Source organism: Acipenser ruthenus, chromosome 17 (assembly GCF_902713425.1).
Source record: "Acipenser ruthenus chromosome 17, fAciRut3.2 maternal haplotype, whole genome shotgun sequence".
In the NCBI taxonomy this organism is placed as follows: domain Eukaryota; kingdom Metazoa; phylum Chordata; class Actinopteri; order Acipenseriformes; family Acipenseridae; genus Acipenser; species Acipenser ruthenus.
Genome location: NC_081205.1, coordinates 7,064,395 through 7,199,734, shown reverse-complemented (window position 1 = coordinate 7,199,734; position 135,340 = coordinate 7,064,395). Strand labels below are relative to the sequence as shown.

Here is a 135,340-nt window from a genome sequence, read left to right as displayed (position 1 = left end):
CCTGTAGTAATTCTCTGGACCTAACCAATAGCCTTTCACTGACATATAAAAACGTGCATGTGAAGAGATACCAGTCGGAATCACCACCTGTGTTAACACATATCACAAGACCATCTTGGATTCAAGTGCCTCTACTTTTGAATCAAGTTTAGGATTATTGTTTGGGAAAGAATTGCATAGCACTCTGGAACACTCCAGATAAGCATTTGGAGAGTCGGGGGTTGGGGTTGGTGTCCTTTCTAATCTCCCTCTGTATTACGGTTTTGATGCATGATAGCAATTTTAATGTTATTCTCTGTTATGGTTATTGTATAGATAAGGTTACACCGTCACATAAAGGCCAGTAAAAGCTGAGGTGATGCTTGTTTATCAGCTTGCTCTTGCAGAAAATGTTTTTGAAGATAAAGATACCAGCTCATAAATATGTTTCTTAATACTCACAAGAGGTGGCCTGAAATACATGATTGTGTTTACTTCGTTTTAAAGATATTTCGTTTTTATTATTAAAGTACTACATATTTCCAATGCAGTAACACAACTCCATCAAAATGTGCTTAATGAGTGCTAATGTATTTTTACTTCCTGGTACTCGGCACCCATTGATAAGCACAACCAGCCCCTTTGTATAGACTACTTGGGCTATCTGACAAAAAATACTTTTGTAAATTCAATGGCAAACTTTTAACTATAAATCTTTCTCAGTGTCTTCAATCTGAAAGGTGTTTGTCATGGAATTTACAAAAGGTTTCTTTTAGTATTTCTGAATGTACCACTATTAAGTGTTTTGTAGTTATGAATCGGGTGAAAGTAGAATATAAAAAAAATGTGAACAAAATATGCATACCATGCTCAGTGACTATAATCCTCTGAGCATTGTATGTGACAGAATCATTTACCTGTCGTTTGTTGGTTCTCTTTCTCACTCATCAGAAATACAGTACCATAAAAGACAGGGTCAGCTGTGCATATTAACTTATAAAACATACTCACAAGTTTAAATCAAACTTTAACCGAGAGCATTCCTTTTTGATTCCATTGTAGAACTTTTCATACTTGGTAATCGATATATGGGTCTTTCCCTCTCTTTGAAGTGGGGATCATAGTGTAGATGACAGGCACGTCAAAAGGATTTGTTGAGCTGTCTTTTCATCCATACAATTATGTATTGTTACTTTATTGGTTTATATTAAAGGCCATCGTAGTTTATTCTCAGACCCCTTGGAGTCAGTCATGAACTATGTTCTGCAATATTGCTTCCCTTCAGCTTGACCGCATAAATTCACGGTGAACCCGTTTCAGCAATGTGAAGCTGGTGCCAGAAAGGGGATTTTGTTAAAATAAGCCACTTAAAGGCCATTTAGCACACTGATTTGGTTTTGTTAAACACAACCAACCCCTCTACATTAAAGCAATCTCTCTACGAAGCACCCACACAAACACAACATTTAGCACCACATTATTATATAATATTAATATTTGTAGTTATGAAAATATTTTAGCCTTTGTATACTTGTGGTTATGAAGGAGATTTATTCAATTTGTAACCTTACAGAACTTTTGTTGTATTGCTAAAATGATATACCGTTATTTGCATCTTCGAAAATGTTTGCAAAACCATCTAAATTGCAGGCGGCTGTTTAAAACGCCAATTAAATGTCACATCAAATGTAAAACACCTAGGCACTTAACTTTTTACTGTGTGTATGACTTTTTACTGTATGTATGACTTGAGAGCCCTTGTCATTTGTCAGGTTGTGTTTAATCAAAAAAGAATGGATATCGGCAAACCTACCAGTCACATGAGCTCCCTTAATTGACCTGGTATGGGTCTGTGAATTGCTGGATGTGCTCCCCTTGTATTGCACAACTGTAACTGTAAACTGGGTTAACATGTAGCTGCATAAGGTGTACACTACAGTAACCCCAGATCATGATTTTCAGATGACAGTAAATATAACCTGTATAAACATCTGTTATAAGTGGTTATATACTTGTAGAAATATATATTGTGCAACATTTTCTTGTAAAAGTATATGGCAATAGTGTATCACATCATTTGTAACTGTAATGACTCGATTAATAACATGTTTATAGATTGTAATCACTTCTAATTTAACATGATTTGACCGTTCTGTTTCTAAAACTAGACACAAAGTTTTGTACAAATAAAGTCTTATAACTAAGCAAGCAGAAACAAACCGCGAAATCGTAAAAGCCTGGTACAATTAGAACTGGAGACCTGGAGAACATTAAATCTAATACCATGATGGTGGCTGTGGTAGGTCATAATTTTATTTTCTGTGGCTTTACATATTATTATTCTGCTTTGCACAGTGTTTGAACATCATGTGGCATTCCTTTAACCAAATTACAAACCAATTTAATTATAGAAGGGGTTTGATTTTCTAAAAACAGCTCCTTATTCTAATCTAAATGCAGATAAGCTGAGGTTTGTGTACATGGAAGGAATTATTTGAAGTACAGTTTGATGGTGGAATGACATTTTAAAACGTTATTTTCCATGTAGGCAGTAATGCATTTTCATCCTGGCTTTTCAATGAATTTTAAGTAGTTTTGAATTAGTAGTGGGGAGTTTTACAATGAAGTAATGGATGTGCATAAAAATCAGGTGTTTTGTAAGCCCTAGGCTGAATTTCACCCGCCATAACACTGTCAGTGAGTGTCAGGCATCAAACTACCATGGACTGCATGGATGGGGTTGCTTTTCTTTCAAGACAGCAAGGTTGTTTGGGACCTTCTCCAATGCCTTTTAAAAAGAAAAGCATGTTATATCTAACATTCATTTTCATTTAAAGATTATATCTGGTACAAAAAAGTTCAATTTGCATGCCTTCTTAAACAACAAGTTGCATCCCCAACTGACTGACCTGCTTTTAAGTCAATGACCCACCTAAACCCCAAAGTCAGCACTGAGGTGAAATGCCCCAACAGTAGCAGACTGGGCGCTTTATTTAACCTCGTACGGTGCCAGATATAATTTCTGTAAAACTAAAATGTATGTCATTTATTATATGTGTCGTTCTATGCAAAGTGAAATAGTAGCGCACTTGAATATGCTGAAAGTGTGTGATTACAGTACTGTTGTCGTGGAAACCATTCACAAAACCATTCTGTAGCAGTCAGTTTAGTCTCTGTACATAAAAAAGGGGGATATTCCCGTGACCGTAGATGACAGCCAGTTATTAAAATAAGGAAATGTCAGTTTACAGATTCACATTATGACGCACATTAAGATGTGCTGTTAATCTTTCAATAATGTTCATGTTATTCATGCAATTATATCACTGTGAGAATGACCACAAGATAGCTGACCCTGTGTCCAAGTGAAGGTGAGGGTGCTTAACAACACAGTCAATTTTCTTGTCAGTGGTGTCAGAGGGTATATTTACTGTTATGAATTAAAAACATATAGAAACACATTCTTAGTTCCTCAGTGGGGAGACATCTTTATTTTATATTCAGTTTAACATTGCATTGGCCTACAATAATTTATGTGGGGAGATATGGTGCTATGGCAGGTCAGCACAGGCATATTACACAGAAGCACAGTAAGTGCTGGTCATTTATATATACCCAAGCTTAATTTGTATCTGTAAAGCTGAGGGAACACAAAGCCACTTTTCTTTCAGAAACAGTGGCTTGAAACCTGGTTCCAGGAGACATAGTTTGAGGCAAGTTTGCTGTATCAAACCCAAAGTCTCCCCTGGTGTGCAATGTAGTGGCCTGAAACCAAGTCTCCTGAAATCAAGTTCCAAGCCGCAATGTGGCTTTGTGTTCCCTAAGCTTTAGATTTATACCGTAGAAAAGTGTATGAATATGGATTGTAAAGTAGTTCTTCTAGCCACTGTATTTACATGTATCATCCGTAAAGCACAAACCTTTCCATTGAAAGTTGCTCAATATGTTGTACAGGCAAATGTTATTTTTTTCTTCTACATGCTAAGTTTTCTATATTTAGTTTTCTTATTGTATATTGAAAACAACAACAGGTTAAGCTAAAGGATGTCTGTACAGTACTGGGATGTGGTGTCGGAGGGCAATAGTTTTTGCCATTGACTGCTTTCCAGGTCAGCAGTTTAATCTATAATTGGTCCTAAAATGGTGTTTAGGCCATTTCAGTACATAGCTTTTATTAAGGGTTTAATAATGGCAGTCGGCCTGTGTTTTCTTCTACTAGTTTAAGTACCTGAATCATTTCACATATTATGCATGTGTAGTGTAACAGCACTTGAACTAGGTGATGCATATATGGGATATTATCATGGATCATCAAAGGTTTCCATATAGTATAAGGAGATAAGAGAGGCTAGCTTGATTCAAAAGGCTGGTGGCTTTGAATTGAGTGAAATGAAGTTTGTGGTTCATTTGTATCCAAATGGCATACCAGTATTGCTTGATCCCAACAAAACCGAGCTTACGTCCTTTGAAACAGATGAAAGTAAAAAGGCCATTTTCACAGGCACGTATAAATGTCACCATCAATGTGTACAAAAGGATTTTCAGAAGTTGCAATCCATTTAAAAAGAGGCTGTGTAACGAAAGAAGTTGACTGAAGAAGATTGAGTAATCTGTTAAAAGAACCCCTAAGTCACACACATTTTATACAGCACCTTCATGAGAAAACATGCCAAAGGGCTTTTCAGTTTGCAAGTTTAAAAGAAATTTAAAAGATTTGTTTAACCCTTAGATTGAAATGCACAACCCTATTGGCTAATGTAGTGTCACATGACCAACAACAGTCTGTGTTATTAGCCACAAACTGGCCAGTAGTCATTAGAAGCAATGCATAGTCAAAGAACCATTGCCCTTTGATGTTACTTTGCATTCCATAGTCAAAACACTATTGGCCCCTGACATCACAGGATTACTTTCTCACACCTTGGACCCCAATATCATAGTTACAGTAGCTCTGTCTGCTCTGTGCATTTGTGCATATCTGTGGGTATTGAACAGGAAATGAATAGCTGAAGAGCTAAATCAATATGGTGATGGCTGATGCCAAGTTTAAGATTACTGATTTACCGATATCTTGATTTAATGTTTTCTGAGTTTGCTTTTTTTCTTGTTTTATTAATCCCTAAGCAGATTTCATTGTCACAATAGACAGCAGTGTCCATATCTATTAAATCTTGTTTAGCTCACCTCTGTACCCATCTTTGGGTAATCTTGTTTTTTACAACCATTTGCCTATATTTGAAGAGGGGACACTTATCTATTCAGGAATACCAGGATATTTAATAAGCAAGACATCTGGTTTGCCTATGTCCCAGCCTCAGCTGTTCTGCTGCATGGAGGGTGAGGTCATTTCTGTACAATTTAACTAAGCAAAACTCATACATTGTTGTAAGTCTTAAGGGGTGAATATAGTTACAGATGCATTTCTGTTAAACTGACAGGGAAATGACGCTGGGGTGCTGTTTACAACACATTACATTACCTGTGGGATAGCAGTGACTGAGGGCCTACAGAATTTTTCAGGCAGCAAGCAGGATGAAAGAGAGGCCCTGTTATACTGTTAGAAAGAGGATGAAACACTTGTGAGAGAGAATGTTGGTGAGCAAATGTAATGATCTGTTTTCAAAAGCCAGATCTGTACGCTGTTTTTTTTGTTACTGAACTTAAATACTAAGGCAGTATTCATTAAACATTGGAACCCCAATAAATGTGTGACACTGCACAGGACAGAATTTATGTTAATGGCTGGAAATAGTTCTGCCACATCACATAAAAGGAGAGCTCAGGGCTCCATTTGGAGAGAGGAGTTTGATGAGTGAACACTGTTTTTGTTACTGTGTTTGTGCACATTTTGTTTTGGTAATGTAGTGAAGGGGAATGCCCAGCCTACATTTTATGTTTTGTTTAAACCTTTATTTTTGCCCTTGTGCCTTTTTGTTTGTACTTTTGTGTTATTTTTGTTTATTAAAGTGAGCTTTAGCCCTTGTACTGCAGTTTCCTGTATAGGCGGGCACTATACAGTGTGCTGCCCTCTCTACGTTGAGAAGGAGGAGTCGCCACCTGCCCAGAAGAGCAAGAAGGGATGGAGCGGCCGCTCCCAGAGGCAAGCCAGAAGGACAGTGCTAGAGAGGGAGCCACCATCTCAAGAGCCCAAGAAGGAGGCACTGCCGTCCCCAGCGCCTGAGAGGGAGGAGCTGCTTTTCCCAGCGCCTAGAAAGGGGGAACCCGAGCGTCCAGCACCCAGAAAGGGGGAGCCTGAGCGTCCAGCACCCAGAAAGGGGGAGCCTGAGCGTCCAGCGCCCAGAAAGGGGGAGCCTGAGTGTCCAGCGCCCAGAAGGGGGGAGCCCAAGCATCCAGACCCTAAGAGGGGTGATGCCAAGTGTCCAGAGCCCAAAAAAGAGTTGCACCAGTCTCCAGTGACCGAGGGAGAGCCGCACCAGTTTCCAGAGGTAAAGGGAGACTATCTGCCACTCCTTCCTCCACCGCTAGAGGGAGACTACCTGCCGCTCCTGCCTCCACCGCTAGAGGGAGACTACCTGCTGCTCCCACCTCCACCACTAGAGGGAGACTACATGCCGCTCCCGCCTCCAGCGCGGGAGGGAGAAGCCCCGCTGTCTCCAGCGCAGGAGGGAGAAGCCCCGCTGTCTCCAGCGCGGGAGGGAGAAGCCCCGCTGTCTCCAGCGCGGGTGGGAGAAGCCCCCGCTGTCTCCAGCGTGGGTGGGAGAAGCCCCCGCTGTCTCCAGCGTAAGAGGGAGAAGCCCCGGGAGCGGTGGAGTCTATTGGACAACAGCCGGGCCAACCTCAGCAGGCACTGCATTTGCTGCTGAGGGGAGCCCGCGAAAGCCAGTTGCATGTCCACATCCGATCTCTCTCTGGTAAGATTTTGATGATTAAAATTAAGCACTGCAATATGGTCCAGTCTGGCCTGTCCCATCGATGACTGAAGATAGTTCTTAAGTCTTCTGAGGCTGGAGAATGAGTGTTCCACAACGTAGGATGACACGGGCACTCTGTTAGCACATTCTGCAAATGTTCATTCCCTTCAGTTTTTAGAAATGTGATTACATCAGGAACACTGGAGACTGTGATACTTTTCTGCCGAGTTATATCCAAAAACATGCTTCGGTAAAGTTTTAATTTCTGCACATCTAAGTCATTTGCATAAAAGTCTGTTACTTGCTCGATTTAACCATCTCATTGTCAGTTGCAAATTGTTACATTTATCCTGAACAACAGACTCGAATCTTAAATCAAGACTAATTGTATAATTTTCGATGCACATCCTCTGGGGTTGCAAAAACATGGGGACTGCTTTTTTCATCAGTCCTCCTAGGTGATTTTCTTTTTGCACGATGCAAGCAGGGCTCATTAACTTTTTTGCCGTGGTACAAGTTTTTTTCCCCAGATCCTCAAAACCATTTTCTCTTAACATCTGCATTGTCTCATTTTAAAGAAAAAATAATTATCTGCGCTTCTTGCAGACTTGCACATTCACAGCTCTTGGTTCTTCAAGCTTGCACTCCAGATAGTACGCCACTGACATTTACGGCCCCATCGTGACACTGACATTTTTTTTATGTCAAAATTGAACCGTAACAGTGCATCCTTTACAATTGTAAATAATGTATTAGCATCGGTCAGAGGTGTCCCAAAATCAACAGAAAAAAAATCTTTAAAAATCCTGAAGCAGGTGAATACTTGCTCTTTTACAGAACTGTCTGTTGTTTCGTCAGTTACAGTAAAGTGCATAGTAAACACTGTCCTGCACAAAACTGCACAGCTTTCTCAGCACCTCGTTTGACATCAGTATTTCGTTGATAATTTCATGAGACATCCATTTGTAAGATGTTCGCTGCAGCCATTTTTTAAGTTCAGGTACATCTTCAGCACGCATACGTAGCGCCTGAACGCAATTCAAATTTTCATCTGTGTGTCCGCAAAAGGGCATTCCCTGTGCAGCTAAAAACTGCAATGAAGTTATCATCTTTGGCAATGAAATCCTTGCATGTTGCATATCACTTTCCTTGCTTGCTGACAGAAGACATGTTCTCCCTTTTCAGTTGCAAATACACTCTTACCAGCAGCACGGTGTACAGATGACATTTTGTGGGATGAAAATCTTTCTAAAGCTTTGAAAAAGGCTATTCACAAAAGCCACTAACGATTTTTTGTCTTTATTTGTAGATGTCCAGCAGCAGCAGCTTGGCAGCACACAGAGCAAAATACACGATCCTTCACAATATCATATTCAATTAATTTATAGAGTCCTCCAGCTTTCTTGAAATGATCTCCCTTTCCCTCATTTTTCTTTTATGTTTTTCTGCTCTTGGTAGTATCCAACCTAGTAGATTCAGCAGCCGGCTTGTCACTTCTGGCTGCAGATTCTACTGTACTTGCTGAAGCGCTTTTGGCTTCTGCAGTTCTCCCACTGTTGATTTTTATATTTATCTATCTTGTTTCATAGATTACTGTACATTGCCTCACCATGAATCATGGTGTAATGGTCTAATTCCATCGGTTTGACACTGTGCAGTCACGTAAACGTACTACTGCCAACTAACAGTACCATTTTAAAAGCTTGATTTCAGGGCAATGTTTTTAATGATTCTAATTTAATTAAATTACCCAATTGAAAGTGAAAAAAAGTCTGTAAAAATGAACTGTTATATTAATGAGAGTTAAGAAAATATTTTTGAAGCCTTGGTTATTAACAATTTGAAATGGGTTAGCTACAAGAAAGCTGAATGAGGGGACTAATGGAAGTCATGTCAATTTGATCACACTGTAGATCATAGTAAAATAAAAGCTACGATCAAGGACCAAAGCACTACAGAACGAGTCTGTAATTTGATTTTCAACTTGTTTGTCTTCTACCTTACAGCGTCCTGCTTACTAATGAAGTAAAGCAGCATGTTTTGCCTTGCTACACGAGAGACCTGATTTCCTAATATAACCAGACCCCTGCACCATTTTTTACTCTTTCAGCCTCAAGTAACTTCACTTTTTATCATTTTCTGTTTCGGTCATCATATCCAGATTACTTTTTAAAACTTAAAGAAGTTAAATGCACCCTTGTGGCCTCAAAAGGGCCCTCACACATGTCTCTAAGTAAAGCTGGTACACCAGTGTAACCCATGAGCGCCCACGAGCCATGTGATAAATGTGATCAACCCAGTAGATTCACAGTAGATTCACCAGTAGGCTTGTCACATCAAAGCTGTGATTTTTGTATTACTGATTTTTGCTGTTTCAGTCAAGGGAACAACAAAATGCAATTGGTATACTTTTGTTTGTACGTAACAAGACATCCTTTGTAATGGGCATATCAAATAAGAAATCAGACGATTTTTTTCTTAGAGCCCACAAAAATGGAAATTGCCAATTGTATTTCTTGGTGCTGTTCCTTTATAGGGCAGGGAAAGAATCCCGAACAAAGTACATATTGTGATGTCTGTGAACTACCAGCACTGTCGTTTTGTTTTCTACTTTCTCCCTCGCTGTAATTGCTGGTTTGCCTGTGTGCTTGTGTAAATATTCCAGTAAACCAGTAACAACCTGCTATTAAATCAAATTGACCCGTTAGGGATGAGCCACCCTGTAGTTATGGTCACAAAACAGACTGCTCCTGTGCTTCTAAATAATTACAACCCATTCACCATTGCAAACTGATGTGAAGATGTGTGCTGCATAAAAAATTCAATTTTGTAAGAAGAAGATGATGATTACAATATATTAACTCCTGATCTATGTTAACTATATTAAATGATTTCTTTATACTGGTTTTAATTCAAGATAATAACCACTGTCGCCCAATATAGGACATTTGTAATGGGAGATAGATGGGCAACCTTTTGGATTTGAATGTTGGTGAACCCAACCAGTTAGTTATTTTTCTGACCAATCCCAGTTATTTGATACTTTTGCAGTAGATCAGTGATATGTAGAAAAAAAATGCTGGTTAATGAATCGATCATTTGAAAACGGACACTCATAGGTGATTGTCTGTATGTTTAGGACATGATTCCACAGCCAGGACCTCCATCTTGAATAAAGCAGCCAAGCTAATTATCCTCAATTAAAGACGATCACTACCTTTGTTGCTGTGTATTGTTTTGAGGATGACCACATCAACAACAATAAATAATCTAAATGTGATGGCAGATTGTTGGAAAGGGCTATTTGCAATAGCTTCTGTAAACATGGAAAGCAGGCAGAGCATGATGCTGAAAATGCATTAACAAAAAACATGCAGTTCAGCCCATAGTGTCAATCTTGTTGACACTGAACCTAGAAGGCCATTCCTTTCTTCAGAACATTTCAATAAGGCATTGCCATTGTCCTTGAATTAAATGCATTTAGGTGCCATTCTCTGACATTTTGTTATCCTTAATGGCACAGGACAATAATGCTTGCAAAAAAACAGAGGAATATCACAATGAGTCTCCTGGCCCAGCTGCAATATGCTTCTGAATGAATTTGTGTTTTAATCCTCTTCCTGGGGACCGTTTGATTTAGATTAATATCCAAGAAGTTTGCAAGACGCAGATTTGGCTGCCTTCCACCAGGTCTCAAGATGGAAAAGCTTAGGAAATAAAATGTTCTGGAGGGACATTTTTAGTTAACCTGTATTAGCTTGTTTCTGGTGCTACTGTATTTCTTTTAAGATAAAGAAAGTATCATTATCGACTATACATGCCAGTAAACCCAGAATAAACATTAATGCTCAACACCTGCTACCAGTTACATTTACCAATAACCCAAAAGGCTCAATTTCATCAACCTATACCCTGACGGGTTATTCCACTTATGAATTTTTTTTTTTTTGACTTAAGCATATTTTGACTGCATCAAACACTTATTTTTTAGTCTTGGGATAACCACAAATACAGTAGGTTGTTGATGCAATCGAGGGTGACGCCCCATTGCTGTAACATTCTCTAAAACAATCCAGCTGTGACTGTAGCTGGTGGGGTATACAGTAGGTTGATCAAATCAACCACTTAGGGAAACATCTTGTATCACTGATGATGGGACTAGTCAAAACATTTGTCAACGTCATTTAGTTTCTACTTGCTACAGCAAAAATATCTAATAAAATCAGGCAGAGATCTCAGACCACAGTGAAGATGAAGGATTCCACCCATCAAGTGGTGTTTTATGTCCCTGTGGAAAGTCTGTGGTCTGCTGTGTCGTGTTAATGGAACTTTTCCTTGGGGCAAGTGATGTCCATTTTAAGCAGCTGATGCAAACTTCAGGTTGTCAGCTATAAGGCCCATGACATCCTAGTATCCTATCCTAGTATCTTGTTTCTCATCATTTGGTGCCATCACATTTAGTGCTGTAAATGTATTTTTTCCCCAATATCATTAAGTGAGTATTATAAATCCCATATGACAAACCAACCATTGTACATCTTATTTTGTGTACAGATGTCATCCTATGCATATAACATACAGCACAATTGTATTGATAGTAGTACAATTGTACATGTTTGTGATTCTTAATAAGTTAATATGTTGTGTGTATGGATGTCTCCTATCCTGAGATACTTGCCAGGACTGCACATTTATTGGTTTGAGTTTAAATTGATTGTCTTCTACAAGGAATATTCTCTCTTTCTGTGGAATAATTACAAGGTGATATGATTTGCAGGGCTTATTTTTCATGAACATTTAGGAAACATTCTGCCCTTTAGCAGCAATTAATAAGCAATCACTTTTTTAATGAGTATGCAAACTTTGCACAGATAATTGGCCGTGAGATCCAGTAAAACTGTAGTAATGGGCTCCCGAGTGGCGCATCCAGTAAAAGCACTCACTAGAGTGCAGGATTCGCTCTATAGCCTAGACGTCGCCGGTTCGAGTCCAGGCTATTCCACAGCCGACCGTGGACGGGAGATCGGAGGGGGCGGTGCTCAATTGGCCGAGCGTCGTCCGGGGGGAGGGAGGGTTAGGTCGGCCAGGGTGTTCTCGGCTCACCGCGTACCAGCGACCCCTGTAGTCTGGCCGGGCGCCTGTGGGCTTGCCTGTAAGCTGCCCAGAGCTGCGTTGTCCTCCGACGCTGTAGCTCTGAGGCGGCTGCACGGTGAGTTCGCAGTGTGTAAAGAAGTGGGCGGCTGATGGCACACGCTTTGGAGGACAGCGTGTGTTCGTCTTCGCCCCTCCCGAGTCAGTGCAGGGGTTGTAGCGGTGAGCTGAGCCTAAAAATAATTGGGCATTTCAAATTGGGGAGAAAATAATAAAAACTGATTGGCAACGACTAAATTTATTTAAAAAAAAAAACTGTAGTAATTAGGGGAGTGATTTGGAAACAATGGTATTATATGTATTTTTTAAATAATTAAACAAAAAAAAAGGTTAACAGGGTCAGAATTTGTGTTTACTTCATAGTTAGGTTTTTAATAAAAAAGAGCAGTTTCTTCCAATAAAGCACACTCAAGTGACTTCAAATGTTAATTGGTTTGCGCCTCATTTAATGATGATATTAACTCAACCAAGCTTCAAATGTGGTACTATGATTCTGAACTCTGTTGTTTATCAGCTACAACAGTCACCATATCAACCACCATCATACCAGGATAGCCATGTCCCAGCAATCATTATATATATATATATATATATATATATATATATATATATATATATATATATATATATATATAATTTTTTTTCTTCTTTTTAATGACAAAGGATTCAGTGGTGTGATGGTGGCTGCCATATCCACTTAAACTGGCAGCAATGTATTTCTGTAGAATAATTTGTGTTTGGTGCTCACGCTTAGCTCCGGCTGCAGTCCATGTGAGAGGGTACGGTTATGAATGTGCCGAGGTACAGTACTGGGCTTTCCATCATTGGACCTGCGTCTGTACACATCTGTTCAGATAACTTTCTGGATTATGTTTATTTCTCGATTGGTAATATTTCTATATATTGTTCATAGCCTGTGTTGGAATGTGTACCTGTTTTAAATACAACTGGTTGATTAAATAACCCCAAAACTGGAACCTTACACATTATTTAGCATTTTATGGCTCCACAGTTGCATAATATATTAGTACAACTGGGTGATGGGTATCCACCTTGTGATTTGCTTGTATATACTAAGTGGTCTAGCTTGTCTGGAGTTTCTAAAGTGCCAGGACTGAACAGCCTTCCTCATTCCATTGAAGTCATGGGACTTTCCAACTCTGCTTGGCCTAGGTGGGGCTTACCGAGTTAAAAGGTTGAATTCTCACATTTTTTTATTTGAATGGAATGAGGATTGCTTTAGTCTCAGCAAATATGATTCTCCTCAAGGCCAGCTAAAGTCAGATTTAGACAAAATGGTAATACCTCAACACATTTGAAGCTACAGTACATACTCTTTAAATAATAATAAAAAACACCCATGGGACTTTGGCTGCTACAGTAATATTTACATGTGGAGATTAGTGTTCTACAGCTGCTATTGGCAGTTTCATTATGATAGTGTCTACTATTCGTATTACCAGGGTCTGTATTAGTGGAAGTTGTCTTTCATCTACATATAGGGATCTTCCACGCATATTCAAACATTGATGCTCATGTAAATTCAGTTGCTCTGTGCATCTTTCTTAAGTATAGCAGAACCTCATTAATGATTGTCATGGCTTCTTTGTTTTGTATATGCATGTTGAACTATGATACATTTAGGGAGTGAGAATGCGTGTTCTGCAAATACAATAAGGTCTAATTATGTTCTGCTCAGAACAGTGTGTCCCAGCAGTCAGCAATTTACGTTTATCTAGTACTGTGTGCAATAGTTTTGGGGGTTTAAATTGTATTTGCACTTAAGAAAATGTTTGATGCTTTGATCATGACAACATTTGAGAGGTGAGATTCTGGCTCCAGTTTAGTGTTAAGCTATGACTGTATTTTAACACTTTAGGTGTTGACAGTTCATTTTCATAGCTAAAAAAGTATAAAATAATGAGCATGACCACAATAGCAGTCTTTGATTGAATGCCAATATACAGGAGTTTACATATTAAAAAGTCAAATTAATTCAAATAAAATATGGTTTGCCACAGCTTAAACAATGGTGGATCTCTGATCATGGCAGAAAGACACAAACTGTCAACCGTTAGAAAAAACTGAGGATAATTAGGGGTGAGTTTTTGTATTTGAAATGAAATCATTATTTCAGTACCTTGATAAATTCTTTACTGGAATTGTGCTGGCTACAAACACTTAAGGGATGGGTGTTTCTTTTCGGGTTCTGCACACATCATGAATTCCTGAAACAATTAATTATGCTGCTGACAATTCTGTAAAACCCTAGAGATTCTTGCCCAATACGCACTATTTAGAGATGAAATCTAGATAGATAACCTATAGCAGTGCTTTCACTCTCAAGTAGCCAATAAGCCTAGATCTGCCAATGACACATTAACATGACTTTCTGGCATTTGTTTTATGCAGAGGCACTTTGATGCCTGGATGTTTGATTGAATAGTGCTGTAAAAAATGGGAAATAATGCATAGCTGTGCTGTATTATTTGATTGAATCCATGTGAAGTGGCTCCTGTCTTTTGGAAATGTGTGCAGACTTGGCATTCCCATTCCAGGCATTGCTCACACTTATTTTCATGGGAGGACTAAATACCCCTATCCATTGCATGACTGCTGAATTGACTGCTGAATTTCGGAATGTTTAATGTTATGAATGAGATAACAACATTCAAGCCTGACGAGAGTGGATGATGTAACAAATAACAAGAGGATCTCTTCTCTTTCTTCTTACAAAAACGCTCTAGTAATACTCACATTTCCTCTTACCAATCTGTTGATGTTTTTTTTCAAGTACTAGGGATGGTTGTTTGTATGTTAAATGTTCCTAAGTAAGGTTAAATTCTTGTGATGAGTAGGCCCTTCATCATTGTTTTTGTTCAAATTAATGACGCATTTCTTTACATTCTCCTAGTAAAAAAAGAAACATTGAAAATTCCCAGGTAAGTTATGAAAGCATAATAATAATTGTCTAGTGTTAAATAACTTTTTTTTTCGTATTCAATACTGCAGTGTCAATATGTATTTATTACTAGATCCCATTTTGGAATCATTCTTGCATTCAAATCCAATGTCAGAATGACTGGCTGAATCACACCATTATAAATTCCTCTGCGTTGGTAAGCAGATGCAGAGCTTTATCTAAGGAAAGCAATTTTTCAAATTCAGCTGTTAAATTAAGGTTTAAACATCTCTTTTCCATACATTATACTTGTTATATAAACAAAATACAGAGTGATGTGTATATTTCACTCATCAGGATGGCCGTAGACGACCCACTTGCCTCCTTCAGGGTCTCATCTGTTATTCAGCTACCTACATTGGAGGAATAACTACAGCATTCCATTAAAATGCGTGATGTACCATATATTATTCCTCGAGTGTTCTATATACAAAATAGACATCAGTAGGGATATTAGCATGTAGGAAAACCAGTGCCTTATGTCTATGTCAACAAGGTGAGCAACTGGTTTCTTTAGATGATATAAGAACTCCATGGTACAGCTTAGAGAGAGCACATGTGTACAGTTGCAGTGAGGAAGCAGACAAGTGGAAGCAATCTTGGTGTCTACTCCTTTTATAACAATGTACTGAACATAAAAACGTCTAATGGAAGGGAAAATTCAAATAGCAATTTAAGAGCATCTGTATTGTTTTATCTGTATTGTTTGAAATCTCTTTATTTATTTTTTAATCCATGAATAATTATAACTGAAAAGTGGAAAAAAAATGTTCTTCAGACTCTAAGTTTACTAAACTGATTAGCTTTTTTTTTATATATATATACAGTACATACAGAATGTGCTTTATAGGTAAATTAGAACAACACGAAAAATACAGAAAACAGTCAAATACTGCTTGTTTTGAAGCTTATTCAATGAGTAAACAATAGTTTGTGCAAAGTTACAGATACAAAGGTACTTTGTCATCAATACTATCATAAACATTGAACCCAGAAATGGACCTAAACACAAAATTACCACCTTACCCATTTAAGGAATTATTGTCCCCCCAAATAAAATGTTACAGTAACATTTGTCTCTTTTTTTAGCCAGTGAGTACTTACTACAAAATGTCTAATTATGTAATAATTCAAGGTAGTTAGCTATTACAAAGCCACTTAGTTCAAAACATTATGGATATCAGAGATTACCCAAGTTGGGCACAAAGCATGGTTATAAGAGAAGACATATGATCCTACAAATAGAAGACACAAATATGTAGTTTTTTTTTTTTTTTCCTAGTAAAGATAGCCGATAGTTTTATTCAGATATATACTGGTAGTAAATTAACAAACAAAAATAACTGCAATGTCCTTGTTAACACAACTGCAAATCTGAATGTTTTGTTCATGGATGATAACAGTGCTTTGCAGTGCACCTCCCATGTATTACACTACGTTACTAGAGTACTGCTATAATCAGCTCTGCATTACAGTTTATATGATGCTATGTGAAAGCACCTAATCAACACAGAAACTATCAAACTGTTTTACATGTCTCAGCACAGCACTCTTTTGCACTTGATTGTAATACTCGTATATAGAACAGTCCTTCAGTGTAGGCACCTGTAAAGACACATCTCAATCAGCCAGCTTTTGATGTGCTCAGGCATTAAAGTCTTTGCCCCTGCCTCTCATTTAGAACAGTTTCCATCAAAAAAAGCCACTCATACTTGGTATTTTTTTAATGCCATGCAGGATCCATATCCGAAAAGGCTCTGAATTTGTGCAAGTCGTATCAAATTAGAATTATCATTGGGGCACGTACTTGGCACTTCATTCTGCACGCCTTCTCTTCGGTAAAATTAGTGTAGATAAACATTCTGACATACTGTCATCTTGTTATATTGGGTATAAGTGTGTTCAGTCTAATAAAAATAAAAGGAGATTATTAGCTGACTTCAAGGCGAACACGGTTCATATCCTCCTCCTTTTTTAAAATTAATTAATTATAAACATACCAATTAAAAAAAAAAAAATACTGTAATTTCTCTCAGTGTTTCACCAGCCTCTTTTAAGAAAACTTTGTAGCTATATAAGAAACTCTTTCAAGTTTGAGGTATATTCTACCTGTCCATATTAAATTGCTGGAAGTACAAAAAAAAGCCAATTTCCATTTAAATGGAGACGGTAATGAAACCTATTTAAAGAATGCAAATTAATGCTGTTAATTGTTTGGATACTGCATAAGGCATTTTTTAACAAAACCTACCAGGGCATACAGTTCACAGTTTAAATCCTTTCCTATCAAGTTTTAGAACAATAATTTCTTTGTCGCCTATTTTTAGCTACATCTTGACAGCTGTAACATTTAAACAATTAAAAGACAACAATAATTATTCCACGTTGACATATTCAATTATTATTTACAACAACACACAATTATTGATATTTAAATGAAAGCATCTTTTTCAGGCCTAGCACAATTAAGACTTTGAAAATATGGGACAACAGAGAAAAAAAGGATAATTGTAGAAGAATTGTATCTATCATATGGTGTACTGCGGCACACCTGCCAGTCTGACTTGCACTACCAACCAATCGTTTGTATCCTAAATCCTACTCAAAAACGTACAGCCTATCCATTCAGTTAATTTTCATTTCAGTTATGTTGTAAAGTCCTCCATTTGTCTTCTCTCTTTTCTTTCATCCTTCTTGTGCTACTGCAATTGCAATCTCATATTGCAAATGATAGCGTATAACCCACAGTTTAGCAGAAGCTGCAACAGCCTATTTACAATAAAACTGATTTATTTATTTTTTTAAAATAGGCTAGCCATTAAACAAAAAAAGGAATATAGCTTTTGGATTTCTTGTGCTTATTAACCACAAAGCCACTTCATAATTGAAATGCGGCATTTCTGAGAGGCACTGACAAAAGTGCTTACACTAGTTTGGTATAAGAGGTAACTCTAAAGCTAGTACTGGGACTGAAATCACAAATATTTAATGTAATATGACAGTTCCCTTAGCAGTACATCCCTCAAGGCTTACAATGTACTCAATGGGATGTCTTGGATGATTACCCCCGGAGCTATTAAGCTTACTGCGCCAATGTGCAAAGCCCTTATTTGTTGCCCTAAGAATGTATGCCTTTCTTTGATAGAAACTGTTGAATGCACACAGAGAAGAGGTCTCTATTATTCCTTTGCACCATTTATTCACCATCATGTCTGAACAAATTGAATGACTGGGAAAAGCTGGTGCTGAAAGCTAACACATTTGTTAAAACATCTCATCAAAAATGGATCTCCGAGAGATTACCTTGGAACCACTAGGTCACTGTATTTTGTTTTGCTGGGATCTTTTTTTGTTGTTTTCATGCACTCTCGTTAAACAGTTACTTCAGTTTTGCTCGCTGTGCGGTAGTGGTGGTGGTGTCCTGGGATATAGTGGAGCTGCTCCACTGTGTGGGTCCGTCGCGAAGCAAAAGCCTGCCGCTTGTTGGAAGTCTGGCTCGTGGTCAAAGTGTTATACGCATTGTTTGAGGCACTAGGATGAGAGTGCATTTTTGTCATCTTGTATCGGTCCATGACCGGTGTTGACACAAATACATCCGTGTGAGACAAGGCTCGAGACATGGCCTTTTCACGAAAGCCAGAGCGTTTGAGGGACATCACCTTATCAGGGGAAAGGAGGGGGTCCTGGGAATGAAGCCGCTCAGCAGACAGGAGTTGCTCGTCAGAAAGGATGCGGCCTCCGTATTCTTGTGGAGGAGGAACCCTCTCCGGTGATAGAACTCTGTCCTGTGACATAGCCCTCTGAACCCTTCTCGGCCTTTCTCTGTAATTGCCTTGTTGTTCTTGATTCATTTTTATGACGTGCAGTGGGAGAGTTCCTCTGGCAGCTAAATCAGGAAGGTGTCGTCGTCTTGTATAGTATTCGTCGGCTTCCTTGTCAGCTGTAGGGTACAAAGTGCACAGATTTGTTTTCAAAATGTTGTCATTCATTTTTGACTAATTTGCAGACCCCTCAAAACTTCTTGAATCATTTATTTATTTATTTTTTACTTCTCTGGATCTAAATTATACTCGTCATGTCTATTCAAAACCACCAGACATGTCTTCAAACTGCATCTATAAAGACTAATTCTGTTGCAGTTGTATCTTATACAGGTAAGATGTGCTTTATTTCAAATATTGTACTATAAATTAAAAGTGCAACTGCAATAGTAATATGAGCTTAAAGGGCAACTTGGTATGGCTATGAAATATTGGCATTCTCTTATATATTCTTCTTTGCTTTAAACGTGGACATGATTTGAAGGCTGAAACAAAAAATGATATACAAAGTACACACATTAGTTAAGATAAGTGTGCTATACCTATGCCAAGTTGCTATTTAATTTTGAAACTGATGTAAATTGACACAAAAGTACATCAAATCTGCTCAAATGAAACATACAGTTTGTCTCATGTTAAAGCTTTGTTATTGGTGTTTTACAGAAAAGTCAACCAATTACAATAGCCAGACAAACTATACAATATACATAGACAACTTCCAACATGCACAATGTAGTGCTTTTATTACAGTCACATGCAGCTGGTTGCATGCGGTTAGTGTTTTAAGTATATATTGGCTAGACATTCAACAAGCAGACTTTGTTAAACAGGATTCAGCACTTGTGAAACAAAAGGACTTCAAACCAATCAACAAAGATAAGATTGCTTCCTGTAAAGTTTCATTTCAGGGAAAGCCATTGCATTAATGACACACTGATAATATATTATACATGAAGTAGTGTTAATTGTAATGGAAACCCGACTAAACCTCTTAATTGCTTCAGCATGAAGTGTTGTACTCTTATACAACGTCAAATGCGTCAAATACGCTTGTGACTGCTGAAGTCAAGTGACGCTTCTTGGTTTAAAATAAAAAATAAGTAATTATTGTTTTGCCACGTGTAATCAAAAACAACCTTTAATAATAATAATAATAATAATAATAATAATAATAATAATAATAATAATAATACTGGTGGTTTTTTTTTGGTTTGTTTTGTTTTTAATTTAGTGATTGCCATTTTTTTGTTTTTTGTTTTCTCCCCAATTTAGTAATGTCCAATTATTTTTAGGCTCAGCCCACTGCTACCACCACTGCACTGACTCAGGAGGGGCGAAGACGAACACACGCTGTCCTCCTAAGTGTGTGCTGTCAGCCACCCGCTTCTTTACACACTGCAGGCTCACCATGCAGCCACCCAGAGCTACAGCATTGGAAGACAATACTGTTCTTGAATAGTTTAATTAAATAAAAAAGCTAGACTGACAGGGGTGGATTTAATTAAACAATACAGCACAGCTTTATGGCTTTCATTATTCCCTTTTTCTATGGCAACATTTGACGTCAGTGGGCTATTGTATTGTATAAAAATGTGCTATTCAATACAGTAAAGAACAAATAGCTAAAGAACAAATTGCTTACATCCCCCTTACAATGATGTTTGTAATCTTTCTAAGTGGTTTCCCAATACTGAGTTATCCTTTTTTTTTTTTATCTAAGTCTTCCTTTTCTTTGCTTTGGGCTTCATTTGAGCTTGTCTACTACTGAGCTTGTACACTACATATTTACTTAACATGGCCAATATATACTCCAATAGATTTCAGAGGTCCTTCCTTACTTTATCTAGCAATCACCCTCAATTCTAAATTGCAATTGGTCATCACTTTAGAACCTTACAAGTGCTTTGAACAAGTTCACATCGATGGTACTGCAACAGAGACAGTGATTGCCATTGACTCAACCTGTATGCTTGCTTCTTAGAAATTCTGCTTCTGTGTTTTATTTTGCTTTCAGTAAAGGAAAGATCTGAAGATATAGTAATGTGTTTCCTAGAACAATATAATTACAGTGCTTGAGTTTGTGACAGAGGCGGTGTTATTACTGACAAGTAGGAATGCAGATGGCAGGGACTCAATTTTACTTTAGTTTCTGCTTTTTATGATTCATAATGTTGACCTTTTAAAGGCAAGACCTTCAACTAATGGCGACGTGAGATAAATATTTTTTTTCCATTAATGCTTTCTTTTTTGTGACTGTGAGATATAAAACTATATATATATATATATATATATATATATATATATATATATATATATATATATATATTTGATGTCACATTGCTGACTTGATAGGTATTACAGATGCGGTAGGCTGCTTAATAGTTCTGCATCTTCTGGTGAACTGCATAATGTAACTTGCATTGTTCTTTAGTAGTTTTGTCCCAACTCACTCATGATAAAATGATACACGATTATGTTTTAATATTTTTTTCAGTTATCCATTGTCTGCTTTTCAAATCTTTAAGGTGATGTTAGTGCTTGTGGATTTGGGATTTGGTCCAGCTAGTCAAGAGGAGAAGGAAGCCATCGCCCTCTGAAAGAGGAACTAATCTGACAAGTCAGGGCAGCCAGGTGGACCATGACAAAGTGACACACTTCTCTCCCATCAAGGGAACTGCCTGCAAATGAAGTTGAGGTTGGAGAGGTGGAGGGTGAAGCTGTAACTGGGATTGCAACAACAACAGCCAGGTGAGTTTCCTTGAGGTTTAAATAAGTTAGGGAGGAGGGATCGATAGGAGGAGAAAGCTCTGAATCTCAGCCTAGGCTTATAAATGTTACTCTTCTGAAAGTTTCACATGTTGCAGAATCCTGACAGCTCCTAAATCCAATAACAGCACAGATGTACCTGTACTATTGTAATAAAACACAGTAAACTGCACCATTAAAAGGAGCAAGTGAACACAAAATACAGTAGTAGTCTGTTCTTTCAAGGTTTATAAGATGAACAGTGGTTTAATTTTTGTGTCTGTGTTAACAGTTAAAACCTAAAACAATATGTCAATTTTTAACAGGTTTGCAGTTCCGTGGTGTTTGAACCTCTTTAGTGCAGCATCCGCTATACTCCCTTTGATGAAGATATTCATAGCATTTACAGAAAACAGAACACACAACGTGAGATTACTTAGTGTTCTCATTCCAGGAGACACTGATGGAACATCTGAATATTATACAAATTGCCAGTGGAAGGAAACCACTCATTATCTATGTCAGTCAGTCATCCCAAAACTAGTAAGGGGTGTAATCACACAGAAGCAGACTTCCCACCATATCTGTTGTTGGGAGATACTTGAAAGGGGTTTAGACAAGGTGTATAACATGATGGAGTATAAGCATTACATTATCTCACCCTCCTGAAACCCAAGCTTTCACTTGCATGTTGTTGTTGAAAAGATTTCTAATTGCTGTGCTCTTTTTCTGTCTATTTCTTAAAGGTTGCTGGGGTGTTCAAAAACAAAACTCAGAATCATTCTGGCAGTTATGAAAATCACATTTAACATATATTGACTTTGCTTTAAAGGTGCTACTATTTATGTAAATAATATGACTACTGAGTAATCATTCCTGAGGTTACTAGGTGATGCTGTTTTTGAATTTATGCAATGCTTTTGATATTGAAGTTAATGGTTACTTCTATGTTGGGGGTGGGGGGGGGGGGGGGTTAGTAACAAAACCAAAATGTACTCTGTTTGAACTGAACTATGACACACACACACACTGTGTAAAATAAAATTGTGATGCAAGTTTCATCTGGGGCTGTACTATAACTGTATGGCTATAACTACAATATTAAGTAGCATAACATTATGGTTGAGGGTATATTTACATGGTTTGGGACTGATTTGCGCTGTTGCTGTGTAATAAATTAATGCCTTTCAGTTATTTCAGTTGGGTGGTAGTTGTATAAAATGTAGATGTTGTATACAATTAGATAGATAAACTTGTCTCTTACATGCTCGGAAGATGTCAATAACTGCTGGGATTAACTGAATTTGAAGTAATTTTTTGAGACTAAATTATCTAGAACTATACAAGAACAATAATAAGGCATGAATCTGCAATCTTTTTTGTTGAAAAATTCCAAACATGTTCCCTATCCATATTGCAACCTGGGAAGACAGCTTGTGTTCTGGTTATTAACAGAAATAATGGACCTTAGGTCTTTTCTCAGTAGGTAATGCCTTTCCTGTCACAGTGTATGGCCCTGGACTTCATTTCACACCATGCACTGACAAAGCCTACTGGGACTGCTTTGTCAAAGAGTGTTGCTTCATTGTAATGTGATTTGTACTTTGCAGCAGGCACCACCTGGTAGTCTGTTTTCATTTTGACATTTTTAATAAAAATATACTGTATTTTTTTTTAATCCAAGTCACTCTTTTTTGACTGAAATAAAAGTTCAGATTTGGGGGGAGCAACTTGGATTCAAGGTAGACTTGGATTAATGTTTTTTCAATTAAGGGACCAATTTCCATTTGTCAACTATTGTGGTGCCCTTGAACATAATGCCCACTACAGCAATTATTCTTGATACTGCCGTTCAATACTGCCAGTACTGTGCTGTACATATATTATTTCCCCATTTGTAATATAGTTGGTGACTTGCTCTAATGCTTTAATGTACAGTAATACGGTGTTTCATGCTGGCACCTAGAAATTAAAAGGTAATTTTAACCGTTAACCATTGTGTTTTGTTCATTTAAGAGTTTAATGCGGCTTGTATTCAGGGTCTTTTTTTATGGGGGGGGGGGGGGGGGTGTGACTTGAATTCGGGGGTAACATCAATTGGAATAATGGTACATTTCTCTTAACAGGGAAGTCAAATCAAGTGTTCTACACTTTCCAACTCAATTCAAACCATTCAGACAGTCCGCTCAGAGAAAATGAATAGCTCTGCCTTATTTGTTGTAGTTTCAGAGCTACTCGTTTGGCTCTTTCCACTTGTTCACAAGACTGTGATGTCAGCAGAAAACCACAGAGAGCTCCAAGCTTGTCCAATGTTTCCTCAAGTTTCGCTGTTCGATTTTCCACATCCGGGAGGCTCAAGCATGTACTTGAGAAAGCAATTGGAGATACAAGCATTTCTAATTTTAGACTACCAATCTGGTCCTAAAGACATTTCTCAATGAATAATACAAGTCGCATGGATGCCTTCGACCTTTTATAAAGGTTCTCATTTCCTTGCTTTTTTGTTGAAGGTAATGTGATATTCCAGGCTTGTGCTCACAAATAAAAAATTTAAAAGGAAGATGGAAATGCATCTTGATTTCCGAAGTCTACACAGGACCGTTATGCAGTCCACTGCAAACATTAAAGCAACAGGTAATAGGGAGAAAATTACTTTACATCTGTCATGGCTGTCTTTCACTGGTCGCAGTGCATGACAGGTATGACACTATAAAGGCTAGATTTTTCCATATCTTTGGAAGCAAATGCATGTGGGTAACTGCCAGGCAGTCTATACATCAATGACAGGAGGTCGGCACAGATAGTGAGAGAATAAAATGATTAAACACAACCAGCTATCATACCTGTACAGTATTTCATGAAGCACTGAATGCACAGAGCTTACCCGTCCAATTTACATTTAATTATGATGATATGCATTTATTTTTTTTGTCTTGATGCTTTCCCACCCTGTCTATCAATTCAGAACCTTGAAATTAAATCATCTAAAACTAGAGCAAGTTAATCCCCCAGTGGCTGAAATATTATCTGTGTAAACATATTGCATTTAAACTAAACTAATAGTCTAATTATTTTAGAACATTTAAGGATGAAGGCTTGGCAGCCACTTGACAAGACGCAAATAGCTTGCAGGCTTACTGTAGGCTACCTGCAGTAACCCCACATACAGACTCGACCACATTGAAACATAGTTTATTCTAAGCCTCCTGTAAAATCCTGCAATTGGACTTCTCAGACAACACAGCACTGTATTTTCCTTATATGTTTAAGAGATCTTAAATTTACACACATGGACAAAGTGATATGGGCCATGGAAGTTGCCAAATTGAATGCCAATACTTATCTATGTAGTGTTAGTGAGGGGGTGGTGACATAGACGCTGGCCCACTTGAACCTTTGATAAATCTTATTTTACTAAAGATACTCAATAACAGGACCCAGGAAGAATTGCCAGATACCAAATAGGGGCATATTTAAAGAGCAGTGCACCTGCATTATTTCAGGCCTTGATAATGCACTAATTTCGTTCACTTGTGGTTAGGACATGAGCACATCTGCTGTACTATATTCCCTAATATAACAATTGTTTCTATTTTTTTTACATTATGGCTGCTTACAAAGTACTGTATTCCCATCACATCTATACGGTCAGGAATCCAAAATATATATGCTTGAACTTACAATAGCACCTAGGCAAAACTTCTACATGCATGTTGAGAGGCATAGTGTAACCATCAGCATTTTAACACTATAGTCTCTAAAAATAATCATAACCCATGCACATGTAACACCAGGCAACTAACAGGCAGCTTACTAGTAACTTATCAAGCAGCGTGTTTTCGGGGACAGCTAAATAAGATGTTGTAGCTTGAACCATTCACAAGGTAAAAATTGCTTTAAAAAACTAAAACAAGTTATTTCAACGGTTGTCTGAAAAAGTCCAAAAGTTGCCTGGTGTTTCAAGTACATGTCAAGATGTATTCTAACCCAGGGGCCGAGATTGGTATGCAATTTGTCATATGAAATATTGTTAAACCACTTCAAACAACAAATAATTCTGGATTTCTATCTGTATAGTTGTGACTATAATGTAGTGGGATAGGACAGCCTTCTGTAAATGCTATGCCATACAACACTATGGAGGCCTGCGGCTGAACATCACCAGCCATAAAAAGTGAAACACTGTTAGTGGAGCAGATTCAAACATGAGTACCACAGTTGAGAAATAAACACTATAATTTGATGCATCAACACTCTACCACCCCGTCTTCTATTTTTGAAGTAACATTAATATCCCTTCAGTTCTGCAGGGATATTATTGCATTGCCGCAATGGTAATGCACAATGCATTCTTTGGAAAAACCTTTGCTCTTTGTGCTGTTCGTCCTCACAGTAGGAAACAAATGCATGGTATATGTAATGAAGTAACACCTACTTAATCTCTTCAGAGAGGAATATTTACTTATATCAGCTTTAACCGCGGATTCATAGGACGGTGGGAGGTGAGATAGACTCTGGAATGATCTGGAGAAAGATAGATCGTAGGGTTCGGTTGCTGAAGTAAGAATGCTGTTCATCATCCGAGGGTGTTCTGTAAAAAAAACAAAATAAGTTATACAAACAGTGAATGGCAATCTGGTACACTGTAGTAGTAGTACGTAGTTCCCTTGTAAGAATTTGCAATAAAAAACTCATCAATGCATACTGAGACCCTAGATGAAGCATTTGTCTACATGACTTAAAGTACGAGGCAAGGTTCCGAACAATATAGTGTAATACGTCCCCATGTGTCGCTACAACTGTTTAAATAAAAAAAAAAAACACACAAAAAAACATAACAAAAGCTCTGGCTTTTTCAACCGACTATTGATCGGGGTTATCCTGGGAATTGATGTAATCCAGTACTGCAGAATGCTTTCCTGTGGGTTGTCCTGGCAGGGTATTGGTTAATCAGATCAACCCCATACAGTAGTTTTACCTTATATAGCACTATATAAAGGAACTGACATTTTACAGTAAGAAACTTTGAAAATGAAATTGTGCAACAGAACTACACAACTTAAGCTGCTGCAGTACCATTGTCTTCCAGTCTAAAGACTTTTAGTCTAAACGTTTATTAAATACATTTCCAATGAACCAATCTTATGTTTTATTATTATTATTTTTTGTTGTTATATAATTCTTTGTTAGTGGTTATTTGAAAAAAAATAAAAGAAAGAACAATGTGAATTGCTAAAATACTTTTTTGTTAGTAATTATACAAACAGAGATTACTCCAATTGAAAACCGAAATGCTTACATCTGCATGTAATTTGCATTTGAAAGACAAAACATTGCCTCTGGAGAGGAAGACTGCACCCCATCAAATGGTTTCTAATTCACTTTCCAATAAAATAAGTCAATTTATCCCTAATACGGTGTGAAATGTAACACTGTGCATTTATGACTTGCTTTGGATTATATGTGAACTCCATTCCCTTCAGTGTCTTCTTAATCCATCAGTATAGCGTAGGAAGTGATTTTAGCATGTTTAATGCTATCAGGTCACCTTCAAACCAATTTCCTATTGCTCTCTTGTTTAGGCACTGCTTTGCAGTCTTTGTGCTGGTTTGTGCTGGGAAGGAAACATAAAAAAAGGACTCTGCATTCAAGCTACTGTGTCAGCCTCATGGACTGTAATTTAAATTATTTCTTGAGGACAGGATATTAGATATGAAAACAGTAGACCCTCTTATATTAAGCAGGTGAACCATAGCAATATGTATTTATTTATTCTGAAGATCATTTAAAAAAATGAATAGTAAATAGTTTGCTTGGAAAACCAAAGGAATAACAGCTAACGCCTTGGAGCCATTATTTTAAACTGTATTCAAAAAAATAAATTAATTATTTTAAAAAGTTTTTTACATTTATTTTTAGTGCCAAAGGCCTTTGCCTGTCTTTGTTGCAACAGATAACCATTTCCCTGGGACCTAAATCAGGTAAAGCTTCCTTTTGAAGATATTTTAATGCATTTCTTGTCTGTGACTTAACCAGCACAAGCTTGTGATAAAAGACAGAGATAAAAGACTAGAAAGCAGGACGTTTGACCGCTTTCAGGTAATGAGGAGGCAGATTACATGCCAATGCTGGTGGGATATACCACCTGCCCTGGTATTGGTACCACAGAGTAGCAATGCAATTTTAACACCTTTCTTAATCTTTTTTATAACCCCAAATTGTTAACACAGGCAATACATTGTTTGCTTCGTATGATACTTAACTAGCGATATAGATTATTATTATTATTTTGATCTGCAGTGTTGTGGAGCTCTGTGCAGTGTGCAAACAGAAACAGTCCTTAACAAAATGAATGGCCCTGTATTACCTTGCCCTACATAACAACATTAATAGTGTGTATCATTTTGTGATTGGATTTAGACATACTAAAAGAAATACAATTCATGACAATGATGGAACAATTTGTTCAGACATGATTTGTATTGCATGTTTTATTCAACAAATTTCTAATGAGGTTGGATCTTCGTTGACAGATATAAATGATTTGTCAGTTTATTAAAATATATTAATAATCATAATAAACTAAAATTATTTTGTTACACAGGAAGAGAGTGAACTTACAGTATAGAGTTTTGGAAGGAAAAACATACTACACAATAAGCTACTGGAGGAGCATTGATAGGACAAATAGCCTCCTCTCATTCCCAATGTTTCTTATACACTTATGTAAAATAAAAGGTAAATTGTTCTACAATAGTTATTACCTATTAATAAATATATACATAAATGCAATTTGCTAAAAGACCCAATTATTTTTATTTTTATTTACATTAAATTTCATTGAATGGAACTATTAATATTTAAAACAAAGAGAAATGTTGTCCACAGTCTGGTTCAATACGATCCGCAAGCATTTTAATTTCTTAAGCTCTTCAGTAAATAAAATACTAGGAAGCTGCCAAAATTTATTAAACTGTGGTCAGGTTTAACCTGGCATATCTTTCATTAATAGCCCTTGATGTGCATGTGTGCGACTGTGGTCACAGAGCAATTTCCAATGTTCCACAACATTTATTTTAAAGCAATAATACGACAGCATATATTAATATTAAGTGGTACTACAAAACAACTCTGTCGCACACTTATAACTGCAGTATACTGTGGTAAAACCATAGCAAAGTGCAGTAAAGCAATGTATTTTGTGTTAATACCAACATGAAGCATGTGAAACAATACATATAAATGTAACAGTATGGTTCTGGGACCGTATGCTGTAATTTTAGACTTGTACCATTCAGTCCATGTGAAAAAACACTTTGTTATATACAATTATTGTAACACATGAAAGTGGTACAGTACTGTACATGGAAAGTATATGGAAGTTACAGTAAACATAAGGTCAGTATGTAAATCCTGTTCAATCAGTATTGACTTTTTAAAAGCTGTTAAGTGCATGACTTATTGGAAGCAACACTACAGATACAGAGGTTCAAGTATCAAGTCATGGAGCAGGTTTGATGTTGGCAATGAGTAAGACTCAACATGCCGTTAACCTTTTATACAGCTCACTAATTATGCTTATTATGTAGCCTGTCACAACATAACCTAATGTCTTCTTGCAGCATGTTTGAACACATAGAAGACACAATTACAATAACTACTTTAGAGTAATTGTACATATGTACAACAAATCACAACAATAAAAAAGTGAGGTTTATCCTTGTTAACAATAAACAGATGAACAAAGTAGGGGTGGCTGTCATCGAAAAGAAAAGTGACAGTCGAGCTCAGAAACTGGTATTCGACTGATTCCATTTCACGTAATTGTGACGTTTTAAAGTATGGTGCACAAACCGCACAGAGTTATGAAACAGTAATGTTAATAATAAATAAATATTTCTTTTGGCAAACATATGCCTTCATTCTTAACAGTTGGTATGATGCACTGTTATGGATACTGCTGTCCACAGTGACCCAGACAAAGTAATGTCAAAACATATTCATCGGTTCGATTCCTTACCATTTGGAGGTGTGTGGGTTGGACTTGTAAGTACCAGGTGGTTATAATTGTGTTGATGGTTACCTATGAGAAAAAACAAGAACAGCTAACAGTTAAAAAGACCCTGTACCCAAGGCATGGTGTTCTGGTAAGTCTACCTGAAAATTATATTGGGGATACCTTTTGATTTTGCACAATAATTTCTGCTAGAAGGCAAATACAGTAGCTTGTCATAGCATATGTCCGGTCTTCTGGTAATTTCAGATTTACAATTAATGAAAAACAAAACAAAAAAACTGATATGAAGATCTACATTTGAGATGTATACCTAAATATGGTTTACCGCTTGACAGTTTGTGTGACAAGCTACTTAAAAACCTTGCTATGTTCTTATCATACCTGCTTTTAATTTAGTGTGCCTGAATCTCAAACTGAATGGCATATCAAAAGACTAGCTACATTTTACAAATTCATCGAAAACAAATAGCACATTTTCTAAAGAATAAAAAAAAAAAAAGTTCTGTGAAATATGACTTGAAAAACAAAGGTGCTACACAGTCTGTATAGCAGACTTGCAGTATCTGTGAGTCAAGAGCCAACTACACAAGAACCTAAATACTCCTACCCCATGCATTGCTGTATGTTTTAAATCCTTTAAAATCAATTAAACAGATTGCCTACAGTACCATTGTTTGTATGCCCAGGAGGAATAGGGTTTTAATATTCTAATAGCTTCACATTGTATCGGTTTCCACTTACCGTTGTACTGTATATGTTAAACGTAGGACATTTTAAGGCAGTTTGTGGTATTTTGTACAAAAATTTAATGAAAATTGTCTAACTTATTTCGTTGTACAAAGTAAAGTCTAGAAAATATTATTAATGGCATAAGAATAGTAAGACCTGACATACTAAACAAAAAGGCAAATTTCTATGAATCTGTAAAAACGGTCATCCTTAAAATTTTACTGTAGGTAGCAGCAGCAAGACTGGCATGTCCAGAATCATGCATGGTGTTCCCAAACTGAACTTGCTTCATTTAAACCCTACATTTGCACAAGACTTCTGGTACAGCAAACATATGTACTGACCAAACCTCAGAATAAATTATATCTTCAAATTTCAGGCAAACAACAGTAAAAAGGGTTAGCTTGGTAAGGAAATAGGTGTCAGCACCATGAATTATGTTCAGTACTGAGAATAAATTAGTATCAAGCTCACATTTTGCAGCTTTAAAAATTCAGTTATATTAATAAAATAAGGTCCATGTAATATGTAATCTGCTTCCAAAGCTTCATGGACGACCTGAACAAGAATAAATAATACAATAATTAGGTGTAAATTAGGTGTAAATGTGACACACATTGCTGATATCTGTTTATCTCTTACCTAGATGCTGTGCACATATATAGTGTATGTATTAACAGTGAAACAGTTGCCCCATCGCCACAATGGAAGATACAATATTATATTTATAGCACGTTCTGCTTTTGGATCCCCTGTGTCTTGCCACCCTGGGACAATCATTTTTCTTTAGCGTTTATAATGAATTCTACTTACAAATCTCAGGTATGGGTCTACTCCTGTTTTTGTTATACACAGCTAAACCCCCTTAGGAAACATAACTCAAAATGACAAGACTTGTTGTTCTTTGCTTAAAATTGAAACAGTTGCAAACATAGGAAAGGAAGAATTTAAATAACCCATGGCGACACAGGGCTTGTTAGTTTTATACTTGCTTTGTTCAATAGCAGGGACAAGGTTCCCAAATACTGTCTGAAGAAGGGTCTTGTGTACATGGTAATGCTTTATTTATTTATGTGAATATGTTTATACATTGTGTATAGGGTGTGTCTTCTTGTATAAGAGATACCACCATGTTCAGTTTGGGCTGCTCAAACTGTGCAAAACGATATCTCCTATAATAAAAAACACCCTACACATGACCTTTATTATAAATCACAAAAACTAAGATTGTACTAAAATAGTTTAGAATGTGTCTTTCTGTACACAGAACTTACAGGAACAGATCAACTGGTAAAAAATATTCTAGCTGTATTTCTGTCTTTACTGTGGGCGTAAGAACAATCTTTAATCTAGAACTGTTTTTCCATTGATGTTATATTAATATGAAACATTGCTCGGTTCAGTACCTCTACTCTGATCTTGGGACCAATTAGTGGCATTTCCAAAGGCTACGTTAGCTGAGCCTTCATTAAACGTTCTGTGAGGAACAGAAGCGCCTGGTACAGGTGTAATCTGTGATGTTTGATAACTGTTGAGCTGTTTTCTGTTCAATGGATTTCACCAGAGGACTGGCAAGTCTTTTTGATTTGATACAGGTTTAAACAGAAATAAGAGAAAACAAAACTCACTGTCAGCTTTCCATGTTTTAAATGACGTTTAGGTTAAGAGTCCTGCACACTGACAGTAGGGCCTGAAGTAAATTGGCTGTTGCTAAGCTTTAAATAACATTTATCAAACTGGCTATCACTGTGCTGTCATTTTGATTGAACCCAGGCTCCTAGTAATTAAGAGATGGAAAAAGCTAAAATTAGACAATCACACTGCCCTTTTTTTTGTAATAACGTTTCACAAAAAGACAGTGTTTTCCATCTCATAATGTGTATTTTTTTTCTGTTGTCACAAAACCTAAATCACAAAAGTTCAACATCAACAACAGTAACAACAACACAGCAATGCTAGCATTTTAAAGGAAAATTGGACCCTAAAAGATAAGGCAAGGTTATTGATTAGAAACAAAAATGAGGTGCTCTTAATATATTTAGGTTGGTTCTGTAAAGATAAACACTCATATGAAGGAGTTGAGAGAGAGGGGTATTACAGTTTTATAGAGGATCTTGTAGTCAATCATCTGTGAAACTAGGAGGAAAGGGTAAGTAAAACATGTTGCTTGTGGTTTCTGAAAAAGGCAGAAAAACTGCCAGAAAGACATTGCATTGCATTGCAATCTGGACATAACAGCATGTACAAGCCAATGATGGAAACGTAGTGCTATGCTAGATGTTTTGTGGTGCTGGATATGAACGTCAAAGTTAGCTCTTATCAGGACCAAGATTAATTTGTGTTGTTTTGACCTGCAGAACATTTCAAATATTGGCTTGCATATCCATTATAACAATGCTATTTTGATTGGCACCTTAATATTTTTTCTAGCTATCTTGTTTAAACCCCTTTATTCATCCATAACCTAAAAAACAGGTGTCAAGTAGATAAATGTTTCAGCTAGGTCACTGGCATTTTTTAAATAAGCTATTCCATGGTGAAACCATGAACTTAATATGGTTAACCAAGCCATTTTGAAACTGTGATTTGTCAAATCATAAACCACAAAAGTATAGCATAATGTTTGTAATCATGGTTTCTTAAATAATGAAGGCTTCTTTCATTACTTGTAAACAAATGTGCCTTCTGTTGTACTTGAGTGGCTGGTTTTGAGATGATGTAAGAGTCTGCAACTCACGATGCTATTGAAAAGCTGCAATTTGGATTCACTGAAGTGGGTCTCTAAATAACTATCAAGATGGCTTTGCATGAAAGCTGATTGCAATGTTCCTGTACAAATTATAATACAGGCATATAATAGAGCAGGCTTCCTAGAACTATTGAGCTGGACCTTTGATTTCATAGTGCTTATGTCAGTGTACTATGCACAAAATAAATAGCAAATGGTGCAATCTAATTATGAGCTTTGTCTTAGAAGATCAGAGTGGAATTTATGGCTAAATGCTGGTAATGCTAGGATATTTCCTCTTGGTTATGTGGTATTTTGGCTAGAAGTAGGACCTGTTCCATTGTCATTTCAGATCATCCACTGTATAAATATATATTGACTTGTCATGTGTTGGATAAGTCATTGGTCAAAGTGCAATGCCATTGACCTCAAGATGTCACTTTATTAGGTTTTAAAGGGTCTCTACTACATTAACAAATGTGTTTCAATTGGCTTCTCTAATGCACGCATGACCTTCAAGAAGGTTGACCCATTCTGTGAATGGTTAATTAAACAGTGCACTAGACTACAACCTAAAAATTGTGCCTGGGTCAACAGTATGATTTAATCTAGAACTCTCAAGAGCTTTTATAAATATGGACATCAGTGCCCATTAGGGCAAATTGTACAACAGTTTGCATTTATTTAAACATACTTTCTTTTGGAATTCCTTCATCCAGCAGCAAGATAGCTAATTAAAAATTGGGATTAATCATTCCTGTAGGAGGAGGAGTACACTATACTTAGCATCTTACTTAAAGGGCTTCACATCCAGTATTCCTGGACTCATTACCCTATCAATTTTTCCCCCAAAAAATCAGTAACATTGACAAAGGTATTAACAAAAACATTGGCCTCCTTCACTTGGTTATTGTAGTTTTACTTTAATCACCTGAGTGGGCATATGAGCAACTCAACTTTCCATCTTGGCTATAGTCCATAAAACTTTTCATTTGAGTTCCTACTGTGTAGACTTTGCTTCAAGGTGTGTACTAAGGTTTTGTGATAACTGAGGTGATGTTTAATAAAAATTGTGTTAAATATATTAGCAGAAAATGTCTAGCATAGCGTTTGGGAAACCTCTTACACAGTATATCATCTTCAGTTGGCAAAATTATATTACTTTTCAACATCAGATTGGCATCAATTCATTTTTTTATTTTTTATTCTTAAAGCAAACTAACATGTCTTACAGTTCCTGGAACTTGATGACTCGGCTTAGAAAATGGTTGCACCCGAGTGGCTAGCAAGGATAAGCACAGATTTATCTGATGTCTTCTTCAATTATTAAGAAGTAACATCATTCAAAGCTGCCTTTATCCCAGCCGATGCAGGTTTCTTCGTGATTGTAGAGATCACAGCTCGGTCTAATAACACTGACTGCACAAGCACAAGCTGATGTTGCACTTGAGAAGATAGTTAGGTAGTGCACCCAGGATTGGGCAAAGACTTAAGAATGCGTAGTCTTCCTGCTTCAGGCCCTAGGTGAACCAGGGCCTTTCTTCTGTCATCCATCACCAGGGACTAGGTCCTTATAACACACAGGAAGGCTCTATCTGGCCTGAGGATACATACACTGCACATACAACTGGTGCTTAATATGCATTCCTACCGCACTGGGACAGCAACTGCACTGGCCACTGCTGGTCTCCTAGAAGACAGAATCAGGCAAAATAGGTAGATGGGAGTTCAGTTCAGAGTGTTCAGTGTTAAAATACATTTACATAAATACCTAGCATGTTTTCATATTGGATCATTTTATAAAAAGAAGGACACATACTGTGTTATGCATTCAAACCTAACCAGGGATACATTATAATCATATGAAATCTGTTTCTGACACGAATATGTATATAAACACAATACAGAAGAACTGAGATTTGCGTAGGAGGGGGTCTGCTGATGTCATTAAACAAGATATTGAAGCTCATGTGGTTCATTTTCATGAGCAGAGCTTCTTTGATGGATTAATTCTATCTGCCGCTACTGATTATATATAAAAAATATAAAATGTTACTGCTTTTCTAATGGTGATTTATGTACTAGCTGTGTTGCACTGACAGCACAGGAACCGAAGCCCTCTATCTATTCACTGAACATGCACAGCAAAAGTCAATGCTATGTGTAATTTCCCCTCTCACTGTTTCACCAATGGACATCAACAGTGGCCTTGAGGATACCTATCTTATCTTTGTGAGTGACTGTACTAGTTAGTGGCAATTGTGCAAACAGTTTTTTGTGTTGTGCCAACCAGGATCTGTACAGAGACTTCTCTCAACTTGCCCAGCAACTGGCCGTGGCTGCCATTTGGTGACCTTGTTGGAAAAAGGCTTCAACTATTATCGAATCACCTAGGTTGTGGTATTTATTAGTTATAGATTGGAAATTTACAAGTGTTAAAGTTGATGAACAATTTGAGTGATTTATTTCCAAGGTTCATTTGTGAGTCTGCCGTGAACGAATGGGCTGGAATCAGAATCTCTTTGGGTGGCAGATAAGAGGAAATATGATGACGCCTCTACAGTGTAACACCCTGCAGGACTGCCGAAATGTAAAATGGCACACAGCTGTGTACTGAACCATAAGTAGCAGAAATCGCAGATCTCTCTTGGGCAGGGGTTGACAGTCATTTTACTGGGGCATCAGGCAATTAGTTGAATATGGGACAAGCTAGTTCCTAGAGTTGATTGTGTGTTTTCCTGGAAATACCCATGGTTAAATTAACCCATGGTTAATTAACTTTCTTTGCACAGTCCATGGGCTAGTGCAATTAGGTATTGTACAATGGAGAACCCAGGCTACACAAGGCAAACCACTGCTGTACATGATTAACCTGTGGACAATACTTAGCTTGTAACCATGAAAATCAATGGAATATCTATCAATATGACCATAGTTGACTGCCACCAATGGTAAATGGCTTAGAGAGAGAACATAGGTTCACCATTTGTCTAGATTTCATGACGTCATGTCCATTGTCCAAATGGCAAAATTGTTCAGAATTTATTAGAACAGAAATTCAAGACTGGGATGAAGATATTCTGGATAACATGCTTTACCAAAAAAATGGATAACCATGCCCCACTTTTGTGATGATGGCTACTAGCATATTCCAATGATCCTGAAATCATGGTTTTGTTCACGGAGATCATTCTGCACAGATTCTGTGCAGAATCTGACCAATTTGAACGCACCCATTGGCTAAATTGGTCAGATTCTGCACATAATCTGAGCAGAATGATCTCCATGAACGCACCCACTGTTTCTGAAAGTTCTTTTGTACTTGTTTAAGTGGGGGGGGGGGCTTTGAGAGGGTTGCAAGGTAGTCTGGTCCTGTAATAGCAAACTTAATGTAGGTGAAATGAAAACCACATTATGTAACTTATGAGAGAAAATTTGACATCTACCCCTTGGGAAAGGCTTTTGAAAATAAATGATCTTCTTAAGTATCAGATAAATCAAATACATACTGATTTTAATAAAGACAATGCACAATAATAAAGCACAAAATGTCACTGCATATGAATTTAAGCAGACCCCAGATACAGGTCACACTTTTTTTCTCATTTCTTCCAGGGGGATTGAAAATGCCTAGCAGCTAAACCAGCTGTATACCATGTTTCCTCATAAATATCTTGCATGCCTGTAAAATCTTTCTTTATTCTTCAAATACAATTGTATAAATATCACCAATGTTTAAAATCAATTTCATGTATGCCATTTAGCATTAGAACAATATTGCTATTCTGCTTTGTTTCCAATTCCACTTGTAAAGGATCATGAAATCATTGTTTTTCTTTCAACAATGCCATCAAATATGATTGCTTTTTAAACATTCATCTCTTATAAAATCTCCACTGGACCACTTCAGATCCTATTGAAATCCAATTTAATGCTGCTGCCCAAATTTCCACCGAAAGATATGCACATCCCTTAAAAAAGTGTATGGGCAGATAGGTAAATGCAGAATGTGCTCCATATTGCCCCACTCAACCCTCCCCCTTTCGTACTGAATATACCGTATAATCATAGTTAGCTTTCCTATACCATAATAGGGCAATTCCATGAAATGTTATCAACATCAGGTTGGTTTTTGGTGATCAAACCTCTGTGTACTATGACTCATCTCATCAGTCCGACATTATGTGAGGCATATACTGCAGAGTGACTAATTCCTGTTTGAACTTAAATAACGATAAATTCCTGACACTGTTTTAACAAATGTATAGAAAACATGGAAAGACTTGCAAACATTGGTGACTGTACACCTTTACACAAATGTCATCTGTATTGTTGATGGCTGGAAGACTACAGTGTAGTCCTTTTTTTTTTTTTTGAAGTATGACATTTTGGTTTTATTCATTTATGAAGTATTTCTGCTGTTGACATTTGGAGATGGCTTATTATCAAGAAAATGTTTCTGTCAGTGTGTCAGTTGGCATTTGTTTTATTTCTTATGCTTGAATAATAGTATAAAACCACCCACTGACATACACAATTAATCCTGTCATGTTTATATAGTCACAAAGGGGCATGAAAAGCGTTTACCTCACTACTGAGTTAACTTCTGTTTTTTGAATGCATTACTCAATGGTAGTTTTGTAAAAATAAAAATGTACCAACTAATATACTGCATAAAGACAACACCCAACATACAAGACTTATTCATATTTATTATTATTCATATTTTTCAAAAACGTATAATGTAAGACTTTAAAATGTAATGCTTTATGGAACATTTATTTATTTTCCAGTACTTTATTTTTAAAAGCAGTTTTACATTTTAAAGGGTGTTTTGTATACACAAGCATATTATTATAATTGCTGTTATAATAACCCTCTCTAGGGTTATTATAACAGCAATAATTACAATATTAGTCCTTCCAAATGTATGTTGTTTACCTAAGCCTGAGTGGCCAAACCTAAGCATGGGGGTCAAATGTGGTCATCTGGCCATAGTTTTAATTGATAGCCAGTATAAATATTTTGTAATGGAGTTTCCTACTTCCTATTAGCAGTCTTTTCACTGGCGGTGATCAAAATATTTTAGTTGTGTACTCAGATACTACAACTACTATTACGACTAATAATAATGAAGTGCTGCTTCCTGGAACCTAATTACTTCCTATGCTGTAGGTCAAATAACCTGATAACTTATAGACCAATGGGGTGAAATAGACCAGCAGCATAGGAACATGTAATCTGTAGCATTTTGTATCAGAAATATCTTCATTTCTCGAATAAAGTATGCCAAAAACAAGCAGAACAAAAAAGACATAAGAACATTTACTTCAAAGACTTTTCTTGAAGACACTAGGCTCTATAAACAAACACAGTCTGGCCACTTAGCCCTGACCTAAGCAGTAGCCCATTCTTTCAGCTTTTTTCAATACAGTATGTTGCCTAAATCCCTTTCTATTCTACTGTTCTGGCGCTCTTTATAGTTATCCTAGTGATTGCACAGGAAAACTCACTAATGGCTGGTCCTGCAATTTCCTGGCTAATTATATATGATGCAAACATAAATTGTAAGAAGCACTTTTCAGTTCAAAAATACAAGCATGCCAGATTGGCGGATAACACTGTAAAACTCGTGCTGCATTGGAGAAACTTGGGCATTAAGGATTGGCGGGATTTAGTACTGCCTGCACTTTAAAATGGTAGCTCATACCAGGAGGTATAACGATCCACCGAAGTCACGAGACTGGCCTGACTTTATGTGATATGTAGTCAACATTAGATTCCCAGAATGCTCCAGTAGTCAGATACTGTAAGGACGCACCATTGGGGATATAAGCGTTCTAACAGTATTCAAGATGCACACCACAGGCATCAAAAGAGCTATCACGGTTAACTACTGAAGATATAATGAAATATACTGTCTATCGATCATGAATTTTCATTACTACTATAATTAGTTTGATCACCTAAAATGTGTATATTTTGGTATTAGTGATGATATAAGACTTTGAAGTTATGCATTTTCTTTAAAGAACTATTTGTTTAAGTACAAGTATAATGATATATGGCCTGTATACAAATTCATATTATATAATGCAGTTTCAGAATTATTAATACACTGTAAATTGTTTTACCAATGTGCTGTGGAGAACAACTTATAAATTCACAATAACCCACAGCTTGATCGGTTTCAGGTTATTAAAAGTATATCCAAAGCATTCTATTCCATTATGGGTGTCGTTTTACTGTACAGATTACCACTGATGCCTTAAAGACAAAATCCATAGCAATGAAAATTACATTCCACCTCATATTGTAATTTCTTGTCATGTGTCTTTTTTATTCACTCAAGCATGAAAACAGATTATTTCTATGCTGCCAAAGGGAAGTGTGTTAATACCATCGTCCAGAAATCTTATTTAAAAAAAAAAAAAAAGCCTGTTTCTGATCTGTTATATTGGGTTTTTTTTTTTTAAATCAATCACTTTTGCTTGCTTTATATACATATGCCACAATGTAATGACAAAGGAGATTATTTTTAAAAACATTGTAAGTGAATTTTATGTAAATTTAGGATTTTCAAAAGTGTAAGTTTAGTTAAATCTTAAATTCATTTTTGTTTTTGTCCTGTTATGTTGTTTAGGCAGTAATGCCCAAAATGCCAAAAGTTACCAAGAAAACAATCTATATTGTGCAGATCAAAAATAAGAAACATGGGGGCTCCTGAGTGGCGCATCCAGTAAAGGTGCTCCGCGTGGAGTGCAGGATGCACCCTATAGCCTGGAGATCGCTGGTTCGAATCGAGGCTATGTCACTGCCAACCATGACCGGGGGTTCCTAGGGGGCGGCGCACAATTGGCCAAGCACCGCCCAGGTAGCGAGGGCTTAGGTCGGCAGGGGAATCCACGATTCACCGGGCACCAGCGACCCCTGTGGCCGATAGGGCGCCTGCGGTTCTGCAGTGGAGCCATCAGATCTGTGTTGTATTCCAGAACTATAGGTCTGGTGGCCTCACTGTGGATCCGCAGTGTGAAAAATGACGGATTGGCAGGAGCACGTTTCGGAGGACGCGTGTTCCAGCCTCCGTTTCCCGAGTCGCCAGGGGGTTGCAGCAAGGAACCGGGATACAAATAATAATTGGGCATTCCAAATTGGGGAGAAAACCAGGGTAAAAAAAAATAAGAAACATCTGCCTCAACATAACAAGTATGTAAAGTTTTCTGGAAGGAAACCTGACCATATATTTTTAAGAATCAATGTCCAATGCAGCAGTCATAACTAGGGGTCTACCTAAATCGCGATTTCGTGGAAATCAGGAAATTGAGGGGTCATCGCGAAATTCCCCTTTTAGGGGCCAATGCATACCGGACAAGTACAGAGAGAAAAAAAAAAGTCCTCCAAAGCGGTTAACTTTCTTGTTTACTGTTCAAATGACAACAATGTTTTAATCAGCCTATCAGTGCATCTGTACTAGCTTTTCTGTGACCTGTACTGTACAATAGGGGGTGGGACAAAGTCAGTGCTGCATTATTTTGATTTAGATTGCTAAAAATCTAGTTTTCAGCATTGGAGGTAAAATACCAGAAATGGACGACAAAGTAAAAAAAGCAAAGTATATTTCGGCTGATGATCGTGTCAAGATACTTCCCAAAGAAACTGTGCATGCAGATAGAGGTCATTGTTTTGCACATCTTGTAATGTGTCTTTGGAGAAAATATGATCGATCGCTATTTAGCTTCAGAATCACACATTATGGGCAAGTCCACACAAGACAGAGAATGTCGGCAGCAACTGTTGGGGGGATGTTGCATGCTTGCCTTTAACAAATGAGAGCACTCTATTTTAGTAAGGAAGTACCACTATTTTTAGGCTTTTATAGTGCTCTGAAATATTGTAGACCCCTAGTCATAACCAGCTAGATAACATACCACTGTGACAATTACATGAGATTAACTGTAACTATGTGTTTCTTTTTCATTTAAAATATTGGTTATTGTTGTTGCATTGTTATTTTATTTTAGGTCTCTCTTTTTATTAGTGCTTGCACTATAGAGGTGTACCTGTGCTGTACTTGCAGACACAAAGTGAATATATATATATATATATATATATATATATATATATATATATATATATGCAGTCCTCGCACTTCACTTATGACACAAGTGGTTCCTGAAAGTCGCGTTGTAAGTCGAAGCACATTTTCCCATAGGAGCAATGTTATAAATTGGGGTTACGTTCCTGACTCTTTGGCTAGATAATATATTTTTACAAAAATGACCCGTTATATTGTACTCATGCAAATATTTATTTAACTCGTTACACTCAGCCAGTTGATTTCGGGGCACAACTTGAAATGTGTCTTTTAAGTTAAATCAAGTCCTGTTAGCTTTTTCGAGGGCATCTCATAAAATAATTGACAGCTAACTTGCTTGCAAATAGCACCTGCAAGTTATGAGCATTTCATCATATAATATGACTGCGCTGCAGATTAGAAGCAATTTAATTTGATACGCTTCAGTTTATATAGGCAGACGAGCTGAGAGTGTGCCCCGTGTCTACAAACTTAATAAGAAAATGTAATTGAAGTAATTTTCTTTCATCAATCGACTGTGGCGTGGTATTAGCTTGTTAGTGTTACTGGTGATGAATTCAGAATTATAAGAGGAGAGGAGGATGTTAACATATTCTAAGAGACAGGTATAAAACAGTTCCATAAATATTTGGAAATTGATTGGGGCAAGTTGGATGGCAATTTTGAAATGTTTTTTTTTTTTTTTAATGTTATGAATGTCAAAGTTTTCCATCACTTGTAACACAATTGTATCAGAAAAGGGTTAGATCGGGCAAACATATTTACACATTAAGTGCACTGTAACTGTGCATATTAACATTGTAATTATGTGTAAGTATGTAAGAATGTATTTACTAAGTAATTACTATGTAAATACACAGCAATTAGAGACACAATGTAAAATGTTCCCTTTTTTATTTGATTTTCAGCAGATGGGTCAGTTAACTAATACCAGAACTGATGGTACAAAGTCCTGCCATACAGGCCTACAGTAATACCTTAATGAAAAGTAAACATTCAAGCATACTGTAGAGATTTACAAGTGGATACAGTATCTAGGTTAAACTGTAAAACAGTACAAATGGGTAAGTGAACTGCAAACTTGATTTACTTATTTTAAATGGGCTTTTAAAAACAGTCCTCATCAAAACATCGCTTAAAAAGAGTAACATGGCTTTAAGAGTGCTTTCTTGTGTGTTAAGTGATGCCACAGACCTGCAACACATATAAAGCTATTATAAATTTTGCTGCTACAAAATAAATACATATTCTGTTCTCAAGCTCTGTTAAATCAGATATGGGCAAATCTGTTTCATGTTCCACCTTTGAAGCAGTTCTACGGCTTTCCTTTCAATTTCATTCTTTTCCTAGAAGAAACAAAGCCCGAATTCTATAATAAAGGCTTTGTTACATATTACCTTGAACGATCTGGAGGTTAAAAATGGAGGTTTTCATAAATAATTCATGTGTATGTGTTCTATATGTAATTTCTGGTTGAGGTCACATAACACATATGCATATTCACAAATGTAATTAACCATAGATGATGAAAAGCATATTATTTAGCCCTTTTTGGACATCTTTATAAAAGTAGCAGGAAGAGCACTTAAAGTAACTGCTCAAAGATCAAATCATTCGTTTTTCTAAACCATTTTGTAGAGCTACATTCAAACTGCCTTTTTATTTTGACAAAATTAACAGTGACGTCATTACAGTTATATTACTGTAGTCGTATCTGATTGGCTTGTAAACAGATTTTAAGAAATGACTGTAATATGGATAAATATCTGTCAGTAAAATAGATTAATGGGATAAGATAATGTGGCGTTATTTAGGTGTAATGTTATTTTTAATGCAGTCATGAAAGATGTATATACTGTATACATTGTTATGAGAATTTGTATTTACTTCTATAACCCTTAGTGGTAGTCAGGGTAATTTTTAAATCCCATTTCTGATAAATGTTAGAATGCAAACGGATAAACAAATGCAGTATGGAAGGTGATGTTGCTCTAAAAAAATAAAGCTTTCCAAATCACTACAGGCCCTGGTCCTAACTACATATTACTGTAGCTTGGAGCAGGTCCATTTTGGCTTTGCAATGTATGCGTTGTCTTGAATTATAGTGCATGGGCAGAAATACAACACATTTTGCAAACCTTTTAAAATTGAATAGAAAGCATCCTTTCTGCTTTTTTTGTGTTTATGAGGCAAGTTTTAATGAAGCAAGTATAATTCATTGCTTTGTAAATGAAATTTGTACAATGGAAGGCTGATTCTTAAATAGCACATTTAATTGACTTTTTGGCAAATATATTAGTTTAACCAAGTGGCTAAGACATTAACACAGTAATTACAATAAACGATATGCAATATATTTTGTGTGCCGTACTTGAAGCTGTAGTAAATATGGTATGCTTATTGGGAAAGAAACAAAAGGGGGGAAACATTTGTTGTTGTTAAAATGATTAATGATATATCAATAGCCTTGGATGCTGGTAAATGTGTTGGTGCTCTGCTCTTAGATTTGTCCCAGCATTTGATTCCGAAGACCATTTAATATTGAGTAAAAAACTACTCCAACTGGGATTAGGTAACAGAGCAGTGGATTGGTTTAAGAACTATTTAATAGATTGAACACAAGCTATTAAAGCTAATGATATTACCAATTTTGAACCTCTGATTACGGGTTCAGATTACCTCTGTCCTTGGATGATACTAACACTATCATGCATCTCTATGCTGATGATTCTAGTCTATATTTGGCAGGACATACAGGAGGTCGAAAGGGATCTGCAGACTGCATTTGACATCGTAAAAAAAAAAAAAAAAAAAACTCTCTCATGATAGATTGTTACTTAATGTATCTAAGATGTAAACTATGTTATTCTGTTCTAATAGAAAGCAGTATAAAAATCCATCTTGGACTATTGTTACACTGAAAGATGAGAGAATAAAGAAAGTTCCTTATTATAAATACTCAGGCATATGAATTGATGAGCATCTTACATTTAATCATGATATGGACAAACTGATTTCAAAGGCAATACCTAAATTAGGCTTCCTTTTTAGAAATAGGAAGATTTTTTCTCAGTCCAGCAGATTAACATTGGTGACTACCCATTGCTGGCTATTACCTGGGAAATATTATTTACGGTCACCAGACTTGGATTATAAATAAAACCACTTGCACTTGGATTACCGTTGTCTGTCTTTCATTTAATCACCACATCACTCCTGCACCTGTACACTGCAAGCCACTTTGCCACATAGTTATAGAGCTTTTACCATCTAACCTTGCAGACTGGGGACAGAATCCGTAACGGCAGTGCATCACACAACACTGCCCATTACACAAGCAAATAACTATCCACTCAGCCATGCAGTTGGGAATCAGGTTGTTATATAACAGCTTTCTAACATTACGACTTAATTACCCATAGTTTTACTCATGGACAAAAGAAGTGTTCTTTCACTTGTTAAAACTGGCAATATTTCAAAAAGTGATACGCTTGCCTCTGTATGATCAAAGTGAAAAGCTCAGTATTCATTTCAGGAATCATAGCTTGTGTGCTGGAGAGTAGCTCATTATTAAAAAAATACTGGTGGGAAAAAAATATTTCTTGATGATGAAAAATAACATTTTGTCTCGTGCACATCAGTCATACATCGGGGTTCAAGGCTTCCATGTAATGATCTAGTCTTGTCTCTGTTCTTTGATTCATACTGAAAATGTCATTCACATTCCTAAAAAATCTGTTGATTTGGTGTGGAAAGACCCCATACTGATTTTAGAAAATACTATCAAATGGTATCCACCGTGGTGTTTTTCTTCTGCCCGTATTTGTTAAAATGGTATTATCAACATACTTAAAGACTAAAAAAAGCTTCACAATTGATTTCCTTTGTTCCCCTAATCGTTTTATGATGTTTGCAGCCATTCTGAATGGTATTTATTACACGTACATTCTGTGGTTTTTGTATTATTTGTTGATAAGCCTTTGTTAAGGAGTTCAGGAGCTGCTCTTAAGTTCTAGCTGTAATGTAGGCTAGAGCCAATGCCGTCTAGTGATCTGCACTTTAGATCAAGTTTGCTTTTGTTTTTCTACCAGTGTTTAATAAAATAAAATCACTTTGGCAGATCTAGCCTATGTTACACACGTCTGCAACTAGACTTATCAGAAAAATCGAACCACTTTGCTAATATCATAAAATAGTTAAGGGGGCCGTAGAAATAGGAAGACAATGTAATTTAATGCTACTTACTTTTTAACCTTTTGAGACGGATAAGTCTTGAATCTTTTGAATGCGAAACAATAACCCTCTTTAATTCCCAAGTCATTACCACATTAGTTTATTTACCAATTTTCTGCTCAGTGAATTAAGCATAGCAGACACACTGTTAGATAACTGACCTCGGAAATAGTTCACTGGCCCGAGGCACAGTTACTTAATGAAAATCCAAAGGTCACCTCTGTTCCACAGACTGCTTTTTTAAATTAAAGTAATGTATTTTCAAATCCACAATCAAACAAGCAGAATTGTATTGTTTTCTAGCAAAAATCCTTAATTTGCCAAACAGCAGGTAAGACAATATTAAATTAAACAATAAAACATGCATTATTCATAGAACAAGATTTTTGTAGATGTGTCTCTTGGAGCAGCAGGATGACAAATGAATAATTGTTCTTTGTGGAAGATCTTTTAATCTATGTGGTAACATTTAATCCATATGTGTTAGCACTTCATCTAACGGGTCATAGGTACTGCAGCCTTGTACATTGAAATAACTGCATTAATACCAGTGGTTCATGCTTTAAGTAACTGCTTGCGGTAACTAAGTGTGTAATTACATGGAAATGGCATGTGCCATGTACAGTATTAATTATGTGGGTATTTCTACCCTGTAATCCAAAGTGCTGCAATATATTACATCTGTGTGCTTTTAGTTTTCCCAAGTACAGTATGTGCTAGCTCGCAAGCAGTCTCTGTCAAAATTGGTTGAACAATCTGACACTCACTTTCATTCCGATCAGCTCTGTGAAGCAGAGCCAGAACCCAGGGAGTGACCCGCCAGCCTCAACCGAAGGCCCTGTGCTGGAATCAGCTGAACATGCACAAGCAAGGCAGGATGGCACGTCTGAAGTCTGAACTCATTTATAAAAACCCAGTTGCTGTTAATTTTCAAAAAAAAAAAAAAAAAGTCTATTGTGAAATGTTTATAATCAGGTTCCATGTACTGTAGCATCTTTTCCAAGTACAACAGAGAGAACCTTGGAACTCACACATTAACAGTAGCTTAAGTTTGAAATAATATAATAAGACACAGCACAAAAACATGAAAGCAAATTTAAAACAAAATGCCTTTGTCTCTGGACACCTTACTGTCAGGACACTTAAATTATCATGTAATTAGAAAATGATTCAGTACTGTCAGCCAGTTAGCTTCTAGCTTCTACCAGACAGTAGATGCACGCTGTGATGTATTTTAAGAGTAATTGTTGGGTTTTTAAGGATAAAGAGAAAGAAAAAAAAATCTTGGAGACACAAAATCTTGCTTATCAGTACAGCCTGGCACAACTTTTTTTTTTCATCTGTTCTCTACATAATATATGTGCTTTCAATGTAAGACTTCCTTTTTGGCAACCTGCCTGTGAAACAGATACTGTGTTGTATAGGGCAATTCATCTTGTTCATTTCTACACAGCCACCTTTATATGAATATATAACACTGGTAAGTCAAGTTTATTTTGGATTTGAAAAAGGTGCCACTCAGTGTGGACTTAAAGAGACTCATTGGTATCAAGATCCCTCTAATGTCTTTTTATAGAAATACTGACAGCAGTGACATTTTGTTTCTATATAACTTAATATTCTTTTGACAGAACAAACAGGCATATTTGAAACCAATAAATAAGGACCCCGTAACTTAATGTTTAGATGTCAGCTTGGCTGATGCTTTGTCAAAATGGCTCTTGACCTTCCCTGGGTTTCATTCTCAACTGGAGTTCGTTTTTCTATACCTTTTGGTGTCATTGCATTTTTGCTCAGCCTCACGAGGTCAGGCAAAAATTTTGTATATCACCCCATTTACATTGGTTACCACGGTAATGTATGGAAACAGTATGAAAGGAACAGGAGGTCCCTTTTAAATAGCCCGCTGTGGAACTAAAGAGCAATTCTGCTATCTGAAATTGAAGTTAAAATTAGGAGTTTGGGGTAAAATTGTGGGTTAAGTTAGGATTATGTGTAGACGCTTCTAGAATGTATGTGTAAGGAATTGCTGGAAAGGTACATTAGTGTCCTTACCATAGTATATGACTGAGGATTGAACCTCAAGGTTCACAGGCCATTGTACTAGGTAAGTGCACTTTGATTGCTGTTTGAATTCTTTGAAACCAGCAAGAAACCACAAGGACTTTTCATAATCTTACAGTAGTCTCAAGGAGGGTAATCATTACTTTTGTAATTAGACTGGTGTCTAATTACAGTTACTTTGGTAATTCGAAATTACATTGAAGCAGTATTTTAGGTATGAGCGTGCAGGCATTATTACTTTTTTATGTTTTTGTATGTGTGTTACGTATCATATGTATATGTCTTTTACCATAGTATGTTCTCAACCTATATAAGGGTTCATATTTTGCTTTCAGTTTCTATTGTAGAAGAATGATCTTCACATGAGCCTCCAACTAACACACTTGATTCAGAAAGTTAGAATATCTAGTCAAAACCAGAGTGAATGTGAATGGTATAAGACTGAGCCCAAACTCAACTTTATTTATTCGAATACATTACAAATATAAAATCTTGTTACTTAAAGAGTATTTTAATTAATTACAATAACGTTTTATATTTGATACTTTTCTAGACTGCTTTTAATAGTCAACAATAGTCATGTTTATATTGTGTTTCCTTTGTGGGTAGGGCCCATTGTCTTATCAACAGCAGTTCAGGTGGAATTTGGTAAAAACTAGTTCCTGACTGATGTCTTTTTGTGTCAATAAACTTCTAATGCCCCTAGTTAACTCCTTAAATAGATTGAGATCCAGGTAGACCATGTACCAAACAAGTTGGATAAAATTAATCTCTGCTGATCTTACTTGGCCACAGTAACACTGGGACATGCTTTCCACTGGGTGACAGAACATGCGGTGTTTGCTGGTGTCATCACCCATAAACACAGCATTCTCAAGTGGCAGGTTGGGACTGAAACACAGGAACGAGCCCTGTATCAGGTACTGTATATGTGATGCTAGAAAGTGAAAGAAACAGTCAAGACTCAATGGCCTAGTGACCAGTCTGTTTGTTTTATGGTTTCTCATTAGAATTGCTAAAACTATTTGGGTGGTGTTACAAGCAGTAAATAACCTTCTGTACAATTACAGTCCAAAAGCTATTATGTAGCAAAACACAAATTGCTACACGTTGACTTTAACGCATTTTAATGGTAATTATACTAAATTAGTTGTTTGTGTACCAGTAAGCATTTGTGTTCTAACTGTAGTAACCTTTCTTAAATGGCAAGTCTTCAATGCTGCTGTGTTCTGTTATTTCGACACACCAGAGACATCCACCTGTGTCAGTGGTAGCCTACTTTCCTCCTACTGTAATTATAATATTGTATAGAAAGATTTAAATAGGTCATCAATGGTACATCCCTGAATCCCTACTGCAGAACTAGGTACAAAATAACTGAGGTAAAATTTTAAGAACGTCAAGTAGACAAATGTTTCAGTTAATGCCTTCGATGATGTTAAATACACATAGTCAGGAGAAAAGCTGTGTAAAAACCTGTTTCTTATGAAGAGTAAAGGTCTTTATAACTTGTATTTATTTATTTTTCGAAGGATTATAAATGCCATAATCAACCATAATTAAGTTAGAATATCATTTTAAAAAAGGAGGAAATTAAATGTAATTAAGTTGTAACATGAGGTCCAAAAACAGAAATGTAAATAGCTTTAAACGCAGCTGCTACATTAACCTGAGAAGCTATTTCAGTCCCTTTGGATTTTGCCCTACTTTCTTGTGCTTCATAAATTGAAAAAAACATAGAGTTACAACCATGTATTAGGAAAGTGGAAATGTTATGTAACTGTTTCCATGACAACAGAGAAAGTCATTTTAGTCCTAATGTGTCAGAGGTCTTGATGTGTATATATTGTTAAACATAAATTCATTTCACATTCATTGGGAAGCTGTAAAGTGGGTGTAAAATACAGGTGCACAGGGTCACCCCAATGATTAATCTGTGGTACAACCCTTAGAAATATACAAAACACACATCAGAAATTATCGTTCTTGCAGTGAACATGTGTTATATACAGTACATATGTGTAAGCGATTAAAAATAATCCATACATTTAAAAATATGTTAGTTAACACACAGGTCCTGTTTAAATCAACAAATAGATAACACTCCAAATAAGTTGTAAAACCAATTAATTACTGTGACAGAGACAGAATGATTCTTGGTGATAAATCTCCCTCCCAACCTGTGCGGGCGCTGTCTAAAGGGAACAGAGTGCCCTGGACTGGATGGCCAGACAATTCATTCCCAGGGTTAGGCGGAAGTCAGGCATCTAGAAAGGGGGCAGAGCTACGGTACACTAAATCATTGACCCGGAAGGGAAACGATGTGGCAGCTGCGGATTGGAGGAGCAGTTGCAATCGTTAACCAAGGGGTCATGATTGATGGTATATACGGGGACGTAGCGAGGTGATCTGTTCCTTTGTTATGGTTAACGCTAAATCAGAAGGAGACCTGTATTGTAATTGTGAGCCTTTTGTCGCTAAAGGCCAGCACCAAATCCGGATAACATTGCACCTGTGTCAGGATTAACTGTATTTACACCACGAGCACTATAGCACTCACTGTGGACTTCTGATCGTGTTTGTGTTATGTGTGGGTGTTTAAATATCAGGATTATTATTTCGGGGCCAACCCATGGATTACAACACAGCAATACGCAACCCATTGTGTTATCATTTTTGTTTACTGTTTTGTCATCAGACTTTGGATTATAAAAATAAACCTCCATTTCACCAGTACTTTGTTGTTGGTCATTGTTTTGAGCACTGCATCTACACCCCTATACTGTACCTGTGCACTGCGACTACTTTGCCACAATTACCAGTAAACAATTTTTTGCTAGTCATGTGGCATGCTTTATAGATATTTTTTTGATGTCCCATTACATGTTTATAAGTTCAAAGGACAATATTTACAGACGATGCTAAAACTAGCAAGAAATAACTCACTCACTACAATCATGTATAACTTCAAAATAGACCACTGGTGACTGGAAACTCAAGTTCAAGATAAGTTGTATTTCTGGGTCACTGTTTCACTGCAAGGCAAAGTAGCATAAAGTCACCCAGTTTTGTCAACACATGGCCTCAGTGTGACTTCAGCCAAAGCTCAGCATTCCTTGTATCTACGTCAAGTTCTCGACTAAACATTGAAACATGCTGTGTCAAGCACATCTCTATAGAACGTGAATTGTAATAAACCTCACATGCCGTCTCAGCAAATTCAATGCTTTTAATATGCTACAGAAGATGCTCTCTAAGCTAATACGAGGTTTTGTTATCTTGAAACCTGGCTCCTACCGTCCAGATACAATCCTGTTAAAAAACACCCTGTGAATCACCCTGCCACAACTTGCTACGTATATTATTATTATTATTATTATTATTATTATTATTATTATTATTATTATTATTATTATTATTTATTTCTTAGCAGACGCCCTTGTCCAGGGCAACTTACAATCATAAGCAAATACATTTCAAGTGTTACAATACAAGTAATACAATAAGAGCAAGAAATACAATAACTTTTGTTCAAGTGTGACAAACCACAATTCAATAATACAGCAGATAATAGTGATAGTTACATATCCTGATAGGATAGGATATAAGAAGCCTGTGGCTAGATTTGATGTAATAAATCTTGATATGCTGTTAAGCTTTAAAAAATAAACATATTGCATTCCTCAACTTAATGTATTTTAATAGATTTTATTTATTTTACACGGTATCAACAAGATATTTACAGTATCATACAACATACTTTATTAAGTCTTGGCCCTGCTGTTTTCTTGGATAATTGCTGTATTTTCTGACAGGTCTTCTAACCCAACATTATTTTTCATTTGCTGCAAAGACAAGATGTTGTGTCACGACTGATATGACTTTGGCAATTAAAGCACTCTACTGAGAGTTGCTGTGCAGTTTACAGCCAAAAGGTCTGACAACGTGAATGAGGTGCCCCCCTAAGACTCCAAGCTTAGAGAGAAATACATTGCATAAAACTTTAAAACCTCTCCAAGCATTTAATTAGTGAACCTTGTACACAGGCTTCAAAACCCTAGCTGCTCTTAAATATTCACAGCCACATGTTGGCCGTGTAAAAAAACAATGTGCTGGTTTGTAGTGGACTTCTTAGCTGTGAAGAAAGTGGACTGCAATGTGACAAATGACCAAATAACTTTTTTTTTTTTGCTTTTTTTTTTTTACAGTAAGCAGCACAAGCATAAATGTACATAAAATAATGTACTTATTTTCTTGAGACGCTCACAGAGGCTTTGCGCTAGGGTGCACTACTTCAGAGCAGCGTACTAGGTGGCATTTGTGTTCTGCTCTTTGTCTGACTACATAAAGGTATACCAGCCTTGACTTGGGGTTAAGCTTTCCCCCCCACCCCTTTTCCTCTACTTATTAAATATTTTGGTTTCACTGAATACATACTTGACTTTAAATATAAGCAGAAGACTTTAATGAGAAGTCCAACCCACAAGTGCAGTGGCACCTCAAAATCGTATACCATTTTCTAGGGATGTTTAATATAACTTGCTAAAATATTTTAAACTACACATGTACAAGATGTGTGAAAACATGCAGCAGTATTAGGTTTATTTAATAGGGTCTTTAAACAAAAAAAATATAGCATATTTATATTGGATAGAAAATGGCTTTACTTTCTGGTTTCCCTGACAACAGTGATGAACTAGAAACTAAACTTTTCCTCTGAAACAACCTTATTCTTGAAGCTCTTAGCAGATTTACACAGAAGATGTGTGCCTTGTTCTGTCTGCGGTTGAAATGGGCAACTGCATTAAATGGGATTATTCACTGCGTCCTCCTGCATCTCTCAGTGGTGTCCTAGAAAAAGCATTAATGCCGGTTGGAGAAAAACTGTGATATGTGGTTCACTATTTCTTAAGTTTTTGGGCTGTCCTGCAAATTAAATTTGTATCTATAGTACATAGCATATATAGTCATATAAATAAAGACGTCTGCCAAATAAATAAATCGTAATAATGAAATAATAATTTAGGAATTTACTAAATATCTAAATATCTCGTAATACAGGCTGTCCATTTATGAGTGCTTTGGGAGTGAGGATGCAGAGAAACCAAGTTGTGCAGTCAAACCGACAGTTAGAGGACGCAAAATCACCTGGGAAGTCTTAAAATATACGCTTAACTAGGCCAAAATGTTACACTATGTGTAGGTTAACTTTATACACATGGATAGCCTACTTTCTGTCAGACTTTTTTTGTTTCATTTATATAATCAACTGCATTTAACAACACAAATGTACACGTTCTATTCTGTAAAGTTAATAGTTTTGAAGCTATTAATATGAAACTGTTGTTGTTAGTAATAGTAGTAGCTTTAGTAGCTGAAGGAATATTCATAAAAAATCATTATTAATGTATAGATGTAAAGTATCAGCAGTTACAATGGACGGAATTAAAATTCATGACAATGTACTTTATTTATACAGGTTCATAATTTCTTAGGAAGGTTTAACTTGATTTTATTAAAGAAGAAACATGTAGTTTAATACAGTGAAAATACACATCAAAGTAAGTACAGCACTAAAAAAAAAATAATAATAATAATACCTGCAGACTATGTGGAGGCATTCAATTTGTTGCAACTGGTACTATCCTGCTGGTACTGTCCTCCTTACTAACCAGAGAATCGCCCCACAATTAGGACGCAACTTTTAGTTTACTGCAATTAAACAACTGGTACCAAATGTATCACAATCGTATGCTACTTGTATAGAACCACTGTGCAATACTGTCCATTGTGCAGCTACTGCTGGATAGTGCTGTAGTCTGCTAATGGTTCCTATAGAGTTTCTTCAGGGAAATAGCAGATATCATAATTATATCCCAATGGTATTTTTCAAACATTTCTGTTTGAAACAAAACACGTGGAAAGCAAACTGTGCCTTATTCCCTCATGGTATCTAATTGCTGCCTTCCTGTGGCATACAGTGCACAAATTAACTTAAAGGACAGTGACAAGTGACATTTAATACATTATATTGTTTACAAAAGGACAACAGAGAAACAGCAAGCCATTTACAGTAAGTGTATACTTTACAGGAGCCCAGCAGGGTCAACAATACTTAGTGTACCAGTAAGAATTACAACAATGTTGTGCACTGCATCACACCGTTGATCATGTCTATCTCCCGCCTTGTCGGACTCCCAGCGAATCAGAAAGAGATGTATGAACCCCCTGAGCTCCCTTACTGGAACATTGTGAAACTAAGTTAATCAGCCAGTGATCTGAAAACTGAAAAAAAAACTGTGCTCGGCCTAATGGTGGTGGGATGTCTCTCAATAGAAACTGAAACATAAAGAAAACCAAACCGAGGAACGTTGAAAAATTAGGAAACCATGATCAAGATCTAAAGCATGGAAAATCTCAAAGCCCTTACACAGGTTAATCAAAATCACGAGAAACGATTCCCATGATTAGGTAAGGAGCAAGCACCATGACCTGCAGTCACAATAAGTGATGTAACTTCTAAGCTTAACCAAGGCATGTAAACTGTATTCTATAACATAGTGCTGGAAATGTTTTTAAAATGAAAATACATGACTGCTATTACAAGTGTGTCTTTCAAAACTGTGCTTGTGAGACCTACAGTGCATAGTAAAGCCCATTATTATTTGTTGACAGTAGAATAATTGATTCATTTTAATCAAAAAGCTCCATTGCCTGGGTTAAATAAAATCACATATCAGAGAAAAGTATGATAAAACATAGTCAATGAGTAAAAGTATGCATAGCAAAATGAATGTGGATATTTCACTGTAAACTTTTATAAGAGCTGTAGACACTAATAATTTGAGTTACACTTGCAATCAATATGCACCATAAATTGATCTTGCACAGGCCAGATTCATGTCTATTTATACATTACTTTCTTTTCATACCTGTCATTAGCATTTCAATCACATTATTACACATGAGCTGATGATTAACCAATATTGACAGTGTCACCATTTATCATATTTTATAATTATTTTCAATAGGCTATTTCCGTGCAAAAATGAAATATAAAAATAATTGAATTCCCTCACTGGAACTGATTTTCAGCAAACAGCTGTAATTAACTAATTTAGCTATGGATTAGACACACTGAGGTCCACATTACACAAGAATGAATCTATCGCACTAATGAACAGAGCAAGGCCTAACACCTTATCTTTTAAGTGTATTCTGATAAACATTTTGCTTTCATAGCAACAGAGGTGGAACCAAACCATTCCTGTGCAGGGATATTCAAATAACTACGCTGACTGGACCAATTAAAAACACTTGTTTCAAAGCACTATGTGATCAGGACACCTTTCTTATCTAATTTTGGCACTCTTAATTACATTTTCTTTTTTAAATTTTAGTCGTTACCAATTAGTTTTTATTATTTTCTCCCAATTTGGAATGGCCAATTATTTTTAGGCTCAGTTCACCGCTACCACCCCTGTGCTGACTCGGGAGGGCGAAGATGAACACACGCTGTCCTCCGAAGCGTGTGCCGTCAGCCAACTGCTTTTTTTCACACTGCGGACTCACCATGCAGCCACCCAAGAGCTACAGCTACGGAGGACAACGCAACTCTAGGGCAGCTTACAGGCAAGCCCGCAGGTGCCTGGCCAGACTATAGGGGTCGCTGGTTCGCGGTGAGCCGAGGACACCCTGGCCGACCTAACCCCCCCTACCCCCGGGCGGCCCGCGGCCAATTGAGCGCCGCCCCCTGGGAGCTCCCATCCACGGTTGGCAAAAGAATAGCCTGGACTCGAACTCGCGACATCCAAACTATAGAGAGCATCCTGCACTCCACATGGAGCGCCTTTACTGGATGCGCCGCTCGGGAGCCCCTTAATTCCATTTTTGTTCTTTATTTTCTCCATCAAACATTTCAAAATCTCAATACCAACACTCAATAAACTTAAAAGGTGAACACTGTTTTTAGACAGCAGTGATATTTCTAGAAAAAGATAACGTTTTGATCACAGTATTTTGAATGTACACAGTATTTTTTAATGATAGCTATATATGTCCTAAATATTATGGAGCATTATGCTTGCAGAATATATTGTGATAACATTGTAAGCACTGAGAATGTTATAACTTGCATCATTATGACTACAATCTGATTCAGTAACATCTTTTCATTGTCACAGTTAATCAAGGAGATGTATTACTTTGAGGTAGCTTGGAATACATATAAGTATGAAATTAATGTATTCACTTTTTGCAAAAAAAATAAAAAATAAGGCCATACAGAAATGTGTAGCCTTGGAAGTCTGGAAAATCTATATCAGCCAGTGGATATCGATTTAGTTTTAAAAGAATAATTCAAGTTTTTATTTCAATGCGTCAACTTGGGACTCAACCCATGTTTGTATGGCTTACTCTGTGCTCCAAATGGTACTTATTTTACTAGCTGAGCCCTTACAAACATTTGTTTGTGTTTCTTGTTTAATTAAATTGGTTTTGCTGTACGGTATACTGGGATGTAAAAGCAATGAATAACTTTCTATGCACAAGGGACTGTTTATACCTTTTTTATATATATATATATATATAAAATCAGAAACCACTCAATGAAGAAGCCGAGTACCTAGTCATTAAAATTGAAATTGACATTTCAGAATGGAATCCATAAAATTTAAAAAGAAGAGGCTTAACAAGAGGCGTTAGCTCTTGGTGTATCTTAGTTAATTAGCACGTTTACTAAGTGTATTAATTAAAAAATGAATAAATTAAATAAAAAAGTTCAAATGTACAATGTATTAATCTTTATGTAAACAAATAAGTCTGGATTTTAAAACATAATCCCCATATAAAAGGACAAAAATATTTAGGTTCTTAATTTCTTATCTTTTACAGAAATAAATATGCATTAATCTTGAAGTGTAATTCAAAATGTGTCAATTCCTTCACCAACCTCCAATTGGTCTTTGATAGTATAATAATTGAAGTTCTCCATTCAGTCTACTGCAGTATATGTGTTTTTCAATTTGTTCTCGCTTGCTGCACTTCGAGCATAATACCCCAAGTAGAAGAGTCTGTTTTCTCCCTGCCTTCAGTCCTGACTGGGTTTGACAGAGTCCGTTCAAACCAATTTGACTTGAGTCTGCTGCTGATGGCAACAAACAGATTTCAAATCTATTTAGCCTGGCCAAAAAGGCATATGGAAATGTGCCATAATTCACTAAGCTGGGGCTTTGTTTAAAGTTGGAAAAGTGGGAAGACATAAATAAATAAATAAATACAATAAAATACATTGGAAAAGGAGAGAAGTCCATCTTAAATACAAACCAACCCACAGCACATTTTATTTAGTTAGCATGTAACTTCAAAATAAATCATTCGCAGTCCATTTGCTATGATCATAAACTGAATATCTTGAGCACTCTTGGTGGTATACATACGTATAGTTTGTAGAACATTTGGGTCGGGTAGGTACCGGATTTTATAATCATATTGCATCTAAAGCAGTATTATGAAAATCATCTTGGATGTTACAGAAAATTATTTAAAATACATATTTTACATTAAAGTGTATTTCTTTCACAGCGTACAATGTAAAACACCTACTGTAGAAAATTAGACAGGCACTCAAAATGTACCTCAATCTCCAGGTACACAGTTTAACATTTTCTGGGAACAAACCAATCCTTCTTTTGTCTACATGCATGGCCAATATTTGTTCTACAGCTATGCTAGTATTTTTTTGACTGCAGTAACAGAAGACATTGACTTCTAGTCAACACGTTCTAAATCTTTTAATTTAAACCACAATACAAATTGAATCAAAAAAGACATCTGTATATTTAAACCAAAGGCAAAGCTGATTTTTTATTTTTCATGTAAAGAATAGCTTCAGCCTATACCGAATTCCTTTGCTGAAATTGCTGGAAAAGAGACAAGAGCTGCCAGCAAAACAAACAAACAGAAAGCCCACTGAGAATGTGCTTAGCACCTTCCTGGCAAGCAGTACTAGAACAGAGAGGCCCTTCTGATGATACATTACATTTAATTTGTACTGTGTAAGTTGAAACTGAAGAATGATTGTCCACTTTAATTAAATAGCAGCCACTGCACCCTGCCCAATTCACAGCTTATCTGCGCAATCAAGGGACTGATGTACAAAAGAATGAGTTCTGTGGACAATGATTTTCCTGATTTAGCTGATTAATAAAAAAGAGAATCTCCTTTTTGCTATCAATTATTAACTGTGTAGCAATAAACTGTGCTGGAAATGCTTTTTAAAGTTATGTTACCAGTAATAGAAGAAATAAAATAAATGTAATATTGTTAAATCTTTTGGTTCTTTGCTTGTTTTTTTGTATTGTAACCATTAGGCCCAGCCGAGCTGGCTTCGACCTCAGAGAGGAAGGTGCCCCCGGAAAAAAATCTTATCAATCGCTCTATTGTTCCAGGTTCCCCCTGGGGGCAGCATACATGCTCTCCCTGTTCCAGGGTTCCTCTCTGGCCTCTTTGCATGTTCATTTCCTTCTCTCTTTCAGAATTCCTGCCTAATCACATCATGTGTTGTATTTCCAACTTCCAGGCCTAGCTGCAATCTACAACACAGCGAGGGGCAGCAGTTTATCTATAGCATTGTAATTTAAATATTAGTCTATCAAGCACCAAAAAGATTTTCATACCGATAAAAGGGAGACCAGTGATAATAGTAATGCATTTTCTGCAAAGTTATTACTTTGTGATACAGCATGATCAAAAATAAAAATAAAAGTAAACACATTTGGAAAAAAGTCTATATACAGTACCATGTTTGGTTCCATGAAAGCTAATGAGGCTTGTAATGCCTTGTTGGGTTCAGCTGAAAATGTGAATAATGGTAGGGGAAGGTACAGGCACAGTTACACATTTTTGTACCAAAAAAATACCCATCCACTAAACAGATCCACGAACATAATCACTTAAGAGCGCACACTGGTGTGATTTGCTATTTTAGGGGATTTCCATTACCTCTAGTTGAAAAGTTTAACTGAGTTGAAATTAGTAACAGGAACATGGTTATTTGACTTAGAGTGCTGTAGTGGCGCTTGTAAACACTTGTGTCGCTAAAGCTAAAATTACATTTGAGGAATGTAAAGAAACCAGACTGCCAAGCATTCTGATCAAGTAGAATACACGAAAGATCAAAGTGTGATGAATTGTATCAGTCCAAAACTTTGTTACAGCTTTGAATAATGCCACCTAAGGTCTTGTTTCTGATTGAATCTGCACCTTTAATTAATCTCTCAAAAATTCTCTCTGCATTATTAATGTCTGCTGATTTTCACCTCTGTCAAAAAGATTTATAATCCTTAAGGGCAGTTTTGATAAATGGCAATATGGAGGTTAAGGTTATGTAAGTGAAAAATGTCCCTCGGTAGAAGGAATGGCTTTCTGATAATGACTTGTAAGTTACAAGGAACGGACATACAGGTAGATAAATTTGCTGAGTGCGTGTCTAGACTTCATAGTCTGCAATGACTGATTAGCAGCTATTAGTTTCCCTTCTGGGGAGGTTTGCCTAAATGTGAAATTATTATTAAAAAAAGAACCTCAAAATCACTATTAATAAAAGTCCAAGATGTAAATAGCCCCAAGACCATAATTCTTTATTTTAGTTTGCTTGTGTTGGGATGGAAGCTGACAGAAAGAAAAATACCAAAATACAACAAAGAATGTGCTTTCTAGTGATTAATTTGTGGTAAAGTATTCTCATGTTCTTGAAAAATTATATCATATTTATGCCAATGATACCCAGAACCACACCTGATATTGACTTGGCTGTTTGTGTGCTCACAAATTGTATTGCTGACATCAAGCTCTGGATGCAGCAAAACGTTCTGCAGTTAAACAGTGACAAGACTGAAGTTATGTTATTAGGTACTCCACATCAACTGCGTAAATCCAGTTGTTGAAACATTACTATTGATGGGGTAATAATTGAGTTTTGTTTCAAAATAAAACATTTTGGGGTCATTTTTGACCCTAGTCTAGCTTTTAAGCTGCACATTTGGAATATTACCAAGTTGTCTTTTTTTCATCTTCGGAACATTGCTCGTCTGTGCCCTGTCTTGTCTGCTGCAGAAAAACTTGTACATGCTTTTGTTTCCTCCAGACTTGATTACTGCAATGCCCTACTTGCTGGGGTGTCAGAGAATACTGTCCAAAAACTCCAGCATGTCCAAAATTCAGCAGCTAACCAGGTCTCGCTCCAATGAACATATACCCCGTGTATTAAAATCTCTACACTGGTTGCCAGTCAAATTCTGTATTGATTATAAAATCTTATTGTTGACTTTTAAGACCAATAGGGGAATTTCTGCCCCTTATATCTCTGACCTACTGTCAAATTAAACTCCTGGTCACGCTCTGTGGTCCGCCGATGTTGGTCTTTTAACTGTTCCCTTAACCAAGCTGTGAACAGTGGGGAATAGGGCTTTCTCGTCCTATGCACCATGGCTGTGAAACTCACTCCCGCTCGAGATCCGAGTTTCTGAGTCCCTGTCTGTTTTTAAATCTTGCCTAAAAACACATTTATTTAAATTGGCATTCTTTTAGATTCTTTGTTGTTTTTATTTGCTTTGTTAAGCGCTTTGTGATAATCCTTTATGAAAGGCGCTATATAAAATAAAGATTATTACTATTATTATTATTATAATTATTATTATTATTATTATTATTATTTTGCCCGTATCAAGTATTATGGCTATTGGCTACATCTCAACAATGAATTGAAATGACAACGATTGCAAATGTCTTTTTCCCATCATTTTATTAACCACGAATATAAAAGACTTGCATCACCATCTTCTCACCATGACAAAAATCCATTTTTTTTGCTTGTTTGTTTTGCTTTTGTAACCCAAGAGGAAATAACATCCTATTAAAAAAAGGAACATGTTTTTATTTTAATATGTAAATAACACAGCCAAATTGTAATGACTAGGCTTGCTCTGAAATTCACCCTGCAACAGTGGCTGAAAAGTACTTTAAAAAAAAAAAAATTTTACTAATGTAATTAGTGCCTGCAAAATGCAATAAAACCCCAAACCCAAAAGCAAACCAATATTCTTAATCCTGACCATGCATGATTTCATTCTATATTATACATATTAACTAATCACTGTTACTTGGCCCTTCATTTTTTCAATTTGAATAAGCTCACACATTTCACACACAGGAGAATTGCTAATTTAACTGGGCAGAACTGCGGTAAAAGGCAATCCTTGAAAGCAATTAGTGTTATCAAAGATAAGCTGCATTTTACAGTACTTTTAGTTTAGAGACATATATCTAATCGCAACATACATGTCTGTTGCAATTGAGTTAAAATGATAAACAAGGCCCTAAATCAATTTGCTGAACTTTGCAGGTGAAACATTTTACAATAACTGCAGTTATTGTAAAAAAAAAAAAAACATTATTTTTTTTTTTGTAGCTTTTATTAGGTATGTACAGATTTTGTGTTATATAAATTTTATAGTTAATAACTTCTTACATCTTAGTCATCCAATACGTGGAAAATAATAGATCAAAGGTCACCAAAATGATGCCCATGAGGAGCATCCACACAGCCATTCTTTTACATGAACACCTACCCTGGAACTCTTCCCAAGTTTATGTATCATCAACTACGTTAATGGAGGAGCTACCTGCCCAGAATTTGGTCCACTAAGTTACATTTCTGACATGTCTAAGTTACTACTTCACATTGAAGTGACAGTTATTATATTATATGGACTGGGTGTCTGATTGGTATGCTGGGTATTTGCTGTGCTTGATTGGTATGCAGAATATCATTTCCATCTAAACTTGCCATTTGATTCCTTGTTTGCAGTATCAATATACCATATATCAAAATCATGAAAAGTCACTATCAAGAATGACCATATTCCCCATGTGTGGCTCTTTCACAGCTTCACACTATTTGTGGCTCACAGTAGTCTGCAACATCATCAAGAATTTTAAAACAGTAGAGCTAAATTAATTGGTGCTTTCACCTGCTCCAGCCTTACATTACCTTGAGCATTCACATTCAATCCAATGTAGGAAATGTTACATTAAACAGGGGAATAGATTTATGTAAAAATGCAAATGTGTTCTAAATTGAATGTAAAACACATCCCTAAACAAAATCTATGGCCTAAACAGCTATTGCTGCTTTGCATTATGGAGCCAATGCCCCTGCTGAGAACAAAGACACATGGATTTGAGGCATGGCCAGTAGAAAGGGAAAATAAAGAATTAAACATGATCGTGTAGGTAGCGAAATCACTGGGCTTTTGAAGTTCCGCCTTCATCTGCTCCAGCCATCTGGGAACCAACATCCCTTTTTGTATGTCATTGACACAAGCTGTTTATTACATATTAACCTTAAGAACACATTTCAGCTGTGGCCTTCCTTGGGGAGCACACTGTAACACTAAGATGCCCAACACGGTGTTAGGTCTATTGAAAGATACGACGAAACAGAAGTATAATTTGTATTCTTGTCCCTATAATTATTTATAGGGGAAAATGTTGAGCACCATTGCTCATTTTCAAAGGTGTCACTGAAGACACAATCATTCATGTGGCAGAAGCAGAGCCCATCTTGACGGGTGAAGAAGCTGGAAAAAGGTTGGTGACGCTTCCGCTGCGACTTGCACACTTTCATCCAACAAGTTCCACTGCTTGAGCCTAGACGTCAAAAGCTCGGCATTGGACTTGGTGAGACCAAGATCTCTAATCAAGTCGTTGAGGTATTTTTGGTTGGGGTAGTCTGGGTTTCTCTCCTCAGCTCCACCTCTGAAATTGTCATCTGGATCTACAACGTCTTCCTCGCTCTCTGACTTGCTTCTCTCTTCTAAAGACGGCTGCTCTCTCTCCGGAGGAGTGGGTACGGGGAGCTCATGGCAGTGTGGCACCGGGGCGATGGATGAAGGAAGGTCCGGATATGTGATAGCAGGTGCATTCTTGCCAGTCCGACGTTTGGAAGGGTCCACCATGCAGAAGTAGCAGTTGCTTGAGTGGTCAGTGGGTTCCCGCCAAATTCTTGGGATAGCGAACCATCCTACAAAAATACATTTATTTCACCCATGACTAATGTGTAAGAGATTCTCGCAACATTTTTCATATATGATATATTTTTTCAATAACATTGAAAATTGTAAAACATTTTAAAATTAAAAACTTTTACAATTTTAAAAATTAACACATTTTATAACATAAAATTCCGAGCAACAATTGTCCATCTTACCTTCAGAGTTTTTTTGCAGTGCTCGCAGGTAAAATGAGGTGCCCAGGGATTGTCTTGATCCCCGACAGGCATGCCGAAATATGCCTTGTAGGCCTCACACATCTTAGCAGATGCTTCCACGGAGTACTTTTTCACTCTTGTCTTGATAAATTGGCCGCAGACATAGCAAAATGTGTCTGCCAGATGCTTGCAGCCTCTTGATGCCATCTCAGAAAAATGCAGATATGTATCCACTTAGGCAGCTGGAACTAAACTGAACTGGTGGGCTTAAGGCCCCTGTATTTATACTACTATTTATATTACTGGAAAGTTCTAGAAAGTTCTAGAAGTTACTCCAAGTTTACTCAGCACTGAATCTATCTGGAACGTTCTGGAAAATAGGTACATTTGAAAATATCACTGTCCTGGTCACAAAAGCAAAGTTTGTGGGGAATAATAGCCATTTTCTATACTTTTGAGGCATAAGCAATTATGAAATAACACTTACTACCCAGGAACCAAAAAAAAAAAAAAAAGAATTGTTACACGGTGATATCAGGTCTAGGCAACAAGAACCAAAATCAGATAATGTAGTTTACGTTGGTTAGAAATGGCTTTGTTCCCCCTAAATTGCCTCCAGATTATCAAAACCAAGGTACCCTTCAGGTTTCATCCATCTCTTCCCTTAGGACACTTGATAAGCAAGACATGGGAATTGCTATCTAATGGGATGCCATAGCCAAGCTGAAAGAAAGTTGCCTTTGCGTGTTCAAGGTACCCCTGGGCAAGACTAACTGTTACAGCAGAGACATACCAAGACTGAACCCACTCTATTTATTGTGTTAAAGTTGTATTAAATACACAGAAGAAGCAGACAACAGCCAAAGGGACTGAGTAAATCATCTAAAAAGAAAGCTGGTCCCAATGGAAGGAGACCCAATTGAGTGTGGTTTGCCTGGAAGCGTATATGAATGCTCCTATTCTAGCTTGGCCACTTAAATGAAAGGGTCCACAGGTTGTCTCCATATTAGAAGGGGAGGCAGAGTGGTGTGAATAGTGAGCTGGTCTCTAAGGAGAGATTTTATTTGCTGACAATAAATACATAACATCTTTTATGAACATGTATAGTCGACTCTATATAGAGCTTAGTGAGGAGAAGCATGAGCACTAAAGAGTTACTGTAAATCAAAACCAAATGCATTGCAAACAGTTAAGTCCCCTCTGTTCTAAATAACTAATATCCAGAGTATTACTTTCAGCTACTGGGCATCTATTCCCAGGGGCTTTGTCAAGCAGATGCATGAATGCCTTTCCAAGTTTAATTTAATGCTTTAATGCATCCCTAGCTTGGTATATGTGATGGATAAAATCTGATTCAACTGCTCATTGATATGCTTCTTCGATGATATGCCTACATACCAAAGAGACATATTTTGTACATTTAATATGCATTTAAATCCAGGGAATGCAAAATAATATATGTGAACCTCCATATTAGGTTATTATTATAAGTAAACAAGTCTTTTTAAAGTTATTTATTATATGAAATACAGGACCTCCGAATGTATACTGTACTACACTAGCTTTCTTTAAAATGCATCTCCATTTCAGATGTAATTGGAATATTTAAATATCATAGATCAATTCTAAAGTGATGTACAAGCACTGTAAATGGCATATTTATATACTGGTAAGTCACTTACTAAGATGAGATTCAAAATCAGTGCAGGCCTTCATTCTAGAGAAGGGCTTTTTGGTTTGTAGATGACAAAGCTAAAAAGCTTATGAATTCCTTTGATGTCTTAATGCTTCAATGTAATTCACCCCAACTTGTAACACTTTCACAATGTACACTTTCCTTCTCTGTTCATCTTTGAATTCAATACATTATGTACTTTCCTGGAAAAAAAAACTATTACAGTAGTTATAAATCACATGGGGAAGCGGGGTGTTGATGATGAGGATGAGGTGGTGGGGGGTTAAGGCTTTAGAGGCGTGATTTAAAAGCATCGAATTTAGCCAGCAACAACTGAGAAAGAACTGTTTATTTTTTGACAAAACAGGTCCCATTTTGTGTGCATTTGTTATACACATACATGTAATAAACATTAGCCATTGCAATGGTGGACTTAGTTGGACTTCTATTCTAGAATATATTAAAAAAACGAAGAAAAAAAGACCGCAACTTGTAACATTTGCTCATCAGTGCTTTCTTTTCATGGCAGTACTACAAGTTTATCGTATCATCTTAGTCACAAATAAGTTGATATATATATATATATATATATATATATATATATATATATATATATATATATATATATATATATACACTACCGGTCAAAAGTTTTAGAACACCCCCATTTTTCCAGTTTTTATTGAAATTTAAGCAGTTCAAGTCCAGTGAATAACCTGAAATGGTACAAAGGTAAGCGGTAAACTGCCAGAGGTTAAAAAAAAAGTTTAGGTTACCAAAAACTGAAAAATAATGTACATTTCAGAGTTATACAAAAAGGCCTTTTTCAGGGAACAAGTAATGGGTTAACAACTTACAGCTGTTCTGCAGCAATGGAAGTAAATTAAGCCTTGAAAGTTGATGCTAACAATTCCTACAGGTGTCCCAACTTTTGTTGATTACTTACAAACCCTCTGTCTGTATAAAAGCAGTGTTGGAACAGACTGTGTTACTACACCCTCTTACGCATTATTTGGACAGTATTGTACTGCAGGAAGTAGTATATTGCTCTCATAATGGCGAGAAAATGGCAGTTAACAAAGGAAGACAGACAGACCATTATAACCCTTAAAAGTGTAGGTCTCAGTGAGTACAGTTTCCTACACCATCAAAAGGCACTTGGAAACTGGAGGAAACTCTGACAGGAAGAGGTCTGGCAGGCCCAAAGTCACAACGGAATCAGAAGCAAGTTTCTGAGAGTCAACAGCTTGCATGATAGGCGGCTCACAGGATAACAGCTTAACACTGGTCGAAGTAAGCAAGTCTCAGTTTCAACTGTGAAGAGAAGACTTCGAGCTGCAGTTTTGACAGGTCGAGTGGCAGTAAGAAAGCCATTGCTAAGATGGCAAAATAAGAAAAAGAGGCTTGCCTGGGCCATGAAGCACCGCCAGTGGACTACTGAAGACTGGAAGAAGGTCTTATGGACCGATGAATCAAAATTTGAAATCTTCGGTTCATCACGCAGGGTTTCTGTACGCCGTCGAGTAGGTGAAAGGATGGTTCCTCGGTGTGTGACACCAACTGTCAAACATGGAGGAGGAAGCGTGATGGTCTGGGGCTCTTTTGCTGGATCCAGAGTCGGCAACTTGCACAGAGTGAGTGGCACCCTGAACTAAAACTGCTACCACAGCATTTTGCAGCGGCATGCAATACCCTCTGGTATACGCCTAGTTGGTCAGGGGTTCATCCTACAGCAACATAATGACCCAAAACATACCTCCAGGCTATGTCAGAACTACCTTAGAAGAAAAGAACAAGACGGTAGGCTTCAAATCATGGAATGGCCAGCACAGTCTCCAGACTTAAACCTCATCAAGCTGGTTTGGGATGAACTGGACAGAAGGGTGAAAGCAAAGCAACCTACAAGTGCAACACATTTGTGGGAACTTCTGCAACAGTGTTGGGAAGAACTTTCCGAACAATATTTGATTTCCATTGTAGAAAGAATGCCACGAGTGTGTTCGGCTGTTATATCTGCAAAAGGTGGCTACTTTGATGAGTCAAAAATTTAGATTAAATTTTGTTAAACAAAACGATTCCATGATTTCTTTTTTATCTCCAATTGTTTATTTGTTCTATGCTTTAATTTCAGAGTACATTGAGACATTAAACTGCGTACTTTTTTAAAAAAAACTGGAAAAATGGAGGTGTTCTAAAACTTTTGACCGGTAGTGTGTGTATATATATATATATATACACACACACACACACACACACACACACACACACACACACAGCTCTGGAACTCCCTAAATGTGTGAGCACAGCATTAGAGACTACACACAATGGTTAACTATGAGCAGCAATAAAGTGTGTCAGTGTCATACCTCGGATGTTCACTCCTACTTAATAAACTATGTTATATGGGCTTCAAAAGTGTTTCACGTGACTTGTTCTGTGCATGTATGAACATTCAGCCATCTAGTCAGCTAGATAAGCAACAGCATGTGTGGATAAACCACAAGCACTATCCCTTTATATACACAAATAATAATAATGCATTACTTATATGGTACTTGCACAACTACCATACATCAAAACACATTAGAATGAATGCAACACATAAACTAAATGGTATGTGTTACCTTTTGATATTATGTAATAGAATTTAAACCATTCCATTTTTAAATTACATTAACCGAAAGGCGGTCAAAAGCTGATACTGATCTTTATTACAGCATAAAACAGGATTTGTCTTTACTATAATTAAATCACTTACTAGAATATACTTGTAATTATCTAACCACCCTTGATGTGCCCCTAATCGAAAAAGAGGATTAGCTTTTAGGTCAGGCTGCATTCGTCTATTCAGAAAGACAACTGGAAATGATTGGTTTTTTTGTTAACTCAGTAAATGGCCGTCTTTGTAAGAGCAACAGTAACTGGCTCAGTTTAAACCAGTCAGGTGTCACTACACCGTTAAAAAAAATCCCTCTTTCAGAAAAGGGTGCTCATTTCCCTTTTGTGAAGAGTGCAGTTCTAATTAACCATGTAACAATACAACTGGAGTACTGGCAAAAACATTGTCTTTGATCTGACTCTCAAAAAAACACAAAAATGTGAATATATGTGATTGACTACAGTGCTTTTCAGTGGTGTTTTCTCTTTATTTTTTATTGATTTGAAATTTGAATCTCTGCTTTCCAGATACTGTATGCTGGTAATGCTGGTTTATCACAAACCCCCCAAAGGGGGTTGGGGTTTAGAGTCCTTACATTTAAAGAATCTTCAGAAAAAAAAGAAAAAAATGACTTATAAAATCACCAGTATAAATAGTGCATTTATACTCTTGTGCTAAGATGACCTTTTTCAATATATTCCTTATAGAAACTAGCTAGAGGCCTTTTAAAAGGATAAATCACTCACTGAACTCATAAAACGAAATTACAACCTTTCAAAAAAACATTTGGGGGTCTTGGAGCTGTTTAGTGGTTTCAGATGTTGAAATAAAAATGCTTTTTAATGACAAACCATAAGTCACAGAGAAATTAACAAAAGTCACCTAATTATTATTTGACTGGGGTATATGAAAGACGCAGCCATACAAAGATAATTAAAATCCTAACTCAAGCTGTTTTTCTGAAGAGATTACATCACTGTTTGTTTTCATTACATTGTAAGCTCCTTTTGAGTGTGTTAAGAAAACTGCATCTTCATGCAACAGCAGTCTGCCTGATGAAATGTCACTGAAGAGCTCATCTATTAAGTTGTTATGCAGAGATCTTGTGTGTCAAGTAGTTTCCAATTGTATTATTTTTTTCTTTGATGTAAGCAAGTCTTACATCAAAAATACGCAGTGTCCGTTTCTGTGAGAAACCATTCCAAAGACAGGAATGAAAAGATTGTAGTTTTTTTAATCAGTATTTGTGGTCCATCTACTTTGACCCAGCTGCCGATTTGTATTCTAGTTTGCGCAAAGCAATGTTTAATTCTTTGAGTTAATGTATATGCTACACAATGCAACTCATTATATCTCTGGGCTGTTGAAGAGTTGTTCACAAATTAGAGGTGCAGTCAGCAACCAGTATCTGAAATGCATATCAGAGAGGTAACAATCGATGATCATCAGTGCATTGAGAACAGCTTATTAATTAAAAGCCAGCAGCTACAAATTCAACTGAAAACATGCATGTATTTTATACATAGTAATAAAACATATGCTTTGTGAAAGCATTATTAAAAAAAATGCAGTGCAATGAATACAATCTATACACAATAGGGCACCAGGGTAATTTAATTGATCAATGTTTAATTGACGCTCACAAAATAAAAGCAATGGCTATCATGAATTAATTAATTGTTAAATCTGTAGCACCAGCATAGCCAAAACGTCAAACTCAAATGTACAGTATGGGTGTAGCTGGCAGCACCTAAAATGAACAGTGCGCATGATCTTCAGCTTGGAATAAACCTGACTTTGAGCAGTACCCCACACTGTCCCTAGTGTAGGTGTGCTTTTACTTTCCACAAACTTCTGAACTCTGCTTGTTTAGGATCAGTTACAAAGTTTACTTGTCTAAAATGGGTCATTGCAAACGCTTATGATGTGCAGATAGACACAAGTGTTTTCAGGGAAATAATCAATAAGATGTCTTCAGGCACTACGTTTTTGGAAGACTTTCAAAACACAAATATATTAAACAGCGCCCCATGGGATATTGCAGAAATTAGGGCTCATATTGCTTGGAAGCCAGCAGCAATGTAGCAGCCCAGTATGTGGATACTTTAAAGCAATTACAAAAAGAAAAAGGAATCGGCAGTATTTTCTCTGGCAGAAATCATATTTAACTTTACCTCCACAAAACAAGCTTTACAGAACACACATTTAGTCTCCCTATTCTCAAGCCCTTAGCAGTCCTAATGTTTGTGTGAACCCTATTCAAAATACACCTTGCTTCTTTTATTGATATACATTACTTAAAGAATGACATGCAATAACCCCTTTGCACACTCAATGGTAATTTTGACTAATGGTACCACAATGGCATGAACCAGTGCACACTGCTAATCCATTACAATACTACAGTACCATATCGGGACAGATGTGTATTACTGTATGATCATCACTATACAATACTGTGCTGTTGTCAAGGTTAGTTTACTTTTAGCTAAACAAAATGCTAATACTTTCAACGAAGGTTATGGGCCTGAAGGCTGTATTAAAAGCTTACATTTATTATTATTATTATTATTTATTTCTTAGCAGACGCCCTTATCCAGGGCGACTTACAATTTATTTTTTACATACAATTACCCATTTATACAGTTGGGTTTTTACTGGAGCAATCTAGGTAAAGTACCTCGCTCAAGGGTACAGCAGCAGTGTCCCCTACCAGGGATTGAACCCATGACCCACCGGTCAAGAGTCCAGAGCCCTAACCACTACTCCACACTGCTGCCCACATTTGTATGGCCCAGTAATAATTTCAGTTGATTGTTCCACACAGTTGGTGGAGTAAATTAGTCTTACAATTTAGGTGTCAATGTCTATGCTGGAAATGACAAACACAAATAATATCCAAAAGCAGGCAAAACAATGAAAGCTAATATATTATTCTGGGCTTTTATGCCTGTGTCATGTAAATACTGTTTCTGTACAAGCATTACTAAAATGATTTATTCAGTTTTTCTCTACTACACATCACAGGTGAATTATTAGCTAAGGAGATGTTCATTAAATATGGGACAGAGAAAAATGTTAACATGGAAACATGTCCTGCTAAATTGTAAAATAGTAATGTATAGACAACGTTGGAAAAAACTATCCTGAAAATAACTGTCAAACTTGAAGCCACATTATTTTGCAATAACATATTGCAATATGTTGGCATTCAACCCGCTGAACTGAATATAAAGGCAAGGGCTGGATGCAAGCTGCTAACCATGCGGTTTAAAGACAAACGTCTTACTATTCAAGGTAAGTTCCTGTCTTATGCTGATGTCAGTATTTTTAACTCATCACCCACTAGGAGGAGACTCAAACTACTGTACATACCTTCACTGTAAGTACTGTGAAATTACCCATGTTAACAATGAAAACCTACCAATCTCAACTTCAATAACACAAATGAAACACGTCAAGCCTGAAGGTAATGAATTGTCAGAGTGGGATTGGAAATAGCGAAAAATGGTAAGGAGAAGCAACTGCAATGGGGGCAGAGAGTGTGTGTGTGTGAACCAGCAACCATGGACACCTGCTACGCTACAGAACAGTTCTATACCCATATTAAGTGGTTATAATTAATTAATGTGAAATTTTCCGGTAAATATTATCAGGACAGTAATGCCAAAATATTTTGACAAACTTGACGAGAAATGTCTTCATAGAGTTATGGATTATAGTTATATAGTTATTAATAAACTTCCAGCAACAACATAACAATACAACCCCTGTACCATTGATGTGCAGTCCTAAACTGGACATTAAATACCAGCAACAGTAATTCCCACCATGAGAACGGGGCAGAAGAGCATTGCTATTTGAATAAGAGGTGTTTTTAAAACCATATTTGGATATTCAGAGCTATATTGTACCGGAACTATTGTAAATCATCTGATTGCGTGTTCACATTTTACTGGAAAAGTACTGCAAGGACTTTATAATCTTGGGAAGGAATCCAAAAATGCTAGCAGGGAGCATGACATTCTGGTGCATCATCATATCTGGTGTTTGTATTACTATACATTTTATATATATTATTATCCAACCAGTGACTGAAGACACGTAGACTTAGTATATTGACAGGATCAAATTATTTACAAGAAATACAATTAACTCCTTAATGTATTTGTTTATTGATTAGATTAACATGTGAAAGTTACCCCAAGACTAGATTTAAATCAGAGGCTTGTAGGTTGGTTTAAGATTGAAATTAAGTGAGTCATTGCTTAACCTTGTGCTAAGCTCATTTACAACAGTTTGATATTGGTATAACATCTCCTTTTAAATTATTGATGTGAGCGCTTTCTAAAAGTGAAGGGGAAATTGAATGCAGTGCCCACAAAAAAAAAAAAAAAAAAATTTAATGCCATTGAAAGGTGAGCCCCAATGTCACCAGCTTCTCTTTTACCTCAATCCTGCCCGGACACCACCTGCCATTCAGACATAGCCCTCAAACAGAGGCTGCCATTGTGCTTGTGTGGTGGTTTTGTATGGGAATTTACAGCATGACCAGGGCTGGGTTGAGGTTTGAATTGGATTTAAACACAGGTCCAGATGATACTGACCTACTGTATCACTAGCAAATGTACATTTTCACCCAGAGCCAAATGCGTTTATATATATATATATATATATATATATATATATATATATATATATATATATATATATATATATATATATATATATCAATTTGAGGAGCTGCAGTGCTTCCAGTGGCTGTGAAAGGACAGACTTGACCTATTTTTTTTTTTCTTTTTTAGAATACATAATCTGGCATATTCATCCATAATTTTAACCATTCAGCGCCGGATACACAGATATAGACACTGCATTGGTATAGTAGTACTAAGTGTAAGAGGCTGACGTTTTCTGAGAGAATTCTTTATCAATGTATTTATGTATCATGAATAGATAAATCTTCAAACAGAATAGTTTAAGCTTTGATCGCAGCAGTGTTATGGTTGAGTCTGTTTTTTTCAATATTAATAAATTCCACCCGCCCACATGTGTAGCACACACAGCATGCCCATTGCTGTATACAATGATGACATCTTCTGTCTGATACAAATGCAATTGATTTGAAAGTATTTTCCATCTGCCAATAAGTTCACTGACATGCCTAATACAGTATTGGGGTATTATGCATATGGAAATCAATAAAAAAAAAACTTCTTAAAAGCCTACAGCTTGAATTGGTTAATGAATCGAGCTACAACAGCCTCTGTTATATAAGATTCACAGATCTTGGAGGTCACAGTGTTTGACTGCAACTTGGAATATCACACTGACTTGGTTTACTTTAAAAACCTGGAAACGTATCAACATGTGATTAATATGAGAAATGAAAGGTTCTTATACAAGCCTGTAGATATTTAATTTGCTTTGTGTTATTGTGCAATGTTTGTGTATATGACAACAGTACGATATTAATGCTTTGTTTTTAATTGTTTTGTATATTTTTGTTTGAAATAAAATGAACAGTATTTCTAAGTGAAATTGTCTATGCATAGTGCAGCTAAGGCAAGCGTAGTTAGACTGTAAAAATGGGGAGCCAACTCCAGGAGCGCAATATATCCGAATCCGCAGTATAGCAAGGGGCGATATAATGAGGGGTGGGTGTATTTATAAATGACTTGCACTGGAGTTACGGCAGTGTGAATGTTTTCATTTCTCTAGTCTGGGTTGACGCTTGTAAAATAACCCTGACGGTTTACTCTGGCAGGAAGTTCCAATCACTAGTTTCAGCAAGGAGACTAAACTGTAAGTGTGTGGTTTTGACAGAGAAGCAAATGTTTTTTTCATGCAATTTCAGGTGGATTGTTTGACTGGCATTGCCCACTAAGATGGAAACAGTATAGTATAGTGAAACTGTATTATAGACTGAAGCCTTATCACTGTGTACATTTTACAACAATGTACAGTAACTTTATATTTACAGTAGCTCTCTGCCACATTATTCACATCGATACTAGGAACTCCACTATGTATAACACTGATATTGAGCTCTTTACTGTCTATTAAGGCATTTTTTAAATACATCGTATAAAAAATATAAAAACTGTAGAAAAAAATAACAAATGGCAGAAACTGTTTAACACAGCAATTCCATCTCCAGAATCTGAATGGGATTCATTAAATAAAAAAAATTTTAAAAAAATTCTAATTGTTTAAATATTGTCTTTTTGTCTTTGTCCTTAATAAATCTTAAAAATGCATCTTTATTTGTAATGTTTATAGAACACTATTCTTTGAACTCCCGGTGGTGATTTAAATACTAATAGATGCAAAGGTAGCCTGTAGTAGTTTCTCATTGTATCCTCAAGTTTTAATACTTTAAAGAGTGAGTAGCTTTTTTAATATACTTGCCCTTTAACAGACGTTTGCAGTTATTTTGGCAATCACTCAGATGTGTCTTTGGCAGGCAACAAGAACTGAAGAGAAGCTCCTGAACTCATAGTCAAAATAACTCAACAGACTTATCAAAAATGTATGCATATTACTTGCAATAATTGTCATTCAGAAGGACTGCAAACACCATGAATCAGTAAGAGAACCGTTTTTAAAAAATGACAATGTAGTTTGAAGCTTCCATTATTTAAACATGGTTCCTGTATCCGTGGATACAGATTGATGGAACATGATGCTCAAACAGGTTAATTGTCATGACAGATGTTACAGACACTAGAACTCCTTATTTTAGTTTATGCCAAAATGTCACTTCGAAATGACAGCATAGGCTGGAGTGGCCAGCAAAAACCATTCCAGACCACATCTCTGTTCCAAGTATGTCATAAATGATTTAACAAAATATATTAAAACTCTCCTCTTCTAAATGCGTTAATTATTTAATTGCTTCTATTAAACCTGAAGAGGAAAACTTTCGAGAACCACAGCACAGGCATAGAATTAAATAAGTATTTCTTTCTCAAGTATAACCATGTGTGTGAATATTAAATACTGTATGTCATAAGTAAAAAGGTTCAACAGTTGAAAGAACAATCTTTTTAGAAACCTGGTAATCTCCAGCAATGCTGCTCAATATGTTTGGAGTTAAACACAAGCAATTTTCTACTGTGAATATTGGTTATCCTCTGAATGGTCAGTTCATAATTCTGGGGTTCATACCTTTGAGGTACTAATGTGTGCTACATAGTTTAAAAGTAGGACTGTGTTGAATGTCCTATGCTTCTGAAGCTGAGGGGAACATAAAGCCACTTTTTCGGGAATAGTGGCTTGAAACCTGGTTCCAGGAAACCGGGAAACCTAGTTTCAGGCAACTTTGTTGAATCAAACTCCAAGACTCCCATGGTGTGCCATTCAGTGGCCTGAAAACCTAGTCTCATGAAACCAAGTTCCAAGCCACAAAGTGGTTTAGTGTTCCCTCAGCTTAATAGTTAAACAAAAGGTCAGTCTAATATGTGGTCATTATTAACGACACTGCTGGACAATTGCGAAGAACAAGGGTGTTAATCTGGTGTTCTGGGTTCCAATATCTGGTTTTGCTAAATACATGGAAAATATATTCAAAATCCTCAACTACACGCTATCTGTGAACAGAACATGAATGGGAATGTTTTTTTTTTTTTTTTTTTCCGTGGATCTATAAATATCTTCAAATGAAAGTGAAGGCAGTTATGAATAATTTGTATTGATTTCAAGATTTAAAGATTTCAATCTTCATTTCAATTAACTAAATTGCATTTAGATCTCCCTCTGTAGAGTTTTGGAGCTCCCTGGCCTTCCTCAATCCCACTGTGTGTGCACCCTTTTCTGGGAAACTGTCTTCTAAAAACACCACGAACAACACATTTCAATAAGAAATATTGATTTTTTTTATGGTGATCGTATTGGAGCAACTATTCTTTACCGTTTATCCCATGCAGACAGACCTCCCCCGTCCTCTGTCAGTTACAATTCACCTGAATTTATATCTTAGTTATATTAACACATGGGGCATATTTCATTGATCAAATCTTACTAGCTAGGCTGGTAATTTTAACCACTTGTACTATTGTTGGTTCAATATCTTATTATGCTTTTACCTTCTGTTTAGCGAGTCTGTGGTACTGTTTTCAGTGAACAATAATGTAAGGATAGCCTTTATCCTTCAGTTTTAATTAGTAGTTAACTATATTGGAACCTGACAAAATGACCATACAATGGAGCCTAAATAAAAGCTTTGTGTCTGTATTTTTGAATACAGTAACTCTGTTAAAGCAAGAGTAGTTGGCATGTTTATGTAAATGTATGATATGTTACTATACATTGTATGCAAAACACCACAAAAGTCTGCTTTCTATATTCTGTAAAAATACTTCTTGGCTGTAAGAGACTACTCAACATAGCAAGATGGAGGTTGTAACTATGGGCAGGCAGTTTCTATGTTAACCCAGGCCAGAAGGCAGTATAGAGTCCAAACACAGAGCACATTTATTTTAATAGTCAGACCACGTTGTAAATTGAATTATTCCGCAGTTCCATTCTGTAACATACATGTCACAGGCACTTCTATTATTTAGCCTGCTAGCTAGCTCACATTACTGCAGATACATCTTAGACACAACTCCCTCTATGCAACTGAGTGAGATTCAACAGAGTATGACCCAGTAGGTGATGTTAAAGAACAATGCATTACTTAAAGGTACAGTAACCAAAAAGGACCATTGAAAGGTACAGTAGTCTCCGGCTAAGAGAACACTTGCTTGGTTCCTGAGGGGTGTTCTCTTAGCCGAAGTGTTCTGGAAAGATTGCCTCAAGACACTCTCGCGATGACAAGTCACATTTGAAAATATTAAATAAACCATTTGAATTTAAGTTTGGTGATGACAAGTTATCAGGTTACAAAACAGTACATTATGAATTGCTAGCGGTGCAAAAAAAGGCGTTCTTTAAGCGAAGTTCCTGTTCCTTTAGGCGGAGCATTTACAAAAGGGAAAATCTATTTCACCACAAGGGCAAATGGTTGAATGCACAGTTTGACGTGCCAATATAACTTTCATACTTTTTCAATAATACCATCTCTAAGAAAAGTAACATATTTCTTTATAAATTGAGATAATAAACCTTAGTTGTCATGTTACTAGTAGTGAATGAGAAATATAATTTAATTTAAATTGATAGAGTTTAGTCTGAGATGAATTAATAATTGTAATTCCTAATCATATGAAAGATATTTACTTTGAAGGACAAAAGGATGAAATGTGATGTGTGTTAGAAATCTGACAGGGTGGAAAAAGCAGCTGAGAATCGTATTGACAGAGGATTGTCAATATCTCCTGAAATAATAGCTGGCCAAAGGCACAGTATTGGGCAGAGCAAATCAGTGTCCCAGTGATTTATGCATTATTCTTGACCATTGAAGTGAAGGGTCCTTACTTCAGAAAGCTATTGAGTGACCTGAAATTGAAATCTCCACTTTACAACACTCTAATGTAAATGCAAGCCATACGCTGTCCCTCACACTTGCATTTAACCACATATAAAAACCAGAAGTTTCTGAAAACAGACTGACGTCTGCAGTTTTGTAGACATAGCCTACATTTTCTGTTTATGATTACATTTTCTTTTTGTCTGTGCTTTCAAAATTTGCATTACAACTGGAAAACGCTGTAAGTGACTGGCCACAGAATGCAGGAATGTCACTGTCATACAATACATACAACAGACAGAATTTGAAGGCTTTAAAATAAATATCAGTACAGATCTAGACATTCAAACACCACTTGCAAAACATTTTACAATCTGGTGACAGCTTACATAATGTTTTGCTAGTTGAATAAGGAAAACTTACAGGAAATGAAGACAGATCTTCATGAAACTAGCATTCTTGTAGGGATTGAAATTAACTAGGCAATTCAAGATCCATTTAAACACATTGAAATGTATTTTATTTGACCTCTGGGTACCATTCCAATAGGTAATGCTGATTTATTTTGGTTAATTATTCTTGATTTGGTGCCACTACAGTATATGCATAGACTTATAACACTTTAATAGTACCAATAATGCTGTTAATATTAACTAAACAGTTCTCAAACTGTGCCTGCACTATTCTCCTTTATGGAAACTGTTTTTGAATTGGTTTTCCAATGATTGTCTTCCTTTTGGGTTCATTCAGTTTGGTAAAAATGACAAATAAAGCTTACTTTTTTTTTTTTTTTTTTTTTGTAAATTTAGTCGTCGCCAATTATTTTTACCCCGGTTTTCACCCCAATTTAGCATGCCCAATTATTATCTGTATCCCCGGCTCACCGCTCGCAACACCCCCGCCGACTCAGGAAACGGAGGCTGGAACACGCGTCAATAAAGCTTACTTTTAATTGAAGATCCAACCAACGCTGAAATTGACATGGCCATCTGTAGAAATCATATGGGAATTCCCAGACTAGCCTCTTATCTAACCACAGTAAAGATTAGGTGACAAACAACCTAGTGGTACTATTTTTTAAAATCTGACGCATGGCCTCTTTCAGGCATTAATGAATGCATCTGAGTCGGTTGACATTCCATATATAAGAAGCACTCAGTGCACAGTACAGTGTCACTTAGGACCCTGATATTAGTCATACAGATGGTTGTCTTGGGAAGAAGCAGTTTCTCCTTGCTGCCTGGAATTGCTGTTATGTCACCCGCTGCCCAGTTGCCTTTATTTGTATGGGTGGTCAGAACCAGCTTGTACAGATCAACGCTACAGTTTGTGAAGGGTCACATTTTCCCCGCACTCATAAAATAGTTGTCCTTGTTCTTGTGGTATAACCTTCCTTCTGGCATAATAGTTTGTTTCCTTAGACGTGGCACAACATATTTTTGTGATATAGTTTCCAAGGATGTAAAATCTTTTTTAATAGCCCTGTAGCATACTAATGGCTCCTTATTGTGAATTAGTATAATATTTTCTGTACTGTTATGGATACAATTCAACACCATAGAGCAGCCCTTAATGTTAGTATGCCATAGATACACATTTTGGCCTAAAAGGGGTACTGAAGCTAAAGATTATGTATTAAAATCCTTTTTTAAAGCATGTAACAAACAAGATAAAGAACAGAGGATAACATATGATGCTGCACTATACTTTATATGTGTCACTGATCCAACACCAGACATGGTCTACAGTGACTGAAAAATGGGTGGATGATGATTTTGTTTGAGAGGGGCTAAGGTCTGGGTGGACATGGAGACTGAACTACCTAGCCTTTCCCCCTGAAGAGTCTGGTCCCTCCATAGAAGGACTGAAATACTGGGACGTGAAAGCTTTCCCTGCCACTACCTGAGCTGTGCATGGCCAAGATGAACGTGAACCTTTACTGCAAGCTCAAAGCCATGTAAAGGCTGGTTTAAAAAACTACAGAACTAGCCAGAATGATTCCTAATGCCATAAAAAAGTAAGGGTAATGTTAAAAAAAAAAAAAAAAAAAAGCCATTTAAATGTCATTTGAAGCTGCTCTTTAATCCTGATGGTATTTCTGCCAATTGATTTATTTTTGGTCTTCTGCCATTTGAATATGTTTGTTGTAACATGTGTTTCTTTCAAACCTCAAAACGACCCATATATTGAATGGAAGTGCATGACATGTGAGATGTATAGAGTTTTTTTTCTTTGCTACAACCACTTTAATTCATAGTTAAGCCATATATTGTACAGCTGACAGCATGTTGTATAATGTACCTTACTGTGTAAAAACCCTGCCCTCAATATTTCACAATTAGTTTTTATGTGTGAGTCAGAAATAACCATTACATTTGAATTACCATCCGTTACTATAAAGTGGTACCAAATTAAGTCAACATGAGATTTATCTTGTCGTAATCCATGGCGGATTTGTTTTCCTGTGAAGCTAAAGATAAAAATAAAATAAAAATCAGATTACATTTTATAGCTTAAATGTTATAAAACTTAAAAACCTGAATGGCAAAACAAATACTATTGACAATAAACCTATCAAAAGCAGTGAAGTAGCAATGAAGCAACAGGTGAACAAATTGTGCTGCCTTACAATAAGCCACTTGGTAGCGCATCCTCCACTATAAAAGTGCCAGCAGTTAACAGCCTAAACCGTCCAGGAGAAAATATTGCCTTTAATGAATATTCTAGCAGAATTTTTTTTTTTTTGCAAACTGCTTAAGCTTATCTTAAAGAATGACTTCCATATTTCTGTTTATTTTTTTAATGCAGCTAACAGCTCCCTTTTCAATGTTTTTAATTAAACAGGAGATGACTCCACAGGTACAGGGGGCCACTTTACAACATAGCTATGCAAAAATCAAAATACAAAAACACACCTTATCATTATACTTTATACAAGGGGCCATACATCAATTGAAACATATTGTAAAGGTAGTACCCATATTGATACTATAATACTTTTGTTCAACAAAGTGCTTTGTACAAAAATGCTGGAGGACTACAGCTGTTACTGTTTATTGTCCTGAATGTTTTTAATATATTGAAAATGCTTGTAACCAACCATAAAATCCACTTGCCAGATTTCAGAACATTTAAATACATCTTATTTTGCCGTAAATCTTCTTGTGCGTGTCAGACTACCAACTGTATTGTGTTGTTTTATTTGAATTAAAATCTGATTAAGTACAATTGACCCCATCTCTCTTACGGCAAAGGAATGTCTTCTACCTACCAAGAAGACACTTACAGTATAACATAAGAGACAGGGTCAGCTGTACTTGCTAACTCATATAAGAGTACATCTGTACAGCATGTATATTGTTTTTAATGTAACTAACAAGGTACTTTAAAGAACAAGATTATAACCTTTATGTCATACACTGTCTGTTTTATGTCTGTTTTTCAAAAAGGCAGGGATAATGAACAACGTGTCTAGAATTCTTTACAAGCGAATCCTCCCATCAATCTATTGTAATTTACTTTGAGGCATAAGAGCCCTTATTCTGTGCTCCGTCCATATATGGACTCCAAAGGAACAAAAACCAATTTTCTTAACTCATATAGGCATTAGCAAGATTACGGGTGCTCTCTGATGTTCTAAAAATCCCTTTGGTTTATCTTAAATCCACCATTGGCATTTATTCTCCATCAAGATTCATAGACTTCAGTGTTCAATGCTGTTATATAGTCAAACTTCCACACATATGAGGACAATTAAGTTATGTGATTTTTATCATGACCCCCTAGGTTTTTATGTTCAGACCAATACCAATATTACAAATAATTTACTACTCAAGTAATGTGTTATGGTCTTACACTGTCGCTTTATGAGTACCTGTACCTAATATCATGTTGTGCCACCATTTGCCCTCATCACTGCCTTGACACCACGGGCAGGATTTTCAAAAGGTCGTAAATGATAACTCCAGTGTTAATAAACAAATCGGTATGTAGCATTGATTTGGGCATTTTCAAGAGGTCGTTATGCATATCTTGTTATTAAATAATCATGCTAACGTGATTTCCGAAATTATGTTAATTTACAAAATAATGTTAATATCTTAACGAGCAGTGCTTCGTACGACTATTTATTTTGTTTGTGTGGGAATTTAAAAGCAAATCCATCTTAATTGTCAGTTTATCAGGAGTTCATTTGCACTTGGAAAAAGAGGGTTTTAATTAACGAAAGACTATAACTCACCTTGAAACAGAAATTTAACAGACCGCAGCTGTGACGCCAACGATACAGAGACTTATACATAGATAATTCAATATTTGTAGCTATGGAAATATTTTAGACTTTTATATACTTGTGGTTATGAATGAGATTTGTTCACTTGTTTCAACAATTTGTAACCTTAAGCCCGGAACACACTGCCTGATGACATCACAGGAAGGGATGCATGGATGCATTAAGTACAGTGGCAATGGGATGAATCAATAGGGGAAAAGGTAAGGCTATGGCAGGAATAAATATCTACAATTTTGGTTAGAACTTAAGGCGACGTGATCGTGAAAACCACACATGATTGGAGACATGCTTGTATTCACTCTCTCTCTCTATTAAACACACACACACAGTATTCCACTGGTTTGTATATAATGTCCATGCTGATATTTTTTGAAAACAAGACCTGACAGCCCCACATTGTACTTTTTAACTATTAGATGAACTATTTACAGAATACTTAAAAACTGCTGCTATAATCATGATTCATTTTTATATTTCATAGTCACTCAGGGGTCACAAATGGAGATTAGATAAAGGGGCATTCGGAACAGAAAATAGGAGGCACTTTTTTACACTGTTTTTTGAAAATCCTGCCCCACATGTCATAGACTCCACAAGGTGCTCGAGGCTGTCTCGAGGCACTTTACATCATTCAGTCATTAATATTTCAGACTTGCAGCCTCTCTGACCGTCTTTTCCCTCTGTCCTGTTGGTCACTGTTTGTAGCTACAGCTGTCCTGGTGACCACTTTCTCTTCGTTTTGCCATTTCTGATCCATTCTGATGACTCTTGGAGTAGCATACCAACATGACTGTCCTTGCTCTTGTGGCACCTGCTCAGTGTTCGCCCACATCATGCCTCTTTCGAATGCTGTCTGGTAGACTATTTGCAATCTAGCTTTATAGTACTTCTGGAATGTGATGTTACATCACATGATCAACCTAATTTGCAACTCTAATTCAGGGCAATGTCAAATTCAATCAGATATAATCTGAAAAAGTGACCAGGCAATGTATGTTTATCAGATGTATCTATATAAAAGATTTTTAGTTTGCAAGAAAATTCAGTCGCTTTCGGATCCTTCATTTATTCTACGCAAGACAGAAAACTAGATGTGACTACCACCCTAAAAATACTGACAGCCGCTTGCCTATAATCTGGTTAATGTTTTCCGACTTGAACAATTAACAGCAAGGATAAGCTTCTGTGCTGCAGCTGCCGAAACTAATTCAGTTAGGCAAAAATATTTTTTGCACTGTCTGTATTTTTCTTGTTTATACTAATGTTCTTGACAATCCATAATACTTTAAAAAAACAAAACCGAAGTTGAAGTTGGTTAACTAAGCCCATTGATAGTGGAACGAGCAAAATACAACATAGCTGTTCCTTTATGAGGTTTGTAATTATCCAAAATGTTTTTTTTTTTATTCTAATCTTTTTTTTATTTCTAATTCTTTCTTTTAACATATTGTTGTATGTTTGTATGTGCATGTGTGCATGTATATATATGTGTTTGTATTATTTTATTGTTGTATTGTTATTTTATTGAGTTTGGTCTCCTTAGGTCTCTCGTTGTATTAGTGCTTGCACTATTGAGGTGTATCTGTGTGGTGGAAGAAAGGTTTATTTTTTAAAACGAACGTCACATATTTTCACTACATCTTTGCTGCATCCCAGACAACTTTAAGATTTGAAGGACTCCTCTTTACTGCTTTTTGTTTGCTATTTCATTATTCAAAGTGGGTTAATTATAGGCAACCCAATAACGCAGACTGGCTGATTTATAATCTTACCTTTATTGCTGTCTGTTGTGCCATTACTTTCAGCCGTTAAAATGCAAGTTGTTACTGGGGCCAGTGTACAGGCAATGTGGACTAGTGAGACACAAACTCATATAAATAAGCTAATTTAAAAGCCATTTGACAAAAAAGGAGGGCAAGTTTAACCCAGGTTTACCAATCCCTAAAGAAGTTTGGTCAGCTGATAACGCAGGTATTTTTACTTACTTTAGATGATTATTTGTATTCCAAAATATAATTTGCATTTTTTTTCAATGGGTTTAAATAATTGGTTCCTATTCATACAAAAAAAAAAGTATAACTCATTTGAACTGTTGGTTTCAGTCAAACTGCTTCTAAATTACAATCGCACACGATTCCCACAGAGAGAAACTGGAGCACCCTGAATAAAATATCTGGCCAGGTTTCTCAAACAAATTTGAAGCCCCACAGTTTGTTCAGCTGTATACACTTGACACAGTTCAAAACAAAGAATTAAACATACGGACTAGTGTAAATCCCTAATGAACATCACATTGAATAGCCGCAGTGGTGGAGGAAAGCACCTTGATTAATCATGTTTATCATTTACAAAAAGGCAATTGTGTAGCTGCTGAAGAAATAAGGCACAGCTCTCCTTTATGACCCTCATTATTACCCTGTTCTGTGGTGCTATTCAATCAGTCTTTAAAGCATTGAAGGGCCTAGGCCCTAGTTACTGCGCTAGCAAAAATGCTAAGATGTGTTAACATTCAGAAAAGAATGGCAGGCCTTGAAGTCACAGACTCAGCACTCAGAGTGTTACGGGGAGGGGGGGGGGGGGGTATAAATTGACATTTAAAAATTCCTGAAATATTCTAGCATTCATGTGTAAAGGTACACATTATTTTCCCCTCATACAGTAAATGATCGATTAGGTTTTTACAATAATTAACACCCTTTTCATATGACTCAGTGTTATTTACATACATATATATGTAGAGGTCATTATTGTACCAAAACCCTGTTTGTTTTTTAAAGAAAACAATTCTCCAATTCAAAATGGTGGATAACGAATGCTACAGCTTGTCACTGCACTTGCAATAACACGGACCATTTTGATTTCCAGTTTCAGAAAAATATAAGTTACGACAGTCAGGGACACTGTATGTGAATGATAACCTTCTATTTATCCTGCAGGAGCCCATGGTTGGAACTAAAATCAGAGTCATGTATGTATACTTGCTTGCTGTATAGAAACAAAATTACAGAATCAGACAGCTGAACCGGGGGACGGGGAGTTCAGCTGCTGACATTTAAAAGTTGGAGACTTATCAGAGAAAGGGAGGGAGGTGTTTCGTGCATCTTTTAGTTCTCTTCTAGTGATCCTCACCCTTGTCCCTTTTTAGTGCAACATTAATGAAGTCGCTGGGCAGGGACCCTAAGTGAGGACTTATGACAACTTATCAACCTATGAATTTACAGCATTACTATTTTTATAATTACTGTACACGCAGCTCTGATATCTAAAGAGACCCTGTTACTTGTAGTGAGATTCTGGCATTTGTATTGTAGTAGTATTGTATGTAGTCAGAAATAGTTGGTTTAGTTGTGGATTTAGATCCTGTTCAAACTCCCCAAATAGTGTTAATGTACCCTGTTCGATCAACTGTCTTTTTTTCTATTTTGAACTAACTTTAATAAGGGTATTGACAGCATTGCCTGTGTCATCCCGAGTAGTCACCACCAAGTGCTTTTTTTGACATTTCAGGTGATTGCTTTCTACTGGGGTTGCATTGTGATCATTTCTCAAAAGATATTTTTCTTTTGGTCCCAGTGAAAAAATAAATAAATGCATCAGAGTACAGTCAATATTTCTTGCAATCTTGAATTTACTTTGATCTCCAGTTTCATGTCTCATGGGAGATTTAGTTCACTTGGTAATACACAAGTGGTTCACTTTTAGTTTGTGGGAAAGAAAGGATTCTTTGTATCTTTTACAATGGAGACTGATACTGTACTGTATCTTTTGACTATAAAATGTTTTGAAGTAAACGTCTGCTTTTTCATCTGCTTTATAAACACAAGGTATGTTTGAAGATTCTGATAAGAGGTGAATTGTGCATTGGTGGATTGAAGAGGAGATATAAATATATATGAGGGCCCAGCATGCAAGAGGAATGATAGTGGACTATGTATAAAAATAAATGTACTGGTGTTGAAATGTACCAATTGTGTCTCAGTGGAAGCCAAACTCTCCACAATCTTAATATCGGTGGCTTTGTGTATTATTTAAGCAGTAGTTAATTCCTGTATGCTGTATGTTGACAGTGTGTCTGTTTATTTTGTGCAACATGTATATAAACATGTATATAAGTACTAATCGGACATACATCTGATACTTACCTTGAGGGTCCTCCTTCTATAAAACAGGGTTATTATTTGAAATCGGTTTTCATGTGCATGAATGTGACACTGCTGAGAAAGCATATGCAATGCTTTTTTGTTTCCACAACTATGTTGAAGAGTCTCTTAGAGTGCAGCTTAGTTGCCCACATTTCAGAGCTATTCAGTATTCCAGGAGAGTTCTCTCTGCTCAGCATTCTATGAACTCTGGTCCTGATTTCTTGTATTGCACTGCATGCTGACTCAGGTCTGTCCTTGCCCTCTCTATCTTACACATATTGACATTCAGAGTACTGCAATGAATTCCAAGCCTAACTTCCCCTAGTCACTAGTGCAGCTGGCCTTGTGTTATTCTATTCATTCTATTTTTTTATTTTTATTTAATGTATTTATATTGGGAACCATTCCCAGCAGCCAAAAACTACACTAAATAGGAACTGTAGGTGTAAAAGGCAAAGTATAGATGCTTGTCTCTAAATATTCAGTGTGGCAAATGTTATACTGCATTACTTCATTACTTCATTGTTGTATTTTACATATTGCACGGCCAAGACCTTTTTTTTAATATGCGACTGATCTTGATTTTATCATAATTAACTTCCCACATCTTAACAATAGGAATCAGCCATATTCTATTTTGCATTTTTATTTTGTTAAGTTTCATTTAATGCATATGTAAAAGGTTCGATATAATCTCCATACATAGTACATTCATAAATATTAATATATTCTTGAAATAAAACCCCATAAGAAGAAATGGTATAAAAAAAAAAAAAGTTTTAAAGACACCTGCTTTTGATCTCCTATTTCATGACTTTTCCAGCAAAGCCGGAATTGACAGCTTTATCTGTGAATCATAGGTTCTTGTAGCTACCGTTTACATGGTACTATTAAAGCCATCTTCAGCTTTCATGCCTCAGAATTAGGACATGGGATAATAATATTGATATGACGCTGCAGCTTCAAACTGTGTTCTCATTACTAATATTAGATCTGGTTTTGAAGTAAATTATTAAAGGGCTCCGCACAACAATGTAATAAGCCTGTTAGAACTGAACCCTTTGTGTACTAATTGGTCTGTCAAAATTAAACCTTCTTTAATAAAAATCTAATGTATTTCTATGCATGATTTAAATTGGTCAAACATTTTAAATATGATACAGGGTGAATATACTGTATCTAACATTAGTTAAATAATCCTGAACAAACATGTTCAGGTTATTTATATACATATTTTAATCATTTACTGTAAACCTGCTCTTATTCTATTGCTTCAGCCACATGCAGGCATATCTATCGTTATAAAGGTTGAGCATAATAATTTTGCATGGTCATTTTGTAGCTTTCCCAAGCTTTTACCATGGGTATATTATGCATTTACCATGGTTTGCCATGATTTCTTTACATCCTTCCCATAGCTCTTTGAGCTTTATAATACTCACCTATGCTTTACTGTGTTTTCACTATGCTATATTACACTTCCCTATGCTTTTACTTATGTAAGGGTATATCTTAAGTTCAGCACTATGGTGTTAATAGACTAGGCATCTTGAATGATGGATCCTTCTTCTTATAGACTACTGGCATGGCATTTACAACTTTAGTGGTTAAGATTTGTTTTTAAAGCCTTTTAATACAGGATTAGATGTGCTGATATTAAAAAAGCATAATACTAAAAGGATATTCTACAGTCCAATCCTTGCATCAGTATTGAATCTTAACATGGTTCAGAACTGCTTACAGTGCTTTTAGATTGCACTGGCTGGAAATATATGTTAAAAAATATAGTACAGTTAATAAATCTAGACTGCCACTTAAAATAATGTGTTTTAAATAATACTAACTTATTGTACAGGTATTTCAAACAAAACTGGCATGCAGTAGATTTAGAAATAACCCTGAAATAGAATGTTTGGAGGGGAGGGGCGACACTAATTGAGGTGACCTATATTGCTAAATAAATGTGCAAAGCCACCAGAATCAAACCAAGCCAACATCAATTGACTATAACTTAAGCTATCAGGTGTTTGGAAACTGAGAACATATATTTCAGTAACTCTTCAGGGTTAATTATATAATCAAGTTATTTGTGACCGTATTTATTTATTTGCTGCATTTATTGGAAACAAATCCTCATCAGCAAGAGCACTGATAAAAAATGTACTCTGTGTGTGTGTGTGTATATCCCATTAAGGGAGAATTCAATCACAGCTCCCACCAAAAACCTATATTTTAATAAATGAAATCCTCTATAATGCATATCACTGATCACTGAAGAATAAATACTTCACGGACTTTCAGCTTCTGTGTTAAACAATGACAGCTTGGAGAAGGGCCATCTGCAGTATTTTAACTCTATTTATTTTATAACGTAGCTTGGCATATTTAAGGTCAATTTTATTTATTTTATGTATTTTATTTTTAGCTGAACTAATGAATAACATCTAATAGGAAAAGTCTGATACTGAGTTCACTCTATAACTAATAAAGCAAATAGGATTCTGGTACTGAGATAAAATGTCTGCAGTGATGTGTTTATACTTTACCATACAATCATTGCCAGACAACATTCATATACTTTGCAAAATGTCATACCTGAAATCATTGCAAACTAATTGAACTTATTCTTACACACAACTATTTCACCTTTAACAACAAATATTATCAACAGATCATGGGAACAGCTATGGGGACCAAAATGGCACCACAATATGATAATCTCTCCATGGCCAATCTGGAAAAAGAATTTCTACAGCAACATCCTTACAAACTATTTTATATACATTGTCATAACAATGTATATACATTGTCATTGTTTATTATACAGCTTTTGTTTTTCTTACATTAGAATTGTAGTGATTCGAAATGGGTTCTTTTTGTTCTGATGCCATCTTTGAATGTAAACATCAATCTCTCTTTCCTACTTTCACCTGAAGAAGAGACCTAGAGGTCTTGAAAGCTTGTGATTAATTATTATTTAGTTAGTCTAATAAAAGGTATCACATTTCCTTCTCTTTGTCTACTTTACCATAGGAATTTGTAGGATAATGCAAGACGTTTTATATAATACAGTAACACAAGCGTAGCATAACATGTTTATTGAACAGTCCATGTTAAAAAAACAATGTATTTTGCATCTAGGTAAAAATACTGCCCTGTTTTTATTTAGGCTGTAGCATAGTTTTCTCTTCGCCTCTTCTTATCACACAACCTTAAAAACATTATGCTGTCTTGTCATGAACTTTATATTGTCTTTCAGCAAGATTTTGTAACCCAGCTCTTACTGACTTTACTTCAATAACATGCACTTGGGCCATGCTTTCACTATTACTTTGCTATGTCTTTACTATTGTAAACTTGTATAAGGATTACCAAGTGTATTGAATATGTAGCTAATAAATGTAAATATGCACAGGAGGCATTCATGTGAATGAAGAGTTCAAAATGACAATGGGTTGTACAGTATAATTAAAGCTACATATAAAGTGTCCATTTTGAAGCACTACATTTGAACAAACACAGAAACCTACTGAGATAATACATTAGACTATTAAGAGGAGAGACAGAAGTACACTGTATATTTCAGTTATCCGGAAGATGCTAACTATATAATTTACTGGTCTCTACACCTCAATGTAGCTCACAATGTTTGTGTTTAACAGATTCCCTGCAGTGCTGAGATGCAAATCTCACACCAAGCCTGCAAACCGAGCTGCCTCTTTATATATCACCCCCCACTGCTAGCATAGCTGCAGGAGACCAAGTGAAAGAGTGGAAGAGGCACAGTGGTTAGAATGCAGTGGGATGGCTCAGGATCTTTTCAGAGAAAATTGGACGCTCTGTTCAATTCACGCTGCTCTGGATCAATACCCTGCAGTCTGTACAAGTTATCTACTGCTTGTGTTATCCTACATTCAAAGCAGCATATTTCTGTTTCGAAGTCAAGTCCAAAGTTATAATGTACCTTATTGAAAGTGCATGCTGTTACATTGAGTGTGATATCTTCTTCATCGTCTGATCTTCTCTGGTTCAATATGTGTGTGTGTGTGTGTGTGTGTGTGAGTGTGTGTGTGTGTGTGTTTGCACTTGCATTAACTACATAGGTCTGAATTGTGCAGTTTTGAAAGAAACACATGGTATCGAAAAACATGTATTTTCATTTTAAAACATATCTGGTAACTTTAGGTTAAAGGAAGCTCTTTGTTTCTATGCATTACTCTTGGGGTATATGTTTGAACTTCGATACAACTACCTGTACTTTAATGAAAAATTAGCCCCAGTTGCCCCCTTTATTGAAATGTATAAACGGTCAATAGAAATGCAATAGGCGTGCTTGAGTGTATCCATCATAAGACAAACATTGCATCTGTGTGCTCATATGCCATATGTACATTGAACATGTTTCTTAAGACAATAAATATTGAGGACAGAAGACAAAAAATATATATTTTTTTAATAATACTGATATTGTATTATTTGCAAATGCCTACTACTGTATACATGACTATTTATTAACATGTAACTGAACTTTAATAAATGGATAATTTGAATAGCAATTCAATACATATTTGTGCCTGGCAAAAGAAAGCTTTACTGAATAAATTTAGATTGCAAGAATGTCTGACAATCACAAGAAACCTTCTCTAAAAAGAACATGCATGTTGAAAGCATTCTGTTAAATAGAAAAGTAAAGGTGAAACAAAATGCCTTAGGCTGGTTTGTCAATATCATATGCATAACAAGCCTCAGAGGCTGATCTGCACACCAGCTAGTACAACTCCATAGCAGTGAAGGCTTTGGTTTGTTAACTCAGACTTGCCATTTTAGGTGACTTTTCAAAAGGCATGATTTGCATAAATTGTCAGTTTATATTAATATTGTCCTAGACAGGACAGTTTATTCGATTGGTGATGGAGCAATACATTCTTAAGATTCAGGACTGAAAAAAAAAACATAAAAGTAATTTATGGGGATACCTGCATACCTGCTTAGTACATAATCCCTTTTTATCCATTACCATTATATAATACCATTTGCCCCATGCTTCATATTCGAGTAACTCATCGTCAGACTTGACTGTGCAGCTGCAAACACTGCAGCAATTGGAGTTCAGTCCCCATGTGTGAACCAAGTGTTTGCTGAAGGCAACTGAAGGCATTGAATTTGATTGGTTTTGTAATTGCAGGTGGATTTCTGTTTACACAAGCCTATACTTCAGGTCATCAAAACTAAACTCTAATTGTAATACCGTTCCAGATTCTGTGGTTGTCAGCAATTCTGCAGATGCAGTTAGTCATCCTCAGTAGAAAACAAATGATCATTAGACCTTCACATTAGACGTATCCTATGAGACAACCTATTGTGCACACGAGGCTGAGATAGTAATACATAAGGAGAATGTCTCATAAGACAAATCTTAATGTGTCAACACCTGAATGACTAGAGATGATTTAGAATATTTGCATGCAAGGGATGGTCAAATTTCAAACACAATACAAATCTTTGGAATTGAATGTATTGCCAATGCAGTGTAGTTTCATAATTTGTAACCAATCAACAAAGAAAATGCAACATTGTGTTCTGAGTAAATAAAACTTTAGTCTATTTTCTGTCTATTTTGACTCCTAAGACCAGTGCCATTTTGTGATGCTTACATTTTTGGATACAAGATGACACTTGGTAGTCCTAATTACAAGACAAATGTTTTATGTACACTGTGCCTAAAATACTTATTCCCTTGTATTCCACTTGACGTCAGAGACCTTCTTGACTATAATTATGTTAGGTAGGCCATCTCCCACAGCTCTGCTTAATGATATTCTTGATCTTCCCTATTTAGACAAATACCCTCTAGGCTCTACCTTTACGCTTTCATTGAAAATGTATGTTAGAATAAACTAATGTATTCTGCTTATGTCAGTAATGTATGTTTTCCCAATGTTTTAGGACATTGACTTGTGTTTAAAAAAGTTAAATCATCTTTGTCTTAATTTACCCATTAGAGCATTAAAAATCCTTCAGCTACTATTAGAAAATAAATGTGGGATATTTATACACATCATTATGTTATTACCTGTATTACTGTAGTTGTAACCAAGAGCATATAAGAAATCCACCAAGCACAACTACAAAATTGATTTCCATGCATACAGCATAATGTCAAACATTGTACCCAGTATGAAAAATGTATATTTTACCATAGTCTGTTGACAATGTTTCAGTTGTTGGTTGTGGTGGTTACATACTATACTGACAAGATAGTAATTAACCTCCTCTCTTTCTTATAGTCAAATGCATCTTGTGTGTATGTGTGTGTGTTACAAGATTATGAGTGCCTGTCTCCTAAGAGACAAGAAAAGTATAGCTAATGAACTAAACCTAGTGTACATTGCCATCCTAATAACAGGCAATGTCTGCAGGGTAGCCCTGGGCAACTCAGAACCCAGTCTGCTTTTGCAGAATGTATTTAAGGCAATACACAACTAGATGCCATCTGGTGCACTGATACTGAAATCATGAGCCCAGGGACACTTGTTGCCTATTGAACAGTCTACACATGGCTCTATTGCAATCTCGGAATCCATGACCTATTTCTAAATTGAACACTTCTTAGGAGAGAAAAAACAATATGTATGAGGAATTATAAGCTGTTTGCAAACATTCAAAAGGTCATTACTGCTTGGCCTTGATAGCCTAGCAAATAGCATTTCTCTTGGAAATCAAACACAACAGCACACTATTGTACTCAAGAGTTGCAGTAAGGTTTCTTGAAATGGAATATTCAATATACTATTGTAAACAAAAAAAAACAGGGAATAGCAATGACTTTATGGCAAGACATTTTCTACCCAGATGGCAGTTTTATTTCTCCTGTCATAGGTGTCAGCTCTCGACACCACCATCATGTCCAATGTGTTCAGAATCAAGGTTTCTAGGTTTTGGTACACAGAATACCATTTGAAGGGTTACTTTTATATCATCTGAATTTCCTTACATTTAACGTCTTCCCCATTAAATATACTATTGTGTTTGTGCTCTTGTGTTGTCTGCTTAAATCTTATTTACCACACTTTCTATATACTCCAGGATGAATTCAATACTTTGTCAATCGCTGGACATGCTTCTGAAAAAAAGCTGAATTTCTGAAGTTTGAAAAAATGACCACTGACGTTGTGCAACTGTAATTTCTGTCCCCTCTGTAACTGTGAGTTAACTTGTAGGAGTCTTTTCAGAAGACTCCTAAGGTTGCAAAGGGACACAGTAAGCCTGGCAAATAATAAACAGAAAAGGCCATGGTGAATTTCACAAAACAAACATAATAGTATATTAAACAGATAGTACTGTACACTTTCTTTATGACTGCACACTATGAATCTACATTCATTTGGAACACTGCACTGCTTACACTGAGAACTCATCAGAGTTCTCACTACCAATTAAGATGTGAATAAAAGATCTGTGAATCACTTCTTTCATGCAGATGTACCATAGCAGGCCTCTTTCCTGGTAAAATGTGCGTCTTATTATTGGTAATAAAATGAATATCTATGCCTTCCTTTGTCATTTTAGAACTGATTTATAGATTCCAAAGCTTCACTACAGTCCATAGAAAAAGTTCCCAAAAGGCAATCTATCCAAGTGTTCCTGGCATACTACTTAGCCAGACCCTACTTGCAATTTCTATTCAAATTAACAGAAAGACCAGTATGTGCTTAGAATAACTGCAGCTGTGTTCAGTAATTCAGCTACGAACCCTGAGGTGCCGACATTGATCTGCAAAAAAGCCTGACTGAAATACATAATGTTAGTTCTCTGGTTCAGAAGAGTGAACTGTATTTTCTGTTTGAAAGACCCCATGTAGTTTTAAAAATCAATGTGTATGTTTATATACATGCTTTAACACATTTAAACGTCAAAAAACAGAGAAATGGCAGAGAAATGGTAGCTTCCTTTTTTTTTAAATCTATGAATGCTGCATTACATCCAATTCAAATACAATATAATCAGCTGACTTTCAGAGAGGACAACAAGCAACTGACTACTGTGGAATCGGTGACTGACAAACCCACAGTGTGTAAAATGAATCCAAAGTGTTTGGTGTTCTCTTTCAAACATCAAATTGAATTGGAAACAGAATCAATCAAAGTAGCCATCAAGTTCCGCTTTCTCATAAAATCACTGAAGGCTTGTGAACATGACGGCTGCAGGGGTGACATCAGACCAGAAACAGAAACCACAACAAACAGTTAATGGCAGGAAAAACTGAGACGCTGTGGCGCTCAGTGCTTTATTTAATAAAAATAAAAGATTTACTATAAATCGTTAATACAAATAAATCATAAAAATAGCGCACAAATATACATAGAGGTGGAGCTCTCCGTCACAAGGCTTAACTATGAAGTACCTTATTTGCAAAATCTACCAATATTGTGGGATCCTGTAGTTTTAAACTGAACTGTTACTGTCCATTAGACATCTTTTTAAGACAGATGCCTAATTTCCATTCACGTGTGCATGTGAAGCTGCCCAATGAGTTCTGTTTACATTATGATGCAATGTCCCAGCATCACTTTTCATAACTTGTAAAACTGTGGGTGGCCATTGGATAGCATTAAAGTTCAAATGACTCATTTACATTTATTGTAACTGCTGTCTCAAATTTGTTTCTCATTGCCCACAATCTGTCACATTTTAGATGTGCATGTTAACTACACACAAGAAACAAATGCAGTCTGTAACTGTAACCAATGCAAAAACTCATTTGCCTTCTTAAGGTAAAGCCCAAAATAAACTTCCTTTTTATTTAAGCAGCTTTGCCTCAACCCAAACCAGTCTCCCAAACCAGAATGGTGATCGTACGATCTGAACAATCTCACTTGCGTTATTTTTGAAAATGCATGATTGACACTTTAAAAAGCTTTATTTTTTTTTTTTAAACAGTCCATCTCATTAAATTAGCTTTAAATGAATGCAATGTAGGGCCAGATTTGCTTTGATGTGTCTAATAGTATAGCTAATCAAGTCCCTTTCTCCTTCGGGGGACGTCTGGAACGGGATACTCTGTAAATCTGTTTAACAGCTTGTAACCTGGAGCTTCGAACATTTGGATGTCAAACACGGGAGTAAATCCTTGCTGTGTGTTTCAGTCATCGCTGTTAATAAAATGGCAATTGCTGTTCCTTCAATATGTTTTCTAATTTTTGTATTGAATATTAGTGATGGTTTAAAAGAAGGCATGAGGAAATAGTTTGTGCTTATGGGTTTGAATAAAAGTGGTCCAGAGAGGATGACTATATAGTATGAACAATAGTGTGTTGATTCTTTGTAATTAGTTCAAGTGCTACAAACTACGACAAAGGAGAACAAAAGCTTTTATCAGTGACTATACCATACAGCTGACTTGAGGCAATAGTAAGGGTTGCAGGTGTTGAATACAGGAGAGTATGGTATAACTTGAGCAGAGGACATCAGTTTTAACTCTCCTGACACCAATGCAAGTGGTTAGTAATCACTTTCGTTTTAATAGTGGGAACTGTCAGCTCAGCAGCAATATTTGCTGCTGAGATCAATATTTTGAAAGAAAGCTTGCATGTAATACATACATACAGTATGTACTCTTGCATAATTATCACATTCTGCAGTTGTAAGAAGTCACTTACTACTAGACTAAACTGATCTGTCACCAACCGGCATACGTTTCATAACCACAAGCACATCTTAAACTAAATTATTCTTAACCACATCGCTCTAACCGCTACGTGTTTCTGAAAAATAATTAGCTTTTACATTTTGAAGTTTTTTGGCAGAGAACTTCAATTGGCAAAACTGCTTGTACTAGTACACAAAACCTGTGAGCTTTCTCATTCGAGAAACAAAGTGAATGAGGCAACTTTAAGGCATTGCAAAGATGGAAATCTGCAATGGCTGAATACTAATTTGGCTGCTTTAGATGAGCAAACCTCTTTGGAGTTCTGCTCTACACAATACAATGTTTTGGGGTAACAGGGTAACACAGGGGGTATTGTTTTGTTTGTTTTTGTTTTGTTTTGTTTAAATTCCCATTCAAACAACATGTTCTCTGCGCGTCATAGAGCATCACTGGACTTTCTTGTTTTCACCTGCGTCCATCACACACCTGTTTCTGCTGCCTCTGATTAAGGATTGCTACGGATTCATCTTCCCTGCCAGTGTGAGCAGCAGCGTGTGCAGCGATCGTGTAAGAACATCGGGAAAGGACACTGGCTGTTTTGGGGCTGTTCTGGGATGTTTCTGTGTTGTTATGTTATGTTAATTTATTAGTTGGTTAGTTGTGTATTTGAAATATTTATCATTATTCATTTGCTTTTATATGTCTGCTATGTCTTTCCATTTGCCATTTCTCTCTATCGTTATGTTTCTTTTTCTATTTTCTTTTTCAATTTAAGACTGTAATGTAATAATAATAATAATAATAATAATAATAATAATAATAATAATATCATTCAGAGTGCTTTCTCAGAAAACAGGATACACAACTTTGTTAAAAGTAAACCAACGCCATTAAACATTGTTGTGTTTTAAATCAATCTGTTTAGCGCTAGAGTACTTATATATAGCACTATTAAAATAACAATTTTACTGCACTGTGTTTACTTTTCTTTCTACAGAGCTGAAGAAGAACTTTTGTACAAAACGTCCTGAAATATTTTTATAATACTGAAACCTTTTGAGTACATCTATATATATATATATATATATATATATATATATATATATATATATATATATATATATATATATATATATATAAAAATATATATATATAGTAGACCCCTGATAATCCATGCAGATTGGGACCGTTTTGAGCGTGAATTAGTGAAAAACATGGATTAGACAAAATTGAGTTTACTGTTTGGGAAATCTCCAAAAAATGCAATAACTCAAATAAAATATAATGTCCAAACAACTGTCAACATATATACTGTACATAATCAGCACTGTTCAGAGGCAGAGAAAGCTAGTTTAAAAAAGTCACTGATCTTGCTGCAAGTCTTTAATTGCCGGGAACTGCTCTTCATATTCACACTGCCAGGCTAAGTCTTAAATCTGCTGCTCGCTTGTCACTGGTTTCAGTAACTACAATACAGTACTGTCCGTTGGCTTGCACAATACTGTACTCAATTTAATTGAATTAAATTCAAAGATGACCATCCGCTTCCGCACATATATGCTGATTTCCACACTAATAGAGTGCCAATACCCGCTTCCGCATATATCAGATGATTTCTGCACATTTTGACAATGTACTGTATTAAACCGCAAGGATTATCAAAACACGAACAATTGAAACACAGATTAACGGGAGTCTACTGCATATATATATGTGTGTGTGTGTGTGTGTGTGTGTGTGTGCGTGTGTGTGTGTGTGTGTGTGTCTCTTCAAAATTGGAGTTGATGTTAAAATGCCATGTAGATCTTTCTTATTGGCATTGAACCATCCACTGTTGGACATTAATAAACCTAATTTCATTAATCATCACACTTCGCCTTAATGATGAATAATGCATGAACAAGTAATGGATTCACAGAAAATGGTGATGACGTCAAACACGTCACTGCACCAATGCATTATTATTAAAATCAGTAATTATTACACTTCTTCATTATTTATACTTCAAAGCTATCTTTGATTAAAAAAAAAAAAAATGGAAGGAAACCCTGTTTACAATCAACAGTGTGTCCTGGACTTTTTATTTAACCAAAAAAAGCATTCAATTTACATTTTAGTGTGCTGTCTTGAGTAGACCTAATTTTATAGAAAAGCACATTCATTGGCTGTGAATTGCTCAAGCTGCATCAATTGATATGTAGCCTAACTAATCAATGCTATCCCTTGACATTAATTGTAAATTGCATCTTATGCCATGATGCTAACCTGCATCAACTGTTTCTAAAAGATGAAAACAAAAAAATATTAAGATAAATTAGGCTGATATAAAGCGTAGACATTTTTTTTAAATACGCACAGCAGCAAGATATTGCAATGCTCATAAGATCTATGATTGACTGTCCAAACAAGCATGGCTTTCTTGTGCAATTGATCATAAGGGGAGGAAGTTTACTGAGCTGTGTTTGGAACAGGGTTCCAGCAATGGCAAAATGTATTGTAACTTAATGGACCATTTATGTAAATCTACAATTTCCATGTATTTTCTGATGGTTCATATATCTTGTTCTATATGTCATTAAAATCAATCGAGAAAGAATGCAGCATTGTCTGTTACTTGCATTGTATCTGAAAGGCTCTGTTGTAGCAGACAGTTTTATGATTTTCTTTTTTTGCATTTCCCATTTTTTCCCCCACTTTTCTCAGTTTTTAGGCAGGATTGACTGTTAAATAAATGAATTTCCATAGTTGTGACGACCTATAACCATATTATATCAAGTAATACATTCCAAAAAGTAAGGGAAGATAGAGGACAGCACATCTAAGATTGTTTGCTCTTAAAACAGTGGGATTGTAAGAGGCAAGGTACATTGGTAAGTGGTAGCTGTTTCAATAGAAAAACATTTATAAGTAGCAGATTCAATTGCTATTATGCATTTTGTAATTAATGTTTTATCAGCAAGATTCAGCATGGTTAATCCCCTCAGAAATAATCTTCAGAACAGTGCTGTGCAAGTGCTACATCCCCTAACATCAGCAAGAGAGGGAGTGGGGGAGGGGCATGGTTGGAAAGAGATGATTATATTTCATGGATCACAGCTGGGTTGGTCCCAGAAGTTTCTCTGGTGTATGTACACACTGTGTGTGTTTATGTCTCGGAGAAAATGCTTGAAGTATTGTGATTGTGCTCCTGAGTATTAATTATGCAATGTGATCAATCATGCTTACAAATGATCTTGAGGTAGTTATGGATACATTGATTTATTGATTGCAACTACTGTATTCTATTTGGAGCCCCTGTTTGAAGCAATTGGGGATAAGAAACCCACTGCAGACCCTTGTTCATCAAAACTGGTTACACTGTGGTTGTGTGGGCCATGTGCTATCATTTCTGAGATCAGCAGGAGCTTCTACTTGATTATTTAATCTATGCAACACTTTGAAATAAAAAAACAGTTTTCTGCCATTCTCCAAGTTGAGGGCTCCTTCCTTTTCAGCAGATTCAGAAAGGGCAGTTGTTTTGATCTTTGAACTGAGCAGAGATTTGTCCAGTGAAGGTACTTGGGTAGAAGATTTTTGGTATTAAGTTACAGGAACAAATATAAGATGGGCTGTGTTTCAGCTGAACAGTGGCACATTTACAACATCCAATTCAATTGTGATGGAAAGTTATCAGAAGTGTATGTGAAACTACATGGCTATAATTACACATTAACCAGGTATATGTGGGAACAATGGATGTGGTGCTCTTTTGACCTGTGCCAGGTTTTTATCTGAAACCCTTGTATGTACTATTTCTATAATGTATGGTTTTCTATCCTTGCTGTAATAAATACAGTTGAATAACACATACTTGTATACATTGTACAGAAAAAAAGCTGTAGAATATGCATGTTATATACATAACACTATGCTAGAGACAGATAACTACAGCACATAACCATGTTGTCATGCCATATACCAAGTTCCTAATATTACTGAATTATATGCTCCTTAACAGGGGTCTCCAATCCTGGTCCTGGAGGGCCGGTGTCCCTCCTGGTCTTTGTTCCAACTGTACCTTAAATTACTTAATTGGACCAATTAAGTGCATTTTAAGATCTTAATTAATCCAATTAATAAATTTAATGTACAGTTAGAACAAAAACCAGGAGGAGCACCGGTCCTCCAGGACCAGGAATGGAGACCCCTGCTCTATAACATGGTCCCCAAAATAGACCTCAATCACTTAGGTTAAATGGACTCAAACAATGAAGAAAAGTATGATTAGTATTCCGCATTTCCGGTTTATTCAGAATTTTATTCAGAATTTCCAAAAATTACAGGATATTTTTTTACTGATTTATACCCAATTTTGTGTCTACTGTTCAATATTTCCCAGGTACTATTTATATCTAGGAAATACACAATATTGTGATTAAAATGCTGTTTTTTTTAACTCAAGTTTTGCCACAAAAAACAATTACTCCATTGATCTGCCAATTAAAGTGCTGGTTCAAAAACTTTCTTCATACATGAAAGGCGCAAATGATTTTCTGCCTAAATTAGAGCAAAATGTGCCATTTTAAATCGCCAAGCTTGATCAAATTCAATTCCCATATGGCAGTGCTTACAGATTTACAGTGGCTTCTACTGGCACATGCATGACTTCTCTGATGCCAAATGTTTTATGGTAAAACGAAATAAACGAATGTGTACTGAACCAACACATCCATCTTTACTACCACATGGACTGATCAATGACATGCTTGTCATTTAGAGTAATGAAAAGGAATCGCTAAAGGCATGTATTGCACCCTTCCATCGAATTTATCTGCAACAGTATAATGCATAAATCTCACAGCAGACTTTTTAAAGCAAACCTGCAGTTAAACGGTACTGCCTGGATCATGCTGCCAGTTATTGTATGCATAAATAAACTGCTACAAGGAAAGTATCTTATGGTGGATTAATTGTGTCCTCAAAGCCACAAACCAATATCAGTATATCAATTTATCTATGAATGTTATGTTGATTATTCAGATTTGCTTTTGTATTTTGTTAACTGCAAGATGTGTGGCCATTGTTTATTCATGAGATGGGGCAGTTTGCCCCTGGGTGGATTAATTTATACTTAGAAATTTGTATTGATATTACAGTACCAGCCTACTGGTGCTAAGTTATCAAACCCTGCCCACTATAGCCTTGAGTGAGTTCTGAGTGATCTAGTTATAGGTGACACAGGAGGCATTGCTATGCAATGACACACATGGGCAGTCTGCTGGGAGTTGTAGTTTTAATTAATCATCCATAACTTCAAAACACTCAACCTATTTAAAGTAGGACTTTGGAAAGCACGGTTAAGAATGATGCTGCTTTACTGGATTTCCATACATGCCCAATGCCAAATCAGAAATGAAATAGCAGAGATGATCACATGGGACATGTCTGTTTGTTTAGTATAAGATTAATGATCCCTTTTGAAATATATAGAACCACCAGACTCCCAGTCGAAAAGCACTGATGAATTCATAAGATCTATGATTCAGCTACAGCTGATATGAATGCACTATAGGCAGTGGGATACCGTATATGTGGATATTGAGCTTTTTGAAACAAGAGTCATCTTTTAATTGCTTGTCTAGTACTGATTTGTATAACTTTTGAAAATACAAATTGGTGACTGGAACCCTGTTAAAAAAAAATAAAACCAGGATAAACTAAATATTAAATTAATTAAAAACCCATGGTTTAATAGTTTAGACAGGTCATATAACTCAAGTGCACATGCTCCCTTTTTATTTTTCAGTTGAAGATGACTATGAAAAGAGACTGAATGCTCTGCTTGGCATTTGAATTAGTCATACCTAACAGCCTGTCATCACATCACCTAGCCATTTTAATTAGGAACTTCTGTTTGTATTAATATTAAGGGGAAGAGCAGGCCTACCATCTGTCTGTCAAACACATCTTAATCTATATTGTAAATCAAAGTAACAATAGAACGTAAAACTTTATATGGATCAACTGTTTGCTAACACTGCTGAAATCCTCACAGAAAAGATGACTCCATCAAAATGTAAAACAGTCTCTGATAAAAATCAAATCTCAGGAAAAGAGTATGGCTTGTTTTTTTTAATATATACAGGTATATTTCAGCGTCCTTTTCTTGTAGCATTTTTATTTTTTAAATGCTGGATTTTATAACTGTGGCTGCAAACTTTTGAAAAGGTCAAAAGCTTGTATCTCCAACGTTTTTAATTGAGTAAAACCGTTTAGGACTTTTAATTTGAATTGTATTATTAAACTTTACAGATGAGATAGTGAGGTCAGTTTTTCTTCCCTGTGGAATCACTGTCTGAATACCACATTTCAATCTAGTAGATGCCTAATTCAATTCTTGTGATAGAGAGCTAAGGGATGGAGCTGGGAAGATATGTTTCACTTTTAACCAGCAATTAACTCTGTTTACACCAGTATTCCAAAATAATGGAAAAATTCAACAGAAGATTTTTCTTCACTAAAGGTACATTTGCATTTTTTTTTAATATTGTAAACCAGAAAATATATTTACAAATAGTTACAAGTTGCAAGTAAAAAAAAATACTACAGTATTACACTTTGAACAGTGCACAGTTATAATTCTGTTTAAAAATATATAAACATTTGCTCACTTGTGTAATTTTACGCTGAACAACCCACCAGTTATTACACAGAAATATCTCAGTCTCGAAATCAACCTGATTTAAAACTAATTCTCCTCGTAATCCTATCATAAGTTCTCTGCCGATCCTACCGTGTCAGTATTAAATATTCTAATATGTTTTTCATTGCATTTATTATCCCATTTATCAAACTTCAATTTCAAGCAGGTCAGGATAATAACCCCAGTATGACTGATCCATCGTTTTGGTTTTTATCGAAAATAAATGTGCACCATGGTTTTAGCCTAGTATGGGTCATCCTTCAGAAAATACTATCAGAAACAGTAACAAGGGTGTTTTCCACCACATTGTGTTTACAACAAAGACTTTCTAATATGTTTTATTTCTGTAACATATACATGTAAAAAACGACTTGGGCTTTTTCATATCTATTGTGTGCTACACACAGCATGAATACAAAATATTATCTTGGCAGTTATTATTAAACCAATACTGCTAAACAATAAAGTAATAATAATAATAATAATAATAATAATAATAATAATAATAATAATAATAATAATAATAATGAAAGCCTGCTGATAACAATAAGTAGGACACCGTTAGATGCAGAAAGTCCATAAAATACAAAATTATTCATCTAGCACTGTAATATCCATTCAGGTTTCAAACCAATTTAAGCCATTAGATTACTTGAATATAATTGTAACAGCCACATAACTATTTTCAGAAAACTGTTATGTGTAAACAGCAAGGCTTGAGATTAAGCCAATTACGCACTCTTGTCAACAACAAAATGCATGATATGGTATATACAGGGCAATAGCATCAAGTTAATTGACTTGGAGTATATCCACACAAGCTGTGGTTTATCTAGCCGATGTAGATTGCTAGATTTTGGTATTGGCACAGAAGACATGGGGAACACAATGATTTAAATTAAAAAAAATATCCACAAGGGGCGCTGTTGAAGCCCACATGCTCATGTCACAAAGATGGTTAATTAACTAAGAGCAGCTATAAAGCTGTGAGTTTTCACCTTATTCATTCATCACTGTATCACTCTGTGACGTTGATACCTACAGTAATATAAGTTAATACGACATGTGAAGGGTGTCTCTTATTGTATAAGAGATTTCATCTCACGCAGTTTCTGACTGCGCAAAATGATGTCACATACCATAAGGGACACCCTTCACACTTATTATATATCACACACATCAGGATTAGACACACAAATATCTTTACAGTGAAAATAATTTTTTATTTGTGTTAAATCCCTGTCTAAAAATGGTTTGGTCCAGGATCGACCGTAACTGACCTACAGTAGCCGATCTGTACTGTGTTCTCAGGCCAGTTAAACGTGACAAAACGATTTATTAAAAACAAATGTACATCCTGTAAAGCTTGCACCACTCGCATGTAAGTGTCCTGAAGTGCTGTTAGTAACTGAAGAGTTGAAACAGTTGCTCTGATTTGGTGTAAGAAAGGTATTACTAGCATCGCTGTCATAGCAGGGGGGACTTGTTCCTGAAGACTTGTGTGAAGAAATGTATTTATTTCCCTTTTTTGCATTTCATCCATGTTTGCTGTGTAATGCTTGAGACTGAGTTCGCTCTTGTGTCCAGAAACTGAAATAATGTGCCTGTCTTCAACTCCAGCAGCACTTAAAACTGCAACAAGTGGCACAAACACAGTGGTTGGTGTATATTGTAGAGAGAGCAGCTTCGACAGAGATTTTTTTAATTAAACTGGCAATAAAACGTTCATCGAGGGGATGCTTCCCGTACCAGATGTCATCTGATTTTTTTTTTTTTTTCATGGAATTTGAAAAAGCCTTGGCTGTACAGCTAAAGCTTGGAAATGTACAGCTTAAAGTTTTTACAGGACAATTTTCGAAATCTGGCTGTGAGTACATTCGTATATCAGTGATATTAGGACTATCTTTAAGACCACCTTGGTGATTTCTGTAATGCTGATGTCTGAGTGACATATTCACGGTCAGTGACATCGGTAAGTAATATGTCCCAATTCAAACAAAGGTCGAAGTTAATAACAGGAATTTCCATTTTGCTATGTTTTTATTTAGAGCATTTAATTTTTAAAATAACAATCATTCTATGCACAGGATGACATTTATACACAAGATAAGAGGTATAGGAATATTTGGAAATGCTGCTCTGTGATTGGCTGATTTCTCATATTTGATTTATAATGAATAAACTAGGCACTACTTGATAACAGTGCCCATCCCCCCCCCCCCCCCACCTATGTTTTTTAAAGTGTTACTGTGTTTCCAGTGGCTTGTTCTCTGCCAACATTTAGGACTCTATGTAAGCTAGATAAGCCACTGCATGTGTACTCTGAGCAACTTTCTGCCAGCTCTGTATGATAGACTTTACATTACGACTCAAACTGTCAGATCCATCTAGACAGAATGGGCTAAAATTTGAAGAGAAATCTGGGACTTTGGAGACTGTGTGCTAAACTCGATGTATGTTGTATCATTCACACCAGACTTACTAACTGGAAAAGGGCCAATGCTTCTTCAGGCTTTGCATAGCGATCTGTGCCTTTATAGTGAGTAGTGATGCCTAAATTCGCAACAGAAGGAATCCCTACAGCACGTTACCAGAATATACAATCAAGTTACAACAGGGTCAGATTTGTTTTTCCCCCTGAAGTCAATCCTTCTTTAAAAAAAAAAAAAAAAACGTAGTGTATGTGAGTAAGATTTTGTTTCTTTATATTATAGAAAGATCTACAGTACCTTTTTGGTGCCCCCTTCCTAATGTCACGAATCCTGATGAGATGAAGTTGTGCAGATCAGGCCCTCCACTTCTGAAGTTATCCTTCCCGTAGTGCCCTCCTTTTGAAGCAAGCAAAGATGTGTAGAAAATTCAGCCACTGCGATTAAAAGCGCTCCTCTTTGAGGTGATATTGTTTACCTTTGAGCGCAATGGAATTTTAAAAAACAGTATTTCAAGGGTGTTTTTTTTTTGTTTGTTTTTTTTTAGTGTTCCACATATTTGACACATATTCTAACATGAATTTTGATTTTTTATTAGTTAGTTGTGTATTTTAAATGTTTATAATTCTTCATTTGCTTGTATATGTCTGCCATGTCTTTTCATCTGCCATTTCTCTCTCTCTTCAGGCAATCCTATTATTTAATTCACACAAAGAAAGTAAAGTCATGGTTTAAGAAGTCTAATGGCGCTATCAAGCTGTCGCTTAGACAAGTGGTGCACAAACTTTTTATATGTCTCTCCCTTTTTTTAGCATACATCTTATTGCGTGCCCCCCCCCCCCCCCCCCCCATATTAAAGCGCTAGAACTTGTTTTTTTTCCAGATTTAATGTAAATTGTGTATTTTTTTCTAGATTTAACCACAAAAAGTCCAGATTAAGCTAAATACATAAATGTTAACAAACACATTCTTAAAAGTTCTGGAATTTGTACTTTCAGATAGATTTTATAAATGTTGAAAACGTGTATCACAAATTCCACATTTAAAATCAGTCTATAAATCTTTTTTTTTTACACTTGGCGAGTCAACATTTAGCTAACATTTCTAAAAAATAAATCACTGAAAAAATACCACATGTTCCATATGTAACTTAAATCTTTTTTTACACTTGACGATTCAACATTTACCTAACAGATAAATCTGAAAAACATTACCATTCAGCAATTAAATCTGAAAAAAGCTGATAAATTTGATGGGTTTTCAAAAAATACATATTTATTTTGCCAGCTAAATCTGAAGCTAACATGCAAATGAGCCCTCGTGAGTTGAAGCGTTTGATTTGGAATTGTATGCTGCAGAGCTGCCCTTACACTCCAGAGCCTCTGCTTCCCCGCCTCCTCTGCATACAATGCCAAAAATAAATATACAAATTTCAAAACTTTTAAGAATGTGTTTCTTAACATGTATGTATTTAACTAAATCTGGCCTTTTTTTTGTTAAATCTAGGAAAAAATAAGCGATTTACATTAATTCTGAGAAAAAACACCTAGAACCCCATACATGAAAGTTTCCATTCCGGCTCTGTTCACTGTAGTTTCACTGACACTCGCCACTTCAAACATAATTTGTCCTAGTGTGATCATCAATGGCTCATTTGAAAGGTAAGAACTTGGACTAATTAGCTGTCATTCACGTATTTATTAAAAAATGTTCTATCCTTAAAAAAAAAAGAAAAAGCTTTTTTTAATTTTTACAGACATGCCCCTTTAGTCATCGTTGCTCCTCCATTACAACACCCCCCCCCCCCCCCCAAGGTACCAAATAATAATGATATGTCCCTTAGTACAAGCACCCAATTCTGAGAGCATTGATATTGCTTCTTAACATACTCCAGCAAAGTGGTGTTCTATATTGTATAAAGCTTTTCCCAATCCATTAATACTTGTTGCTAGTGTCCTAATAACACGCAGGGTGCTCTGCACTATCTGTAGTTTAATTTCACCTCATCACTGCATCTGGTTGTCTTCCAAGTTTCAGTATGTAACCCAATCAGAATCCCATGTTATCACCTATATTGGCAGCTGCTAAACCACTACCCACAGAGGTAATCTGTTTTCTTCGGTTTTCCCGTCCATTTTTTGGCAGATCCTAATTTATCATTCTTTCTTCACTAAGCCGTTTCTATGCATTAAAGGGATCACGCGCTAAATCCTGCATGATCCTTTTATGAGAGGAATACAGTTGCTGATTGTTGCTAAAGTATTGTTATACACACAACAATGTGAATAAAAACGGCTACAGTGCGATTGCCAGGATACACAAGAAATTTTCAATGCTCAAAAAAGGACATATTTGCTCGTAATGGCTGCGGTAGACCTTTGAATTCAGAAATACCAAATAAAAACTTCTTTAATCTCTCTTTTTCCAACTGTCTGTGTGCGTCCATTCATCTACCAAACAGTCCTTCCTTCTAATCACTCTGTATATGTACACGTGTGACCTGCCTACAGGCCCCATTCTCAACCAAACTATGCTATTATACAGTAGAACAACCATTTGAAAGCAACTGCACCAAAAATAGGCCAGCAGAAATGAGGATGAGGAGATGACTCCACAAGCTGGCCTTGTTATCCTCCAGTTCTATCAACCCCACACATGGAACATCATTGTAAACCTTTCCAGGCTTCAAACATCCTGTCATTTAAAGCTGGAATGCAATATCACTATTACTACTACATCAATCAATAAGCAATCTTGCTCCATCATAGTAAATCTCCAGTCTTCCTGAGAAAAAAAAAAACTTAAACCGAAGTTTAACTGTCTGAACTAGAGAGCATTTCAATCAACTTTTGAGTCACCCTTTAATCAAATACACGTCTTCAAATGTTTTCAGTTTTTACTTTACCGAGCATGAAATTGCAACATTTTGTTCATTGGGTGAGGGGCTTGTCAACCAAACATACTATACGGTAATGATTTTCTTGTACTTAAAGAGCAAATAGCTTCAAATGTAATTTAAATATCTGTGGTGCTGGGTTCTGTTGCTTCAGTATTGAATTATCACCTCACTTCCCCACTTGAGGAGTTCCCAGAATCTTTTTCTGCTGGAATAGTATCTTCCATTTATCAAGAAAACCCAAGCATTACTGATATAAATAATACATAATAATAATAATAATAATAATAATAATAATAATAATAATAATAATAATAATAATAATAATAATAATCCTTTTACATTTCATTAGGATTCATGTCAATATCTGATTAGCTCCTTATTAAAGCAAGCCTTTTTCATCGGCCCTAGCATTTAGCCTGGAAACTCTAACTAAGATATACAATATGTATATAAGAGGGCATAAAAGAAAAAATATTTTACGGTACCACCTTCAGTACAGTACATTTTTATTGCCTGTTTAGTGATACCCCAATAAAGAATTTATGTAACTTAACATTACTTCAATTGCAGACGGGATCTATGATATGCAGAATAAGAGCCGTGCCGCACTACTGCTGCTGAGGCAACTGTGATTCCATCCTAACTGCTACAGTAACTCTGTTAGGAATGCAGAGGAGCGCTCATTAAACCTATGAAGTGCACACGAAACGCTTCACATTTACTCAGAACTGCCTGATAACTTCTATTTGTTCAGTCAATCACAGATAATAAACTTCATGTGGGAAGAGAGCGGAACTAGCAGTTGTGAGCGAAATGAATACTAAACACGCAAAGTACAACCGATAGGATGCTAAACAGAACCATTTCCGTGTCGGCTCAGCAGCCCTCACCTCATTTTGCAAGGCTGTCTGCTGTAACTGGCCAATGGTATATTACCTTCTCTAAAGAGCTAGTTTATAGTCTGCTCAGAAGCCCTAACCCCCTTACCAAGGAGCCATACTGCTGCCTCATTGAAAATTATCATAATGAGAACTAACATCTGGGACATTTAAATGAGGCCTTCTGAACACTGAGCTTTGACACAGGTGTAGACTTTAAGTAGCTCACATTAGCAAGAGTTGCTTGTATTGCTACAGTCTGCATATTAATTCCAAAGCTTTTTTGTTCTACTTTAGAATTACAAAGCAGTTGCCAGTTTTGTGATTTATGCCCATTAGATAACATGTTATCTCCATTTACCAGCATGCCAATCACAATAGTTTTAATGAATATGTGTCAAGTGATACATTTAGAGCTTCTGATAATATACTAAATAGCTACTAAATTCTTATGTTTTAAAGAGGAACGCAGCTTGTTTTACTGTCTGTCGCTTGCTGGGGACAAACGTTGCTGGGATGCTTATTAAGATGCTTCTAGCCAAGTGGGCTACTTTTGGTAAACCATTGATGTATGGGTACTGGTATAAAATGAACGCAAATACAATAACGTTACATTTTTTGAAAGAGGTGCGAATGCAAAACTAGTGAAAACTCAAGCAGGCAGAGGAAGTGGTGTTAAAAGTTACGGATGCATCACCCCAGCCTTATTTTGCAGTATTGTTTTTATCACCGGGTAACAGGATTTGGAATCCAAAGGAAAGTGAATAGCAGAGACATATAATCTGAATTATAAATATCAAACTGATTTAAGATGTGAGCAGTCTTTGTCAAGAATAAATTATATTAATTAATATTTTCTCTATACAAATTCATTTTATTCAGAAGTTATATAGGTAAACTTTGCATTTTAAGATGCTTTTAAGATATCAGCAGTTTTTTTTTTTATTTCTGTTAACAGAAATCGTTTGATAGTGTGTGAATACTATAAATAGGGGTCTACTTAAATCGCTGTAAATTTACGTATTTTTCACAGGTATGTTGCGGAATATGCAACGGACATGTTTAAACATTAAATAAACCTAAGTAGACAGTATTTCAGAACACTATAGAGCCTAAAAATATTGGTACTTGCTTCCGTACTAAAACAGAGTGCTGTCATTTGTTAAAGGCGAGTATGCAGCATCCCCCTGCAGTTGACTTGCCCATACATTGAGACTGCACGTCTGCATCCACTGAATTGGTTGGAAGTTAAGGCAAAGCTTTGCCAAGTTATACAGATGTGGAAATCGATTAGAAACAGCCCAAAAACCCGGTTACACAAGGGCATCTGGCATACTTTAATAAAGTCAATGTATGCAGCACGTTCGTTGTCATGTTATTTGTCCCATCCAATAATTTATTTTATTAGTACCGAGTCAAAACAAAGAAGATGTGGCTATTCGGGTCTAAAATTCCAACTGTAAGCAGCAGGTTGAAGCGAGGTGGCTGTACTGGATCGTTTTAGTACTGATTTAACTTGCAGACAGGCATACTTTTTGTCTCGGCTGACTTTCCAATTTGGTTTCTGAAAGCTGTTTATTTTACGTTCTGTTCAGCAGCCTCTGTAGCAGCCTTTTGTTTAATGTGTGATTCTGAAGCTAAATAGCGATCGATCGTATTTCCTCCAAATACACATTAAGATATGCAAAACAATTACCTCAGTCTGCATGTAGTTTATTTGGGAAATATTTTGAAACGATCATCAGCCGAAATATAGTTTGCTTTCTTTGTCGTCCATTTCTACTATTTTACCTCCAATGCTGAAAACTAGGTTTTAGCAACCTAAATCAAAACAATTCAGCATCAACTTTGACCCGCCCCCTCCTGCACAGTACAGATCACATAAAAGCAGTAAAGACGCACTGATAGGCTGATTAAAACTTTGTCATTTGAATAGTAAACAAGAATGTTAACTGCTTTGGAGAATTTATTTTGTAAATGTTATTTGTGGACATTTTTTGTTTGTTTTTTGCTTAAGTGCAGTGCACACGGGACGGCGAAGGAATAAAAATGGGATATCTACAGAAGGAAGATACGTAGTTTGCGTCACTTGCGTTGTGCAGTAGTTCATTTAAACAAGTTTTTTTTTTTTCCTCTACTTGTTCCCGTACTTGTTTGTATGCATTGGCCCCTAAGAGGTGAATTTCGCGGTGAACCCTCAATTTCACGATTTCCGCGAAATCGCGATTTAGGTAGGTCCCTAACTATAAATCACTCATTAAATGTCACCCACATGCAAAATTCAATCTTTTGATTTGTATAATGCATATTACTTAAACAAAAGTTGTTGTATTAAAATCCACTACTAAATCGTTATACGCCACTGTCATGTGCAGGGTATATTATTATGCCAAAGCACTGGCGGGGGGGGGTACCTATAGCGGTTGTAGTGCTTCAGTAAAATATGTACTGAATACCTAGTGTACAAAACGATGTAAGTGCTATGGTAGAATATGTTTGAAACATACAAAATATACACTAACACTAATAATTTTAATTTAGAAAAAAACTGAGCACCGTCCATCCCTCCCCCCTCCAGCTTGTGTTAACTAAAGGCAAATTTCTTCATTCGCCATCTTGACAGCAAAGCTATATAGTGTGAGTTGTATTGAAATAAATGTCTGGAAACCCCTCTGCTGTTTGGGATTTTTTTTGTTAAATGCCCAGACTACCAAAAAAAAAAGTTGAATGCAAACTGTGCAAGCGTTTGTTGATATAGCATGGAGGCACATCCAATCTCTGGGGTAACAATCGTAAGTTCATATTATTATTGTTATTATTATTAGTAGTAGTAGTCGTAGTAAAATGTGACTGTGACTTATAACCTGCTTGGAACGGTGACTGTTAAATTAAGTTAAGTCCGCTGCAGTTGGTGCTGCTGCAATGCAAGCTTACGCACAAGCAGCATCAATTACATGTAAATAAACAACGTGTATTTTTATTTAAATTATAAAAACATGAACAATATTTTTAAACTGCATATGAATGTTTTATTCCATTTATATGGCTTACCTGTAAAATAATAGGATTTTCAATCAAATATAAACAAGTAGCTAGTACCATTGAAGATTCAAACCTTCCTTCAGTAATGTATTCCAAACTTTCGAAGGTCAAAATGTACCCTTCGTTGCACCCCTACCTCTATTTGTAGAAAATATTAGCGGTGTGCAGAAACTTGTACTTGTGCTTGGAATTTACTGTAAGAAGTATTTATTGGCAGGTATTCAATAAATCTATTTATTAATGTGTTGATTTCAATACAAGAAAAGCTATCCTCACCTCACATCTACAATTGAGTACCACTCAATGGCAATTAACTTCCACATTGACTGTTTTAAATGCAGATTGGAAGACTATTTTCCGCTCATCCGGGGCGTGGACATTTTTTACTGGCATACCATGGCTGTAAACTGACGTTTCATTGACTCTGGAATCAGATTTGATTTAATCTTCCTTCAAAATAATGATGTCTCTCAATTATAGTTTTAATAGCTGGATATCTTTGCCTTACAAGATCTAAAAGCCAGACATGTCAGTTGACTACTAACAAGTTCTGATTTGGTCTAATATAATTTTAAAATAGAATAACCCTGTCTGTTTTACAGTCCATGCTTCAAATTAGAATTGCCTGAGGTACTGTGATCATTATGAATATGATTTATGAAGCAGGTGACAACCATGCAGAATAAGACAGACTCAATGATTCAAGGTTCAAGTCACGAATAGAGATTGATTGTGGTCTGTTGCAGTACGGAAGAAACTCAATCTCTGGATGGCTCGACGCCACCTTAAATAGAATATGAGACTGGCGTTGTATCTCATGGATATTTAATTGTTCTAATCAGAACGTGTATCTATATCTGCCAGACACTCTGGTCTAGATAAAATAACCTGCAATGCAGATTTAGAAAGTGGCTTCACTTTAGTTTTCATTGGTTGTCAAACAGGCAGCAGATATGTTGTTTGCTATTGACTACCAAATGGCATATACTGTATGAAAAAACAATGATCAAGTCTTTATACAGTTGAAAATGTAGAGCTTTGTATCCAATTTGTCAATATCTCTTAAGGGTTTAGTTCAGAGCACCCCGATAGTGTCCTGTGTCATTTTCATAGTTCTGGCTGTAAAATGAAACTGCCAATGAGTTTGAAGTAGGAGGTCATATATTACATAAGCTGTAGCTGGAGGTGACAACCCTTGGTAACCTTTTTTTATTTTAGTTAATGCAAAATTCATATCTACAGTCACTGCTAACAAGTTATCACAGGATCAGCCTGCTATTGCCGTGATGTTAAAGATTATGTTCAGTTCTAGCAGGTGTCACCACATGTGGTGTTCATTATAAATGAGAAAGTGTCAGGATGAGACAGCAGATCCTAATATATGATGTAGCAATGTAATTAGTTATATAAACATTTCACTTGGACAAATCAGCTGTTTGTTTCATCAGATATTTGAACATGTGCAAAAGTTAAGCATGAAACAGCTTAGGAGAAAAACAAATTATGGAACATATACAATTATAATGTAGATACTGTGGGAACCATCTTGTTTGCCTACTAGCGATGTTTTCAATTTGAACAATCAAGTGTACGGATTGAGTCGCCATGGATATGATCCGTGTTTTTAGTGTTTAGATTGTATGGAACATCCTTAAATCAAAGCAAAGGGATTGTTCAATAAAATCTAATGATTTTGGTTTTGTTTCCTGTCGGAAAGGTAATATTAAATCAAAGATTAATGCATTGATTTTTTTTTTTCAGAACATTTATTATTATTTGTTTATTTAGCAGACACCTTTATCCAAGGCGACTTACAGAGACTAGGGTGTGTGAACTATGCATCAGCTGTAGAGTCACTTACAACTACGTCTCACCCGAAAGACGGAGCAAAAGGAGGTTAAGTGACTTGCTCAGGGTCACACAATGAGTCAGTGGCTGAGGTGGGATTTGAACCGGGGACCTCCTGGTTACAAGTCCTTTTCTTTAACCACAGGACCACACAGCCTCCTGTCCTTTATTGTACATTTATTTCAATAATATTTGCTCAGAGGCGCTGCCATAAGTGGCATACCATGTGAGTACCAAATAGAAAATTTGAGAAATAGGTGTTGCTTTCTGAGAAATACAAATATTTTGGATTGTATAATCACAATTGAAAACATTAGAATTTCCATCCCCTATTCAAAACGCAAGACGTTACTACCACACAGGAGAAGACCACAAAACATTCAAGCAGAATGTCTAGCTTTAAAGAAAAAAAAACCGGAGACAGCAACGACCTCTACTCAGAGTTCAATTACTTACATACATGTAATTAAATGAGGCTCGTAGCTTTGTGTGCTAATGGGCAAATAACAGAAAAAGGCTGGTATGCAACATGATTTTCTTTTTGTTGACAGAGGCAGCTAGTTGACCACAGAACATTCAGACAGAATGTCTACCTTTAAAAAAAAAAGGATGAAACTGAAAGAAAGCCAAACAAGATAACAAATATATGGAAGGGGTCATATGGGACAGAGAGAAAAGTCCATTGAATCAAACAACATCTTTGCCACTAACAGTAGCATGAGGTTTGTTATTCATGACGATACCAATGTGTCGCTATATCTTAGTTTTCTGTAGTGTGAATGAGCCTTAATATTGCGGCAGACTCTACTAGTGTGTTTAGACATTTCAGCACAAACCCAGAGCCAGCTTATGTACATACTGTACAATGAAATGTCAGGCTGCAGCAGCACCAATGAGATTATATATGAATACAAATGATCCAGACAGAAAATAAACTGTTCCAACACAAGATAATTGTGCATAAAGGATATTGCCTCTGATCCTTAATCTGATTTCAAAAGCTTAGTCATGGAAGCTCAAAATATACAAAGGCTTGGCTTGAGTGTACAATGCTACAGTAAAAAATCCAAGATCAGGTTTTACAATAAGCATTTCAACTAGTCTGTATTAAAACCTCTCAATGCCCTTACCACTTACATGTTGCCTGTATGTCATGAACTTATGTTTCAATTAATACCAAACAATTAATTTGTTTGTTCACCCTCCTGTCGTCTTCTGAAAATAAGTCGTGTGAATATTAACCTGCTTTGAGATAATCCTGTGAAATACAGTAGAAGAGAAAGGAAACCCCTGCTCTCCTTCATATGTGTCCCCATTTTTAGATGGTCACTTCAGAACCTTTTTTTCTTTCAAAATAGTAACTGTTGCTATGGTAACCCCCACTCTTTATATCAGTGCGACAGATAACAAGCTACTACTTAAATAACATTCCTTGGCCTGGTATTGTACTCCTTACAATAGCAAACTAATGCAGTAGATAAGACTGCAGCATAATTGCATTCGGCTTTCAAACACAGACAGGTGTTTCCACTTAATATTTTAGAACTTGATTTGCCATAACAAAATATTCAGTTATTTACAATGTAATTCAACATACATATACTTACACCCTTTCCTACAATCCAGCATTTTTTTTTTTTTTAGTAAAATTAAATACCTGATATTTTTATATTTTAGACCACAGCCCTCGCTATCAGCCATCTACCACATAGTTCTGAAAAGTTGATATAAAACTGCCCACGTAAATCGCTAGTGTTGACAAACACCTCAGCATTATCAAAGTGTTATACTGAATTGTATACAAATGTATGAAATTTGAGTTCTGAATGGGCCTTTGTAGATTAATTACAAATGTACAACATACCACCAATAAAATATCTTCATCTTCATGTTGTGTCATTGACCTTTCAAGGTGTTTGCACAATGACGTTGCAGTGCTATAGAAACTGTAAGGCTTTATTGAACAGTCAGGGGCTCTATATATATATATATATATATATATATATATATACAGTGCCTTGCGAAAGTATTCGGCCCCCTTGAATTTTGCGACCTTTTGCCACATTTCAGGCTTCAAACATAAAGATATGAAACTGTAATTTTTTGTGAAGAATCAACAACAAGTGGGACACAATCATGAAGTGGAACGAAATTTATTGGATATTTCAAACTTCTTTAACAAATGAAAAACTGAAAAATTGGGCGTGCAAAATTATTCAGCCCCCTTAAGTTAATACTTTGTAGCGCCACCTTTTGCTGCGATTACAGCTGTAAGTCGCTTGGGGTATGTCTCTATCAGTTTTGCACATCGAGAGACTGAAATTTTTGCCCATTCCTCCTTGCAAAACAGCTCGAGCTCAGTGAGGTTGGATGAAGAGCATTTGTGAACAGTAGTTTTCAGTTCTTTCCACTTCTCGATTGGATTCAGGTCTGGACTTTGACTTGGCCATTCTAACACCTGGATATGTTTATTTGTGAACCATTCCATTGTAGATTTTGCTTTATGTTTTGGATCATTGTCTTGTTGGAAGACAAATCTCCGTCCCAGTCTCAGGTCTTTTGCAGACTCCATCAGGTTTTCTTCCAGAATGGTCCTGTATTTGGCTCCATCCATCTTCCCATCAATTTTAACCATCTTCCCTGTCCCTGCTGAAGAAAAGCAGGCCCAAACCATGATGCTGCCACCACCATGTTTGACAGTGGGGATGGTGTGTTCAGGGTGATGAGCTGTGTTGCTTTTACGCCAAACATAACGTTTTGCATTGTTGCCAAAAAGTTCGATTTTGGTTTCATCTGACCAGAGCACCTTCTTCCACATGTTTGGTGTGTCTCCCAGGTGGCTTGTGGCAAACTGTAAACGACACTTTTTATGGATATCTTTAAGAAATGGCTTTCTTCTTGCCACTCTTCCATAAAGGCCAGATTTGTGCAGTATACGACTGATTGTTGTCCTATGGACAGAGTCTCCCACCTCAGCTGTAGATCTCTGCAGTTCATCCAGAGTGATCATGGGCCTCTTGGCTGCATCTCTGATCAGTCTTCTCCTTGTATGAGCTGAAAGTTTAGAGGGACGGCCAGGTCTTGGTAGATTTGCAGTGGTCTGATACTCCTTCCATTTCAATATTATCGCTTGCACAGTGCTCCTTGGGATGTTTAAAGCTTGGGAAATCTTTTTGTATCCAAATCCGGCTTTAAACTTCTCCACAACAGTATCTCGGACCTACCTGGTGTGTTCCTTGTTCTTCATGATGCTCTCTGCGCTTTAAACGGACCTCTGAGACTATCACAGTGCAGGTGCATTTATACGGAGACTTGATTACACACAGGTGGATTCTATTTATCATCATTAGTCATTTAGGTCAACATTGGATCATTCAGAGATCCTCACTGAACTTCTGGAGAGAGTTTGCTGCACTGAAAGTAAAGGGGCTGAATAATTTTGCACGCCCAATTTTTCAGTTTTTTATTTGTTAAAAAAGTTTGAAATATCCAATAAATTTCGTTCCACTTCATGATTGTGTCCCACTTGTTGTTGATTCTTCACAAAAAATTACAGTTTCATATCTTTATGTTTGAAGCCTGAAATGTGGCAAAAGGTCGCAAAGTTCAAGGGGGCCGAATACTTTCGCAAGGCACTGTATATATATATATATATATATATATATATATATATATATATATATATATATATATATATATAATGTTCCTGAAACCTGTGTGGATGGACCAAACCAATTTGTTTCATCTAATTCGGTTCCCTTTTGAAATAAGATTCGTAAATGTTTTTCATTGCAGTTATGGGGGGATCCAATGCTATTTTCACATATCACAACTACAGAGGCTCAAAAACAGACACTCAGAAAAGATTCAGGAAATAACTCCATCTATATCAATTCTGGGAATTCTATGCTCCTGAATGCTATTTAAATTACCATATTTCAAGTGTTTTACTAAAATAGAACCAAACAACTATGCATTCAAATGTAAGAACTATGTTTGGTTTTCAATTTGTAAAACAAATATACCCCACAGTATCAAGGTACATTCAAAAACCTGTATTAGTCAACATGCATGGAGAAACTTGTTCCCATGTTAAACTTTAAAAGAAGACCACCGATCTAAAAGTAACTTCACCAGCTGACTTGACTATATTAAGTTTGACCTTAAGCACAGAACCAAGATATAGACATCCACAATCTTACGTAGTGTTCAGTGCTCACAGAAAATATAGTACTGTAATTAGAAGAAAAATAAATACATACCGTGGTTGCTTTTCATTGTACGGGCTGGTGTGTAATGGTTTTTTGAAGTACGAACAGGTGTATTTTCTTTGGGTGATCCATCTATTGCCGTTATTTTTTCTCGTTCATAGTGCGGTATTGGGCTGGCTCCTTGTTGCCTTAAAATGTCTGCAAGGGCTCTGGAAAAGCCATACAAAGTCAGAATTAGCATCCTGAAATGACAGTCTGAAATGAGCTTGCTAGTATACATGTCATTATTATACATTTTGTTAACTGGCAATAAATGTCCCACCCCCAGTTGTCATTCCTAGAACATGGATAATATTTTGGGGGTACCACTGCTCCCCTGAGAAGCTTCCTCATTAAAACCACTTGCATGTATATATATATATATATATATATATATATATATATATATATATATATATATATATATATATATATATGAAGAGCAAAAGCAGGGGTGATCCAACACTTTTTCCAGGACACTGTAAACTAAATTCATAAGGGGGAGACAGAAGAACACTGACCCAGTTTGGTACTTTGAGGTATTAGCTCTATAAAATAGACATGTTCGATAATGGATCTCTATCGTTGTGCTTGATTTCTCGAAATAGAAAATAGAACATTATGTCGCCATAGCCCCTCGGTTGAAGAAGAGGTTGATTGATGGTGTAAGATGTTTCTGTGCCAAGAAGATAGGAATCTAGCACAGGTTTGCACCAAAAATAGCTGTTTCCCCGTGTTTTTCCCCATACGCAAATACTTTACTTGAAAAAACTGCAAAGTGTACCTTGTATCTCAACGTGCCTTCCTAATTATCAATTTACATATTTAACCTAAAATCCTAAGATTAATTTACCAGGGCTGAACAAGTCAGCAATAGTAACAAGTTTGAAATGTTTCTTAAATTGATATTTACTTCAGACTCAATAGACAACCTGTGAGAATAATAAATTCTGACTAAATTTCAATTGGTTAATTATCAGTAATTTGCTATTTTACCAATAGGATTACTGTAGTGACTGAAGTACGTCAATGTCAAACTACATTTTATGAACCATCCTCTTTATTTAATTTTACATAACTAAGTATGACATTGAAAAGGGTATTAATAGCTATCGCGTCCAGGCTGAGCATATATATTTGAACTGATCTTGTCCACAGACAGATCTGACCTGATTTCCACTTGTTCCAGTTGGATCACTGAGTTATTTCATCCCTTTGCATTCACTGTACTTGTCGGAAGACTGTGAGGTCTTTAGCATTAATGACGGTCCTTGACTGATTATGCAGATACTTACATGGGTAACTTGGGTTATAATAAAGACATCTGTTTCGTTTGAATAAATAAACATTAATTTAACATACCTAGTGCTGAGTTTATCAACTGCACTGCCAACTGGTGTAACTGCCTCTACATTTGACCTTATTTGAAAATCAAACAAAAATATTGAGATAAAAAAATATATATATACCTTTCAATTGAAAAATGCTACTGTATGTACGAGTAAAAAAACAATGCAAACTAATCTGAAACCTACAGTGAAAAGTGAGATGTGTTTAAATAACCTCTAAGTAATCTACGATGCAAGCACATTTGGATTGGAAGTTTAGCTAGCAATTAATTAAGTGGCTGAAAATATGTAGTCTAAACATTTCAAACACCTATATTACTGTCTGGAACTAGAATTTACTGTAGTTTTAGTGTAACTTGTAATGTTAATACATTGGTCAATATCATATGGTTAGTGAGAACAGTTAAGAGTCACCCTGCACACCTTACCTTACAGAATACCATGTGCCCCATTAAAAACAAACGTGCATCCGGAGAAATTTGGACATAAGTGACGCTGAAGACTCAATACTACAACATTTCAATATTAACGTCGTGTGGGTGTCTCGTTCTATATTGTATGCATATCTGAAGAAACCATTTCTCTGTTGTTGTTGTTGGTTTTTATTTATTTATTTATTTAGTCATGTTTTGCTTGTAATAAATCATTATTAACAGAACTGTTTAAAATGCTGCTGTTTGCATTTGGCACTGGTAAAGCAGTTTGCACTTCATTAGGTTTTCATGAAATTAATGGCGCGCGCACACACACACACACACACACACACACACACACACACACACACACACACACACACACACACACACAGAGGTTAATAATATGTCCAGGAATTTCGGCAAATACTTCACTGTGATTGGTTGATTTCTGATATTGATTTATAATTGTACATCCAGCACAGTTCTAAAGTTTAATAGTAGTGCAGTGTTTATTTATTTTGTTTTATGTTGTCATTTATAATAAGTTAATACATCGTTCGTGTGCAGGGTGTCGCTATTATCATTCTGCACAGTTTGAGCACACGAACTGCTCAGCTTTGTTTTACGGTTCTCTCATCTATTATTATTATTATTATTATTATTATTATTATTATTATTATTATTATTATTATTATTATTATTATTTATTTCTTAGCAGACGCCCTTATCCAGGGCGACTTACAATTGTTACAAGATATCACATTATTTTTACATACAATTACATTATTTTTTATATACAATTACCCATTTATACAGTTGGGTTTTTATTGGAGCAATCTAGGTAAAGTACCTTGCTCAAGGGTACAACAGCAGTTTTTCATGTTTTGAACCCAGTTTTTCATGTTTTTCACTAGAATTTACTGTAGTTTTAGTGTAACTTGTAATGTTAATACATTGGTCAATATCATATGGTTAGTGAGAACAGTTAATAATCCGGAGAAAATTGGACATAAGTGACGCTGAAGACTCAATACTATAACATTTCAATATTAATGTCCAGAGCCCTAACCACTACTCCACACTGCTGCCCTAAACTGGAAGAGATGACAACCCTTAATAAGACACACCCTAACACACTACAGAATACCTTGCTTCGTTAACATGAGGGTACACTATCGGTAGATACTGTGAATGGAATTATACTTCACGATAATCAAAAATTATAGAGTGAAGTAATTGCGTGCTATTTTAACAAATATGACGCGATTAATCCTGTAAATGACTAAATCATTGCGATTACACGACCCAACCTGACCTGACCTCTCTGGCTTTGTTGAAACTGCTTATTGAATGGAACTACAAATCCACACGTTTCAGTAGGTTGTCAGGTTCTTAAAAAGAACAGGAGATGTTTTGGAATCGGAAGTCAGCCCAATAGTTTATGGGATGTTCCGTTTAAGATTATGAAGACATGGTACTTAATTTTGGGTGAGGATGCTTTCGATAGATGCAGACCGTCCAATTATTTGACATGTCTGTGAACATTATCGTTTATATTTTACATGAAACATAGCAATCAATTCAAACACTAGTTCTCAATACTCGTTCTAACACGACCAGCCTTACAATACTGAGTGCAGTAAATTATAGTATGGAGGTACGATGTAACATGTACTGAATTAACTACATCTAAAACAAAATACAGATGTTGGCTATCGTTTTGTCAGAAAACAACACTACTTTTTAAATTTTTAATGCACCTGAGATATATAACTTCAGTATCTAATCAATATTTACAAATATACAGTACAGTGTATGGATTGAATCGTCTTAGCCTGTCTTGATGGTAAAGTGATACAGTAGTTATTTCAAATTTCTGCTCTATTCCAAACTGTCCTACCTGGATAGTGGATACTGCTTTTTTGGTCTGATAAAATGTTTTTTTTTTTTTCCGTTTCAAGAATCAAAACACGACTTTAAACGCATCTTATTTTAACTGTTTGAATACTTTAGAAGCACAAAACACAAGTGTGACCGGAATAAAGTTAATATATAGGCTACGGTACTGAGATTGTGTTAAATTCTTATCCATTTGCAGTGTATGGTTTACATGCTTTTTCCAAGTACATTAATATGTAAGCAGACTACCTGTCTGCTCTGATTCATGTAATGCTAAAACTGCATTTTATTTATTTATTTATTTATTTATTTGCTTCCGATTTTGTAAAATCCTGCAATTCCCTATATAAGTTATTGTATATATTGCAATAGATACAGCAGAAAGTTTACTGAACACAGTATTTACATTACTGCAGCAAAACTTTCACCGTTCTGACTAACACAGATTTGACTTGATTAAAGGTTATACGCATACTGCATACAGACAGCAGTTGACATTTGTCGTTAAACCAATAGCCAAATAAGCTAATTAAAATAAAAAGCACAGTATTTTACCTGTGAACATTCATTTCCTGAGGTGGTCGTGTTGCTTTATCATAAGCAACTTTTGCGGCGACTCCAGCGACGATGACAAAAATGATTACCCCGCACGTGATGTAGACTGTTGTATTGGTTTGATCCAAATTGGGGTCGTAGGTATTGACTGTAGGCTCAGGCGGTCCAGGTACGGGGGTTTGGATCCAGTCCGGACTTACATAATTTCTACAGCTTTTTTGATCGATTCTTTTCAATTTCTCATCACAGCAGAAGCGTAGGTAACAACTCCCACAGCAGTAACGGTGGCTGGTGTTATTGCATTCAAATTCTTTATCAAATTGTCCGCTCACGTCGTAGTAACCGAGGCACGTATCGTGGTCTGCTTTTACCGGCTTAACCTTCCTAGGGGGGTCCACTGGAGCAATAGCAGTGCTGTTGACCTCCTTCCCTTTCCGCCTTGGAGACCCGTTCTTGTTTCTTGTCCTTGTTCCCGCACAGAGCAGTACATTCAGGGGGTCCAAGTATATTAAAATCAGCAGAAGATGCTGTATGCCCATGGCTTAGTTCTTTTTCCTTCCTTCTTAAATCTTAAAGTTTTTTTCTTCTTTTTCTTCCAAGAAGCAAGAACCGATTAATCCCCTCTTGCTGCTGCAGCCCTGCTAAATAAGTCCTTTATCCACGGTTTCCCTCCAGATGCCCAACTCCAAATGTCACCTATCCACAAACTCAACGAAGCCATCGTTTGAAGAGTGAAAAGGATCTTACAAAATCCATTGGACTCCACAGAGTACTGCTGGTGTCATTCGTCGTTTTTTTTGTTTTGTTTTTTGCAACAAAGTTCTACAGCTCAGCAAGGTATTACTGGATGGAGCACATACTCTTTTTCAGTTTAGAAATCGGGCGTTATACTGCCCTTTGGAGTCCAGGGTTGTGCCACAGAAGAAAATTCAGTTTCATGAATGGAATTCTCAGTAGCTGTGCTGAAGGGGGAAAAAAATCATAAAGCTAGTTAATTCCTTATACGTGTGTCTCAGATTCTAATGCAAACTCTGGGAAACTTAACTAGATATCATTGCTTTCTTTAAACGAGTCTTCTTGCTAAAATACACAAAAGAAACACTGATTTCTCAATAAAAAAAAAAATATCAGATTTGTTAACTTTAATACTGTTTTCATATATTTTTCTCAATTTCGGTGGTTTATTAATGAAATCATATTAAAGTCATGCAAAATAATACTAAAACAGTTTGTCTATAGTCGTTTCAAATATTGCAGCATGCATCTTTAAAAAACATACAATGTATCTGTACGCGTTTCAGACGCCAATCGAGCACAGGTTATCCCCAGTTCTGCAAAAGCATGCATTGGAACTCGGGGAATTCCGAGTGAATTGCGGTATCTGCATTGGTTAAACCTTTATGCAGCAAACTGCTAACTCTTTATAATTCCAAGTCAGCCCCTCCAAAAACAAAAACTGCAGCTAGTACCTTATGTGTGTGTCATCGGGTCCTCTGCAATAGGAGCGGACTTACCTAGCTGAGCTGGGTTTAGTCTGCCGGAGTGTTTCTGCACTATCGCTGAATCAAGTGAAGATCAGTCTTCACTACCACAGAGCTCTGGCTCTGATCCGCCCCCGTCTCTCACTCTTACATCACTCCAACACCAACGTCACCAGTACACCAGGTACCCGTTAATTACAAATCACTCTCCAGCAACAGTACAACTGGTTATGTCTGCAGGCTATACCCAATAACTGCATAGGTGTCCTTTTTCATCGAGCCGTTTTTTTTATTTCAAAACAAGCTTTCTGCCAGCGCTGCTTTAAAATGCATAGCTGCTTCATTGGACATGTGCGCAGCGATATAGTGTTAATATGGAATGTGCAGTCATGCAATAATAAAGTTTTGGCATAACATTTTGTTACATTATCTGGCCCCACTAAAATATTAACTGAGTAAAACGGCAATGAGCTACTCTCCACAACTCCAAACGGGACTGACAGTGTTCTATAGGAGTTAGACTTTAATCTCAATTGGCTACAAGCATACTTTTAAGTAACTTCAAAATGCAGGTAGTTACAACACTGTATTTACTAATATGTCTGCCCTTAGAACACAATTCAATCTGTGATGGTGTGGATGGAACACATACTAACAACGTAGTGGTTAGGGCTCTGGACTCTTGACCGGAGGGTCGTGGGTTTATTCCCCGGTGGGGGGACACTGCTGCTGTACCCTTGAGCAAGGTACTTTACCTAGATTGCTCCAATTAAAACCCAACTGTATAAATGGGTAATAGTAAAAATAATGTAATTGTATGTAAAAAAAAAAAAAAAAAAGTAATGTGATATCTTGTAACAATTGTGAGTCGCCCTGGACAAGGGCGTCTACTAAGAAATAAATAATAATAAGTTATTTTTCCAATATAATTTTGTTGTATATATATATATATATATATATATATATATATATATATATATATATATATATATGTGTGTGTGTGTGTGTGTGTGTGTGTGTGTGTGTGTGTGTGTGTGCGTATATATATATATATATATATATATATATATATATATATATATATATATATAAACCAAGTATAAATATAAATTAATAAAATAATACATTTATAAACATAAACTAACCAGTAATGAACGCAAACAATTACAAACGCATTAATAAATAGCCTTGTTAATAAACTTCAATGATAAATGAACGAACATAAAACAGATATATTGATATTTGACAGTATAGCAAACAAACACAATTTGCTCCTCCCTCATATTTGATTGCGAATGATTCAAACCGTAAAGGGAGACTGATGGGCTACATAGTAAACCTACCTTAACACATTAATCTGTTTAATCTCGGTTACTGTTTTTTGTTCCGTATTTCAGAAATATACTGATTGTAATCCTTTGTTTAACCTTTTGAGGTACAAGGAACATGTGCCCCACAAAAAAATCAGTTGTTTACATTAAGGGCTTAAAAAAGCATATAGCTTAAATTTAGCAAAAACACACACATTTTGTATTTGATCTAGAAAAGATGTTGCGTGGTTATTTTTTGGAGGTCTCTGGTTAATTTAAACTTTGAGATAAAACTGAAGAGTCTCATACACAAATATCCCAACTATATAAAGAAAAAAACATTCTCTGAATTACGTGAAATGTGACTTTATTATTATTATTATTATTATTATTATTATTATTATTATTATTATTATTATTATTATTATTATTATTATTATGGCGTTATCTAGTGCCTTTCTAGCAATTCATGGTACTTAATCAGGGATGGAAAGAAGACTCCCATTGTATAGCAGTTTGAGCCATTCCTGGTTTTACTATGAGTTTAATAAGACACACCTGTGCTTGTTACCTATACACTGAGGCTAATCAGGCTTGTAATAAAACCTGGAATGTGTGAAACCACTATGCAATAGGAGTCTTATTTCCATCCCTGCTTAATACAAGTAAAATGTATCATCTGAGGCACTCTAGTCGCACGACATGTTTTATATATTTAAAATATAGCTTCACCTTGCTTATCGTGAAGCCATGTATTAAAATGTATGGCCAATATACACCATACACTATACAAAATTGCTAGTCTGTTATTGTTATTATTATCAGTAGTAGTATTAATAATAATAATGATGTTTCTCTGTACTTGTAGATTATGCTTCGTAAACCACACCTTGAAAATCGAGTGATGCGAGCTATTTCACTCAATGTTTTTCCTTCTTTATGCAAGTCAAGGTTGTTATAATAGTAGAAAACACTAGTGGAGGCTTTGAGTAAATTGTTGATGCTCATAATACATCACAGTAGAAAAATGCAACATGTCTAAGACTTTTGCACAGCATTGTATATCAAGTGTTTGCATTTTCATCAACACTGTCAACCAGAGGCATTTACTGTATCACATGTGTGTACTATGCAACTGCAGATACTGCCTATACTGAGTCATACCAAGAGACTGACTGTACTGCTTGAAATGTACATCAAGTCTGAGCTGGAGAAAGTTTTTGAAACACTCTGCCCCCAATCAGCTGAGATCAGAACTTCACTTGCTGCTCTTACATCTCTGAATCATTTGCATTGATGAAACAGAAAGCACTTTATAACTTAATTGTGGTGCTTAATCTAGCAACATTCTAGTACATTAGGAAACTCAGCAGAAGATAGAACATATTATTAAAATTGCAATTAATTATAAATATATATAAAAAAAAAACAAGCAGTTAAACAATTATTTCCAGGGATAATTCATCAAGACTAGTACACGAATGCTGTGGCCAAGACACAGATCTAATGGCAGATATAACTGTCACCACAGGAGCAACTAGGAAATGTATTAGGTTTCATCTACAGTAATACAATAACGTTTAGCAGTGCCTAAGGCCCAAACTATCCCTGTGGTTGTGACGCAGATGTAATTCAGTTCAGCCCAGCATGGGCCTGGCTTCAGTCTGCTCTACTGTTCCTGCACTTGGAGGGAAGTCAGGCTCCCAGCTTGACCTGCTGCCAATCACTACCCCCCACATGCTTATTTTAAGGGCCTAAAGGCTAAAGCAGTACATGGTTTGTATCCCGCCTTTGAAATTAAGAATGTTTTGCATTTCCCTTATTATTATATGAAGTCTGCAATCATTCTGATTGCTTCTAAGTTCTGCTGCTTCAATATTGAGTCATCATTCTTCTCTACCTTTGTGGTTTAGCTGCTTTGAGATTGTCTGCAGTACCCTAAGTGCTGGGACTGAACAAACTCCCTCATTCTTAAGCACATACAAAACATAAGAAAATGTACAAACGAGAGGAGATCATTCGACCCACCTAAGCTTGTCCGGTTCCTAGTAGCTGATTGATCTCAAAATTATATAGGACCCAAGTGTTTCTGCCTCAACAACATGACTAGGTAGTCCATTCCATACACTCACCACTCTATGAGAAGAAATGTCTCTCCATCTGTCCTAAGTCTATCACCACTTAATTTGAAACTGTGTCCACTGGTCCTGGTTTCCATACTGCACTTAAAGCAATGTTTTGGGTTCACTTTTAGTTTAAAGACATCAGTCATGCCGCCCCCCCCCCCCCCCCCCCCCCGATTCATTTTTGTTCCAGGCTAAACAGATTCATTTATTTCAGCATATCTTCACTAGTGCATTATACAACCTCATCATGACATCCTTGGATTTGTACCCTACACTATATGGCTATATACCCACGCATTCTGTTTGCCTTTTTGATTGTTTCCCCGCACTGTGTGGTTGCCGACAGTGATGAATCTATTACAACACTGAGGTCTTTCTCTTGGTGTGTCTGTTCTGGTTCTATCCCTGCCATTTGGTATTTGGATCTTATATTTTTGTGACAGGCTTGTAGCACTTTACATTTTTTGTTGTCTAAATCAGTTTGAATTTCCTGGATAGTTGTAAGCTTGTTTGCCTCTCCCCCAATATTTGTGCTGTCTGCAAATTTGACAACTTATGCCCTGATCTCAGTCGTAGATAAGAAGCATGAGTGATCCAAAGATGGAGTCCTGTAGCACTCCACAGTTAGAGGTTTCTTCTCTTACAAGTACTCTCTGCTTTTTATTTATTTTCGCCCAATTTGGAATATCCAATTATGTTTTTTTTCTCCTCACTGCAGCGAGTTCCCACATAGCACTGACGTTCTGAGGGCGTGTGAGCATCCTCCAATCTCACAAGCCTAAAGCCAGAATTGCTTTTACGCTGAGCAATCCAGAGCAGAGGTGGGCGGGCTACCGATCCCGGAGAACAGAGATCAGCCCTGCTTTTTATCCACTCTGAATGTGTTCGGTGTCTAGCCAGTAGGGTTCGCTGTTGCACGATGAGAGGAAACCCCTGCCGGTTTCCCATCCCACACCCTGGGAGCGTCAGAGCCAATGTGACACTCCTTTCGGGGTCCCCAACAAAGTTTGGCCACTTTGCACAGCCCGGAGGCGAAATGGCGCCGTCTAAACTGTATGACTCATCCTGCACTTCCAGCAGCAGCGCTTTAAATGGATAAGCCACTCGGGGACCCCTGCTTGCTGTGTTTCAACCAGTTTTGTATCCACTTGCATGTACACCTTGTATTCCCACATATTGCAGCTTTAGGATTAGCCTTTCATGTGGTAGTTTGTCAAAGGTTTTTTGGAAGTCCAGTATATGATGTCACTGTTGCAGTGACTTCTTCAAAGAAGTCAAAAAGGTTTGTCAACCAGGAGCGCCCTTTTCTTCTTCTGTTGGCTGTTTCCTATGATTCTGTTGCTGTACAGATACTCCTTTAGTTTCGCTTTTACAATTGATCCCACAATTTTACTTATATATACACACACACACATACACAGAGAGAGAGAGAGATAGAGAGAGAGTAGGTGGGGTGAGCACCTGGCACTTAGCACCTGGGGCTAGCTAGAGAGAGTAGGAGGGGGTAGCAGAGTTTAAGGGTTACATTCTGAGTTTGATTTGAACCAAATCAGCAAATCGGCTCAGTGACAGACTGCTGCTGCTATGCTGTCAGTCAAATCTCTATGCCGCTTCTTTATCCAAACTGTGCTGTATCAGGGTTTTTTTGCAGGACAACAAGATTTGCAATCCCAATAAAAGTAAATGGCTGCAAGATTCCACCTGCTTTATTGATAGAATAAACTGTGGTGTTCATTCATTGAATTTGGTTTCTCCTTTTTCATTTTTCAGTTTAAAATATATCAGTCCAGTATCATTTTGTTAGAAGTACCATATTCCTCCATTTCCATTGTTGCAATCATTTCATTGCATTGTAACCCTTTGTGTCAAGTGGGGTAATCATGTCAAGCAATTCCCATACAGCCAAAGCGTATGCAAAACGCAATGCTATTTTTACCCTAGATGCAACAATACAGGAAGAGAATTCAAAAAGCATGAATTTTAGTTGTGTGAAAATTGCTTTTGGGTCAGGCAGCATTCACGTCTTTGTATATTCATTGTGTTAGCAACCCTCTATTTATTGTATCATTAATACTGCAATTTAACATTCAGCTTAACAATAGAAAACACCTACATTAAAATAACCATGCTGTGAAGAGTAGAGTGGTGAACAAAAAAGAATGAACACCTGCCATAACACTGTCAATAGGATATAGGGCCATCATGAATAGAGGAAGTATATGAAACTCTTCCTTAATTATTATCACATCAGATTCTTTCAGGATAAATGTTCCTCGTGTGACATCAGAAATGTTTGCTACTTTGGATGGGGAGACACCTGCAAGTAAGTGCTTCCTCTACTATAAGACCCCAATTAAATTCTATAATATCCTAAATTGGTCATTAGTAATATGTTAATGGAAATAGACCCCACGTGTCCAGATGGTAGGTAAATGTTTTTTCCTGCTTGTGTGTGCGTGTCTCAGTGGGATTGAGAAGTCCAGATTTCTCTTTCTGTGTGAGAGGCAAGTACTGCCAGATAAATCAGCCCAAAGGATCCCAGCAGGGTTGTATTTCTGTGCAAAGACAACCCCTAGATGAAAAGCTGGCATGTTTGATCGGCTAGCCTCTAGCTACAGTGGCAGCTTTGGTTTGGTTGTCTGATTCCTGCCATGGGAGCTCCTGGAACTCCATTCAGAAGGAGGCAGGTGTATTCAGCTTCATTCTGTTCTCCCTAGTGGTTTGCAAGGTAGCCATGCTTGTCTCACCTCCCTCCCAGTTCAGCATTTAATATCTGACCAAAAACCTTTTACAGTAAAAAGCCACACTGTATAAAGATATACACAGTGTAACTTGAGAACTATCAGGGGTATAAAGATGTGATATAAAAATGGACAAGTTATGCAAGATACTATTTAGAGTATTATGGCTCTCATGCTCAATGTCGGTTTTTAAAAGGATGGGGCTGGGGACGGGGTCCCAGTTCAGGGGTGCAAATTGTTTTGAAAATGTATCAAACCCTGCCATAATCAACCCCCCTCCCCCACTCTTCAATTAGTTTTTAGTGTTTTGTGGATGAGTGTGAGTGGGTCATATGAGTAGCCCCAGACCCAATAAGAAGCTATCATCATCTATGGTTGCTAAGGAATAAATGGCCATGACAGCAAATTTGCGCCCCTGCCAGTTGTGAAGCTTACTCCCAACTTTCTCTCCCATTCCTTCTCCTTGAACACCAACCCCGAGTGAGTGCTTTATGCCTCTATATATACAGCTGTGCTTATATATTACTAATTACTAATTTATCATTCACTTGAATCTTGACACATGAACTAATTTGTGCAATCCCGTGTTCACATATTATTACATACTTTATCTGCACGTGAAGTGACTGTGCAATCCCTGTGCTTACATACAACTACATATTTTAAATCACTTGTGTTACACGGACCCATTTATATCCCGTGCACCAATATCTATACACCAACATTAACACACCACACGCAACACATAACACAAAGCACACATGGGTGGGGCACACTGCCACAGTGTCCCACAAATAAAATTATGATAATGTTCTTATTTTTGCAATGAGGTGCACAGAACAAGGTTTAAAATGTACTGACAGGTTGGATCTGGTCAGCCAAATTGTCAGTTTCCTGAAATGTATTTTAAGAGGAAACCGTTTGAACAACCGCTCAATTCCTCGTGTAACTTAAAAGGTTAAAAACACTTTGGCTTATAGCAAAATACAAAAAAAAAAAAAAAAAAGTATTTGAGTAATTACAATAATAACTATCATAAAAAGGTAAGGGTAGAGCAAAATAAAAAAAAGCTACTTTCTCTTTCAGACAATAACAAGTAAATGGAGTTATTAAAAAATAAATGTCATTACCGACTGTTATAGTATTTAAAATATTTTGTTATAAGTCTCCTGCAGATGTAGTTCAAAATGTACTTTGGGTCCTTTCACAGCCTTTACAACTATATAGTCTGATAAAATGAATTACAAAGGGGTATGTGTTAAATAATTGTGTCTTCCTGTGTGACCTGCTGTACAACCTGCGGAGCAGATCCTGTTCAGCCTGAATATGAAACACAGTTCTTGTTGCTAGGTAACAACATGTTTTTATTGTTGTTTTTTTTCCATTGATGGTTATTGCAATGAAATATTTAAACACTTCCCAAAAGTGTCCCATTGGAATGCATGAGTCCAGTGTTTGAAATGTTTTGACAGCGCTATCCTCAAAAATAGCCCAAACTGTCCCAAAACTTGCAATGGCGATTACAGCAAAGGTAAGGAACATATGCAGAAACAATTGTTAGATATATACAGGTATGTTGTTTTTTTATCTGATGGTGGGGTGTAGTTTTAGACATGTAGAAACCTGTAGACATGAGAATGGAACATGCATTCAAATGGTTTTTTTTTTTTAATTTGTTTGTTTGTTTGTTTGTTCTGGGATAATATTATTAAGGTAGGGAGTTAATGAGGGTCAATATGTATCATAGACTGGGATGAAAAACAAAAAAAATATGAATGGCATTAATGGTACCATATTGAGTTTCTGCAGTGCTTTGTCTCATTATCACTATGGTTGATCTCATTTTAAAGCTCCTCTCTGAATTCACTTATCTGCAGTTCAAAAGGCCACATATCTCAGCCACTTTACAGTATTCTATTCTCAACCATTTTCCATCTTTTCAGTAAAAATCACAATGAAGAAAATACAGGTTGGTTGTGAATATAAAACAAATACAATTGTGTAAATAATGTGTAAAAAATGATGTAATTGTATGTAAAGATAATGTGATATCTTGTAACAATTGTAAGTCGCCCTGGATAAGGGCGTCTGCTAAGAAATAAATAATAATAATAATAATAATAATAATAATAATAATAATAATAATAATAATAATAATAATAATAATTTTTTACTTTTAAAACTTGTAAAGCAGTATACACATATAGTTATAGGACTGTGATATGCAGTTATTTCACTTTTCATGTTGACACAAACCAACTCTGTTGGTTAACAGTGACTTTTTGAAATGACATCTACCCACACTCTGTAGTTCCTTCAGCCAATCAGTAGTTTTGCTCTCAATGGTTGTGACCAATTAGAATACGAACAATATGTTTCCTCAGGCATACATTAACAATCAATTTTATTAGTGCTACATCACTTCATCACAACACTGGCTGAAGATGCAAAGATGACAGCGGGCATGGAACTCATTATGCAAGCAGTGTTTTCAAATCATGTGAACTTGAAGCATGGACAAGGTTCAATTGAGGGGCAAGACATTATAGCATTGCTGTCGATCAGCCAGGGGAAGAGGTTAATGAGTTTTTCTTTGTTTTGATCTAGATTTTGAGACCAAGCATCACTGTCACTTGAAGCTCCACCCCTTGCTGCAACTTGCTCAGTGTAGCTACAGGTCTTGTGTTAGGAGGGCAGGCTTGTGTCGACTTGGGCTGGAAGTCACAATATCAGGTAATTAATACAGGTTTTTAATTTGAGATTCCATCTATCAATTTGTTTCTTTTTTTGTAATAACTTTATAGGAACCCCCTAAAGAGCTAATATTGCTAATATGAGCTAACAACCTTCATATATACTTCATAAACATTTATTTAAATATATATCTTTTAATATAAATCAGGTATGCCAAATCAACCAATCACTGTCAATTGATCGATTGATTATGTACTCATGTTATCCCGAGGATAGAACATATCACAGGAAATTTAAAAAACACAACAACAGCTTGTGTTTAACAATATTTTTATGATTTATAATAACTTATAATAACAGTCCTGACATTATTTATAATAATGTCAGGACTGCCCAGTCCCTGACCACATTCCGGCGCCTCCTTAAGACTCACCTCTTCAAACAGCACCTGTAGAACTCCTCTGTCTGTATCCTGGGACACTATCACCCTTCATTTTAAATGTGCTTTATTTTGCTCTTATCTGCCCCCTATTTTACTGCATTTAATCCTGTACTTCAGAATACTGTAATCTGCCAAGTGTTTAACCTGTAGTATTTTGTATTTAATCATGTCCTGATGTAACTATCACTATATAATCATATCCTGATGTAACTATCACTATTATCTGCTGTATTATTGAATTGTGGTTTGTCACACTTGAACAAAAGTTATTGTATTTCTTGCTCTTATTGTATTACTTGTATTGTAACACTTGAAATGTATTTGCTTGCGATTGTAAGTCGCCCTGGATAAGGGTGTCTGCTATGAAATAAATAATAATAATAATAATAATAATAACTTAATATGACATGAGTTGAGTGTCTCTTATTACTAGAGACGCTATTTCACACATTTTAAGAAACCAGAGCGGCTCGGCTTTGCTTTGCAGTCCTCTCACCCAAACTGCACAAGAAGACATCCCTCATACAATAAGAGATACCTTACACATGACTATTAACTCATGTCTTTGCCTTTGATAAGCTTCTGTTCATCATGCCTCTCACAATCAATGCAAACTGAGCAGGTTCACCACTTCCCATTTGTCTGGCAACACAGTTCATTTCAAAATGGTTAACTTTGTGGCCGCTTTCGTACCATTTGCAAAAATGCTAAATACTGTAGGGCCCTCAATATGTATGAGCTGAAACACTGTGATGGCGTTTTGGATGATAAATGCTTATTGGCCTTAGCCTCACTTGACTACCTTTTTCTCAATTCCTTCCTGTCAGGTTCTCTAGGTTTCTCCAATTCATTTACAAGCAAATGCATTTTAATTGCCGCCCAAAGAACATCTTGATATTGTTGAATTTCATTTGCAATATGAGAACATTATTACATTGAGGTAACAAAATAACTCCCATAAATCTTACTTAATATGAATTACTGTCATAGTTTTAGGTCTCACTTATTTGTGTATAAAATATGAACAGCATGGTAAACAGGTTTTGTTTTTTATTTTTTATTTTTTTTAAATTTATTTAACAAGGCGATGTACCCATTAAGACTGAGGCCTCATTTACAAGGGGGTCCTGGAAAACAATAAAGAGGCAATTACAATGTATAAAAGACAATTACAATGTACAAACATCACAATAAAATGTGTGTGCTTCAAACAGCAGCATATCATTTTGTTAATGTGGGCTGGAGGAGAAGCATTAGCAAGAGGTTCTAAGCAGTTCCTTAACATGATCTTTAAAACCAGAGAATGAAAGATTATCAAATTCCATCTTCATACTATGTCTTTGGTAGTTGATATGCAAATGATAACAGTTCATACATACACACCATCCTATTGTACTGTTGCAATCAAACATAGTTACCTGCAATTCTAATTGAAAGTGTGGTCATTATTTTAAAGTTAACTGAAAAAATAATTACTGCAGCAGAACATTCTATCAATTAACAAGTATAAAGGAGGACCTGTTGCGTGACTTTTCTAAAGAAAGACAGACCAGTTCCTAATTCGTTTCTGACTGCCATGCAAACTAAGTGTAATAGTCCTGTTCATGAATATATAACATTGTAGTTTGTGAAATGAAGTGACTTAGCTATTGTGCTTTATCTTCCTCCAGCACTTTTAGTTTATGCAACAAGAGTAGTCCCAGGGGTGTTTCTTAAAATGCATTCTTCTTCTGGGGTGCATGTCTAATGCTGCATAATTTTAAAGAGCAAGTATTTTGTGTGTGTGTGTGTTAATGTATTTTTTATCCTGAAATCAGGTGCTGCTCTTCAGTTCTAGTGTTCCTCCATAGATATATGTAACATAGGCTATAGTCAGCCAAAGTGTCTTTTATATTAGTAAAAACCAACTGCATCTGGTGATCTGCCACGTTGGGTCATTTCCTTTTGTTTTGCTGGCAATACACTGATGTGTACAAGAGGGTGCTTTTGCTTACCAATATAAAGACTGGTTGATCTAGCCTACGTCATATACAGATATAATATTAACGCTCGTCTAACCAGCCCAGTATATAAGTTCTACCAGTGTTTTCTGTAAAATGCCTGTACATTAGACTTTATCGTTATAAAAATGTATGCTGATAGCATAAGAACATAAGAAAGTTTACAAATGAGAGGAGGCCAGTCGGCCCATCTTGCTCGTTTCGTTGTTAGCAGCTTCTTGAAGGATCCCAGGGTGTCCGCTTCAACAACATTACTGGGGAGTTGGTTCCAAACTCCCACAATTCTCTGTGTAAAAAAGTGCTTCCTATTTTCTGTTCTGAATGCCCATTTATCTAATCTCCATTTATGACCCCTGGTCCTTGTTTCTTTTTTCAGGTCTTGCTTGTGGTGCACGCCCAGCCTCTGTCCTGTTACATTTAGTTTCTTGGGCTGTAGCTGAAGATGTAATTTATTATAAATCCTACCAGTAGCATTGGAAGCCTGTATATTTTGGATCACATACTCATGAAGTAAAAGCATGTTTCATAGAGGAGAGGAAGCAGAAATGATCTTTGAGGGATGTAAACAAACTGTGAAGTATTGTTTCTGTCAGTCAAAATGGCAAGTTCCAGGACATTCCAGTACTGTACATCTTGCCCAGTAGACACAGCTTTGCTTTGCGGTCCTCTTGCCCATCCAGAGTGCTCATGACAAATTGTGAAGTACACAAACATCTAGTTTAATAAATCCCCCAAATATTTCTGAGCATGTTGTGAAGATGATTAAAGAGAATAATGATAGTCTTTGCTCTCTATTTTAATATTATAGGTTTAGTTTAATATTTGTATTTGAGGAGACGGTATTCACAGGTGTTACATAATGTAATACATTCATAACTTCAAATTCATCCTTCATATAATCTTCAGTAAATCTTTTTTAGTATTTTAAAATGTCTGTGGTTTTGCAAATCAATAGGTTGCTATTTACCGATTTACATTCAACATTGGCTCACTCAAGCATGTGAAAATACTGATTTACACCCCAAAAAATTTGGTACATACATTTATGTAAATGAAAAAGGTTAAAATGGATGGTATTGATGCAGGTTAACTTCACCAGCTTGCATTTGCAAAGAACAGAAAGGGTGAGCTTCTTTTCTGAGTATTGCTCCTGAACAACTTAACTTGGAAATAAATAAACACTGACAAATTCCCAAGAGAGTTTGTACAAAATAATATCAGAAAATAAATGGCTTAATATCATGTTAAAACCATTTTTCTCACCTACCATTTCCTAATATTTGACCTGTTTACAATGCAGTCCAGTAGATTTATCAGTGTGCCCATGCTTTATTAATAACCCCTCTGCTGCTTTCGATAACTTTTCATTGCCTTATAATGAGCTTTATTTATTCATAAAGTTTCTCTTTGTCTGCATTATATACAGCGGAAGAATTTGCCATTTTCCCTTACCTTCCTTGTAATAAATTCCGAAGCACAACCTTTTAAAACAATAAAAAATATATAATTTTAGTTTAACAGTTCAGAAGTTCCGTTAATATATTTTTTTAAAGTTCCAAAACACTATTAAAAGTAAGCAGAGGATGTGAAAAATCTGTCATGGTTAGATAACATTTGTAAACAGTAGAAATGGAAAATGCTGAGAAGGACTTTTATTGTTAGTCTATAACCCACAAGTTTCATTCTTATTGTTTCATACAGTAATGTTTTTAGATAATGCAAGACAAATGTGCATTGAAACAATATATACCGAAAAAACTATTTGTCAATTTGGGGTGAATTACTTGTAATTCTTATTTCTGCTGCT

General features: G+C 36.3%; 1 protein-coding gene across 4 annotated transcripts; it reads right to left on the bottom strand.

Annotated features, from left to right (window-relative positions):
• Nucleotides 1-16,200: 16,200 nt before the first annotated feature.
• Nucleotides 16,201-122,392, bottom strand: LOC117423717 (protein shisa-6-like). Of its 4 annotated transcripts, none has more exons than XM_034039828.3 (8): nt 122,254-122,392; nt 120,740-121,701; nt 116,533-116,690; nt 103,904-104,002; nt 34,656-34,694; nt 29,551-29,613; nt 25,966-26,121; nt 16,201-18,904 (listed from the first exon to the last, which is right to left on the bottom strand). In XM_034039828.3, exons 2-8 carry the CDS (start codon nt 121,276-121,278, stop codon nt 18,336-18,338), a joined length of 1,623 nt encoding a protein of 540 aa, XP_033895719.1. In that variant the 5' UTR covers nt 121,279-121,701; nt 122,254-122,392; the 3' UTR covers nt 16,201-18,335. The 4 variants fall into 4 exon arrangements, with proteins under 4 accessions (XP_033895719.1, XP_033895718.1, XP_033895721.1 ...); XM_034039827.3 differs by having other exon boundaries at nt 122,209-122,336; XM_034039830.3 differs by having other exon boundaries at nt 25,993-26,121; nt 122,209-122,336.
• Between the last annotated feature and the right edge of the window lie 12,948 nt (nt 122,393-135,340).

What these genes read in the sequence shown, in the direction of transcription:
- LOC117423717 (XM_034039828.3), bottom strand. Translation starts at nt 121,278, where the DNA reads ATGGGCATACAGCATCTTCTGCTGATTTTAATATACTTGGACCCCCTG. An exon ending in CAGGAAATGAATGTTCACAG is followed by an intron (nt 116,691 to 120,739) that starts GTAAAATACTGT and finishes TGGCTTTTCCAG; the next exon opens with AGCCCTTGCAGACATTTTAA. An exon ending in TTCCTCTCTGAAGAGATTAA is followed by an intron (nt 18,905 to 25,965) that starts GTAGGTGTTACT and finishes TGTACCCTACAG; the next exon opens with CTGACAAGGAAGCCGACGAA.